This window comes from Anomaloglossus baeobatrachus, chromosome 3, assembly GCF_048569485.1.
Source record: "Anomaloglossus baeobatrachus isolate aAnoBae1 chromosome 3, aAnoBae1.hap1, whole genome shotgun sequence".
Lineage (NCBI taxonomy): Eukaryota > Metazoa > Chordata > Amphibia > Anura > Aromobatidae > Anomaloglossus > Anomaloglossus baeobatrachus.
The window spans coordinates 661,642,082-661,760,375 of record NC_134355.1 but is presented as its reverse complement, the minus strand read 5'-3'; the positions used below and the strand labels follow the sequence as shown (position 1 = coordinate 661,760,375).

Sequence of the window (118,294 nt, the reverse complement as noted above, 5' to 3'; positions counted from 1 at the left end):
CCATGCGTGGCCCATGTGCTCAACCTCGTGGTTCAGCGGTTTCTAAAGTCATACCCAGAGCTGTCTGATCTGCTGGTAAAAGTTCGCCGCCTGTCTGCACATTTTCGAAAGTCACCTACTGCTTCAGCCGGCCTTGCCGGCTTAAGACGCCGTTTGCATCTTCCGGCACACAGACTGGTGTGTGATGTCCCCACGCGTTGGAATTCAACTCTGCACAAGTTGGTCAGGATATGTGAGCAGAAGAGGGCAGTTGTTGAGTACCTGCATCACCTAAGCCGTCGGGAAATGGGTCAAACTCCACACATAACACCTGAGGAGTGGAGATGGATGTCCGACCTATGCACCATCCGCCAAAACTTTGAGGACTCCACCAAGATGGTGAGCGGCGATGACGACATTATTAGCGTCACCATACCGCTTCTCTGCCTTCTAAAATGGTCTCTGCTCAAAAAACAACCATGATGCATTGCAGGCGGAGCGCGATGAGTTTGAGCAAGAAACAGTAGTGGGTGTGGGTGATGATAACACACAGCCCAGCCTCGTCTCATCACAACGTGCAGTGGAGGACTATGACGAGGAGGAGGATGAAGACATGGAGCAACTCTCTGGCCAAATTGAGGATATGACATGCAGTCATATCCTCGGTTCAGCGTGGCTGGCCAGAGGACAGGGTAGATGATGAGGAGGAGGAGGAGGAGGACAGCATGTTCAGTCATCGTGTTGGTCAGGATACTGAAGTGATGGCTGTTAAGAGTCTGGCACACATGGCTGACTTTATGGTAAGCTGCCTGTCTCGTGACCCTCGCGTTAAGAACATCTTGGCCGACAATCATTACTGGTTGGTAACACTGTTAGACCCACGCTAAAAGGAGAACTTTATGTCTCTTATTCCCGAGGCGGAGAGGTCAGGCAAAATGCAGCAGTTCCAGAAGGCCATAGTCACGGAAGTAGGCAAAGCATTCCCCTCACAAAACGCTAGCGGCATAGGTCATGAATCAGTGGACAACCGAGGCGTACAGCCGAGAGAGGCACAAGTCCAATCCGCCAGAGGTAGGGGAACAGTCTTTAAGATGTGCGACAGTTTTCTCAGCCCCTCACGTACCACAGCCCCTGAGGTGCGGGGTAGTGCCACAAGAAATCCTAAGTTTGCCCAGATGCTGAAGGAGTACCTTGCAGATCAAACAACTGTACTCCGACATTCCTCTGTGCCTTACAATTAATGGGTATCCAAGCTGGACACGTGGCATGAATTGGCTCTCTACGCCTTGGAAGGCCTGGCCTGCCCTGCTGCTAGCGTTTTGTCAGAGCGTGTTTTTAGTGCCGCAGGTGGAATCATTACAGATAAACGCACCCGCCTGTCAACTGAAAATGCTGACAGGCTGACTCTGATCAAGATGAACAAGGGTTGGATTGGGCCAGACTTCACCACACACACCACCAGCAAATGAGAGCGGAATTTAAAGTTTGCCATGTACCTCCACTCACCCATGGGTACACACTTCTGGACTTTGGATAATCGCTGGACTGCTCCTCCTTCTCCTCATGCGCCACCATGATGATGACCGTTACAAATTGCAATACTTAGGCCTTTGTTTCAGGTATACCCCCAGTGGTAAATTTTTTCGCCCATTCTTTGCAGAATGGACATTACAACGACAGGAGACCCGCTCCTTTGTAATGGGAACAATGTTTTGAGGCCCTCATGCACGTCTCTACCCAGGGACAACGTGGAGCCTCCCAATTTTTGGCTGCCCTGCCTAAGGGCTATACTACAATAGACCCACTTCCTTCCAATGGGCACTTCAGGTTTACAGGCCATCATGCACGTCTCTATCCAGGGACAATATGGAGCCTGACGCTGCCACCGACTGCCACACACGTGCTGTTTTTAAATGCAAGCACGGACGCAATAAGAACCTAACTGGTTTTTAGGAGCGACAATTACTGAGAAGTCTGACACTATCAGACACTGCTGAATGACGTGTATTATACACTAGACTTGTGCGTTATATAATAGTTTGTGCAAAACGCGCACCTGTACCCTGCCACCGACTGCCACACACGTGCTGTTTTTAAATGCAAGCACGGACGCAATAAGAACCTAACTGGTTTTTAGGAGCGACAATTACTGAGAAGTCTGACACTATCAGACACTGCTGACTGACGTGTATTATACACTAGACTTGTGCGTTATATAATAGTTTGTGCAAAACGCGCACCTGTACGCTGCCACCGACTGCCACACACGTGCTGTTTTTAAATGCAAGCACGGACGCAATAAGAACCTAACTGGTTTTTAGGAGCGACAATTACTGAGAAGTCTGACACTATCAGACACTGCTGACTGACGTGTATTATACACTAGACTTGTGCGTTATATAATAGTTTGTGCAAAACGCGCACCTGTACGCTGCCACCGACTGCCACACACGTGCTGTTTTTAAATGCAAGCACGGACGCAATAAGAACCTAACTGGTTTTTAGGAGCGACAATTACTGAGAAGTCTGACACTATCAGACACTGCTGACTGACGTGTATTATACACTAGACTTGTGCGTTATATAATAGTTTGTGCAAAACGCGCACCTGTACCCTGCCACCGACTGCCACACACGTGCTGTTTTTAAATGCAAGCACGGACGCAATAAGAACCTAACTGGTTTTTAGGAGCGACAATTACTGAGAAGTCTGACACTATCAGACACTGCTGACTGACGTGTATTATACACTAGACTTGTGCGTTATATAATAGTTTGTGCAAAACGCGCACCTGTACGCTGCCACCGACAGACACACACGTGCTGTTTTTAAATGCAAGCACGGACGCAATAAGAACCTAACTGGTTTTTAGGAGCGACAATTACTGAGAAGTCTGACACTATCAGACACTGCTGACTGACGTGTATTATACACTAGACTTGTGCGTTATATAATAGTTTGTGCAAAACGCGCACCTGTACGCTGCCACCGACTGCCACACACGTGCTGTTTTTAAATGCAAGCACGGACGCAATAAGAACCTAACTGGTTTTTAGGAGCGACAATTACTGAGAAGTCTGACACTATCTGGACTGTTTTACACTGTGTACACCAGCCCCAGATATGATGAAGGCTGGTATACGGTCACCACTACCCTGCCTGCCTGCCTGTATACTGCTACAATAGTCCTGACAAGGACTCTTCTGGTCACTAGCCTGTATTCCGACCTGGCTATACCCTGCCTGTATATAGCAACAATAGTCCTGAGAAGGACTCTGCTACTGTACTCCGACCTGGCTATACCCTGCCTGCCTGTATACAACTAGAATAGTCCTGAGAAGGACTTCTGGTCACACTGTTTGCAGCCCTGCTCCGGAACTAACTATAAAGGGCCGCAAACCTTTCCCTGAATCAGCAACACTCTCCCTGCACTGACTGTCTGGATAGTTGTGAGCAGAGCACAGCGCGCCGGCCGATATAAAGGCTCGGTCACGCTGTGCAGGCCGGCCAATCACTGCAATTCCACAACTAACAGGGCTGTGGCATTGCAGTGGTCTGCCAGCCAATCCCTGCATGAGGGCTGGCTCTCAAAAGAGCGCCAACATGCAGAAATGAAGACCACGAGTACAGCACGAGTATCGCGAGATTACTCGGTCCCCGCCGAGCAGCCCGAGTACAGCGATACTCGTGCGAGTACCGAGTAGTGACAAGCATGCTCGCTCATCACTAATCTTTATTCTCATTCCCCAGTTCTCCCATCGTTACTGTGCCCCGGAATTTATGGTCGGTAAGGTCCTGGAAGGTTCCCTCACGGTGAAGATCTTATAAGGTCTGCCTGGAGTGTTTTCCTGACCTAGGGCTCTGTACCCTGTTGGTATGGTTCCGAGAGTACTCCACCATACTCCTTCGGTAACCACATGCCTGAGCCTGACTGGTCACTGCTACACTCTCCTGTGAGTACTGTTACGTCCGTCTACTTCCACCTCCACTCCCTGACTGTCTGACCCAGCCTCCCTGGTAGTCATCCAGTGGACTGGATCAGTTCCAAACTAGGTCATCATCCATTTTGTCTGACCCTAGCCCGTCACCAGTTTCTGGGGGGGGAAGGGGAATAAAATGAATGTTTTGGTGTTACCGGCACTGGTCTTCTGGGTCCCTGGGGCAGGCTTTGCATCTTTGACAGGATGCAGTTCCTTGTAGCTCCTGATGGCTCAGGGATGCTACACATGCAGTGCATGAATTGCATTAAAATTAGAAGGAAAATTGACTCTGATACACCATGTATTAGACATAAAGGAGGGACTCATACAAATTCTGTTAAAATTGTTAGGTAGTGCAATACACCCTGGAGGACATGTATAGGAGGGCCTCCGAATTTTTTTTTAACCCATTTTTAATAAGGTATACATCTATATATGTAAGAGAATTGTAGAAATAGGCCTCATATAATGTACATCCTGAAAAAAAGTAAAAAGGAGGGTATCATACACAGCTTGGAAAAATTAAGAGTGAGGGTCACATGATGACCCTCTAAAAATTATGAGTAAGGGCTGCATGTTTACCTTCTTAACATTTGGAGCGAGGGCTGTCTGATGACCCTATAACAAAAACATTTTAAGAGAGGACTGCATGATGACCCTGTTGATATCGTGGAGGAAAATAAGAAAAAGAAGAAACCATGAACCACATACTCTTTTTTTTTTTTTGGACGGCAAGGGGTGCTTGGGAATACATCAGAAAAAAAAGAATATTTTAATTGGTTTTAGGATTTGCTGCTTTCATTTTGTCGGGATGAGAAGTCTGGACCAATCCAGGCCTTATTAATTTCAATAAAAGGCAGCCTGTCAGCATTGTCAGTTGGCAGGTGAATGTGCCTATCAGTTATTGGTACTTTTTAGTGCCTTCACAATATTGCCATCTCAGGCAGGAAATAAATAATATTTCTTTGTGTCAGACAGATGTCAGTGTAGGATTGCGAGACATCTGTTTGAAAGGGGAAGGGAACATCAACCATGAGTGGTAAATCAGGATGAGGTTGTGGTGGAAGAGTGAAAAGGTGAGGTGTTGTAGGTGTACATGTGAGAAGTTCTGTTACGCAAAGTTCTAGGGAGCAAACACCGGCTCATCCTATCCCAAGAAAAATGAGAACAACTTCTTTTACTTAACAGCCTACTCAATTAGATTTATGTTGCAGCCAGACATCATTTCAACTTTGAACTGAGCCTCTCTCTCTGCTGTGCAAACACATTGGGCAAATTGGGGGGCAATTGATGCCACTGTCCTGCTGCCTGCCTGCAATGTTTTTAAATATGAAGACTCCAAGATGAATCTCCAAGTCGTGTTGTGTCTGTAGTGCCAGGGTTCTGGGAGCAAGAGGCCTATGATTGTCACTAATGCATTTCTTTATTTTTAAAATGAAAATACCAGGCCATATTCTGTCTGTTGCATGTACCATGCCTCCCTGCTGTACAAACACACTATGGTGAAATGAAGGGGGGGCAATTGATGCCACTGTGTTGCTGTCTAGCTGTTTTTTTTTTTAAATCTCAAGACTCCTTCATGGGTCTCTGTCACGCTCCCGGTGTCCCAGCAGCACTCCTTACCTACTAAGCCGGTCTCACCATCCAGGCACTGCTCCGTAACCACTGAGCCAGTCACACCTGCGTCACGCCACCGCTCTGTACCCACTGATCCAGCCTCGCCAGCGCACCACCGCTCCTTGCTCACTGGTCCAGTCCATGCGTCCACCGGTCATGCCTGCCATTCCCGCTCATGCTCCCCAGAGTCCTGTTCCTGGTCTCAGGAGTCTGATTCTGACTAATGTTCTGTATAGGACCGGGCCGCGCCCACTCACCTGGTCTTATAGCCCCAGCACTGCTGTAACAGGAAATGACCTGAGGCTGTGCTGAGTATATAAGACTGGCCTCTCCATGTGGGCGGCGCCTGATCATCGCGTGTGTTTCTATGCCTTGTCTTGTGAGCTCGGTGCTCAGGTCTTTGTTCCTGTTTCCTATTACTGCCTTAAAGTACGCTGTGACCTTAGTGACCTGGTCCTGTCTTTGCTTCCTGATACCTGCACCCGTTCCTGCCATGTTAGTGCTCCAGCTACCGTGTACCCTGCCCTCCTGGTGGGGTGCTCGGTCCAGTGGATCCACCTCCTGGGCCTACCAGTCCTCCCTGGCCCTCACAGTCTCCAAGTTGTGTCTTTTCTGTACTTGCAGGGCAATGGGAGCACCAGCCCTACACCTGCTTTTCATAAACCTCTCTATTTCTTATGTCAATAGTCTAATGGCTAAGCCAAAACAGCGGGGTTGCACTGTAAAACATATTTCAGCCCCCTAAAATGTGTTTTATGTGCCTTAGGTTGAGCTATGAAAGGGTTTGTCAAACATAGCATTTGATAAGGCTCGGCGAACCGAACTTTGAAAGGTTCACTTATCTTTACATGTTAGGACTTGTGTTATACAAACTCCATGCAAATGCTGTCGTTGACTGGATTTGAACCCAGGCCCCAAATGCTGAAAAACAATTGTGCTAACCACCGAGCCACCATGCTACCCACATATTTTTTATTTTTTATTTATTTTAATTAAAGTAGAAGTGGTTTTTAAGATTATATGAAATTTTACTAATGGATACATAGTGTAGAAGAATATTTTATGTTAATAAGCCTACATAAATTTGCAGTATAGATTTGCATGGCCTATAGGTCTCCTTACACCAACTTGGCATTTTTCACAAGTAAAAATGTTTCCCCTTTTACTCCTTGTTTATTTTGAAGGGGGAGCTTCATTGTCCTTATTAATGTCCAGATGTGGGGTAAGTTTTTGAGGAGTCTGGGGTTGATGTTGTGATTTGACATTTTATTCCCTGGTATGTATACAAGTATATACAAGTAGGAGAAGAAACAAAAGAAAAATCAGCTCACCCAGGTCTATGGAGACTCCAATGAGAGACAGGTGCAAGGATAGAGGCCGGCGACGCCAGGAAATTCCACAAAAAGCAAAAATATCCAGCATCCACGTCCAGGTGAAATATAAAAGTTGTATCTTTATTCAGAATCTATTAAAAACATAGGGTGATGAACATCACATCCCCAACAAATATAAAAGTCCTCTTGGACCCCTCATACAGATGGTACGCGTCCTGGACATGGATGCTGGATATTTTTGCTTTTTGAAGTATATACAAGTGTATACAAGTTTACAAGTTTTGTTTCTTCAGCAAAGAAATACTGACACAAAGTATCTGTTACGTCACCACCGGAGTCCGCTCCAGCGACTTCTGCTCCAATCGCCAGGAGACGCCGTGTTCCTGCCGTGGATGGTGCTGGTGATGGGAGAGGAGTCGATGCCAGCGGCATCGGTGGGCGCAGGCTCCGATCATCCACTGGGCTGGGTTATCTTGGGATCTGCAGTACCATTGGCTGACTGTGGGTGGCGTGTGTCTTCCAGCTGAAGTTGCCAGCGTTCAGCTACAGCCAATGGGAAGACACCACACACTTCTTGGTTCCCCTCCTGTCTGCTGACCTCTGCCAGAGATAGTTCTGATTTCCTGGCTCCTGATCCGCCTTATTCTGTTTTGTGATTCCTGTGTGCTGACTTCTGTGTGTTTTTCTGATTACCCTCCTGCCTACTGATTTTGTACCTCGCTGCCCGATCCGGATTTGACCTCTGCTCTGTTTTCTGATTACGTCCTTGCCTGCCGATTCTGTCTCTGCTCTGCTATTCCTGGTTTGACCCTGCCTGACGACTACTCTCATCGGACTGCAGCCTTCCACAGGTAGTGATCACCAAGACCCTGTGTAATTCCAAATCCCTGTATAGGGGTTAAAGGGTTTCAGGGTTCTGGGGGTCCTGCTTAGTGAGTGGCTTCCCTCTAGCCTCCCCATTACATCCTATCTGAGTCTGTTGATCCAGGCAGGCATTACAGGATCTTTAACTTTTGCCTTTTAGAGATAATTACATCTTCAACCTACTTATCTGTTCACAATAACAGTAACTTTGACGAGAGGTGCCCAAATTTTACATGCCACCGTACCATAGACTTGAGGTCCTGAAAAAGTGAAGAGTTTTCTAGATGTTCAAATTCGGCACTTTGCAACCATGAGCACAACGCAAAACCTCAGAGGATATTTTTCAATTCAATAGTGTTGAAACAGACCTAGTATTGCATCAGATAGAGCCAGATACAATAAGTACACTGGGGACCTCTAGTGGCCGTCACACTGGAACTGCAACCAGGGAATGACATCAAATCACATTGACTACTTCAGACTCCTCAAAAACTTGTTGAGGTTTTCATCTCCTGAAATTCTGTGCTATTTTTTTCCACACATACCGATGATCATTGTGGCTAAAGAGTTCTATTTTATCCTCATCGGTCCACAGGACTTGTTTCCAAAATGCATCAGGCTTGTTACGATGTTCTTTTGCAGACTTCTGATGCTGAATTTTATGATGAGGACACAGGAGAGGTTTTCTTCTCATGACGCCATATTTGTGCAGGAGTTTCTGAATAGTAGAACAATGTACCAATGTAGAGTCTGCTAAATCTTCCTGAAGGTCTTTTGCAGTCATGCTGGGGTTCTGGTTTGCCTCTCTAGCAATCCTACGAGCAGCTCTCACAGAAATTTTGCTTTGTCTTCCAGACCTTATTTTGACATTCGCTGTTCCTGGTAACTACCTTTCCTTAATTATATTTAAAACTAAGTAAAGGGAAACTTGAAAATACTTTGCTATTTTCTTATAGCTTTCTTATGCTTTGTGGTCCTCTACTATTTTAATTTTCAAAGTGCTAGGCAGCTGCTTAGAAGAACGCATGTCTGCTGCTTTTTTGGCATAAGGTTAGTGGAGACTAGGATTTTTTTTTAAAGCTGTTAAATTTGCATCACCTGACCTTTACTAATGATGATAGTGAACAAGCCATAATCCTCACAGGCTAAATAAGGTCTGAAACCTTGGTCAAAGTTATCTGAGAACACAATTCTAAAAGGCGTATTGGTCCATTTTCCTTTTAGTAATTTTTCAAATGTAAAATATGAAAAAAAATGTCTAAAATAAAAAGGACATTTGTCATCTTTATCTTTAACCCTTTTAGAGATACAGTACTCCTACTCCAGCCTAACTACTATTTATCATTGGAGGCCTTTGTGATGGTGACTTCCTGTGTCAACCATGACTCAGGCCATAGGGCTAATTTTTTTAAACAATGCACATCCGTGTGACAAACGCATCTGTTCTGTATACGGTCTGTTTTACATCCGTGTGCCTTTCCGGTTTTTTTTGCGGACCGCTAAAAAAAAACAGAAGGAGGGTTACATACATTAAAAATCTAGAAAGATAGCTGGATAGATAGATGGATAGACAGACATATATAATATCCCACGCGCCTGCATTTTGTAATCTTGCACCCTTTAGTGCCTTTCATGTGGCACTAAACGGTGTTTAGTTTTGGGTTTAGCCACAAATTAATTATTTTCGACAAAAAAAATGATGTCAGGTCCCCCTTTTTTTTGTACACAGCTGAGATGAAGCAGACAGCTGCAGCCTGCAGACTGTAACTGGCAACTCTACCTTGGCTGGTAATCCAAGACAGAGGGCACCCCATACTGTTATTTTAAATTAAATAAAATAATTAATTTAAACCAAAAAACATGGGCTTCTCCCCAAATTGGATCACCAGCCAAGGTAAAGCGGACAGCTGTGGTCAGGTGTTCTCAGACTAGGGATGTCCACACTTATTGAAGACTCCTCAGCCTTAAAATAGCAGGCTGCAGCTGCCCCAGAAGTGGTGCATCCATCAGCTATGCCAATCCTGGTGCTTCACCCTAGCTCATCCCATTGCCCTGGTGTGGTATCAAACTGGGTAATATATAGAGTTGATACCAGCTGTGTAATGTCACCTGGCATCAAGCCCTGGCATTAGTAGTGTCACAGCATCTATCCGATACCCAACATCACTAACCCAGTCAATGATAAAAAAAATAGACAACAAAAAAAATTATTTGAAAAAACACTCCCCAAAACATTCCCTCTTTCACCAATTTATTGAAAAGATAAAACAAATCCAGGTCCAGCATAATCCAATAAGGGGATCTCACAACAATCCATACCATACTCACTGTCCCAGTCATTGAAGAACAGAATGTTACCCATTGGCTGAGAGAGCAGTGCAGTGCAGTGAGCGGAGCTAAAATCATTAGGTCATGCCAGGGTATAAGAGCGCCGACATCATGAGGTTAGCTGAGTTCATTACCTGCAGTGATGAACTCCGCTTAACTCATGACATCATCGCTTGTCACAGTCTTGGGCCACCCGCAAGACTTGATGTGAGCACGCAGCGTCATGGAAGTCAGTGACAAGAGCTGACATCACGAGTTCAGCGAAGATCATCCCAGCAGATAATGATCTCAACTAACCTCCTGATGATGACGCTCGTCATCCTGCAGCTGCTCGCAGTGCTCGCACAATGCTGTGTGAGTCACTGCGGGGCTGGACAGGGCAGTGTGACATAGACTGCAGGGGCACCGATAGACTGAAGCCACATGTAAGTTTTTCCATGTGGCTTCAGGGGATCCCAGAAACCATATGTGAGTCAGAAATGCAAGCATTCTCCAGGCTCTCCCCATTCAGTTTCATCACTTCCCATCCATTTCAGCCTTTTTCTTTTCCTCCAGACCTCTTTGTTGGGTCCAGCAGAAAATTACTCACAGTTGCCATCGACTTGTATTTTACTCGCTATTCATAACGAATACACGAATATTACAAAGTATTCGTCACGAGTATAGTGAATACAAATATTACAGTATTCGCTAATCTCTAAACATAACCCATAAACTTTTCCACATATTTTTCATGTTACACTCACAAATTGAAATGTTTTTTATTGGGATTATATGTGATATACGAACAAAAAAGTAGAATGTATATTTCAAGTGTAAAGGAAATTATGCCTGGTTTTCTAAACATTTTAAAAACATAAATCTAAAAATTGTAATGTAAATTTTTATTCCGCACTCTTTATTCTGACACTCATAAATAATATCCTGAGTGACAAACTACTATCCCTCACACTAAGGGACCCTAGGCTATCCCTAACCTGAATTGCCCCTGAAGGTTGCGACGCATGGAGTCCCATGCCTTATTGTTCTCCAGACCATATGTAATCTGTTACACTCTCCCCATGCCCAGGGAAAAAAGGGGCAGGAGTGTGATGGAAACACAGATTAAGACAGACAGGGGAAAACAAGAACTTATACACACTGCAAACTCACAGGAACAAACAGTAAAATACTAATGAGAAAAGCAAGAGCAGAAAGGCAGCAACAAAAAGATAAGAAGGGTTAACAACACAACTGCTCACAGCAATAATTCACACCAACCTCGAGTAATACTTGATCACATCAACGCACGAGACCAGTGTAGGTACGCTATTGCTGGCATTAATGGAATACTCCAACCAGCATATATAAGATGGGAGCTCCCTTACATGTGATCAAAGAGATTAACAAGCAGCCCAGCAGAGACAAACCTTTGCTAGCCTGCCTAAGTCTGTGGGTTGATGCCCCTTGTCTTCCTGCAGTGATTACAGACATCAGGGAAGTTATCAGCTAGAGTGCCAGAAACGGTAGTTTCCACAGATCTTGACACCACCATGACAGTCAAAGGTGGCTGTAAAAAATTCTTATGACAGTACCCCTCCCTAGAGGGAACTTTGAACCCTTAGCACCTGGTTTTTCTGGATGGTGATGGTGAAAACTCATAACTCAACATTCAGCATAGATATCAGAGGCTGGTACACAAGTCCTCTCCGCAGGATCCTAACCCCACCAATGAACCAAATACTGCAACAAACAGCGCACAAAATGGGAATCAAAAATTTAAAAACCTGAAACTCTAATGACTCATCAATTTGGATAAGAGGTAAGGGAAGAGACGTCCTGGAAGCCACATATTTAACAGAGACCTGTGAAGAACATTATGGCTTTTGCATCATGCCGGAAGGATCAGACGGAAAGCCATAGGATTAATGCTAATAATTTTACACAGACCAATATACCGGGGTCCTAATTTCAATTAAGGTATTTTGAGTTTAATGTTCTTGGTAGATAACCACATAATATCACCCGCACACAGTTCCAGACCAGGCACAATTCTTGAGTCAGCCACACATTTATACTTAGAATCCATGCCACGCAAATGCACTCTGCATGTCAGCGTTCTTTACAGAGTCAGCCACATGCAGTGATTGGCTGCAACACACTGTAATGCCACAGCCATGTTGGTTGTGGCATTACAGTGATTGGCTGGCCGCACAGCGTCATGAGGTCTGTGCTTGTCACGCTGATCCACAGTCAGCTAGTGTAGGGAGAGTTGCTGCTGAGCTAGCAACATATTTAGCGTTTGTCTTAGGTAGTGTAGGTACAGGAGCCGGGAACCAGGTGATCTCAGATCACCGTTGCTATAGTAACCCGCTCGTTAGGTTACTATGGCAATGGTGGCAACGGTGACATCATCGCTTACCAACCCCCAGCCTCTGCTCACTCATTGAGTGATTAGACCACACGGGAAGCAGAAGCATTCTTTCTTCCACTGTGCTTTCTGATATAGCAGAGCTGCGTCGGTTGGAAGACAAAAGACCAGGATCGTGGAGGGGTGAGAGGGAGTAATAAAAATGAAGTCCCTAAGTGTGTCTGTGTATTTATTTCTAATAAAGTATTTTTTCTCTGTGTGGTGTCTTTTTATAACCTTTTATTGAAGATTCTAAATGGCCGGATCAAACTTGGCCTGACATTAAGAATGTCGGACTAAAGACCAGCTGGTAAATTAAAGCTGGTATTAACCCCCTTATTACCGAGAGTGCCAGCCGGCACCAGGGCCACTGGAAGAGTTGGATACAGTGCCAGAAGATGGCACTTCTGTGAAATCGCCATTTTCTGGGGCGGCTGAGGACTGCAATTCAGAACGGGGGGGGCCCAAGAAAGCTTGGGCCACGCTGTGGTGCGGATTCCAGTTCCCAGCTGCCTAGTTGTACCTGGCTGGACACAAAAATTAGGCAAAGACGACGTCATTTTTTAAAATTATTTCATGAAATTCATGAAATAATTAAAAATAGGGCTTCCCTATATTTTTTATTCCCGGCCGGGTACAAATAGGCAGCTGGGGGTTGGAGGCAACCATACCTGCCTGCTGTACCTGGCTAGCATACAAAAATATGGCAAAGCCCACGTCATTTTTTTTAGTTTTGTGGCAAAAAAAATAAGAAAAAAGGGCTTCCCTGGATTTTCCATTGCCAGAGAAGGTAACACCAAGCATTGGGGGTTAGCAGCCAGTAGCTGCTTGGGTTACTCTTTGGTAGCAATAGAAAATGCTTTGGGAGCCCACGCATTTTTTTTTACCCCTAACCCTAGGATTAGGGTTATGTGGTTTTTTTTTTTGTTTTTTTTCAATAAATTAAAAAAAAAAAAAAAAATCGACATGGGCTTTGCCATATATTTGTATGCCAGTCAGGTACAGCAGGCAGGTACGGGCTGCCCCCAACCCCCGGCTGCCTATTTGTACCCAGCTTGGAACCAAAAGTATAGGGAAGCCTTTTTTTTTTCAATACTTCATGAATTTCATGAAATAGTTTTAAAATAACAACAACGTGGGCTTCACCAAATTTTTGTGTAGGTAGGCAGCTGGGGACTTGAATCCGCAGTACAGGATGGCCCAAGCTTTCTATCCCCCCCACTGCGAATTGCAGTCCGCAGCCGCCCCAGAAAATGGTGCGTTCATAGAAGCGCCATCTTCTTGTGCTGTAGTCAAATCTTCCAGCGGCCCTGGTACCGGGTGGCTCACGGGGTAATAATGGGTATAGGGCCAGCTGTGTATTATCAGCTGGCCCTAAGCCCGAAACTCATGGTATCATGCCAATATTAGACGTGCCCACCATGAATTTCTAGTAAAGAAGAAAAAAACAAAAACACAGAGAAAAATATTTTTATTAGTAATAAAACACAACACAATTAGTGACTATCTTTATTGAACTACTATAACCCCCCCTCCAGCCCTCTGCCGTAGTCCTGGGTCGAGGGTCCCACGATGTCCAATCCAAGTCCAATATCATCTGATCAGATGTGTCAGTTTCAAGGACCAGAATCAGATGACACATCAGCTGATTGTTTTAAAGCTATTTAAACAATTCAGCTGATGCATCAGTAGAAAAAAAAAATATTCTCACCTCTCTGCAGACTCCCAGGTCACATCCAATCGGCTCCAGGACCCGCCGGTAAGTGGCTCATGATGTCACCTGACAGCATCATCTGATCGTTTATCTCCAGCGGTAAAACGCTGGCCGGCTTTTATGAACAATCAGCTGATTCATTATCTGATTGTTTAAAAGCCACGGCGGTAATAAGCTGGACGGCTTTTCATGCTGGACTTAAACGATCAGATGACTCTGTCAGGTGACAGCATCAGCTGATCACCGGCGGGTCCTGGAGCAGATCGGATGTATCCCAGGAGTCTGCAGAGAGATGAGTATGCTATTTTTTTCTACTAATCACTTTTGATTTCACTTATCAGCAAATATACAGGCAGAGAGAAGCTGCTGCACATACGCTACTAAGCGAAAGTGCATGTCACACGAGAGGAGGAACACAGGAGTCTTCCTCCCCCTAATACTCAGACAACATTATTCACTGCAGTGACCTGGGAGTCAGAAATGCTTACAGGGGTCTTCCCCATGCAGTTACCATGTCATTTGAGCACTGTTCTCATACATTTGTAACATTTTTAGTATTTCTGCAGACCGAAGACGATGCCGCCAGAAAAATGTTCGAGTTTCCCATAGGTTAATATTGGGCTCGGTGCTCGGATTGAGCAGCTGAGCATTTCAATATGCTCGATACGAGCATCGAGCACCCGAGCATTTTATTTCTCGCTCATCCCTAGTGCTAATCAATTTTGGGCAGAGAACTCAGTACAAACTAGAGCAAACAAGAAAACTCCGTTGTGCAAAGAAAGCCGCCAAATAGGAGTATTATGCCCACTAGAAGTATTATTTATTATTCAAATATTAAAAAAAAAATACATAGTCAAAATAAGTTTTGCTATTATTAGCCGGTGCTACATAAAAACAGGTGGGCAGCATAGAGTCCACAGCCAATATGTTTCAGTAAACTAGAAATAAACAACCAACTGCTTAAAGGGAACCTGTCACTAGTTTTTCGGCCTATAAGCTGAGGCCACCACCACCGGGATCTTATATACAGCATTCTAACATGCTGTTTATAAGAGCCCAGGCCGCTGTGTAGAACATAAAAAACACTTATAATACTCACCTAACGGTCACGCGGCAGTGGATTTTGGCCATATGTGCATCTCTGTTGTCCGGTGCCAGCGCCTTCTCTTTCGGCCATCTTCGACCTCCTTCTGAAGCTTGTGTGCATAACGCATCCTACGTAATACACACTCGCCGGTCCTGTGCAGGCGCACTACAATACTTTGACTTGCGTTGCTCAGGGCAGGTCAAAGTGCGCCTGCGCAGGACCTCACTGCCGGCGAGTCTGGATGAAATAGGACGCATCATGTACCCCGGCGACAGAAGGACGACAAAGATGGCCGAAAGAGGTGGCGCCAGTACCGGACAACGGAGATGCCCATCTGACCCAATACTACGTAGCAACCGTTTACGTGAGTATTATAAAGTGTTTTTTATGTTCTACACAGCGGCCTGGGCTCTTATATACAGCATGTTAGAATGCTTTATATAAGAGCCCACTATAATAATAATAATAATAAGTTTTATTTCTATAGCGCCAACATATTCCGCAGCACTTTACAATTCAGAGGGGACATGTACAGACAATATGAGACAATACAAAATGACAAAATTAAGATACCAGGAGGAGTGAGGGCCCTGCTCGTAAGCTTATGTACTGCCCCGAGGCTCGACCGGATGCGGAGCCGCCCGGATCCATGCTCGTCAGTGAGTTGCTTGATTCCTCACGGACCCGGGGGTCACGTCGCTCTGAAAGGGGGTTGGCGCCACACGGTTGTTTGTAGGGGATTTGAGTTCATGACGCCACCCACGGATTGTGGTGAATGGATGGACACCACCGCTGCCGTTGACTAGGCTCCCGGGGACGGTGTTGCGCAGCTTGGTGTTGACCCCTCCGTGGGTAGGGGGATGATGGTCCCGGGGGCCCAAGATAAGGTGCTGAGGCGGGGGAATGGATGCGTGCTGGGGTGTCGGTACGGTGCGGCGCGGTGCGCGGCCTGAAGGCACTGTTGTACTCACTATTACAAACACGCTGGAGTCTCTGGTAAACCAAAAAGATGGTGAACGGTGCCTGCAGCCGGCTGCAGTTTTCCCCTTATCAGGTTGGTGGTTTCCGCCTTTCTCCTGTACCTTACTTATGTAGAAAATGTCAACTCCTATGCCTGAGCAACGGTATTCCGCTCCCCGGCTTGGTATGTGCCGGGAGAGCCCTCTTTGCCCGCAGACGCTGGCCCCTTGGGTCTCTATGCCTGGGCGGTGGCGTTACCCTAATGGTTGGGCTGTTGTCTTCAGTCGGGTCTTAGGTGGGATAGGTCCTTAAGTCCAGTCCTCAATCAGTTGATTTGACTCAGCCCGGTTGTTTCTGGGCCTCGTACTGGGTCTGAGTACCCCTCCTGGTGCTCCGGTTTCCAATCGGTTCCCCGGTTCGGTATCGGCGGGCCACCGCCCATACTCGGTCCCTACGGTTCCATCGGCTGTAATCCCAGTTCCTGCAGGCGGCCACCACCGTCTACCTCCTTGCCAGAGGTGACTGGGCTCCAACCCAGACACTGGGTGTAGACTATTGCAGACCTAGGCACAGGTCTGCCCTTCAACTTCACTCCACTCCACTGTCAAAGCTAGACTAGACTGCTCTGCTGTTTTTCCCGCTTCGGGGCCTGTGAACTCCTCGGTGGGCAGAGCCAACCACCTGGCTCCACCCCCCTGGTGTGAACATCAAACCCGGAGGGAGGTGACAAGGGTTTTGTAGTTTGGCTGCTGTCACCTTACTAAGGGGGGGGAGCATGTGTGTGTGTGGGACTACCTGTGACAACCTGGCTAGTCCTGGTCGTCACACTTACAGTCTATGAGGAAATAGGGGAGGCACAAAAGGTGAATGGGGGGGAGAAAAGCTTGTTATATATGGTCCAGCCATCAATTTAATAGGGGATTCAAAACCAGCTGCATGAACCCGTCATCGGCCAGAATTTATACAGGCACAGGGGACTAGAATTGGAAGTAAATTTTTGGGAAGGCCAGAAAGGGACTAGATTAGATCAGGGCAGTGAGGTGACAGGCTAGTCTAAAGAAATGCGTTTTTAGGGCCTGCTTAAAGGTGTGGTGGTGGCCGCAGCTTATAGGCCGAAAAACTGGTGGCAGGTTCCCTTTAAGGCACAAGTTCATTGCTCCTCTTAAAAACTATTATACTAGCTGACAAACTTTGATTTCCTTCCCCAGAGAGGTGCAGAGAATGTTTTAAATATTCAATTTCGGTTATTTTAGGACTGAGATGAGACGCATCGAAATTCTGGAATCCATCAGGTGGTAAAAATTATCAACTGCTTGACAGAACAGAAGAAAACACTTTCGAAATATGTTGTATGCTGACAGGAGGAACCAGTTAAGCCAGAATATTTTGATGCAGGGTTCATTCAGGGCAAGAGGAGGGAGGAAATGATTGAAAACAAGTGTAAAAACGCCCATCATCACAGCACATCCTTCAAAATCCGAGTGCAGTGCGTCTCCAGCCCGAGCCGGTGAGTGGATCCCACGTATACTTTAATACAATACTCGGCAGTTGTCACAGATCTTTGTGGCTTTTTTCCCACCATGAGCTTTTTGTGAGTTTTTGAGATTACTGCATCTCTGCACCTATTGTGTAAATTAGAGTACTTGTTATTTGTGTTTTAGGGCAATTTTGGGTGTATTTTTTTTCCACATGCATTTTTGTCGTCTAAGCTGCTTTGTATTTAATACTTCCTAAAAGGGAACCTGTCACCAGTTTTTTCAGTATTGAACCAAAAGTTTCACCTTCTGCAGCTCCTGGGCTGCATTCTATGAAGGTGCACCTTGTTCCCTGACTCCCCTTCCAGACCCCACAGATACCTTTCTAAAATCTGCCGTCACAAAGTTAAATAAACCGTTCTGGTCAGATGGACGTTCTTTTTTTGGACTCCTTTCCCTCCTTTTGCCGCTCTTTGCCATTTGAGGATTGACGTGGATGACGCATCTGTCATCATCCACGTAGCTTGCGCAATCTTTCATGGCTCGCGCAGGCGCACTTTGATCTTCACCATTGTGAGCAGAGCCGAAAACATAGGTGCGCTTGCGTGAGCCAGTGAGATCTCTCACAATCTTGCGCCTGCGCAGAGAGCTCATCGCCTCGTGCAAGTGCACCTATATTACGTTGAGTAAAATAGACACCAAAAAAATGAGCCGGCGCATGACTTGGTATACATACAACTTATTAGTCTCATGTTCACACTGGCCATAAGATAACAAACACCCAAGATGAAAAAAATATGAATGTATACCCTGCTGTAGCTAAATAAAAGCATAATACATATAAATAAAAATAGGGTACTTAGTAAACACTATTTTTGATCAAAAAAGCACCCACTGCAACAAGGTGTATACAATTCAGGACAGTACCTACACTCTCTAGTATTACAACCTTACCGTGTATCAAAACAGACCTCAATCTAAATAAGGGAAGAGAATGACTGTTTCCTGACCAGTTTTGACATACTATCTAGCAGTATAAAAGTTGAGGCAGGGAATGCAGCCAACAGCTATTTAAGGTAAAGGCATTATGCTTTTTTGAGCAAAAATAATGTTTGCTAAGTACCCTATGTTTATTTATATGCACTATGCTTTTATTTTGTTACAGCAGGGAGTATGTCATTATTATTTTCATCTTGGGATTTCTTTGAATTAAAAATAATTACAGTGGGCAGGAAATTTTATTAAATCCAATCCACTTTCCTGGAATTGTAACTGCTTTTGAAGCAAAAACTCACCAAATGCTCATTGCTTTTTTTGGGGGGTTGGAAAAGAGCTTATACTCAACCTTCGGTGTTTTCATCCTTTTTTGGTGTCACCCCTGTCCCATGGCACCATCTTGTGCGCTTAACTTCTGACTGGCCGTATGTCAGAAGTTATATCATAAACTTTTAATACAGGTCTTTAAGAGCCAGAATGAGGGTCTCATAGAGTTGTATTGAATTGTGACCTCCAGCACACTTAATGAAACACCACTCCAGTACTGAAATAAAAAGAAAAATGCTGGAATGGTGCTTTAAGGCTTTTTTCCACACAAGACCTTATTTGTTTACAACTATGTAAAAAATAATTATTTTTCTGTCTGATCAGCTGACACATGCCTCTAATAGCCGAGGGTGGATCGGAGATCCGCCCTTGGCTGTTAATCAGCTAAATCCTGTAGTCAATCTCTGACAGTGGGATTTAACATGAGCCAGCTGGGGAGTGTGCTATTTCCCGCTCCCATCGGTGGCCATGTGACATGATCGTGAGTTGTCGATGGGTTGTCATGTCAGCCGGGAGTCAGATGATGTCCCCGGTGTCTGTCATGATGAACTTACTGAGGACACTGGTTGCAACCAACATTCATTGGAAGTCATAATTTCTGCAGTACAGAGCGATGCTGATGCTGATGCTAGTGCTGATGGGTGGTGCTGATGGTGCTGCTGATGCTGTTGCTGATGGTGGTGCTGATGGTGGGGCTGATGGGTGGTGCTGATGCTGGTGCTGATGGTGGTGCTGATGGTGGTGCTGATGCTGGTGCTGATGGTGGTGCTGATGGTGGTGCTGATGGTGGTGCTGATGCTGGTGCTGATGGTGGTGCTGATGGTGGTGCTGATGCTGGTGCTGATGGTGGTGCTGATGGTGGTGCTGATGCTGGTGCTTTTGCGCTGCTCTCTACAGCAAAAGTGATCGGGCGATCACAGCTTGAAGTCCTCTGGGGATTAGAAAATGCAATTAAAAGTCAGAAAAAGTTTTTTAAAAATATGTAATAAATTAAAAAACAGGTTCAAATCACCCCCAATGAAAATAAAAGAAAAGAAAATACACATATTTTTTACACTTTTTTTGCAGCTACAGTCATGGCTTATTACACTATAAGCACGCCATGGTGCTTTGACTGACAGCTACCGCCGCTGCCATTGGGGTTACCCTGGGTGATGGAGTGGGGCAGCAAGATGACGTTACCTACCACAAGTAGGGGTAGGCCCCAAAACTCTGGATGGAGATGCTGGGGGTGGAGTGCAGGGGTCAGTCAGGTACTCACTCAGCAATGAAGCAGACGCTGACAACAGGGTAAACCAAGTCTCTGAATGCTGCTGCCTCTTGATGGGGAGCTCATCCGGGTCCCGTCCCCTGCAGCACTGCCTCGTGGTCCGTATCTTGCCTCCTGGCACCAATTTAGATTGTCTGTTGTAGCCCAGTAGCTTGGAGCTTTCCGGGTCCCGCTCCCCGCTGTGGCTAAGTGAAGGAGCCTTCTCTCAGGAGCTCACGCTTGGGATTTCAGTAGGCCGCTTGCTGAGAAAGCCCTATCCCCCTCGTTGCACTAGTGCCCCCGATCCCTGAGCTTCATGGGAACAGTCCATAAAGGCCCTGTCCTCCGCAGGTTTATTGCCTGAAGCCATTCCCCGACCTAGGGTCTGTGTACCCCGACGTGTCTTCGGTCCCAGACCGGTGATAGGACCAGGCTGCTGACCGTCCTCCTTGACAGGGTTCCAGGCACCTAGCCTCAATCCCCTGCGACTGGGGGTCTGACTCCTCTAGGTCCAGACCACTGTGTGCGACCTAGTCTGCTTTTCCTCTGGGAGCTACAACTCCCATCTTCCTCAGAGCTCCTCACAGCTTGAGAGTCACTACTCCCTTGACACCTCCCACCTCCCTGTCTGACCCCTGGGTGGGCGGCCATATTCCTGCTTAAGCAGCCCACTGGTGTGCCTGACAGGTTTGATGCAAGATGTATCTAGGATTTGTGAATGCTGGTGGAGGCAGTACTGCAAGATAGGGACCCAGAACCATGGGGGTTTGAGCCCTGCACGGGGAGAAAAGATTGTGCAGAACCCTGTGACGACCTGGGCATCACACAGAGCTCAGGCCACGGAGATGATAGTTCGAAGGTCAAGGCCAGTGTTCCTTCTGTGTGTCCTTTCTATTGGTAATCCCTCCACCCTAGCACCTGGTCAGTGGAACAGCCACATGAGCCTACCGCACTCCCTGCGAGCCCTGAGATTCCCCTTCTTCCTAAGAACCCGGGCCAAGCCGCTCCAGCTCCAAGCCACAGATCCCTTGTTCTTTTGTAGATAGATTATTATAAGCAGGGTAAGTACAAACATAGGGGAATATAATTCACAGACTCTACTATGAAATATTATAAGGAAATGCTGCAAAATGACCTGCATGAAGTTGCACCTCCTACACATAGAACAACTGAACACAGATGACGGCAAGCCTGGCACACACTGAAAAACACGTTTTTGCCCAGCAGTGCCCCAGGTGCGCTGAAGTAAACAAGTGAGTAAACAACATCCAATTTGGCGGAAGATTTCATCCATTATAAGTTTATGCTTTAAAACCTACAACTCTGCCCTTCACCTCACTGAACAGGCTTACTTAAACACCCTCATCATCTCACTACCCAACAATCCTAAGCAACTCTAACACTTTTCTGATCCCCTAGTCCAACATTCTCATCTCATGTAGTCAGCTGATCAGTGTGTGATAGCGGTCAGTAAGCTGATTAGCATGTGAGAGCACATTAGCTTATCAGAGTGTGAGCTCTGCGTCCTCACATTCTGATCAGCTGACTGTGTCGCGGGCGGAGGAGTGGACGCTGCGCTCTCCCACTGCTCGGGTCCGGCTGCTGCGGCTGCTCGGTGGTGGCTCGAGTGGTGGGCCGGATCCCGGGGACTCGAGCGGCGCTCCTCGCCCATGAGTGAAAAGGGGGTGGTTTGGGTTTAGGGACGCCACCCACGGTTGTGATGAGATTGGTGACACCACCGCTGCTCTGGACGGGGATCCCGGGAGCGATGACAGGGAGCAGCTTGGATGTTGGTTCTCCCCTCCGTGGGTAGGGGGTTGGTTGTCCCGGGGCCCGGTGAGGGGTAGGGATGAATGACAGGCGGGTTACGGGGCCTGGTGAGGTGCAGGGTCGCGGGGGCAGCGCTGTGCCGCACGGCACGGTGGTACTCACTCAGCCAATGATGAACACAAAGTCTCCGGTAAAACAAACGGCTGGATGGACGGGTCCCACAGATGGCTGCGGTGTTTCTCCTCCCGGCAGGTTGATGGTGACTGCCTTTCCCTGCACCTGTGTAGTGTGTACGGTTCCAATGGGTTCCCACCGGTAACCCGCTCCCCAGCTTGAATGGGTGCTGAAGGAGCCCCTTTTCCCCGCAGGCTCTGGCCCTGGGAACTTTAGCCTTGGCGGTGACTGTGCTTCCCTTTACGGTTTGAGCTGTCGCCTTCTATCGGGATTTGGCTGCTGGGAGACCCAGGAGGTTCCCTTCGCTAACGGATTTGACAAATTGCACGGCGACTCCTAGCCTTGTCGGGGTCTGTAAGCCCTGCCGGATGGTGCTGGCTTCTCTTTGTTCACCGGTCCGGTACCGCCGGGCCACCACCCATCCACGACCCTTACGGCTCACTCCAATCGGCCTCTCCTGCAGACGGTCACCACCATCCGCCAACCTTGCTGATCCGTCCGGGCCACACACCCGGACCACCTTCAGTCTGCTCCTCTACCACCTTCCTCAACTTCACTCCTCTCCCTTTCACTTCAAAACTCAACTCCCTCCTTTTCCCGCCTCCAGGACTGTGAACTCCTCGGTGGGCGGGACCAACCGCCTGGCCCACCCCCTGGTGTGGACATCAGCCTCTGGAGGAAGGCAACAAGGATTTTGTGTTTGGCTTTGGTGTGCCTAACCGGGGTGTGGGGTGTGTTGGTGCTGTTCTGTGACGACCTGGCTTGTCCAGGGTACCACAACTGCATGAGATGAGGGATCAGAGGGAGGGTGAGTGTGACGCCCAGTCAGGTCGTCCCATGCACACACCCCCTCTCTAAAAAAGGTGACAGCAGTCAAACTTAAAAACCTTGTCACCACCCTCCAGGTTTGATGTCCACACCAGAGGGGTGGAGCCAAGCAGTTGGCTCCACCCACCGAGGAGTTCACAGGCCTGGAGGCAGGAAAGAGACACAAGTTGAGTGTACAGAGTAGTCTTGACAGTGAAGGAGTGAGGTCGAGTTCAAGGGCAGACCTGTGACCAGGCCTACCAATAGTCTACTCAGGTGGCTGGTTTGGTGCCCAGTCACCTCTGGCAAGGAGGCAGATGGTCGTGGCCGCCTGCAGGAGCTGGGATTACAGCCGGTGGAACCGTAGGGACCGGGTTCTGGCGGTGGCCCGCTGGTACCAAACCGGGGAACCGATTGAAAACCGGAGCACCAGAAGGGGTACTCAGACCCAGTACAAAGCCCCGAACCGACAGGGCCGAGTCAAATCAACTGATTGAGGACTGGACTTCAGGACCTTTTCCACACAAGACCCGTTAGTAGACAACAGCCCAACTATACAGGGTAAAGCCACCGCCAAGGCATAGAGACTCAAGGGGCCAGCGTCTGTGGGCAAACAGGGCTCTTCCGACACCCAGCAAGCCGGGGAGTGGACTACCGTTGCTTAAGCATAGGAGTCAAACATTCACACAAAGAGGTGCAGGAGAAAGGCGGAAACCACCAACCTGACAAGGGAGAAGCTGTAGCCGGCTGCGGCCCCTGTTCATCATCTCGTTTGGTTTACCAGAGACTCCAGTGTATTGTGTCATAGTGAGTACACCAGTACCTTCGGGCCATGCACCACGCCGCACCACATCAGCATACGCCCGCACCTGCTCCCCCGCCTCAGAACCTCCCTCGGGCCCCCGGGACCATCAGTCCCCTACCCACGGAGGGGTCAACACCAAGCTGCGCAACACCGTCCCCGGGAGGCCTAGTTAACGGCAGCGGTGGTGTCCATCTATTCACCACAACCCGTGGGTGGCGTCACGAACTTACATCCCTTTCAAACCACCCCGGCCTCGACCGTGGAACTCCCCGCCGAGGTCCCAGCGTGTAGCGCCAACCTCCTTGCAGAGCGACGTGACCCCCGGCTCCGTGAGGCGCTCGAGCCACCCACCGTACGAGCACGGATCCGAGCGGCTCGGCGGTCGTAGCCGAGCCCATGGGGCGGTACATGAGTATAATAGTTTTTTTAAGTCTGTAGTATGATGGGGGTAATGTACCAGGATGGACGTTCATACGTACCATGGTGAGGGGGCATTTCCATGATGGGGGGTCATGTACCAAGACGAGGGTCCATGTCTTAGGATGGGGGACCATGTATCAAGAAGTAGAGCCATGTACAAAAATGGGAGATCTTATGTACCAGAATGGAGGATCATATGTATCTGTCACGAGGGTACCACAAAGGACAGTGGTACCTCCTGTTTCTATTGTTAGGAAATCACAGCACAAGGCTGCATACACACTTGCTCCGGTTAATACTACTGGCTGTCCATATTCTCCTTTATTTGCTGCTGCCAGGGTTAAGTAGTTTATTTGGTCTCTTTAACTCTGGATGAAAGCTATAGCCAGCTGTTCTGTGTTACTAAATACCTCTGCTATAAAGACACCTCCCCCCAGCTCAGGTAATTGCTGGTTATAGCTTCTGCTGATCTTGCAGAACCTTCAGGAGAACCTGTGAGCTGTGGACCAGAAAGTTATTCAGAGATCCATTGCTGGAATTTGCTGTTTGAAAGCTGTTGTGTTTTCCCCTTCCCTGTTCCTTTTTGGTTTTGCCTCACTGGTCCTTTTCTCATTACTTTCTCCTCTTTGGAGTGCTTTGTATAACTGTTGATTATTTTGCTCCTGGCTTTCTAATCCTCTCTGTGTCCTTAACCTAAAGCAGGACTAGTGTTCTCGCTGCCCTCCTCACTAGATAGGGCTGATTCCAGGGAAAGACAGGGATAGTACCGTAATCAGTGATGGGATGAAAGAACTCATATAGGGACATTAGGGAGTGAAGGATCAGCCTCAGGTGAGTTTAGGAGGTCACCATCAAAAATCCTCTAAAACAAATTACTTTATTAGTAATCCTTAAAATTGATCAAACAAGAGAAAAGTATAAATTTAAAACAAAAAGTGTTTGTGCATTGTGAACACAAAAAGATGCCTTATAGTGGTATTTACTGCAGAACTAAACTTAAACTTGTAACTCAAGCTATTACTGTATTCCTGTATTGCCCTTACATTATTTTCTTCCAAATCTGATGAATTTATCATGTGTTTTTACTCTCCATGCACTTAATATCACTTCATACCTGTACTTGTCACTGGCTGGTGACCGGTTCATGCAGTGTTATGTGACCACGCTATTCATTACAGTCACCAGTGTTGGGTACCCATCTCCTTCCTGAGTGGTATTGGGCCGCCCAAACATCAGCAGCTGGGCTGCTCGGATCCGGATCCGCAGTGTGGCTCGAGGAATCTCCAGACCCGGAGGTCTCGTCGGCACTTCAAATAAAAAAGGGGAATTGGTTGTATGTGGGATTTTCTATATAGTCCGTGACGCCACCCACGGCGTGTGGTAAGATGGGGTACCACTGCTGCTGTTAGGGAGCACCCGGGGGCGTTGGGATGGCAGCTAGTTGTTTTTAACCCTCTGTAGGTAGGAATGGATGCTCCGGGGCCCAGTGTCAATGTGCTGAGGATGGTGGCAGCATGGGTCGGCGCGCCCGGTCGGACCGGGGGATGTTAGTGTACTCACAGTCAAAGAAATCACACCAGTCCAGCGGTAAACCAAGGTGCCAGTGGCCGGCCACCGCGGCCGGGTGTATTCTGGTCCCTCACCCAGGGTGATGGTCTGTGTCACTTTCCTCTGCACGGTTTAGTTCTATTTGGACTTCCTGATGTGGAACACGGGAGTCCGCTCCCAGAACTACGGTTGGGAGCCTTGCCAGCAGACGCTGACCCGTGGGATCTAAAGGGGCCCTGGCGGATGCCCTATACCCCGCAGTGGGCTGCTGGTCTGCTCTTGTGGGACTTTGGGTGGGACAGGACCTATAATCCTGTCCTCAACTGGTAAATTAACAAAGCCAGTGGTTCCGGTCCTTGCTTCAGGGTCCAGGTACCCCCTCTGTGCATGGTTTCCATGTCGGTTCTCCGGTGTCTATACCAGCAAGCTCCTACCCTGTCCCGGTCCACCTCGGATCTCCGGCAGGCGTCTTCCCATCTCCTAACAGACACGGACCACCATCTGCCACCTAGCCAGTACGCCAGGGCTCCAACCCTGACGCCTTTCCTCTCTGGCTTCCACTTGATCTTCTCTTCACTTTAACCTCTCCTTTCTCTAACAACTCCTTCCACTACTCCTTTCACTACTTCACTTACTACTTCTCTACTTTTTCCCGCCCCCGGATTCTCTAGACCCCTAGGTTTTCCTTCCACCTGGTCCCGCCCACTGGTGTGTCTTTCCTACCCTGGGGGGGGTGACTAGGGTTTTGTCGGCTCGGTGTAACCCTGTGAAGGAAGGGGTTGTGTGGGGGCCTATTTTGTTTGTGACCACATGGCGGCACCAGGGCATCACAGTATGATGGCTGGACATTCCAATCTTATTTGTACTTGCGTGTAATTGTTTGTACAGATAAACAAAGCACCTTCAGGTATCTGAACATTGCACTAAGGATGAACCAGACTTGTGCAAGTCCACAATTCTCTTCCTGAAATCTTGGCTGATTTCTTTTGACTTTCCCATGACGCTACACAAAGAAGCACTGTGTTTCAGGAGTGCATACAAATACATCCACAGGTGTTTCTCTAATTAACTCTCATGTTGCCAATGAGCCTATCAGAAGCTTCCAAAGATATGACATAATTATTTGGGCGGTCCCATATTGTTTAAAGGCATAGTACTCCCAGTGTATGTAAACTTTTGACTTTGTATAAAGTAATAAAAATGCCTTAAAACATTCTCTTTCATTAATCTGGTATTTGGCAAACGATAAATAATTTTACATAGTTACATAGTTACATAGTTACTAAGGTTGAAAAAGACCTAGGTCCATCTAGTTCAACCTTCCTCCACCAGTTCTACATTTGGTCACTAAGTCATTTATAACCAACAATGTTTTGTGTCCTGAGGAAAACATCCAGCCCTGATATAAAAGCTGTTATAGTATCTGCCATTACTACCTCTTGTGGTAGTGCATTCCACAGTCTGACTGCTCTAACTGTAAAGAACCCTTTCCTATTTAGGTGTCGGAATCGCTTTTCTTCCACTCGCAGTGAGTGCCCCCTTGTTCTTAGTATTGTCTTCGGAAGAAATAAGTCATGTGCCAGTCCTTTATATTGACCACACATATATTTATACATATAAATGAGATCTCCTCTGAGACATCTTTTTTCTAAGCTAAACATATCTAACTTTTTCAACCTGTCATCATATGGGAGGCCTCCATGCCTTGTAGTAGTCTAGTTGCCTGCCTTTTGGTTTCGAAATGACCTAAAACGGGAAAGTTTTTGTCTAATTTCATGTCAGATAGTATGAAACACATGTAGCTGTGTCTTTTTAGATAGTGGATGTAAATTTCTCACTTCAATTGTATTTATTGTTGAGTGAAGTTCTGACACACACAATAGGTGCTAAACACAATCAATGGCTGTAAACCCATGAAAACGGATTTCTATCATCATCAATTGATTCCTGAGGTATTTGGGGGGATTTTTTCACAAAAACATATTATAAAAAAAATATTATTATATTACATTATAATAATATTATATATATTATATAATATATATAATATTATTATTATAATAATATATATATTAATAATAAATATAATATAACATATTATAAAAAAAATTATATATATATATATATATATATATATATATATAAAATATTTAATTTATATAATTATATTATATTATATATAATATATGTGTGTGTGTATCTATATATATAATTGCCTTATTCTGTCTGTCTGTCTGTCTGTCTGTCTTGCTCCAAAATTGTGTCCTTACGGTGACACAAAGCTGATTGGCTGCTGGGCTCGCCATGGCCCCGCCCCCCCACACGGATTGGCCGCTCGCCTCGCCTCGGCTCCGCCCTCCCCACAGATTGGTCGCTCGCCTTGGCCTGGTCCCGCCCTCCGCATGGATTGGCCACTCGCCCCGGCCCTCCACACGCATCGCCAGACATAACCTTGCGCTGCTGGGATCGTGACAGAGCCGGTGAACGCTGGTAACCATTATACACATCGGGTAACTAAGGTCCCTTAGTTACCCGAAGTGTTTCATAGTTACCAGTGTACACCGGCTCCGTCACGATCCCAGCAGCGCCACACATAACCTTGCGATGCTGGGATCTTGATGGAGCCGGTGAACGCTGGTAACCATTATACACATCGGGTAACTAAGGTCCCTTAGTTACCCGATGTGTATCATAGTTACCAGTGTACACCGGCTCCCGGTACACATGTGTAGGAAGCCGGCATTATACTCCTCCTCCTATTATAGTCCTCCTATTATACTCCTCTCTGAGTATAATAGGAGAACTATTATAGCATGGGGGATGGAGCACGATGGGGTGCGCAGCATGTGGGATGTAGCACGATGGGGGGTGCGCAGCATGGGGGATGGAGCACGATGGGGAGTGCGCAGCATGGAGGATGGAGCACGATGGGGAGTGCGCAGCATGGGGGATGGAGCACGATGGGGGGTGCGCAGCATCGGGGATGGAGCACGATGGGGAATGCGCAGCATAGGGGATGGAGCATGATGGGGGGTGGGCAGCATCGGGGATGGAGCACGATGGGGAATGCGCAGCATAGGGGATGGAGCACGATGGGGGGTGGGCAGCATCGGGGATGGAGCACGATGGGGGGGTGCGCAGCATGGGGGATGGGGCATAATGGGGGTGCGCAGCATGGGGGATAGAGCACGATGGGAGGTGCACACCTCCCCCCAACACACACACACAACACACCACACACACACTGGGAACCACAAACACCGTCATACACAGACACCCACACACACAGACAACGCCGCACACACACAACACCCAACACACAAACACCGCGGCATACATAAATATACGCACATACCGCACAACACACACATTGCACAAAACATACCTCCCCCAAAACATACCACACCCACACAAACCGCGCAACACACACACAACGTTACAGACACACAGCGCTCTACAAACAACGCAACACACGCAACACACATACAACACCGCTCTCACCCCCCGCCACACCCAGACAACACCCAGAACATGTACAGCGCCCTACACAAACACTTGGTAACTACACACAACAACATCTATATATATATATAACAAAAATCATACATGAACTACACAATATGTAAATTCTAGAGTACCCGATGCGTAGAATCGGGCCACCTTCTAGTATATATATAAATAATTATATTAACTATACATATTTTAGGATCGCTACTTCCAACTGGTGGCGCTGCGCTAGAGATTGTCTCCTTTCCTAGAGAGACAATTTGAATATTCCCCAGAGGGGCGTGGCAGCTATAAGTCCCCTTACTTTACTGGCAGCCAGATTCGCTTGCAAAGTCTCCTTAAGGAGAATAGTGTTTCCCCGTGGTCCCCACAAAGCTTCTCATGAGCCAGATCAGACACCCTATACTTTGCACTGACGAGGGGCAAGCACCCCGAAACACCGTGTCTGCAAATTGGGATTCTGATCTGGCTTAAATATCCTAGGTCATATGCAAAGGATTGTTAAAAATCCACATTTGACTTTTAGGATCGCTACTTCAAATAGGTGGCGCTGCGCTAGAGTTTGTCTCCTTTCCTGGAGAGACAATTTGTATATTACATATATTAATCTTGGATACTTTCAAACTCTCCCGGAAACAGAGGAAGGAAGTCCAGTAAGAAGAGACTTTCCAGATTCATAGAAAAATTGGCAAATTTCCCTGCCATTGTTTAAAATCTTCTGGAAGCAAGTGTTTCCAGAGGTTTTTCGGTTCCTGGCATCTGTGTCCTTTTGCATCATTCAGTGGTGAGAATGTAAAGAGCAGATAAGGTGTGACCTAAAAATTGGGTTCACCATTAAAGAACAATTCTAATTATCATTACTGTGTAAAGCTCAAAACTTCGGTTTTATGCTGTGTCGACAGAGCAACTTTAACCATGACACATTGAGATACCAAACATCAGACTATTAGCTACTATAGACAACAATCAGGAGAAAAGGGAGCATAGAAGGCCCATAGAAGAAATAACTTCAGAAAGACCCTCTGAACCAAAGTGAAACATTCTTATTTAAACAACAAATAAAGTTACAAGAGGATTACAATTTCTTTACACATATACTGTCAGGGCCAGGCGGTCGGGCAGACCCAGGAGGTGGATCCACTGGGCCGAACTCTAAGATGGTGGTAAGGAGTCCGGTAGCTGAAGCACTATGGGCAGTAGAACAGTCCGTGCCAGTGAGTGTAACGAAGAAGTCCCTGGGACCACGGAGTCACAGATGGTAGTCCGGGTGACGTAGCTCAGGTTCGGAAGCCGAGGTGATGTCAGGCGGGGTCCGGAACCTTTGGAGCGAGATGACGGGTCACCGCAGGGATCCGAGATGGTACGGACTGTCAGATGGCAGACGGACAGCGTGCGGGGTTCGGGATTCAGCAGGACCGGATGGCGAGGCAGGATCAGCTCTAGAAGAGAGATACGTGAGTATGGCACGAAGACACAAGGAGACCTGACTCCTAGCTTGGAAAACACGAAGATCAGGCCCCGCCCTCTTGGACAATACACCCCTTTATACCCTGTACCTGTTTAGCCTCATTTCCTGTTAATGGACGCTGGCCCTTTAAGAAAGGGTCAGTGACCGCGCGCGCGCCCTAATGCGCATGCGCGCAGCCCGGGTGCCAGAAGCCAGGGAAGGAGGCTGAGAAGAGGACGCAGGGGAGCCGGCCAGGGCCTGGGAAGCCGTCGGGCAGCGCGATCGGAGACCAGGGGGCCTGGGAAGGACGGGCACCGGAGCCAAGGACCCGGGGAGCGTGGCAGGTGAGCCGGGGAGCGGGGCTGAGGACCCGGGGAGCGGAGGAGAGGACCCGGGGAGGGGAGCCAAGGACCCGGGGAGCGTGACAGTTCCCCCCCCCCACGCCCCCCTCCCCGCAACCGGGACATGAAGGCACGGATCAGAGGAGTGCCCACGTTCTCCCTGGGCTCCCAGGACCTATCCTCAGGACCATACCCCTCCCAGTCCACCAGGAAGAACTGTCGACCTCGTACGGTCTTCATGGCCACGATATCCCTTACCGCATAGATGTCGTCATCGGCAATAGGTGGAGGAGCCGGACTGGCAGCAGCGGAGAAGGGACCAAGGACAACCGGCTTGAGCAGGGAGACGTGGAATGAGTTGGGTATCCTCATCGTGGCCGGGAGCTGTAGCTTGTAGGAGACCTCATTGATCTTGCAGAGGACCTTAAACGGCCCGATGTAGCGAGGGCCCAGCTTGTAGGAAGGTATCTTCAATCGGATGTACTGGGAAGCAAGCCAGACCAGGTCACCAGGAGAGAAACACGGAGGGTCCAGACGCCTCTTGTCAGCGTGTTTCTTCATCCGCTGGGAAGCGCGTCCAAGGGACGCCTTGACAGAGTCCCAAATGGTAGTGAAGTCACGGGCTACAGTATCAGCCGCAGGGACATCCGAAGAAGGGGATATAGGCAATGGAACGGAGGGCTGAAGTCCGTAAACGACATGGAAGGGAGATTTGGAAGACGACTCACTGATGTGGTGGTTATGTGAGAATTCAGCCCAAGGCAGAAGCGTGGACCAGTCGTCGTGATGGGCGTTGACATAGTGACGTAAGAAGGATGTCAAGATTTGATTGACCCTCTCCACTTGGCCATTAGACTGAGGATGGTATGCGGAAGAAAAGTCCAGAGTTACTCCCAGATGTTTGCAGAGCGCCCTCCAGAAGCGGGAGGTGAACTGAGTTCCTCTGTCGGACACGATGTGGGATGGAAAGCCATGCAAGCGGAAGATGTGATGTATATAGGCTTCCGCGAGTTCCTGAGCAGAGGGCAGTCCAGCCATGGGGATGAAGTGAGCCATTTTGGAGAACCGGTCCACCACGACCCATATGACTGTGTGTCCAGAGGATAATGGCAAGTCCGTAATAAAATCCATCGCTATGTGTTGCCACGGAACTGAGGGTATAGGCAGAGGCAGAAGACGGCCATAGGGCAGGTGTTTGGGCGTCTTGTTTCTGGCACAAGAGGAGCAGGCAGAGACAAAAGCAGCGACGTCCGTGCGAAGGGATGGCCACCAGTAATGGCGTACAATCGCACCCCATGTTCTCTTCTGGCCTGCATGACCGGCTGTTTTTGAGGCATGACCCCAGTGTAACACTTTTTGCCTGTCAGTCTCAGAGACATAGGTCTTTCCGGGCGGTATCTGGGCCAGGGTGACAGGGGCCACCGAAATGATCTTGCTAGGAGAGATGATGGGTTGGGTAGTCTCTTCCTCCTGCTCCATGGGCATGAAAGACCTAGACAAGGCATCAGCGCGTACATTCTTGTCCGCGGGTCGGAAATGGAGCTGGAAGTCAAACCTGGCAAAGAATAGGGACCACCTGGCTTGCCGTGGGTTCAGTCGCTGAGCGGACCGCAGGTATTCCAGGTTCTTGTGGTCCGTGTAGATAATCACGGGGTACACTGCTCCTTCCAGGAGGTAGCGCCACTCCTCCAGAGCCAGTTTGACCGCCAATAGTTCTCGGTCACCGATGGTGTAATTACGTTCAGGCGCTGAGAAGCTCTTGGAGAAGAAACCGCACGTCACCATCTTGCCGGAGGAGGACTTCTGCATGAGCACTGCTCCGGCTCCCGAGGAGGAGGCATCCACCTCCAAGGTGAACTGGCGGTTTAACTCCGGACGGTGGAGTACAGGAGCGGAGGCAAATGCTCGCTTCAGTGAGCAAAACGCGGCGTCGGCCGCAGGTGACCAGTCCTTTGGATTAGCCTCCTTTTTGGTCAAAGCGGAGAGAGGAGCGGTCAGGGCAGAGAAGTGAGGGATAAACTGGCGGTAGTAGTTGGCGAATCCCAGGAACCATTGGATTGCCTTCAGTCCAGAAGGGGGAGGCCAGTTGAGTATGGAGGAGACCTTCTTTGGATCCATCTGCAGTCCAGTGCCCGAGATGATGTATCTGTCACGGCCGGGCGGTCGGGTAGACCCAGGAGGTGGATCCACTGGACCGGACTCTAAGATGGTGGTAAGGAGTCCGGCAGCTGAAGCACTGAAGGGCGGCAGAACAGTCCGTGCAAGTGAGGGCAGCGGAGGAGTCCCTGGGACCACGGAGTCACAGATGGTGGTACTGGTGACGTAGCTCAGGTTCGGAAGCCGAGATGATAGTAGGCGGGGTCCGGAACCTCTGGAGCAGGATGACGGGTCACCGCAGGGATCCGAGATGGTACGGACTGTCAGTTGGCAGACGGACAGCGTGCGGGGTTCAGGACACGGCAGACTGGATGGCGCGGCAGGTACGGCTCTACAAAGAGAGATAGGTGAGTATAGGCACATAAACACCAGGAGACCTGACTCCTAGCTCAGGGAACACGAAGATCAGGCCCCGCCCCCTTGGACAATGACCCCCTATATACCCTGTACCTGTGCAACCTCATTTCCTGTTAATGGACGCTGGCCCTTTAAGAAAGGGTCAGTGACCGCGCGCGCGCCCTAATGCGCATGCGCGCCGCCCGAGTGCCAGAAGCCAGGGAAGGAGGCTGCGAGGAGGACGCAGGGGAGCCGGCCAGGTCCAGGGAAGCTGTCGGGCGCCGGGATCGGGGTCCAGGGACCCTGGGACGGACGGGATCCGGTGGCTGGAGAGCGGGGAGCGTGGCAGGTGAGCCGGGGAGCGGGGGTGAGGACCCGGGAAGCGTGACAGTACCCCCCCCCCCCACGCCCCCCTCCCCGCAACCGGGACATGAAGGCACGGATAAGAGGAGTGCCCACGTTCTCCCTGGGCTCCCAAGACCTATCCTCAGGACCATACCCCTCCCAGTCCACCAGGAAGAACTGCCGACCTCGTACGGTCTTCATGGCCACGATATCCCTTACCGCATAGATGTCATCATCGGCCATAGGAACGAAGTGGGCCATTTTGGAGAATCGATCAACCACGACCCATATGACTGTGTGCCCGGAGGATAATGGCAAGTCCGTAATAAAGTCCATAGCTATGTGTTGCCACGGGACTGAGGGTATCGGCAGAGGCAGAAGACGGCCATGGGGCAAGTGGTTGGGCGTCTTGTTCCTGGCACAGGAGGAGCAGGCAGAGACAAAAGCAGCGACGTCCGTGCGAAGGGATGGCCACCAGTAATGGCGTACAATCGCACCCCATGTTCTCTTCTGGCCTGCATGGCCGGCTGTTTTTGATGCATGACCCCAGTGTAACACTTTTTGCCTGTCGGTCTCAGAGACATAGGTCTTCCCGGGCGGTATCTGGGCTAGAGTGACAGGGGCCACCGGAACGATGTTGCTAGGACAGATGATGGGTTGGGTAGTCGCTTCCTCCTGCTCCATGGGCATGAAAGACCTGGACAAGGCATCAGCGCGTACATTCTTGTCCGCGGGTCGGAAGTGAAGCTGAAAGTCAAACCTGGCAAAGAATAAAGACCACCTGGCTTGCCGTGGGTTCAGTCGCTGAGCGGACCGCAGGTATTCCAAGTTCTTGTGGTCAGTGTAAATTATCACGGGATACACTGCACCTTCCAGGAGGTAGCGCCATTCCTCCAGTGCCAGTTTGACTGCCAAGAGCTCTCGGTCCCCGATGGTGTAGTTGCGTTCAGACGCTGAGAAGCCCTTGGAGAAGAATCCGCAAGTCACCATCTTCCCGGAGGAGGATTTCTGCATGAGCACTGCTCCGGCTCCTGAGGAGGAGGCATCCACCTCCAAGGTGAACTGGCGGTTTAACTCCGGACGGTGGAGTACAGGAGAGGAAGCAAAAGCTCGCTTCAATGAGCCAAACGCGGCGTCGGCCGCAGGCGACCAGTCCTTTGGATTTGCCTCTTTCTTAGTCAAAGCGGAAAGTGGAGCAGTCAGAGCAGAGAAGTGAGGGATGAATTGGCGGTAGTAGTTGGCGAATCCCAGGAAGCGTTGGATTGCTTTCAGTCCAGAAGGGGGAGGCCAGTTGAGAATGGCGGAGACCTTCTTGGGATCCATCTGCAGTCCAGTCTCAGAGATGACGTACCCCAAAAAGGGGAGTGTAGACTGCTCAAAGACACACTTCTCATACTTTGCGTACAGGCGATTCTCTCTCAATCTTCGTAGAACCAGCTGTACGTGCTCTCTGTGGGTTGAGAGGTCCGGAGAGAAGACAAGGATGTCATCTAGATATACTACCACACAGGTGTAGAGGAGGTCTCGGAACACGTCGTTCACCAGTTCTTGGAAGACGGCAGGAGCATTACACAGGCCGAAGGGCATCACGCAGTACTCATAATGTCCATCGCGCGTATTGAACGCGGTCTTCCATTCGTCACCAGAGCGGATGCGCACCAGATTGTAAGCACCCCGAAGGTCCAGCTTGGTGAACACACGAGCCCCCCTAAGTCGGTCAAACAATTCGGGGATGAGCGGCAGAGGGTACTTGTTTTTGACTGTGATCTGATTCAGACCCCGGTAGTCGATGCAGGGGCGTAAATCGCCCTCTTTTTTCTTGACAAAGAAGAAACCTGCTCCAGCAGGAGAGGAGGACCTCCGAATGAATCCCCTTGCCAGGCTCTCTGAGATGTAAGCAGACATAGCCCTTGTTTCGGCTGGAGATAAAGGATATATCCGTCCTCGTGGTGGCGTTGTTCCAGGGAGCAGGTCGATGGCACAATCGTATGGACGATGTGGCGGCAGTACCTCGGATTCCTTTTTATCAAAGACATCCGCAAAGGTCCAATAGGCCGAGGGCAGCCCCGGTAGGTTCTCAGGAACCAGAGGTTGTCGGATGGGTTGTGTGGATTTTAGACATCTCTCATGACACGAAGAACCCCAGCGGGTGATGTCGCCTGTACCCCAGCTGACTGATGGTTCGTGGGCCCGTAACCATGGAAGACCCAGCAGGATCTGATGGGACATGTGAGGGAGGACGTAGAAGGCGATGGTCTCGGTGTGAAGAGCACCGATCCGCAGTTCAACCGGCCTGGTGGTCCAGGAGATGGTGTCAGAAAGGGGTCTCCCATCTACAGAGGCAATCACCAGGGGCTTGTTGAGTGGAATAACAGGCACTTGGTATTTGTCCACGGTGGCTTGCTGGATGAAATTGCCTGCTGCCCCGGAATCGAGGTAGGCCTCAGCCGTGAACCGCGTCTCTCCCGTTGTCACTTGCACGGTCCATGTGACCGGATCAGAGAGAGTCCCAGCACCTAGGGTGGCCTCTCCTACCAACCCTAGGCTTTGGAGTTTCCCGGCCTTTCCGGACAGGAACGGAGGAGGTGTGTGTCCTCACCACAGTAAAAGCAGAGGCCCTTAGCGAGCCGCTCTGCTCGTCGTTGTTCGGACTGCCGTATCCGGTCAATCTGCATGGGCTCGTGGACGGGAATCCCAGCGGTAGAAGACTGAGGTACGGAGGTCTTCTGTGGAGGAGAGGGATGCCGGACTGGACGTCTCTCCCGAGACAGCTCTTTGGAGCGCTCCTGAAAACGGATGTCTACTCGAGTTGCTAGGGCAATCAGGGCATCTAGGGTGGAGGGCACGTCACGGCCCGCCAACTCGTCTTTGATGCGGCTTGAGAGACCCTCCCAGAAGGCGGCTGTTAGGGCCTCATTATTCCAGCTGAGTTCTGAAGCCAACGTGCGGAAACGAATGGCGTATTGGCCCACCGTCAGTGTTCCTTGACGCAAGCGGAGAAGGGATGAAGCAGACGCAGAGGCGCGTCCCGGCTCGTCAAAAGTGCTGCGAAAGGCCTGCAGGAACTCTTGAAGATCCTTGGTCATAGGGTCCTCCTTTTCCCACAAGGGGTTCATCCACGCCAGCGCCTCGCCCTCCAGGTGAGACATTATAAAGGCGACCTTGGCTTGGTCAGAGGCGAACAGATGTGGCAGCTGCGTGAAATGAAGGGAACACTGGTTAATGAAGCCCCTGCAGGTCTTGGGATCTCCAGCATAACGAGGTGGTGAAGCCAACCGGAGTTGGGAAGCACCCGACGAGGCTGCCACTGGTGCGGGAGCCGTGGATTGTCCATTGGAGGACCTGGGTGCCGCAGGCGTCATGGAAGCTTGTAACGTGTACAGGCGGGTGTCCACGGAGGTCATAAATTGCAGCATGCGGGTCTGGACTTCACGCTGGCGTTGGAGTTCCTCTTGCAGGGCCAATAGTGCTGCAGCGGGATCCATGGCCTGATCTTACTGTCACGGCCGGGCGGTCGGGTAGACCCAGGAGGTGGATCCACTGGACCGGACTCTAAGATGGTGGTAAGGAGTCCGGCAGCTGAAGCACTGAAGGGCGGCAGAACAGTCCGTGCAAGTGAGGGCAGCGGAGGAGTCCCTGGGACCACGGAGTCACAGATGGTGGTACTGGTGACGTAGCTCAGGTTCGGAAGCCGAGATGATAGTAGGCGGGGTCCGGAACCTCTGGAGCAGGATGACGGGTCACCGCAGGGATCCGAGATGGTACGGACTGTCAGTTGGCAGACGGACAGCGTGCGGGGTTCAGGACACGGCAGACTGGATGGCGCGGCAGGTACGGCTCTACAAAGAGAGATAGGTGAGTATAGGCACATAAACACCAGGAGACCTGACTCCTAGCTCAGGGAACACGAAGATCAGGCCCCGCCCCCTTGGACAATGACCCCCTATATACCCTGTACCTGTGCAACCTCATTTCCTGTTAATGGACGCTGGCCCTTTAAGAAAGGGTCAGTGACCGCGCGCGCGCCCTAATGCGCATGCGCGCCGCCCGAGTGCCAGAAGCCAGGGAAGGAGGCTGCGAGGAGGACGCAGGGGAGCCGGCCAGGTCCAGGGAAGCTGTCGGGCGCCGGGATCGGGGTCCAGGGACCCTGGGACGGACGGGATCCGGTGGCTGGAGAGCGGGGAGCGTGGCAGGTGAGCCGGGGAGCGGGGGTGAGGACCCGGGAAGCGTGACAGTATCCCAGGAAAGGGAGAGAAGACTGCTCAAAGACACACTTCTCATATTTGGCGTAGAGACGATTCTCTCTCAGTCTTTGTAGAACCAGCTGTACGTTCTCTCTGTGGGTCTGGAGGTCCGGAGAGAAGATAAGGATGTCATCCAGATAAACTACTACACAGATGTAGAGGAGGTCCCGGAATATGTCGTTCACCAGTTCTTGAAAGACGGCTGGTGCGTTACACAGGCCGAAGGGCATCACACAGTATTCATAATGCCCATCGCGAGTATTAAACGCGGTCTTCCATTCGTCCCCAGAGCGGATACGAACTAGGTTGTAGGCACCCCGAAGATCCAGCTTGGTGAACACACGGGCTCCTCTGAGCCGGTCGAACAATTCGGGGATGAGCGGCAGAGGGTACTTGTTTTTTACGGTGATCTGATTCAGACCCCGGTAGTCGATGCATGGGCGTAGGTCACCCTCTTTCTTCTTAACGAAGAAGAAGCCTGCTCCCGCAGGCGAGGAGGATCTCCGGATGAATCCCTTTGCCAGGCTTTCTGTGATGTAGGTAGACATGGCCCTGGTTTCGGCTGGAGACAACGGATATATCCGTCCTCGAGGCGGTGTTGTTCCTGGGAGCAGGTCGATGGCACAATCGTAGGGACGGTGTGGCGGAAGTACCTCAGACTCCTTCTTGTCAAAAACGTCTGCGAAGGACCAATAGGCCGAAGGCAGTTCCGGTAGGTTCTCTGGAACCGGAGGTCGTCGGATGGGTTGTATGGACTTCAGACACTTCTCATGACAAGCAGGACCCCATCGGGTGATTTCGCCAGTACCCCAGCTGACTGATGGTTCGTGTGTCCGCAACCAGGGAAGTCCCAGCAGGATTTGATGGGACATGTGTGGAAGGACGTAGAGAGCGATGTTCTCGGTGTGCAGGGCACCGATACGCAGTTCGACCGGACTGGTGACCCAGGAGATGGTATCAGAGAGGGGTCTCCCATCCACAGAGGCAATCACTAGGGGCTTCTCGAGTGGAGTAACAGGCAGCTGGTACTTGTCCACCGTGGCCTGCTGGATGAAATTGCCTGCTGCTCCAGAGTCGAGGTATGCCTCAGCCGTGAAGCGCGTCTCTCCCGTTGACACTTGCACAGTCCACATAACCGGGTCTGAGAGAGTCCCAGCACCTAGGGTGGCCTCTCCTACCAACCCTAGGCTTTGGAGTTTCCCGGCCTTTCCGGACAGGAGCGTAGGAGGTGTGTATCCTCTCCGCAGTAAAAGCAGAGACCCTTGGCGAGCCGCTCTGCTCGACGTTGTTCAGACTGTCGTACTCGGTCGATCTGCATGGGCTCGTGGACGGGAATCCCAGCTGTTGATGACTGAGATACGGAGGGCTTCTGTGGAGGAGAGGAATGCCGTACCGGACGTCTCTCACGAGACAGCTCTTTGGAGCGCTCCTGAAAACGAATGTCCACTCGAGTTGCTAGGGCAATCAGGGCATCTAGGGTGGAGGGCACGTCACGACCCGCCAACTCATCTTTGATGCGACTCGAGAGTCCTTCCCAGAAGGCGGCTGTTAGGGCCTCATTATTCCACCCGAGTTCTGAAGCCAAAGTGCGGAAACGGATGGCGTATTGGCCCACCGTCAGTGTTCCTTGACGTAAGCGGAGGAGGGATGAAGCAGACGCAGAGGCGCGTCCCGGCTCGTCAAAGGTGCTGCGAAAGGCCTGCAGGAACTCTTGAAGATCCTTGGTCATAGGGTCCTCCTTCTCCCACAACGGGTTCATCCACGCCAGTGCCTCGCCCTCCAGGTGAGACATGATGAAGGCGACCTTGGCTTGGTCGGAGGCAAACAGATGTGGCAGCTGCGTGAAATGGAGGGAGCATTGGTTTATAAACCCCCTGCAGGACTTGGGATCTCCGGCGTACCGGGGTGGTGAGGCCAAACGCAGTCTGGAAGCATCCGAAGAAGCAGCCACGGGAGCGGGGGACGTGGCTTGACTAGTGGCGGCTTGGGATGTCGAAGACGTGACTGCCGCTTGTAGCGTGGTCAGGCGGGTGTCCACGGAAGTCATAAAGTTCAGCATGCGGGTCTGGACTTCACGCTGGCGTTGGAGTTCCTCTTGCAAGGCTGCTAGTGCTGCAGCGGGATCCATGGCCTGATCTTACTGTCAGGGCCAGGCGGTCGGGCAGACCCAGGAGGTGGATCCACTGGGCCGAACTCTAAGATGGTGGTAAGGAGTCCGGTAGCTGAAGCACTATGGGCAGTAGAACAGTCCGTGCCAGTGAGTGTAACGAAGAAGTCCCTGGGACCACGGAGTCACAGATGGTAGTCCGGGTGACGTAGCTCAGGTTCGGAAGCCGAGGTGATGTCAGGCGGGGTCCGGAACCTTTGGAGCGAGATGACGGGTCACCGCAGGGATCCGAGATGGTACGGACTGTCAGATGGCAGACGGACAGCGTGCGGGGTTCGGGATTCAGCAGGACCGGATGGCGAGGCAGGATCAGCTCTAGAAGAGAGATACGTGAGTATGGCACGAAGACACAAGGAGACCTGACTCCTAGCTTGGAAAACACGAAGATCAGGCCCCGCCCTCTTGGACAATACACCCCTTTATACCCTGTACCTGTTTAGCCTCATTTCCTGTTAATGGACGCTGGCCCTTTAAGAAAGGGTCAGTGACCGCGCGCGCGCCCTAATGCGCATGCGCGCAGCCCGGGTGCCAGAAGCCAGGGAAGGAGGCTGAGAAGAGGACGCAGGGGAGCCGGCCAGGGCCTGGGAAGCCGTCGGGCAGCGCGATCGGAGACCAGGGGGCCTGGGAAGGACGGGCACCGGAGCCAAGGACCCGGGGAGCGTGGCAGGTGAGCCGGGGAGCGGGGCTGAGGACCCGGGGAGCGGAGGAGAGGACCCGGGGAGGGGAGCCAAGGACCCGGGGAGCGTGACATATACATATAGAAGAATTGAAAAACAGGTGCACAGGGGAGAATCCAAAGAGACCCATCACCAGTCAGCATACCCACAAATAGGGTGCCTCCTGATAAATATATCAATATAACTAGATCCAGAAGAGAATAGAGATTCAATAACCTGTCTAACCCCCAAGAACAACTAGGTGGAATGAGAGGATAATAGTATCCAAAGACAGAGAGTCCGTATAAAGCAGATCGTTACTGCACATAGCCGGGACCAATGACAGACCAATAAATAATGTAAGCAGGAGAAACTTACCCATCGTGGGTGGGCTGAATGGTGATGATGCGCCCCGACGCGCGTTTCGCAAAATGGCTTCCTATCAGGTACCGCCAATGTAAGTGAATGTCATGCCACTGCAACTATCAAGTTGCAAAAACTCTTCAGGTCATGACTCCAATCGAATTTGATACAAGCGCCACAGAAAAATTTGGATTACAAAGAATCCATATTTTTCAGGTTTTGATTCTCACAATCCAGCAGACCACCGGACCGGGGGCCACGTCGCTCTGTTAAGGGGAGGCAGTGGGGTGGGGGTGTGTGTGGTGTGGTGGATGTTGTTACCTGTGACCCCTGGGGTCAAGGGCATCACATTGCCCCTTGGTTTAATGCAGACCATCCGCGGGCTGCCTGACCAACTCCAATTTAATTTTGTTTTCTTTTTCTGTCAATGGTAAAACGGGAAACATTTACAATTATAACATTTTTACAACCACAAGGTTACTGAAGGTCTTCCCATAATGGGAGGCATTTTACTTTAACGTTGCATAACGTTATTAACGGAACAGGTTCATGTCCTTCCGCCTTTCCCACCCAAACAACCTAGCCCTGATGCTGCCCCTAAGAAGTGGGCAGCACCCCTTTTCCCCAGTCTGGAAACAGGAACATGGCCAGATCACCCAGGCAGGAACGGGTACGGTGCGGTGCACCCAGCAGTTGTCAAAGGGCTCCCCGGAGGATGGTCACCGGTCCCGGTGGTGATCAGACCCCAGCCTGCTCTGCTGGGGGTCCTACCTCCAATTTGCCTCTCCGGAGGCTAATGGAACGGGAAGGCATGTAAGGGGGGCAGGGTGGGGCAATATTTACAAGCCCAATAGTTTTTGGGTGGCCAGCAAGTCCACAGCCTTGTCCATGAGCAGTCACTCATGCAACAGGGGTTAAACTGGGGTCAAACACAAGTCCCAACGGGGACGGGTCCTTTTATAGCCTACGGGCTATCATCTCCTTAATCGGTGGGATACTCCTCTTCCACCTCCACTTTGGGGCTGTACGGTGGAGGAGGGGGCTGTCTGGTGCTCCGGACATCCAGGGCTAACCAGCCCCTCTCCCCTCGGTGCCGGGTGTAGTGCACCATATCGCCGGGCAGGAGGTCATGGTCCGGGTGCCCAAACGGGAGATGGGCATTTACATCCCGCCGGGAGAAGAAGACCTCATCTTCCAAGGTGGGGTCATACAGGAACCCCCAGCCTTTGTCCCAGTTGAACCTTCTGACCTGGCCCTGGTAGGTCAGGCCCCGCACCCAGTATTCGGCACTCCTCAGATGCTCCTTCCCTTCAATTTTCTGGGCAAGGACCTCCTCTCTTCTCTTCTCTCTGGCCGCTATCTCCCGACTCAGTTGGCTAGGCTGCCGCTCCCAATACAGGGCAGCTGCACGCCCGGGGTCTACTTCAGTGGGGGTCTGGCCCAGCCGGCGCTCCCCAGTGTCGACTACGATCAGCACTCTCAAAGGGGAGCCCCGCTGTGTCGCGGCCGGCTCTGCTGCCTTGCAGCTGCCTCCCCGCGGAACCTCAGCCGAGGCCCGCGACCCTGGAGCGGCCTGCTTTGCTTTCGGGGCCTTCTTGGCCAGGCGGACTGCCGGGGCCAATGCACGCCTGGGCGCGGTCACTTCCGGAACAGCCAGTGCCGCTTCGGTATCAGATGCCAGCCGGGGACAGGTCTCCTCGGACAACGGGCACAGTGCGGCCAGATTCCACAACAGGTCCTGGCCTGCCTCCCCAAGCAACTTTCCATGAGCGCCCAGGACGGATTCCGCCACCGGTGTCGGGGGTGGGGATACGGGCAGAGGAGCAGTGGCAACCACTGCGGGCAATGGAGGAGGCGGTATGGCGGGCAGCAGCAGACCGAGCCCCTCAGCTGCGATTGCCGACCCCCTCAAGGGCATAGGGACGTGGGTCGCCTGCCCACCCCACCAACTCCGTCATCCTCTCACGGGCCCGCACGGCAGCCACTATCTCCCTCATCTCCGCCGCCCAGTGCTCTATTAAGAAGCTTACCTGCTGCTGGAGGCGGTGGCACATCTCCTCTGTCCGGGCCTTCACCCACGCCGCTGTTACTGGCGCGGTCTCCGGAATCTCGGGACTCGGGACGGGAGTTGCCATGCTGCTGCACTGTTGGGATCCAGGAACGGAACGAATGCAGGATCCTGGAGTCCCTGCCTTTTTATCTTCTCGGTCACATCAGGCAGCCTCTCCGCCCGCCTTCCCCCTTGGTTTTCTTCCAGCACTCCTCCTTTGGGGGTGGAGCTTCACCTTCGCGCCTTCACTGCTTGGGGAAGATGACTCGAGCGGGAAACTTTCGCGCCAAGATAGCGGAACTTCAACTTTTTCGGCAGGACACCGCTGACGGATACTTCTAAGGCGCACATCCACAGGTAAGTGGACTGTCCAAATCCTGTTCGTGACGCCAGAAGAGTCGATGTGTACCGCCCTGAGAGGGGCTCGGCCGCTCCCTGGCTTGGCCGGGCCGTTTGAGGTCCGGGCTCGGGTTGTCGGTGGCTCGAGCGCCTCTGGACCGGCGGCCACGTCACTCTGTTAAGGGGAGGCAGTGGGGTGGTGGTGTGGGACGAGGTTCGCAGCCGGGGGCCGCATTGTCGTTGTACGGGTCGTGACGCCACCCATGGGTCGTGGTGACGGGATGCACCACCGCTGCGGCTGGAGTGAAGGGGGCTCCCGGGATCGGTGTTGAAGGCGCAGCCTGGATGTTAGCCCCTCCGTGGGTAGGGGCAGTGTGTCCCGGGGCCCAGCGGGACAGGCGATTATGTTGTCGGGGTGCAGGGTGCCGTGCTGCGGTGCGGGGTTGTGCCTGGATGGCACTGGTGTACTCACTATTAATTCACACTAAGAGTCACTGGTAAACCAAAGTTCGGGTATGGTCGGGTCCCGCAGCCGGCTGCTTGTGTCCCTTGGGAGGCTGATGGTGGCCCCTTTTCCTTGCACCTCTTGTTTTGACTTTTGGCTCCCCTGCCTGGACAGTGGTAGCCCGCTCCCCGGCGTTTAGCTGCCGGAAGAGGCCTCAGTTGCCCGCAGGCGCTGGCCAAACGGATGTTTGGCCCTTGGCGGTGGCTCTCACCCGGTATCGGTGGGCTCTTGCCTTCTTTCGGGACTTTCGGTGAGGATGAACCCGTGAGGTCCAGACTGCAATCAGTGAATTTGCCTAAACTCAGTGGCTTCTAAGCTAGGACGGGGTCTGAGTACCTGGTTTCTGGTACTCCGGTAAACTGTTGACTCCCCGGTTCAGGGCCGGCGGGCTCCAACCCTGGCCCAGTCCCTACGGTTCCGCCGGTCGCTATACCGGTACTCCTGCAGGCGACCACCACCGTCTGCCTGCCTGACGTTACAGGGATCCCTGGCTCTTCTCCTCCACACCTCCTGTCAACTCCCTACAACCAACTGTTTGAATCTCCTCCCTCAGGACAGTAGTCTTCTCGGTGGGCATGTCTTTCTGCCTTACTCCGCCCACCTGGTGTACCCTACTGGCCCTGAGGGAGGCATCAGGTCTCCCTTTCAGGTGACGGGTGTGTCCTCACAAGGGGTCGGGGTGTGTGTGTGGTGTGGTGGATTTTGTTACCTGTGACCCCTGGGGTCCAGGGCGTCACATGTTCATTCTAGACCGGCAGATGTGGCACACTACGGGAGGAAGAAAAGGTGTCTCTAATGACTGGACGTTGGATAGCAAGCAGCTTAGGGGCTGGAGAGATGACTAGTGAGGTGAGCATAAGTATTATTTTGATTTTTTTTTTTTAAATATCTTATGCATATTATGCTCTGGCGTCTGGAGAGACCCCCTGAGGATAATAAGAGATATTGAGTTGTTAAAGAATAATTTTGTTGCAAAACAAATTTCCCAGGAAAGTTTGTCCATCAGATAAACTCATTTAAAAATTTTAACCATTTATTCTCCTGCTGGCATTTGAGGTAGTTTTAATTTGTACCAAATTTATTTTGGATGTAGAAGTTTCAAATCACATTGCATTGAATTTGCCAGCTGAATTCAAGCAAATCTGACCAAATTTAAATTTTGAGATAAGGGTGTTTTACACGCTGCGACATCACCCGCCTCCGTCGTTAGTGCGTTATGTGGTGATCGCTGCCGTAGTGAACAATATCGCTATGGCAGCGTCACACGCACATACCTGTTCTGCGACATCACAAAACGGCAGTCCAATAGAAGAGGAGGGGCGGAGATGAGCGGCCGGAACATGCCGCCCAGCTCCTTCCTTACTCATTGCCAGTAGATGCAGGTAAGGAGATGTTCGTCGCTCCTGCGGTGTCACACATAGCAATGTGTGATGCCGCAGAAACGACGAACAACCTGCGGCATGCACCATCACCGATATTTGGAAAAAGAGCGACGTTTCAACGATCATTGATCGTCGCTCCTTGCTGTCACATGCTGCGATGTCGCTAACTACGCCGGATGTGCGTCACTAACGACGTGACCCCGACGATATGTCGTTAGCGATGTTGCAGCGTGTAAAGCACCCTATAGTCGCTCATACCTAGTCATGGCTGAAGTCACAATGTAGCCCCAGTCTTAAGACCCTGTCACACACAGAGATAAATCTGTGGCAGATCTGTGGCAGATCTGTGGCAGATCTGTGGCAGATCTGTGGCAGATCTGTGGCAGATCTGTGGCAGATCTGTGGTTGCAGTGAAATTGTGGACAATCAGTGCCAGGTTTGTGGCTGTGTACAAATGGAACAATATGTCCATGATTTCACTGCAACCACAGATCTGCCAAAGATTTATCTCTGTGTGTGACAGGGCCTTTAGGGTTGACGGTAGACTGTGGCCAAGAAATACCACTTTGATGTTGACCAGGACACGTGATGGCACTAAAGGCATTTTGCAAATTTTGATAGAAGGATAAATGTGTATTAACCGTTGAGAAAAAGACTGAGTGAATATTGAAAGGTGGTGACTAAAGGTAGTCATAGAAGTATGGGTGTAGCTTGCCAAACATTAACACACCATGATCTTTCCTTCATTTTCTACTATGTGATAACTTGTTCTCTCTTGTCACCTGCACCTCAAAATCATCTCTAAAATTCAATTTTTTTTATACCTTTGACAATGCAGAATTCTTACTGTTGCTCTGGTTCATTCTCGCCTGGACTACGGCAACTCTCCATTGATTGGTCTTCCTTTCACTAAATTCTCCTTTCTCCAATCTACTAAAAAATGCAGCCAGGATGATATTCCTCTCCAACCGCTATGTTGAAACCTCCTAAATGTGCCAATTTTTGCACTGGTTGCACTTTTGTATTGCCCAATCAATACTCAGAATTCGATATAAATGTATCAATTTTGCATATAAAGTGTTCCACAGTTTTGCACTGCCCTACATCTCCTCCCTCATCTCTGTCTATTATCCTAACCTTCCTTTCTGTTCCGCTAATGAACATAGATTAACCTCCTCAATGATGTCAACCCCTCACTTCCATCTCTAGGACTTCTCTTGTGCTGCACTGGTTTTCTGGAATGCTCTAACCCAGACAATCCGGTTAATTTCCATTATCTACAGTTTCAAGTGTGCCCTAAAATGCATTTTCTTTAGACTGGCCTATCATATTCCTAAACTAACTATCCTGTATTCTCTCTTCCATGCACTCAATATTTCTGTGTATCTGTACTTATACAAATATTGGCTGGTAACTGGTTTATACTGCTTTATTTGAATGCCCCTATTTATTATACTGATGGTGTGACCTTACACGACACGCACTTTATTTTTACCTTCTGTGATACCTCTATTTCCTCACAAATTAAGAATCTACAAGGGAAAGGAATTGGCATTTCCAAAAGAGATATAAAAACTGGATTTTTATTTATTGATATCTTCATTTAAAAAAAAAAATCACATGCACAGTTCTATATTCACCCTCTGACGCATTTTCATCTCTATGACTAAGGAGTCAGGACATATGATATGTCAGAAACGCGTCAGTCGGTTAACATGTGATTTTTTTTAATAAAGAATTTTTTAATGAAAATCCAGTTTTTATATTTCTTCTGGACATGCCAAATCCTTTTCCTTGAGTTTTTTTTTTTAACCTTACTGTAGACCAGAATGAAGTGGCTCCCATACAGTGTGCAAGGGATGAACAAGCCAACACATGCGTAGAGTCTACAAACATTCCTTACTTTGTCATTCCTCACAGATTGATGCTTGTGAGAAGGAACCTTACTTCTCCTGGTATTTGTTGAACTATGTGTTAAAGTCCTATTAAACAGAAAAAAATATTAACAATAGCATTTGTTATCATATCTCTATTGTGTATATAAGTTCATTATTACACAAGCAAATGTTCTATCAATAAATTGCAGTTGTGATCAATGGAAAGTCGCTAGTAGTTCATGAAAGCATGTATGATGAGGTGGTGACATTGCACACTGTTCACACACTGTATAATGGGTGGTTTACTCACTTTGCTTGCTTTGCGAGGTACACTCAGGAAATATTTCCATTTAAAAGTCCAATTGGTTTATTCAATCAGCATAAATCTCTCCAGGAACATAAACATAGACAGATTTCAGATCCGGTATATTCGCGGTACTTGCGTACAATTCATATACAATTCTCCATTAATATAATGCACTTGAAGTATGCTAATGAAGCTATCTGACCTCCAATCAGGTATGCACTCACGATACTATAGTCCGTATCCTTTGCGTGTCAATACGCTACTGACTCGAGTCAGCAAACGCACAGGTTCAGATACACCACCAGTAGCCTAGTGGAGCTTACTCAACCTCAACTCACTCTAGTCAGTGGAAGCAAACCCTCACCTTCCTCAGCTGAGTTCCTTCCAGAGGCTTCAACACCTCTACGAGAGCTTGGCAGCCTCACCACACTGGTCCTGCCAGTGCACACACTCTCTCAGAGGCTGTTTCTTACACAATGCCCCTCAAACACTGAACACCATCACTCCATGTGCCAAACACACAGACTCCATTTTACCTCATGTGACCTGTCAGACACATGTCAAACACACCCATGGGTGGGGTATGTGGATGACCAGTTCCAACCCTTCTCTCCATTCATCCGTGATCCTGGACCCAATGAATACTAAAGCAAACATTTGTAGGCACTACAAGTACCAGCACAAACTTCTAGGATTTCCCCACTTATGTGGTACATACTGGCCATTAACAATGTAGCCGGTCGCTTTCTTGCAGGTGGTAACAACTTATTACAAGGTGAATTTTTTTTATAACTATCAATAATTTTTAAGCAAGTTGAAAGATCTGGTTTTGCGAGGGTTGAATGATATTATGATTGCGAGCAGCTATTAGGCCATGTGCGCACGTTGCGTTTTTTCATGCGTTTCCGCAGCGTTTTGAGCTGCAGTATTTTAATGCAAAATTGCATGCATTTTGTTTTCCAAGCAAAGTCTATGGGAATAGGGCTTTCTTGTGTGCACGATGCTTTTAAAAACGCTGCGTTTTTGGGGTCAAAATCTCTGCGTTTGAAGAAGCAGCATGTCAATTGTTTTTGGCATTTTGGCAGCGTTTTGGTAACATTGGAGTCAATGAGAATCATCAAAACGCATCCTTAAAGAAATTCCTAGCGTTTTACATGCTTTTTTGATGCTAAACGCATGATTTTTGGAGAAAATCAAAGCATGTGTTTTTGGCATTATAGTGATGTCAAGAGGTTTCCAATTGCCCACACATCCATTCCGACTTTAAAAAAATGAGTCAAACAATACTTTTACTTTATTTTGAACATAATTCTTAAATCTCATTAATCATTTTCAGTAAATTATCATTATAGTGTATGCATTAAAGGTTATTATTTATTTTTTTCAATTTTTTCCTACTGTTTGAATGTTCAAACTTTATTTAAATGTGTATTTGTATTGAAAACGCATCTCAATTTAAGCACTAAAAATGCATGTAAAACGCGGTCAAAACGCGACAAAAACGCGGCAAAAACGCTTGCGTATTTCCTGCATTTATGTGGTCAAAACCAGTTTTGATAATGACAAATTCTGCCAGAGGATGAGTTCATTTCTGCAAGTTACTGAACGCAACGTGCGCACCGTCAATATCGCTTTGTTTTGAATGATATTGCGATTTTAAGGGCAATTTTTGCCCTGACTAAAGCGGGCTTTACACGCTACAATATATCTAACGATGTGTCAGCGGGGTCACGTCGTAAGTGACGCACATCCGGCATCGTTAGTAATATTGTGACGTGTAAAACCTACATGCGATTGCGATTGAACTAAAAAACGTTGATCGCATGCACGTCGTTCAATTACTAAAAATTGAATGTTTGGTTGGTCAATGTTCCCGAGGCAGAACACATCGCAGTGTGTGACACCCCGGGAACGATGAACTGCAGCTTACCTGCATCCCGCGGCTCCCGCCGGCAATGCGGAAGGAAGGAGGTGGGCGGGATGTTACGTCCCGCTCATCTCCGCCCCTACGCTTCTATTGGCCGGTTGCTGCGTGACGTCGCTGTGAAGCTGAAACGTCCCTCCTACTCCAGGAAGTGGATGTTTGCCGCCCACATCGAGGTCATATGGAAGATAAGTACGTGTGACGGGATTTAATCGTTTGTGTGACACGAGCAACAAATTGCAAGAGCCGCACATACAATGGGGGCGTGTCACATCGCATACAAGATCGCATACCAAATTGTAAGGTGTAAAGCAGGCTTTATAAGGGTTTTACTCTGTATGTCTTATGTTGTTTGTACAAGTATCTTCTGAATTATAAAGTGCTATGTAGTATGTTGACCCTGTAGAGATAAAAATTATTATTATTAATTATTATTATTCAACATCTACATATGAAAAACGTAAAATTTTTTGCTAAATTTTTATGGATGTCTTCTCTACCCCCATGTAGATTCGAACAACATAATGCCCGGTCCCGCCATAGTCACTCTTGCCCTCTTCCTTATTATTTTCTGTCTTTTGAGCAAAGCATTTTATAATCGGACGAAAAACAAGAACAAGAATTTTCCTCCAGGACCAAAGTGTTTACCCATCATTGGAAATCTGCACATATTTGATGTAAAGAACCCTTCCAAAACATTCACTCAGGTAAGAGCCTCACCTGATCATTTTTGCCTCTTGCTGTTACCTTGGGTTCCATGGAGCCAAGAAAATCATCTCATGTGACTTGGAATGATATGGCAAAAATAGCCAATTTTTTTGGTCTTGTTGGTAACATTAGGGGTGGGACTGTCTCTTAGAGCTGTGTCTTGTTGATGATGCCCCATGGGAAAATAATATTTAAATTAACGCTTATTAAGATATAGACCTTTAGAGAGATTTGAAACTGATAATGTGAAGACCACAATTTCATGATTATGATGATGTCATGCGTTGTTTGGTTCCACACTCGCGGGGTGCCACTACTGTGTTGAACTCTGTTCACATTATAGTGTCTGACAGGCAACCTGAGGTCTCCTACTTGCTCAGCCTGAGCCGAGCAATGGCATATTAATTTCCACTGCTCCCCAGCACTGCTGGAGTTAATTATTGTGGATTTGTGTGTGGCTCCTAGGAGCAGGTTGCTAATTACCACCCACAGTCATCTCTTTCCTATTTAAGGTATGGGAGCCTGTGTTTCTGAGCCAATAATAGCTTCAGCATAGCTCCAGAGATTCCAGTCCTTTGTGGTGATCCATTCATTGGTAATCTCTAATTTGCTATTTTGAGTGGTGGGGAAGCTTCCCTGTCGTGAATTTGCCTTTTTCTTTTTTTCCCCTGCACACGTTTTCTCCTTTGTGTCTGAGTGCAGTGTATACAAGCTCTCTTCTCCCTTGTCTGTGTTGTTTCTGTGGGGTTTTGTTACTGTATTTCCAGCCCGCCCCAAGGGTGGGGGACAGGGGGAGTAAGATCAGGGCTTGGACAGGAGTCCGGGTCATGGTGGGGGCTCAGACCTCGCTACCATCAAGCGTACCTGTGGCACCCCTGAGGCTCAGTCGCCACAGGGAATTGCATCTGGTTTAAGTTGTAATTCTCTCCCGGGTGAGAAGAGGTTAATCACTGGTTTGTTTTACTTCCACAAATCCTGAGCTCATAACTTACATAAAACACCCAGATAGTGAGCCAGGCACAACACACAGGAAACCAGGCTGGGAAATCCTCCAGCACTGCTGAGCCATTCCAGATGGTGGAGGCTGCTCAGTCAGTGAGTAAGACAAAGTTTCATTTTCAGGGAGAGAACAGCTCAGGACAGAGAACAGAGCAGACAGCCTTGAGAGAGCAGCTTTTAACAGGCTGGTCCTGGGATAGGAGATAAGTGGAGATAGCCCCAGGGCCTGTGTATGGGGGTGGAACATTGTACTGGTGTGGGGAGGGGGGTCATCATTATCACTTCCTTTTCGGACAAAATGAGAGCACTTTTACTTTCTAAGAAACTCACATAGATCATTAATATTTTCTAGGGCACAATTTTATCATCCAGAAGACACAGAGGGGGTATTTTACTTTGTAGGGGTAACAGTGATGGGCATTATTATGTGGACACTGACAGGAGCACTGTTATGTCACATAGTAGGTGCAGTAATAGGGACACATAGCGGCTCATTATTGGGGTATCAGCAGGAGGAGGAGTTTCTGCAGGTTGGGAATAGATAGGGACGGTGCTGGAAATGTGAAAATCAATAGCAAGAGCAATTACCCAAATGGAGAGGAAGGTAAATAGCAGAGTAATGAATAAAATATAACTTTTAATATTTACTTTAAAAACAGGGGAAATTCACAGACAATTTACACATATAGTGATAATCCGATACTGAAGAAGGTTAACAGAAACCAGAAGGTCAGCTGACCTGTATCGGAAAAGACACCAAAAGCCTACTACACAATGAAAACTGCAGAGGCTGCAAAAGAGTCTCCCTAGGGAGACTGGAGTACGCCACCAATGGATCATATTTTGAGGGGTTTGTGGTGGCTAGGTATTAAGTAGCTCCCCCTCTGTGCAATTTTGGCTATTTAACTCCTTACGATCAAATCTTTGATTTGTGGATAACTTTTGGTTCTGCAGGTTCTAGTTTAGGAATTCCTGTAGGGAATCCCAGGGAGAGTCATCGGTGAGCGGGGGCGCTATTTAGGGGCGCCGACCTCCGCGGCAAGGTAGGGTCATCTCTTAGGGACGTCATAGGGCCCTGTAGAATGCGTATACCGTATACACCTACTTTTACTCCCTTATTAAGGTCTACTGGTTTTCTGTTTTACCATTTTAAATGGATATTTCAATGATATCTTCACTCATTGTGTTTTCAATTTTCAATAAATTTGTAAGTTCCAGGAATTTTTTTGTTTGTTAATCAGCAAGACTTATATTCAATTATATGGTCACTGTATATGGGTAATATTTTGTACAGTAACTTTTTTTCTTTTCAGGAGCAGCATGTTCATCTGCTGAGGGTCCATTTACCCAGTATGATGAGAATGGTTATACACAGTTACTTCACTTAGGGGCCAATTTAGATGTGTTTTGCCCCCTGTATACAGAACCTCTCGCTATTCCTCTCCTCCATTTAAGGCCTCTTTCATACGTCCGTGAAAAACCACACACGTTTTGCCCGTATGTGTGAAAGGTGCATATGGCCCTCCGTGTGCCGTGGCTTTGGCATCTGAGTGTTCTCCGAGTGCTATCCGTGATAACACACAGAGAACAGGAACTTTCTGCTCACCTGTTCCTGGAGCTGCTGTCCGTAGTACTAATGTCTTCCACTCTGCGGTCTTCGGCCCTGACGACTCTCCGCTGCTGCTTCCGATCTTGCCAACTCCCCGCTGCTGCTGCTTCCAGTCCTGCCGACCCCCCGCTGCTGCTGCTTCCAGTCCTGCCGACTCCCCGCTGCTGCTGCTGCTTCCGTTCCTCGGTGCAATGAATGTGCGATGAGCATAATGAGTGGAGGTCGGAAGCCAGTGACAGCAGCAGCAGAGACAGCAGAGCTGGAGAAGGTGAGTACAGAAATTAATTTTATTTCAAAGAAACGTTGTTTTCTCCGGTACGTGTCACACGGATCACATCTGTGCGGTCAGTGTGACACCTGTGCTGCCGGAGAAAAAACGGACATATCTTCATGTGGGGCACACAGACACACGTATGCTCCACATGGACACACGGTCCATAGGAAAACACGCAGATGTGCGCAAACCCATTGATTTTAATGGGTCTACGTGTGTCCATGTCGCCGGTACATATAAAAATGGACGTCACACATACCGGAGACACGGATATATGAAGGGGGCCTAAAGTATAGAAAAATACATCATCAGAACAAGTATAAACGATAATTATATTAATATTATAAAATACTATGATATAACCTGGCACTGTATAATCCTGCATTTTATCTTACAGCTGAGCAAGAAGTTTGGCCCAGTGTTCAGTGTCCAATTGGGGACGCAAAAGATGGTGATTTTGTATGGATATGATGCCGTGAAAGACGCTTTCATGAACCACGCTGAAGAATTGTCTGAAAGAGCCGACATACCAATATTTACAGAAGCATCAAAGGGATATGGTAAAAACAGGCAAACAACCCAAACGTGCATGTACACAGCAGTGCCCGTGTGATCAGCCACTGGACAGTACCTATGATTGACAGATGCTCCCCCAAGATGCAAATTTTGCTGCATGCTTGAGGCATTGTTTTTATTTTTTCTCCAATTCTGCTCCTTTTTTATAAAATTTGTTGGGTTTATCTAATATATAAAGCTGAATGTGTGTATGTGTGTGTGTGTGTGTGTGTATGTGTGTGTGTGTGTGTGTGTCCAGGATTGGCATCTGCATTGTCGCAGCTACAGCCACAAAATTTTGCACACACACACGTCTGGACCCCGAGAGCGTCATAGGCTATGTTGTGAGGCGAAATTTGAACCCCGCGCGTTCCAATTTACCAATCAATTATGCCCCTATCTACATAATGGGGAAAAAGTGAAATGAAAAGTGTATCCACACCGTCACATTTACAATCACGAAATTTTGCACAGACACCTCATATGACCCAGGGAACGTCGTAGATTATGTTTTGACAGGAAAATTTAACCCCGCGCTTTACAGTTACTCTCCAAAAAACATGCCTCCATTAAAGTAAATGGAGCCCCAAATACAGGTTATTAGTAGAAGCTGTGATTGGTTGCTATAGGAACAAAAGACATTGTTAGTATAAGAAGCTTATATGTGAGGTAAAAAGATGTCAGTGGGGAGACAGAGAGAGACAGAGAGACAGACAGAGAGACAGACAGAGAGATAGAGGCAGACAAGGAAAGATACAGATGGTGAAAGAGACAGACCTGGAAAGGGACAGACCTGGAAAGGGACAGACCTGGGAAGGGACAGACCTGGGAAGGGACAGACCTGGGAAGGGACAGACCTGGAAAGGGACAGACCTGGAAAGGGACAGACCTGGAAAGAGACAGAAAGAGATAGATCTGAAAGAGACAGACCTGGAAAGAGACAGACCTGGAAGGAGACAGACCTGGAAGGAGACAGACCTGGAAGGAGACAGACCTAGAAGGAGACAGACCTGGAAGGAAACAGACCTAGAAAGAGACAGACCTGGAAAGAGACAGACCTGGAAAGAGACAGACCTAGAAAGAGACAGACCTGGAAAGAGACAGATGGGGAAAGAGACAGACAGACAGGCAGACATTGAAGGAGGAGACAGCCAGAGAGACAGACAAAGATAGATGAGGAAAGACACAGACCTTGATAGAGACAGACGGGGAAAGAGACAGAGAAATAGAGACACAGAAGGAAAGAGACAGACAGAGACAGGCAGACAGGGAGAAAGACAGACAGGAAAAGACACAGACAAAGAGATGGGGAGACAGACCTGGGAAAGAGACAGACCTAGAAAGAGACAGATGGGGAAAGAAACAGAGAGATAGAGACAGACAAAAAAAAGAGAGACAGACAGACAGGTAAACGGGGAAAGAGAGAGATGGGGAAAGAGACAGACTGAGCACATTACTTGCCAATTTAGTAAAATCTGTGTGGAATATCTGAGGTGTTGAAATATATGTTGTGAAATGCTTCTATTAGCTTAGTTTTTGCCTTTTAATAATTACATTTCTGTCTATTTGTTTTGTGTTTTTTGTGTGCAGAATAAATTTTCGTTAATACATTCTATTTTGTTAACAACAGTAATTAACCCGGGCAAAGCCGGGTAGTGCAGCTAGTCATGCTATAAAATGTAGAACAATAATTTCCTTTAAACCAATAATCCACAATAATGTTATTTACATATTCTTTTTCAAGGTATCGTTTTTTCTAATGGTGAAAACTGGAAAGTAATGAGACGATTTACTATATCAACTTTGAGAGACTTTGGGATGGGGAAGAAATCCATCGAAGATCGGATAAATGAAGAATGTGACTCTCTAGTACAGATAATTAAATCATATGGAGGTAAGGCGATGCATGGACAGGGAGCAGATTTGTTTTATACTGAGATTGGCTGACTGGAATATGCAGCAACTGTAGAAAAAGATATGGCCGCACATCCCAAAATCATACTTTGTCCTAAAGCCGTTAAGTAAAAATTAAATACGTGAACATGAGGTTATTGGTGTAACATTCTGATCAGACCTTCTGAAGCTACTGTACCGCCCCGCGGCCTCGGCTGTGGCCGCCGAGCCGCTCGGGTCCATGCTCGCGTTCTACAGGTGGTGGATCGAGCCTCTCACGGACCCGGGGGTCACATCGCTCTGCATGGGTGTTTGGCGCTACGCACGGGGGATGCGGATGCGGATATTTGGTTTTGGGATGATTGTTCGTGAAGCCACCCACGAGTTGTGGTGATTGTGGACACCACCGCTGCGGTGAAGGTAGGGGATGTTGGTCCCGGGGCCCGGTTGGCGAGGGCCGGGGTGCAGGACGCAGTGTTGCGGTGCAGCGCTGTGCGGTGCCTGAGGGTACTGGTGTACTCACTCTGATACAAGACCCTGGAGGCGTTGGTAAACCAAACGGGTGATGAACGGAACCCGCAGCCGGCTGCAGCTTTTCCTGTTATGTTGGTAATGTCTGCCTTTCTCCTGCACCTGTGTATGTAACTTGACCACTGTGCCTGGGCACTGGTAGTCTGCTCCCCGACGAATAAGTGGCGTAGGAGCCCGTTTGCCGGAAGACGCTGACCCTTTGGTTATCTGGCCTTTGGCGGTGGCTCCTATCCGGACGGGTTGGGCTCTTGTCTTCAATCGGGACTTAGGTGGGAATAAACCCCTGAGGTCCAGACTGCAATCAGTTGATTTGACTATGGTGGTGGCTTATAGCCTAGTTCGGGGTCTGAGTACCCTGCCTGGTGCTCCGGTATCCAGTTGGCTCCCCAGTTCGGTTCCGGCGGGCCACTACCCTGTCCCGGTCCCTTACGGTTCCACCGGTCAGATTTCCGGTCTCCTGCAGGCGCCCACTACCGTCTGCCTGCCTGACTGATCAGGGGTCCTAGGCTCCAACCCAGCCCCACGCAGAACTGTACTCCTCTCACTCCTCTCTCCTTACTCAATCTCGATCTATCTGCTTGTGTTTTTCTGCCTCAGGCCAGCAGACTCCTCGGAGGGCGTGTCTATCCGCCTGACTACGCCCACCTGGTGTGCCTATCTGACTCTGAGGGAGGCAATCAGGTCTTTGGTTGACTGATGGTACCTTACTAGGGTGGGGGTGTATGTGGTGTGTGTAGTGACCTGTGACCCCTGGGTGTCCAGGGCGTCACACTACTGCCACGTCACGGCGAACCTCTGCGTGGGTCCCTACTCTGGCACGTTAGAGGTGCGGTGCCGTGCCCCAACCATCTCCCACGTGGCAATGCACCAGCAGGGCTGGTGACCTGGTGCTTCACAACACCATGCTGCAAGGCAGAGCCCCCATGGCTCCAGGCCCCACTGACATAAAACCACCACAACATTGGCCGCCACACAGCACCAGCACACTGTGGAAGGAGCTGTACACTCCCTTTCCTCAACCTCTCAGTGTGTGAACTAAGAGCAGAAAAGACAGAACCTCTCTTTACAGTCTCCTGCTAATTAAAAATGCCTGTGCCAAATGGGAAATGGGAGGAGTGCTGGTTTTTTACTTGAATCAGTGTGCTAGTGCTGTAAGGTGGCCATTGTTGTGGTGGTTTTGTGTCAGTGAGGCCTGGAGCCATGGGGATTCTGCCTTGCAGCATGGGTGTTGTGAGGCACCAGGTCACTTGCCCTTCTAGTGCATTGCCGCTGCGACGGGGGTTGGCGCACGGTGCCGCACCTTCAAGGCATACATTAGGGACCCACTTAGAGGTTCGCCGTGACATGGCAGTGGCTTCACACAGTCTGATCAGAATGTTAAATCAAGAACCTCATGTTCAGGTATATTATTTTTGCCTAGCAGCTTTACATCAAAGTGTGACTTTGGGATGTGCGATTCATCTCTTTCTACAGTTGTTGCATATTGGCTAACTGGAATGATGCAGTACCTGTGTAATCCTCTGAAAGGGATGTCTAGACTATATGTCCACTGCTAGATGTCAGTGGCGCGGGCGGGGAGGGAGCCGCTGCTGCGCTCTCGCTAGCGCTCGGGTCCGGCGCTGCTGCGATGGCTCGAGCGGTGAGCCGGATCCGGGGACTCGAGCGGCACTCCTCGCCCGTGAGTGGGTGATGGTTTGGGTTTGGGGATTTAGTCCGTGACGCCACCCATGGGTTGTGGTGAAGGTGGGCACCACCGCTACTGGCGTCGGGGATCCCGGGAGCGATGGCAGGGAGCAGCTGGGATATTGTTTTCCCCCTCCGTGGGTAGGGGTTGGTGGTCCCGGGGCCCGGTGATGTGACGAGGAGGCAGGGTTGGCAAGGTGCAGGGTCACTTGGACTGCGCAGCGCGGTGTCGGATGGCACGGTAGTACTCACTCAGCCACAAATGGATGCAAAGTCTCTGGTAAAACAAACGGCTGGATGGACGGGTCCCGCAGCCGGCTGCTGTGGTTTCTCCCGGACGGGTGGTGGTGGCTGCCTTTCCCTGCACCTTTTGTGTATGTTCGGTCCTGATGGCTTCCCACCGGTAACCCACTCCCCAGCGTGTATACGTGCCGGAGGAGCCCTTTTGCCCGCAGGCTCTGGCCCTGGGAACCCTAGCTGTGGTGGTAGCTGTATTTCCCTTTTGTTGGTTGGACGGTTGCCTTCAGTCGGGTCTTGGCTGTTAGGAAACCCCTGGGGTTCCGGACACTAACGGATTTGACCTATTTAACGGCGACTCCAAGCCTGGTCGGGGTCCGCAGGCCCTGCCGGTTTGTGCTGGCTTCACTTTGCTCCCCGGTTCGGTACCCGGTCCTACGGTTCCGCGTTGATCTGCCTCTCCTGCAGACGGCCACCACCGTCTGCCAACCTTGCTCTCAGTGCCTGGGCCACACACCCAGACACCAGCAGTAGCTCCTCTCACTTTCACTGCTCAACACTATCTGCCTACTGCTTCCTGCCTTCAGGACTGTGATCTCCTCAGTGGGTGGGGCCAACCGCCTGGCTCCACCCCACCTGGTGTGGACATCAGCCCCTGGAGGGAGGCAACAAGGGTTTTGTGTTTGGCCCGGATGTGCCTATCTCGGGGTGGGGGTGTCGTGTTGTAGTCCCTGTGACGACCTGGCTAGTCCAGGGCGCCACATCAGTGTTAAATAGAAACCATCATCCATTTGTGGCCTCCACACTATATAATATATAAAGCTGAATCTGTGTGTGTGTGTGTGTGTGTGTGTGTGTTACTGTGTGTGTGTGTGTGTGTGTGTGTGTATGTCCAAGATTGGCATCCGCACCGTCGCAGCTACAGCAACAAAATTTTGCACACTCACACTTCTGGACCCCGAGAGCGTCATAGGCTATGTTTTGAGGGGAAGTTTTAACCCCGTTTTTTGAGAACACCCCTGACTTTTTTGTAAATATTTAATTATATATTTTTATGAGACCACACTGACTATATGACCCTGTGATATAATGTACAGTAGTTAATATGCCGCTAGTAAAACAGTGTAAATTCGGTGTCCTCTAAATAATTCCACACACAGCTATTAATGTCTAAACTGCTGGCAACAAAAGTAAGTACACTTCTAAGTGAAAATGTCCAAATTGTGCCCAAAATTCTTTTCCATCCTCCATGAGGACATCTCGGAGCTGGTGGATTTTAGAGACCTTGTGCTCCTCCACCTTCCGCTTGAGAATGCCCCAGAGCCTCTCAATAGGGTTTAGGTGCACAGACATGCTTGGCCAGTCCAACACCTTTACCCTCAGTTCCTTTAGCAAGGCAGCAGTCATATTGGAGGTGTGTTTGAGGTCGTTATAATGATGGACTACTGCCCTGTGGCCTAAAAGGAGGGGATCATGCCCTGCTTCAGTATGTCACACTATATTTTGGCATTCATGGTTCCCTCAATGAACTGTAGCAGTCTACAGCCAGCAGCACTCCTGCAGCCCCAAACCTTGACACTCCTACCACCATGCCTCACTGTAGGCAGCACACACTTGTCTTTGTACTCCTCACCTGATTGCCACCACACACGCTTAACACAATCTGAACCAAATAAGTTTATTTTGGTCTCATCAGACTACAGAAAATGGTTTAAAAAATCTATGCCCTCAGTCTGCTTGACTTCAGTAAACTATCTTGAGGGCTTTCTTGTTTGTGCCTCACCTTTAGAAGAGGCTTCTGTACCATCCCGTGCTCGGCGGCAGCCGAGCCGCTCGGATCCGGACCTTCAATGGGTGGCTCGAGGGTCTCCGGACCCGGGGTCCTGCGGTCACTCCAATCAAAAAGGGGGTTTGTGGTTTGGGGACGTAGTTGTACGGACAGAGCCGTATTAAGTTTGTGATGCCACCTACGGGATGTGGTGATGGTGGACACCACCGCTGCAGTTACAGGGCACCCGGGGGACATGGTATGCAGCAAGTTGTTAACCCCTCCGTGGGCAGGGTTGGTGGCCCCGGGACCTGTTGGGGGTTGGTTTGGCGGTGCAGGGAGATGGGCGGCCGGAGGGCACTGATGTACTCATGATTAGTAAACACACAAGTCTATGGTAAACCAAGGTGATGGTAGTCGGTGCCCATAGCCGGCTGCAGTCTGGCCACCCACCCGGTTGGTGGTCTCTGCCTTTCTCCTTCATCTGTTTGTGATGTTGGACTACCTGCGCTTGCAGCTTCAGGAGTCCGCTCCCGGCTCTAAAAATAAGAGATTTCGGTAAAAGGTGCTCCATTTGTTGGCATGAAAGATGACATTTTTTTTGTTGAGGGTAATGTATGATTTTACAACCCATTATTTCTTCCAGGAAAACCATTTGAAAATACTACCATACTTAACACAGCTGTGGCCAATGTCATCATCTCCATATTACTTGGCCATCGATATGATTACGGAGATCCTACCATCCTTAAGCTTATGAGTTTAATCAATGAAAACTTCAAACTCTTGGGAAGTCCAATGGTCATGGTAAGTTCTTAATTAGCAAGACGAGATTCACGCTATGATTTGCCATGATAGTCATCAAAAGTGAAAATAAACCAACTTTGGTGATATTGGGCCTCAGCACCAGAGTCATATGTACAAGTCCTTTAGCCACAGACTATAAGGAAAAGTGGTACCCATATCCACTTGAACAAACTGTGGTATTATGTAATGTATTGCACTGTTTGAAAAGTGTTTTTATCTGTTTGGTGATTTTCATGCACATGTTCAGGTTAAAGCACCACTCATCTTTTTTCCAGCATTGGAGTGGCACTCTAACCAGTTTCCTACTCCACACTGATGAGGGGCAAATACCCCGAAACAGCTGACTGTGGATGGATACCATGTTTGGCATAGGTGGTCTCCTTGACTGGAGACTGCCCTTCCCGTGGTTGTTTCTTCCCGGTAAAAGACCTGGCTAGTTTCCTGCCAGCGTTGAGAAACATGTGATGGTATCTCCGCAGGCTTTCTTGTTTTGTACTGGTATGTGACCTCCGGCTCGCTCCATGAAACACTGGAACTATCAGCAGGTTACAAATCGCTGAAGAATGACCAGAGTGAGGCTGAAAAATGATAAAGCCATCCGAGGGTGAATATATATCAGGGGTCAGGGAACTTACATTTAAAAGGGTGGTTCATTGATATCCATTATTGGCCACAACAATATTATGTTGAGAAACAAGGTTTCTCTCAAATACCTTGTGTTGCCAACAATGTTGTGTTGCCTGTGAGAGGCGCTATTGTGGACCGCTCTTCCCCATCGCCTGACTCCCAGGAATCCGTGACCTCAGGGATCCGATGATGTCACGTCAACTTCCTGTTCATCTGACATTACCATGGCCAGCCCCAGTCTCCGTGAGTCACTGGGCTGTGCGCGGAGTCTCCTATTCTGCTGTTGCTTATGCTTAGGTCACTTTCACAAGTCAGTGAAAAACACACACTGATGTGTTGAAGGTGCATATAACCTTCTGTGTGCCGTGATTTTGACACACGTGTTCTCCATGTGCTATCCATGATAACACACGGAGGGCAGAAACTTTATACTCTGCTGTCCATGCTACTGCTGACCCTGGTGCTGATGTCTCCAGCGCTGCTGCTTCTGGGTCCATGGTGCAGTGAATATTCATGAGCATAATTAGCGGGCCTGGAAGCAACTGACATCACCCCCCGCAGACAGGTGAGTATAGAAATTAATTTTATTTCACAGACACGTGTTTTCTCTTGTACATGTCACACGGGTCACATCACTGTGTGGTCCGTGTGACATCAGTGATGCCTGAGAAAAATGCACTTGTCTCCGTGCGAAACACATTGATACGCGTGTGTGCCGCATGTACACACGGTCTGTGATAAAGTACTGATGTGTGCGCAGACCCACTGATTTTAATGGTTCTGCGTATGTCCGTGATTCTGGTTCCGGGTGTGTGCACATAATGTCTTTTTCAGGCAGATTTTGCTATGAAACCCACATGAAAAAGCACTACCTAAATGCTCAAAAGAATGAACAAATTAATTTCTATATAATAATCACTGGTTGTTGTTATGTTCAATCCTTAAGGGTGGCTTTACACGTTGCGACATCGCTAGCCGATGCTAGCGATGGCGAGCGTGATAGCACCCGCCCCTATCGTTATGCCGATATGTGAAGATCGCTGCCGTAGCGAACATTATCGCTACGGCAGCATCACACGTACTTACCTGCTCGGCGACGTCGCGGTGTCACAGCGACGTCACTAAGCGGCCACCCAATCATAGCGGAGGGGCGGAGATGAGGGGGACGAACATCCCGCCTACCTTCTTCCTTCCTGGCGTGTGGCAGGTAAGGAGAGGTTCCTCGTTCCTGTGGCGTCACACGTAGCGATGTGTGCTGCCGCAGGGACGAGGATCAACTTCGCCCAAGCGACAGCAGCGATAATTGGGAGAGGACCCCCATGTCAACGAGGAGCGATTTTGGACGTTTTTGCAATGATCCAAAATCGCTCCTAGGAGTCACACACAACGAGATCGCTACAGGGGCCGGATGTGCGTCACAAAATCCGTGATCCCAACGAGATCGCTGTAGCAATCTCGTAGCGTGTAAAGCCCGCTTAAGAGTGAAAATATTAAAAAAATTTAAAAAAATATTAAATATGAAAATAAAAAAGCTCCTGCATTTCCTGAAGCGCCTCCTGCTTCAAAAACTCAGCAGCTTTTCTCTCCTGAGAAAGATGTATGTATATATCCTTAAGCCTTCGGCGTGCCTCACATGGATAGAAAGGCAAGACAAGTGAGGGGTGTATAAGGTTTTATTTTTTAAAAAAATTCCATCCCAGGCCTCCAACTATTGAAGTTTTGGCATCGATAATTTCGATGCAAATCTTATTTTGCGGTCAACATTGAGCGAGTCTACTGGTTTCGAACATCTGGAGATTTGCTCTGCAGACAAAATAGCTGAGTGTTTAATACCAAAATGTTTTACCATTTGAAGGATGCAGATAACCAACCCAATTTACAGCTTTTGCTCAAGAATTTGCTTCTCGTAGATCAACAGCAAAATTTACAAATTTTTCAAAGTTGTTTTGTCCAGCCTTACATTCTATTTCCATTATGGAATGTGTGGTGAATGTGTCGCGGGCGAAGGAGGGGACGCCGCGCTCTCCCACTGCTGCTCGGGTCCGGCTGCCGCGGCTGCTGCGGCCTGCTGCTGCTCGGTGGCTCGAGCGATGAGCCGGATCCTGGGGACTCTAGCGGCGCTCCTCGCCCATGAGTGAAAGGGGGTTGTTGGGTGTGGGGATTGTTTATTGTCCGTGACGCCACCCACGGTTGTGGTGATTTGTTGGCACCACCGCTGCTCTGTATGGGGGATCCCGGGAAGGATGGTATGGAGCAGCGAGTTGTTGTGTTGCCCCTACGTGGGTAGGGGTTGGTGATCCCGGGGCCCAGTGATGAGATGGGAGATGCAGGGCTGGTGGGCGCAGGGACGCGGGGGCAGCGCTGTGCCTTGCAGCACTGTGGTACTCACTCAGCCTGAGACGTTGACACAGTTTTTCGGTAAACCACACGGCTGGAAAGACGGTTCCCACGGACGGCTGCACTTGCTCTCCCAGTAGGTAACGGTGATGTCCCTTTGACCTGCACCTAGTGTTTCTATGTTGGTAGCGATGGGTTCCCACCGGTAACCCACTCCCCGGCTTGGATATGGGCCGGAGGAGCCCTACTTTGCCCGCAGGCGCTGGCCCTGAGAAACTGGTGCCCTGGCGGTGGCGGTGTCTCTCCTCAATGGTTGGACTGTTGCCTTCAGTCGGGACTTGGTTGTTGGGGGATCGACGTCCCCTTCACTGACGGATTCGGCAAATTATGGCGACTCCTAGCCTTGCCGGGGTCCGAGAGGCCCCTGCCCTGGTGCTGACTGTCCTTCGTATACTGCTCCAGACCCCTGGGCCACTACCCGTCCGTGGTCCTTCCAGCAACCTCCGAGCAGTCCCCCTCCAGACGATCACCGCTGTTGCTGACCTTGCTGACACTGTCCTGCACTTAGCCGGACCGACTTCAGGCCTTTCTACTCTCACTTTTACTCTTTTCTTCTTTGCTCCACTACTACTTCACTTTCACTTAGCTGTTTACTCCTTCCTCACTCTAGCTCTTCCCTGAGCTGACTGCTTGTTCTCCCCGCCTCCAGAGCTGTGTACTCCTCGGTGGGCGGACGCAACCGCCTGGCCCACCCCCTGGTGTGAACATCAGCCCCTGGAGGAAGGCAACAAGGATTTTAGTAGCCTTGGTGTTCCTAACTGGGATGTAGGGTGTGGTGGTGTGATGACCTGTGACCCCTGGCTTGCCCAGGGCGTCACAAATGTAAAGCTTGTTATTGTTAGTGATGCCCAATGGGACGTGTCATGTGTTGCGCCCTTTCCTTCATCACTTTGTGCACTTAAATGCTTGGGTACACTAAAGGCCGCTTTACACGCTGCGACATCGCCAGTGATGTCGCTAGTAATCGCACTCGCCCCGCAAATCGCTGCCCGTGGCAAACCATATCGCTAGTATGTGTGGCGCCCCTGAGGCTTCCGTCGCCACAGGTCATTGCACCCCATCAGCGGTGTGATGCCCCATTCTGGGTGAGGAAGGGAGTGAACACCGGTCCCCTGGTAAATCCACACTACACCCATTGCTAGGAACACACTGGGACCAGGGATAGTGGCAGAAACCCTCCCATGCTGCATGCTGAGAGGGGCCGTAAGACCCATCCCTGCTCCCATAGGGTGGTAGCTTAGCAACTGGGGAGGTGGGAGGAGCCACCAGAGAGCAGATAGAGAAAGGAAGGTCAAGTTAGTTTCAGTTTACCTCAGAGAGTGAGAGAGTGAGGAGCCAGCATGTAGCTGTGAAAGAGAAAGGAGCTCTGTGAGCTCAGAGTGTCCACACAGAGAAAGCAACAGAAGTCTGAGAGAGAGTGCGGAAGGAGGAAGAGGTCTGCTGGAGGCAGGCAAGGAGGAGAAGTAGAAAGAGAGCTCCAAGTCAGTCAGGAGCTGAGAAGAGGAAAGAGACGCTTCCTGGTGAAGATCCTGGGACTCAGAGGGTCCAGGTGACACCAAGCAGAGAACAGAAGGAATCCCAGGGCCATGGGTAGCTGTAGAGCTGCGGTGGCCTGTTCCACAGGAACATCGGTGGAGGGATCAAGCTGCAGCAGGGGACGGTCCCTAGAAACCGGAGGAGTGCAAAATCATCTCCAAACAGTAAAAACCGAGGCCCAGGGAATGTTGTAAACTCCCCGGGCCACAGCCCACAGCAGAACTTCTAGAAAAGGGGTAATCAGCCGACAGGTGACCCCCCAGCCTTGAGGCTATTGTGGAGGCCGAGCCAGGTTTATCCTACAAAGGCAAGGTTTAAGGAGAGAGCTGAAGACAGAGACACTTAAGAGAAGGGTACCGGGTTTCGCTCCAAGAATCACCCAGAAATGGCGGAGGTCCCTGACAGTGGTCCCAGCAGTCCAAGGGTTCCTGCCGGCCTTGACAAGAACTGTGAGTAAAGAACTTGAAACTGCACCCTTGGAGTTGCCTCTGTTATTTCATCTGCATAGACACTTACAAGCACCAACTGTGCCCCGGGGCATTGCTCCACCTGTGGGGAATAGTACCACCATTGCTGTCATATCATCCCCCGGAGGCCTCATACAGCAGCGGCGGCTTATTAGCCGCATACCACAGGTGGCGTCACGAACACAAACTTTAATTGAAGCCACATATTTTACTGACACCCACCAGGGCCACGGAGCCGGGCCCAGCCACCACTGACTACCACCGGACTAGTCTGGCCCGGCACCGGGTGTCCCACAGCCCTGGGGTGGGCGAGTCAATTTTGGCGTCACGAACAGGATTTCGTGCCCGGTCCCACCGGGTACTGTGCGCCTGCAGAAACTGTGCTTAAAAGACTGTGTCATTGTGAAAACCGCCGCCATTACAGCTTGCAAAGCGTGGGAAAAAGGGGGGCGTGCCAGAAGAAAGGGCGCGAAGAGAAGCCCCGCCCCCTTAGTCTTGTCCAAAAAGAGCGCGAAGCGGTGCCCGCCATGGAAGGCGGAGGAAGAAGAAATGGCGACTAGAAAAGCTGGCCGGCTGGCAGGAAGAGTCTAAATGCCAGACCAGCAGAGAAAGAATGGCTCCTGTAAGCGGAGGCCAGGAGGAGCTCACCTGGATCAGGCCTGTGACTGCCGCTTAGCTGAAGGCTGAGGTCGGGAGGATGGCTGACCGGATGAAGGAGCGGGAAGTTACTAGCCTGCAGCTGAGCAACATCAAAAGTCTGCTACTAGAAGAAGCGACGAGTCTGCTGCTGGGAGATCGTGCAGAAGGAGACGCAGAGAGTATGGCGTCCACACGCAGCGATCCAGAGCTAGACTCCGCTGACTGGTGGAGCTGGGAGATGGACCAGTGGTGTGAAGGGCTGCAGGCGAAGGTGATGCAGCAGATCCGACAAGCGACGCGCGGAGCAGCGACCGCCAGAACACCGGAGATGCTACTGAGGGGTGAGTCATTTAATACCCCTGCCGGTGCGAGTGCCCCAACCCCCGCTGCTATGCCCGCGGTCCCTGGAAGGATGCCCGGCACGGCGACGCCGATCCGGGCCGCAGCCACACCAGGTGCAGCCCGCCAAGATTTCACCGCCGGAGCGACGCCCATCCACACCGCAGCAGCGACGCCCAGCCCGGCCCGTCCAGCTCAGGCCCCAGCAGCGATACCCCGTTCGGCCAAGCAAGATCCCGCCGCAGCAGCGACGTTAATCCGCGCCGCAGGAGTGACGCTGAACCAGGCCGCAGCCACGCCAGGTGCGGCCCATCAAGAACCGGTCACAGCAGCGACTCCAATCCAGGCCGCCGCCATGCCAGGCGTGGCCCGCCAAGACAAGGAGGCAGCCCCAGAAGAGTCAGAGTGGCGCCGCCACTCTCAAGCCAGCAGCCCCCTGCAAGCAAGCAGTCCGCCACAGGAACGCCGAGCTGTGAGTGCTAGAAGCCCCATTCCTGCCCAGGCCGCAGCGGTCCACAGTAGGTCAGTGGCCAGCACCCAGACAATGATCTCATCGGCCTACCTGTTGCCCGGGGCAATGCCGGAGTGGGACCCCCGCATCTATCCTCGTGAGTGAAAAGGAAAAGAAGATGCTGAACTGTATATAGCCCCTGTCTGCCCCTCATTCTTTGTGAAGATGTCCCTTTTGTGCTGCCCCGTGTACTTTTTGAAGAAGTCACCCCCCATGTTTATATGTACCGGGCCACGGCACTGGAATGTGGTCCCCGGTGTATGTGAATGTATAAATGTGTCCTGTGTAACCAGGCCACTGGACTTAGTGGCTGGTTTAGTTTTTGCACTTCTGTTGATTGAAAAAGAAACGAACTGCCAGGCTACTGGACTTGTTGTAGCCAAGAAATGTAAATAGTTGCACCCGTTGTGCCCCCTACCAGAATTATGGGGGATGTGCCCAAACTGTGCAATAGACTGAAAGTGCACACTTAGATGTTTCTTTATAAGAAGTTTGCAACGTTCAAGTACCTATGCCTCCCATAACGGGAAGAAATGTTTTATTGTTTTATGTTATGCATAACAAAAATGTTTCTGCAGTTTCTCCCACATGTTTTGTTGTCTTTTCAGCCCGAGGACGTGCTGGGATTCGCTGTGGGGGAGTGTGGCGCCCCTGAGGCTTCCGTCGCCACAGGTCATTGCACCCCATCAGCGGTGTGATGCCCCATTCTGGGTGAGGAAGGGAGTGAACACCGGTCCCCTGGTAAATCCACACTACACCCATTGCTAGGAACACACTGGGACCAGGGATAGTGGCAGAAACCCTCTCATGCTGCATGCTGAGAGGGGCCGTAAGACCCATCCCTGCTCCCATAGGGTGGTAGCTTAGCAACTGGGGAGGTGGGAGGAGCCACCAGAGAGCAGATTGAGAAAGGAAGGTCAAGTTAGTTTCAGTTTACCTCAGAGAGTGAGAGAGTGAGGAGCCAGCATGTAGCTGTGAAAGAGAAAGGAGCTCTGTGAGCTCAGAGTGTCCACACAGAGAAAGCAACAGAAGTCTGAGAGAGAGTGCGGAAAGAGGAAGAGTTCTGCAGGAGAAAGGCAAGGAGGAGAAGTAGAAAGAGAGCTCCAAGTCAGTCAGGAGCTGAGAAGAGGAAAGAGACGCTTCCTGGTGAAGATCCTGGGACTCAGAGGGTCCAGGTGACACCAAGCAGAGAACAGAAGGAATCCCAGGGCCACGGGTAGCTGTAGAGCTGCGGTGGCCTGTTCCACAGGAACATCGGTGGAAGGATCAAGCTGCAGCAGGGGACGGTCCCTAGAAACCGGAGGAGTGCAAAATCATCTCCAAACAGTAAAAACCGAGGCCCAGGGAATGTTGTAAACTCCCCGGGCCACAGCCCACAGCAGAACTTCTAGAAAAGGGGTAATCAGCCGACAGGTGACCCCCCAGCCTTGAGGCTGTTGTGGAGGCCGAGCCAGGTTTATCCTACAAAGGCAAGGTTTAAGGAGACAGCTGAAGACAGAGACACTTAAGAGAAGGGTACCGGGTTTCGCTCCAAGAATCACCCAGAAACGGCGGAGGTCCCTGACAGTGGTCCCAGCAGTCCAAGGGTTCCTGCCGGCCTTGACAAGAACTGTGAGTAAAGAACTTGAAACTGCACCCTTGGAGTTGCCTCTGTTATTTCATCTGCATAGACACTTACAAGCACCAACTGTGCCCCGGGGCATTGCTCCACCTGTGGGGAATAGTACCACCATTGCTGCCATATCATCCCCCGGAGGCCTCATACAGCAGCGGCGGCTTATTAGCCGCATACCACAGGTGGCGTCACGAACACAAACTTTAATTGAAGCCACATATTTTACTGACACCCACCAGGGCCACGGAGCCGGGCCCAGCCACCACTGACTACCACCGGACTAGTCCAGCCCGGCACCGGGTGTCCCACAGCCCTGGGGTGGGCGAGTCATATGCGTCACACGCACATACTTTCCTAACGTTGTCGCTGTGGCGGCGGAACATTCTCTTTAACGGGGCGGTTCGTGTGGCATTACAGCGACGTTACACGGCAGGCGTCCAATAGAAGCGGAAGTGTGTCGCCCTGGGCAAGCCAGGGGACACAGATAACAACACCACTACACCCCACACTCCAGGTAGGCACATCTGCTAACCAGAAATCCTTGTTGCCTCCCTCCAGGAGTCTGTGATGCACACCAGGGGGTGGGCCAGGCGGTTGGCTCCGCCCACCAAGGAGCTCACAACTCTGGAGGCAGGAAGTAACCAGGCAGAAAGCCCGGGAAGGGCAAGAGTGCAGATAGCTCAGGGGAGAGCTGGAGAGAGGAGTTCTGTCAAGGAGGAGGAAGTGGAAGGAGTGAGGAGTAGCCCAGGCAGGGGCTAGAGTAAACAACAAGAAGTGAAAGCGAAGGAAAGGAAAGTGGAACAGGAGGAAAGCAAGAAGTGGTGACAGAGCAGAGAGAAGGAGAAGCCTGAGAGCCCAGCTGTGTGTAGGGCTAGAACAGCAAGGTCAGCGACGGCGGTGACTGTCCGGAGTGGGACAGTTCGGAAGTTCCTGGAAGGACCCCGTTGGCTGTGTGCCCGGTGGTCTGGAGCAGTGTTCCGAAGGACAGTCAGCACCAGGGCAGGGGCCTCTCGGACCCCGGCAAGGCTAGGAGTCGCCCAATTTGCCGAATCCGTCAGCGAAGGGGACGCAGATCCCCCAGCAACAAAGTCCCGATTGACGGCAACAGCCCGACCATTAACGGGGAGACACCGCCACCGCCAAGGCACCAGTTTCCCCAGGGCCAGCGCCTGCGGGCAAAGTGTAGAGCTCCTCCGGCCCAGATTGCAGTCGGGGAGCGGGTAACCGGAGGGAATCCACCGATACCATCAGTCAAACAGGTGCAAGGAAGAGAGACGTCACCGTCACCTACCGGGAGTGCAGGTGCAACCGTCTGTGGGACCGTCCTACCAGCCGTTGGTTTACCGTACAAACTGTGTCCGTGTCAGGCTGAGTGAGTACCATAGTGCCGCAAGGCACAGCGCTGCCCCCGCGTCCCTGCGCCCTCCAGGCCCTACACCTTGCATCTCTTCACCGGGCCCCGGGATCACCAACCCCTACCCACGGAGGGGCAACACAACACCTGGCTGCTCCCATCACCATCCCCGGGACCCCCACACTGAGCAGCGGTGGTGCCATCACCACAACCGTGGGTGGCGTCACGAACTATAATCCCAACAAACACCCCCCCCTTTTCACTCACGGGCGAGGAGTGTCGCTCGAGACACCCCGGGATCCGGCCCGCAGCTCGAGCCACCAGGAGCAACTGCCGGACCCGAGCAGAAGGGGTGAGCGCGGTGTGCTGACACCCTCCTCCCCGCCCGCGACAACTTGGCGTCACGAACAGGATCTTACCGCTCTGCCGTCAGGTAGAGGTGCGCCTTGTGACCGCCGGAGATATCCGGCAGAAAAATTTCAGAAGCCGCCATCTTTGGCGCGAAAAGTTCCCGCTCGAGCGTCTTCTCGAGCAGTAGAAGCGCGAAGGCCAAAACCCCGCCCCGAGAGAGGAGGGGCCGGAAAGAGCTAAGGGGGACGAGATGGCGGCTGGACGCATGTAAGTGTGGCGTCGCAACAAACACACTGGGACTCCCCCGGTCCGTTGACCCTAATGGAAAATGTCCGCTACGCCTAGTCCGGCAGAGACTACCGAGCCGGTGTCCGGAACAGCGGCATGGCTAAGGGCCCGGGCGGCGGGGATCTGCCGCCACTATCGGAGTCAGATTGACGGGTTGATGGAGCAGTGGGCCGCGGAGGTGGAGGCGCTAGTTGCTGTGGCCCGAGTGTATGGAGTGGAGGCTGTGATGGAGGAGCTGGAGAATGACCCACGCCCCTGTGTCCCCGAGGGACCGGTCGCTGCGGCTGAGGGGCCCGGCCTGCCCCTGGCTCCTGTGTTACCTCCGTCCTACGCACTCGCGTGCTGCACCGCACCTGGCCCATCGGGTGTGCCTCCCTCTGTGACTGCGGCAGGGGAAGAAGATAGCGACTCTGGGCCTGACACTGCGCCTGTGTCGGAAGAAGAGGAGGAGGTCGTTGCCCTGACCGGCATGGAGGCCACTTATATTCCCCGAACCGGAGGCAACGGGTATCGGGCGGCCCTTCCGCGCCGTGCTTGCCATGCACTGGAGGGGCTGGTGGCCGTGTCCTTCCGCCCCGAGCCGGGTGAGGAGGACGAAAACACCTAGTAGGGCAGCGGATGCCCATTGCACCGTCCCCCGTTGGGACCACCACTGAGTTATTTGTTTGATGTTTGAAAGTTCTGCAATGATGAAAGATGATTACCCGAGTTTGTTACCTGATTTGCTGCAGTGATTTGCAACCGGCAGGAGCCGGCACCGTTGTCCCCGTGGGGACCGTTTAAAGTTTAAAAATGCATGGGAACTAGCCATGGACAAGCCCGTGAACTCTGCAGGGCAACCACAAACGTTAGTGGCTTGTAAATGTGTTGGGTACCGTTACCGTTTCCGCAGGCCGCCTCCGGAGAGGCAGGTTGGAGGGAGGGCCCTGAGCAGAGCAGGCCAGGGCCCAGCCACCAAAGGGACCGGTGGCTACCCTCTGGAGGGAAGGACAGATCCCGCTCGGGTGACTTGTGCTGGACTGTGGGTCAAGGGGTGCTGCCTGGGTTTTAGGGGAAGCATCAGGGCCAGGTTGCTTGGGTGGGAGAGAGCGGAAACCGTGACCGTACACCGTTGCAACGTTTAAAGTAAAATGTGCCTCCCGTCTTGGGAAGAGTTGATTAAAAATGTTATTTATGTTTGATTAACCCTTGTTATCCCCTTTTACAGAAAAATAAAACCGGTGTAGGACGGCAGCCCGCGGACGGTCTGCATTTTGCTAAGGGGGAATGTGTCGCCCTGGGCAAGCCAGGGGACACAGATAACAACACCACTACACCCCACACTCCAGGTAGGCACATCTGCTAACCAGAAATCCTTGTTGCCTCCCTCCAGGAGTCTGTGATGCACACCAGGGGGTGGGCCAGGCGGTTGGCTCCGCCCACCAAGGAGCTCACAACTCTGGAGGCAGGAAGTAACCAGGCAGAAAGCCCGGGAAGGGCAAGAGTGCAGATAGCTCAGGGGAGAGCTGGAGAGAGGAGTTCTGTCAAGGAGGAGGAAGTGGAAGGAGTGAGGAGTAGCCCAGGCAGGGGCTAGAGTAAACAACAAGAAGTGAAAGCGAAGGAAAGGAAAGTGAAAAAGGAGGAAAGCAAGAAGTGGAGACAGCGCAGAGAGTGTGCAAAGCCTGAGAGCCCAGCTGTGTGTAGGGCTAGAACAGCAAGGTCAGCGACGGCGGTGACTGTCCGGAGTGGGACAGTTCGGAAGTTCCTGGAAGGACCCCGTTGGCTGTGTGCCCGGTGGTCTGGAGCAGTGTTCCGAAGGACAGTCAGCACCAGGGCAGGGGCCTCTCGGACCCCGGCAAGGCTAGGAGTCGCCCAATTTGCCGAATCCGTCAGCGAAGGGGACGCAGATCCCCCAGCAACAAAGTCCCGATTGACGGCAACAGCCCGACCATTAACGGGGAGACACCGCCACCGCCAAGGCACCAGTTTCCCCAGGGCCAGCGCCTGCGGGCAAAGTGTAGAGCTCCTCCGGCCCAGATTGCAGTCGGGGAGCGGGTAACCGGAGGGAATCCACCGATACCATCAGTCAAACAGGTGCAAGGAAGAGAGACGTCACCGTCACCTACCGGGAGTGCAGGTGCAACCGTCTGTGGGACCGTCCTACCAGCCGTTGGTTTACCGTACAAACTGTGTCCGTGTCAGGCTGAGTGAGTACCATAGTGCCGCAAGGCACAGCGCTGCCCCCGCGTCCCTGCGCCCTCCAGGCCCTACACCTTGCATCTCTTCACCGGGCCCCGGGATCACCAACCCCTACCCACGGAGGGGCAACACAACACCTGGCTGCTCCCATCACCATCCCCGGGACCCCCACACTGAGCAGCGGTGGTGCCATCACCACAACCGTGGGTGGCGTCACGAACTATAATCCCAACAAACACCCCCCCCTTTTCACTCACGGGCGAGGAGTGTCGCTCGAGACACCCCGGGATCCGGCCCGCAGCTCGAGCCACCAGGAGCAACTGCCGGACCCGAGCAGAAGGGGTGAGCGCGGTGTGCTGACACCCTCCTCCCCGCCCGCGACAGAAGCGGAGGGGCGGAGAGCAGCCGCATTAACGTCACTCCCACCTCGTTGCCGGAGGACGCAGGAGCGCTGTTGTTCGTCGTTCCCAGGGTGTCACATGTAGCGTTGTGTGCTGCCTCAGGAACGACGAACAACCTGCGTCCTAAAAGATCAACAATTTTTTGGAAAGGAACGATGTGTCAACAATCAACGATTTTTGCCGCTTTTTGGATCGTTAGCGATTGCTCGTAGGTGTTACACGCAACAACATCGCTAAAGTCGCTGGATGTGCGTCACGAATTCCGTCACCCCAGCGATATCTCTTTAGCAATGTTGTTGTGTGTAACGGGGCCTTAAGGGTGAACCGAGCACCTGTGCTTGGTTTGAACAGTCTTTCTGTTCTGATACAGTCCCTTTAAAAGCAGGTAAACAATATTAAAGGTTTTTTATTATTATTTAAATCCTTTTTTTCATTGCATCAATTTTGAGTTGAACTATAATTATTGGGACCAGACCAAATCTTTATGCCGAGTTCAAGTGGATCTGCATAAATCGAATTCAGAGGGGTCGCTCACCTTTAATCACAACCCTGCATGTTAGTTGGTTTGGCCATTGTGATTCATCCCAAGTGTGTTTTTGTTTTTCCAGTTGTACAACATGTATCCAAAGTTAATTGGCTGGTTACCGGGAAGTCATAGGAAAATTTTAAAGAACAATTCAGACGTAAATGATTTTATAATGGAAGCTTTCACCAAACAGAAGAATCGGCTGGACGTCAATCACCAGGAGAACTTCATCGACGCCTTTCTGATAAAGCAGCTGGAGGTAACCTGTCATTCCCATATGAGAAGTGAACCCTCCTTTGTTTGTCCCAATTAGAGATGAGAAAATTGATGCAAACTGAATTTATGTCAAAGTATAAGTATTTGCATGTCTCAAAGATCAAACAATTTGCTATTTAATTCGTGGGAATTAAACAAAACAAGCTTCTGCCTTTTAATACATAGAAGAAAATTGCATCAGCCATTAAAGGCTCACAAGACCTAATGCGGGCTTCACACGGTACGATCTATCGTGCGATCGCACGAGCGATCGTACCTGCCCCCGTCGTTCGTGCGTCACGGGCAAATCGCTGCCCATGTCGCAAAAAAGTCGTTTAACCCCCATCACACGTACTTACGTGCTAAGCGATGTCGCTGTGGGCGGCGAACATCCTTTTCCTGAAGGGGGTGGGACGTTCGGCGTCACAGTGACATCACACAGCGGCCGGCCAATAGAAGTGGAGGGGCGGAGATGAGCGGGACGTAAACATCCCGCCCACCTCTTTCCTTCCGCATAGCCGGCGGGTGCCGCGGGACGCAGGTAAGCTGTGTTCATCGTTCCCGGGGTGTCACACACTGCGATGTGTGCTACCCCGGGTACGATGAACAACCTGCGCAAAGTAAAATAAACGATTTTTTAAAAATAATTGAGGAGTACACGATAGCCGTTTTCTCACCGATTTGCGACGCTTGTAGGTGTCAAACGGAACGACGTCGCCAACGAAGCCGGATGTGCATCACGAAAACAGTGACCCCGACGATCTATCGCACGATAGATCGCCTTATGTGACACCCGCATAAGGCTTGGCTACATCCCAAAATGCCATACAGCTGTTGCATCTCATGGTATAGAACAGTAATTCAAGAAGGGCTATTAAATAGTATAAAAGCCAAGGCAGGGAAGGCAGCAGCCACTTTAGGGGGGTTTTTTTTAGAATAGTGAGAGGATGTCAAAGCTCACAACAATAAATATAGGGAGACAATCCCCTGAAACATTGGACAAATACTTTATAGAATTTTTGTTGTACAACTGCAGAACTGAAGAAGATGAGAGTAAAGCGGGCTTTACACGCTACGACATCGCTAATGCGGAGTCGTTGGGGTCACGGATTTTGTGACGCACATCCGGCCGCATTAGCGATGCCGTTGCGTGTGACACCGATAAGCGATTTTGCATCGTTGAAAAAACGTGCAAAATCGCTAATCGGCGACACGGGGGTCCATTCCCAATTATCGTTACTGCAGCAGTAACGAGGTTGTTCCTCGTTCCTGCGGCAGCACACATCGCTGCGTGTGACGCCGCAGGAGCGAGGAAGCTCTCCCTACCAGCCTCCCGGCCGCTATGCGGAAGGAAGGAGGTGGGCAGGATGTTCCGTCCCGCTCATCTCCGCCCCTCCGCTGTTATTGGGCGGCGGTTCAGTGACGTTTCAGTGACGTCGCTGTGACGCCGCACGGACCGCCCCCTTAGAAAGGAGGCGGTTCGCCGGTCACAGCGACGTCGCCGGACAGGTAAGTATGTGTGACGGCTGTGGGCGATGTTGTGCGGCACGGGCAGCGATATGCCCGTGTCGCGCAACAGATGGGGGCGGGTACCCACACTAGCGATATCGGGACCGATATCGCAGTGTGTAAAGTAGCCTTAATAGTTTACATATAATACTGAGATTGAATTGATATAGGCAGAAAGATAGAAAATCTGTTAGCATCTGAACTACAGCATATCAGTTAAAGATTTTGTTTTTCACAGTTGCTTTAGTAGTCAAATTTTATATTTGCACATGCCACACCAAGATGTCATCCAATTGAAGGATCGATCGTTATCCTCGCTATAAACCTACCTAGCATTTCTTTTTGCATCATATTTGGGAAGAGAGATTACATTTTGTTTAGGAAATAATAGATATTTAAATGTGCAGCTCTTATTTGGGCACTTGTTTTGCTTGAATCATATAATCATAAAATGTAGTGTTGGAAGGGACCTCAAGGACCTTCAGGTCCAACCCCCTGCGAGTGCAGGCTTTCCTAAATCATCCCAGCTATAGGTTTATCCAGTTTCTGCTTGAAGATTTCCATTGATGGAGAGCTCACTGCTTCCTGTGGTAGCCTTTTCCACTCCCTGACTGCCCTCACTCCTTCCCGTGGTAGCCTGTTCCACTCCTTGACTGCCGTCACTGTCAGAAAGTTTTTTCCTAATGTCTAATCTGAATTTCCTTCCTTTTAGTTTCATCTCATTGCTTCTTGTACTTCCTTGTGTTAGACCCGCAACACACATCCGTTTTTTTTGTACGTGTGCGGTACGTATTTGCACGTACCGGAGACACGTACACAAGGAGACCCATTTTATTCAATGGTAGATGGCACACACACGTAAAATCACATGGAACGTGTGTCCGTGTGGTAAGTACGTGTGTGCGCTTTTTTGCACGGACGACATGTCCGTTTTTTGCCGGCAGCACGCAGGCACGGACCCGCTAAAGTCTATGGGTCCGTGCCTGCATGGACCGCACACGGAGTATGTCCGTGTTCAGCACGTTTCGTGCGTGTGCATATTTACACTAGCGATCTTATTTTTATTTTTTTTTAAATTAAATTCAGTATACTTACCTTTTTTTCTGCTGTTCTCAGTCATACTTACATTGGCGCTCGTTTTTTTTCTTCCCCCAGCTCATACCGCTCTCCGATCACCAGCGCGGCGAGGAACAGCTGTGCAGAGAATACGCGGCAACAATTACTTTGAATATGCCGGCCGCTCATTAATCAATTTCATATTCCCTGCTTTCCCCGCCCACCGGCGCCTATGATTGGTTGCAGTCAGACACGCCCCCCACGCTGAGTGACAGGTGTCTCACTGCAACCAATCACAGCAGCCGGTGGGCGTGTCTATACTGTGCAGTAAAATAAATAAATAATTTAAAAAAACGGCGTGCGGTCCCCCCCAATTTTAATACCAGCCAGATAAAGCCATACGACTGAAGGCTGGTATTCTCAGGATGGGGAGCCCCACGTTATGGGGAGCCCCCCAGCCTAACAATATCAGTAAATAAACACACACACCCGAACAATCCTTTATTAGAAAAAAAAACACTAACAAATTGCCTTGTTCACCAATTTTATAAGCCCCAAAAAGCCCTCCATGTCCGACGTAATCCAGGATGGTCCAGCGTCGCATCCAGCTCTGCTGCATGAAGGTGACCGGAGCTGCAGAAAACACCGCCGCTCCTGACAGCTCCATGCAGCTAATGAAGGGAATAGCGCGATCAGCTGTATTCAGCGTTGGCCGCGAGTAACCTCAGTGACAGCTCAGCTGATCACGCTATTGTTCGGGTGTGTGTGTTTATTTACTGTAATTTACAGATTAATCATGGAAGGTATCTCAGGGAGACGCCTGACATGATTAATCTAGGACTTATTGGCAGCTATGGGCTGCCAAAAACTCCTTTATTACCCCGAATGCCAATGCACCAGGGCAAATCGGGAAGAGCCGGGTACAGTCCCAGAACTGTCACATATAATGTATGCGGCAATTCTGGGCGGCTGCTGACTGATATTGTTAGGCTGGGGGGCTCCCCATAACGTGGAGCTCCCCATCCTGAGAATACCAGCCTTCATTATTATTATTATTATTTGTTTATTTTACTGCACAGTATAGACACGCCCACCGGCTGCTGTGATTGGGTGCAGTGAGACAGCTGTCACTCAGGGGGGCGTGTCTGACTGCAACCAATCATAGGCGCCGGTGGGCAGGGAAAGCAGGGAATACGAGATTGATTAATGAGCGGCCGGCATATTCAAAGTAATTGTTGCCGCGTATTCTCTGCACAGCTGTTCCTCGCCGCGCTGGTGATCGGGCAGCGGTAAGCATGAGAGAGGGCTGCTCACTTCAGTCACTCGGGGGATTAGCGGTCACTGGTGAATCCTTCACAGGTGACCGCTAATCAGTACGTGGCACACAGACAGAGCCGCGGCATGAAAATGAAGTCGCGTGAATTTCACCCGAGTTAATTCTCATCGCGCAACTCTGTCTGCCATCAGCCATCATGTATCAACGACATTGTGCAACACGCAAACAGACATTCCACATGGACATTCCACACGGACATTCCATGTACACATGCACAGGCAATTTACACACAAACACGGACATTTTACACGTACACACGGCTCGCATGCGCCATCACACGGATGCCATATGTACCGGAGAAACGCCCCAAAAAAACGGAACATGGACCCGAAAAACGGACCGTGTCACACGGACGTTTTTTATGCGGAAGTGTGTTTTAGGCCTTAATGAGAATAGGGTGGTTCCCTCTGCACTGTGACTACCTTTCAGATATTTGTAGCCCACTATTAAATCTCCTCCCAGCCTTCTCTCTTTTAGTTCAATTTGACTCTTGTACATGGTGGGTAGGAAGCGGGGGGGCTTTAAGACTATGACATATCACTCAACTAAGTAACAGCAGGATGATGTTCCCTCTGACAGTGACGCCATCATTTGAGTTGGTGCTCCATACAGTCCTCCACTGCTGTTGGGATCTTTTACATTACAAAGTTTCAATTGCATCAACGACACCTCAATTTGTTCTGCCCAAGAGCTGATGAAGATATTTTCCAATAAAAATCTCTTCCAATTAATATACTGGATGAGATAAAAAAATCATTATTTTTACTAAGATGAATTGGTGCTGGAAAAAATTGAGAACCCAAATAAAAGGCCTAGGTGGGCTGGTGGCTCGGTCAACCAGGTTGGTAGGAACAATTTCAGTGCCAGCTGAAATGTTAGTAGTATTCTGAGTCATAGCAAATCTAGAATTTGTAAGCAAGCGTAGAAAGAAGGGGATGGGCACTGAGTTCAGAATTTCTTTGAAGCAACTGTGAGCTGAGTCAAGAATGATTATGATGGTAATATTAATGATTGTTTGGTGATGATCCTGGAAATCAGATGCCAAAGCTCAAGAAAGAAAAATCTTATACTCCCCTGCTAACAAATCCCCTGTTGCTCACCAACCTCTATTTGGTCCTCTTTTTTTTCCACCGTTGCGTATCGCAGCTTTGGCCTCTTCACTTTAAACAGGAGCTTTCCACCGCGTCTAAGCCTTAAAAGGTTACTGTGTATCATAAGGATGCAAACGATAGTTTTGGAGATGAGGCACATGATGATGGAAAGAAGAGGAATGGACATTGAGCAGTGGGGTGGCCGGTGGAGTATTAGGTTAATTATATTTACAACCAATACTCACCGCTGCAGGCACTCTCTCCAGTCCTTTTCTTTTCATCAAGGGGAATGCCACATAGTTGGCTTTTTCAAAATAGGCCTGGACTTCCAAAGAAAATGACAGATGGGTGGCTGGAGAGGTCAATGGAGAGGTATTTTTATTATTTATTTTTTTAATATCTGATATTTATAACTAGGGGCTATACGTAATGTTTGCAAGACCGAGACTGCCCATAGAGAGATATGAGAGTGATTTGAGAGAGAAAAATGAGACAGATATAAGATAGAAAGACATAAAAAAAGAGAAATGAGAGAATCAAGATTGCTAAAACTAAATGTTCTTGTGATTTGCTTCACTCGAATGCAACAACGTGGTGGCTGGCTGCCATTTTGCCGATTTTTGTTTTAGCAATGGGAAGGGGTAAAAAAAAAATAGCTATAACACTTGCCTCTGCTCACCTTCACCTTTCTCTTTACAAAACTCCTTAAAGCTCCACTTGCTCTTCAGGTCTCACTTTCACTAAGGGGTACTTTGCACGCTGCAACATCGCTAGCCGATTGTAGCGATGCCGAGCACGATAGTACCCGCCCCCATCGCACATGCAATATCTTGTGATAGCTGCCGTAGCGAACATTATCGCTATGGCAGCTTCACACGCACTTACCTGCCCTGCAACATCACTCTGGCCGGCGACCCGCTTCCTTCCTAAGGGGGCAGGTCATGCGGCGTCACAGTGACGTCACACGGCAGGCGGCCAATAGAAGCGGAGGGGCGGAGATGAGCGGGACGTAAACATCCCGCCCACCTCCTTCCTTTCGCATTGGCAGTGGAGGCAGGTAAGGAGATGTTCCTCGCTCCTGCGGCTTCACACACAGCGATGTGTGCTGCCGCAGGAACGAGGAACAACATTGTATCTCCTATTGGTGCGACATTTTGAAAATGTCCGACACTACACAGATCACCGATTTACAACGCTTTTGCGATCGTTTATCGACGCATCTAGGCTTTACATGTTGCCACGTCATTACCGGCGCCGGATGTGCGTCACTTTCGATTTGACCCCGACGATATTGCAGTAGCGATGTCGCAACGTGCAAAGTACCCCTAAGACTCCCACAATATCTTTATGTTGCCAAAGGCCCATGAAAAGGGACTGGAGCCGAAGGAAGCTGTTCAAGATAAGTGCAGACTGGGGAAAGATGAGAATTATATTTTTGTATTAAATCTACCCGTAGTAAGCTCTGGACCTGGAGAGACCTAAAAACCTAATAAACAGATTTAATTAGCAAATTTGATTGTCATAACATAAATTCGATGTAAACCATATTTAAGTGAATTTGCTGAAGTTGAAATTTGACACAATCACTCATTATTATTATTATTATTATTATTATTATTATTATTATTATAGCGCCATTTATTCCATGGCGCTTTACATGTGAAAAGGATATACGTTATAGGGACATCATAAACAATACAAGGCACAGACAGGTACAGGAGGAGAGAAGAAGATGCCCACAAGGGCTCACAGTCTACAGGAGGAGAGAGGACGCTGCCCGCGAGGGCTCACAGTCTACAGGAGGAGAGAGAACCCTGCCCGCAAGGGCTCACAGTCTATAAGGGATGGGTGAGGATACAGTAGGTTAGGGTAGAACTAGTCATGCGGCACTATATCAAAATGAGGGTTACGGCAAGTTGGAGGCTTGTCGGAAAAGATGGGTCTTCAGGTTCCTTTTAAAGCTTGTCAAGGTAGGCGAGAGTCTGATATGTGGTGGCAGACCATTCCAGAGTATGGGGGAGACACAGGGGAAATCATGGATGTGATGGTGGGAAGAGGAGACGAGAGGGGAGTAGAGAAGGAGATCTTGTGAGGATCGAAGGTTATGTGCAGGTAAGTACCAGGAGACTAGGTCACATGTGTAGGGAAGAAACAGGTTGTGGATGACTTTGTACGTCATGGTTAGGGTTCTGAACTTGAGTCGTTGGGCAACGGGAAGCCAGTGAAGGGATTGGCAGAGAGGAGATCTCTAGAAACTTTGGTAATTGACTTCCTTTTCCTGGGCATAAGTTTAGAAAATTTAAGTGCAGGTAGGACCTCAAGAGCTCAGATGAAAGTTTACAAGACTGGGAATTCTGTTACAGAAAACTCCCATTTTAAGAGGTTGGTTATATATAAAAAGCCACAGGTTTAGATAGATGATAGACAAATAGATAGTAGAGAGCCATAATACATCTGTCACAAGGAGATTTTTGCAGGCATTGCCAACTGTCATGGCGGCGTGAGGATCTGTTTAAACTAGCATTCTAGCATTCTGCCTGATAACTTCTCTGATGTCTGTGATCACTACAGGTAGACGCGGACGTCAACCCACAGACTTAGGCAGGCTAGCAAGAGTAAAGGCGGTGTCACACATTACGATATATTGTGCGATCGCATGAGTGATCGTCGTTTGTGCGTCACGGGCAATTAGTTGCACGTGACACACAATGTTGTTAACCCCCGTCAAACGTACTTACCTCTCTAACGACGTCGCTGTGGGCGGCGAACATCCTCTTCCTGAAGGGGGAGGGACGTTCGGCGTCACAGCGACGTCACACAGTGGCCGCCCAATAGAAGCGGAGGGGCGGAGAAGAGCGGGACGTAACATCCCGCCCACTCATTCCTTCCGCATTGCCGGCGGCCATAGGTAAGGTGATGTTCGTCGTTCCCGGCGTAGCGATGTGTGTTGCCTCGGGAACGATGAACAACCAGCGCACAGAAGGAGGAATGACATTATGAAAATGAACGACGTGTCATCGAGCAACGATAAGGTGAGTATTTTTGCTCGATAACAGTCGTTCGGTGATGTCACACGCTACGACATCTCTAACGATGCCGGATGTGCGTCACAAACTCCATGACTCCGCCGACATATTGTTAGATATATCGTAGTGGGTGACGGGGCCTTTAATCTCTTCTAGGTTGCTTGTTAGTCTCTTTGATCACATGATGTGGGGGAGTGAGTCATATTTGTTGCCCTCCTATATATTGTATTAATGCCAGCTGTAGTTTACCTATACTGGTCTGGTGAGGTGTTATGATCCAGACTTACTAGTGGTTGTTCAGAGGTGTATCTAGGCTTTCCAGCACCCGGGGCAAGAATTCAGTTTGGCGCCCCCCCCCCCTCCCTCTCCTCATACATCACCCTGCATCCTCCCTCTCCCCATACATCACCCTGCATCCTCCCCCTCCCCATACATCATCCTGCATCCTCCCCCTCCCCATACATCATCCTGCATCCTCCCCCTCCCCATACATCACCCTGCATCCTCCCCCTCCCCATACATCACTCTGCATCCTCCCCCTCTATCGCCCCTCATCATTTCTCTCCCCATAATCACCCCTCATCATTTCTCTCCCCATATTGTGTCCAAAGATGTTTCCATCCCCCATCCTCTCTTCCCACCATACTGTGTCCAAAGATAGTATCCTCTCACCCTTACTGTGTCTAGATACTGCTCCCTTCCCATCATCACTCCTCCATGCTGTGTCTTTGGATACTGCCCCCTCCCCATCATCACTCCTCCATGCTGTGTCTTTACATACTCCCCTACCCCCCCTCTATACCCTCATACTGTGTCCACTAATAGTTCCCTCTCCCCACCCTCTGCTCCCCCCATTCCGTGTGCATAGCTACCTCCCACCTCACCCCATAATGTTCCTTCTTCGCGTCTTCAGCTCCACACTGGAGCACTAAACAGCGCTTTCTGCCGCCTCCGCGCTGTGGCCCTGACTTCCGGGTCAGCAGTGTGATCAGCTGACCAGATCACATGGCCGCCGTCACTCTGACCCGGAAGTCAGCGCCGGCGTCACCGCTCCAATTGTCCTCGCGTCTGACAGATGCAAGGACAATTGATCAGTGGGAGCCGCGCGCTGCAGATTCTATGAGTGCGGCTGTCAGCGTGACAGCCGCACTCAGAGAGTGGCGGCTCCCACTGCAGAGCGGCAACCGCAGACTCCGGGGAGACTTTACACTGCCGCATCAGGCAGCCCGACAGCGCCCCTCTCACAGCTGCGCCCGGGGCAGATGCCCCGCCAGCCCCCCTTTAGATGCGCCCCTGGGTTGTTGTGCATTATTGCTGTGAGCGGTTGTGTTGTTAACCCTTGTTGTCTTTATGTTGCTGCCTTCCTGCTCTTTGTTTTCTCCTTTCTGTCTTACTCTTTATTCCTTTGAGTTTGCAGTCTGTCTGAGTTTTAGTTCTCCCCTGTCATTATCCAGGCCGGTATCTACTGCTGCAGTTTCACCCAGCTCCAGCCTGGTTATGTCAGGGGTTAACTCCTAATCGCCTCACTATGCTTTCCGTAACACTATATCCTGGTGCTGCACCTCCGGTTCAGTGCCAGTGATAGTTTATGATCTGCAGCGTATATTACTGGCTCTGGGGAGTTACCTGATCAGTCCTGCTTCACTGCTACCTGGTTCTGACCCGTACTCTCCTCTGTTCATCCATCTGTTACGGTCCCTGACTACCTGCTCCTGTCTACTGTGTATCCTTTCCTGTCTGTCTTATCCCAGTCCTGACCTGTTTGTCCTCCTCTCTTGTTTATCCTTGGACTTCCCGACATCTAACCTGTATCCACATTCCTGACCCTGACCTCCGTCTCTCCCTTCGGTTGTATCTGTGACTGCTCGGCTTCTGACTCTCAGCTGTCACCTGACCACGAATTGTCTATCCCTGTGCTATTGATGAGATCTCCTGCTGCTGACTTGGTACTCTGACTACTCTATCGCTCTCTGGTGGTTTACCTGCTAACTGCATTCTGAAGTTACATTGCTTGTAACGTCAGCTTCTCCTCGTGCAGCATGACACCCTTATTTGTCTTAATCTGTGTTTCCATCACACTCCTGCCCCTTCTTTCCATGGGGGATGGGTAACAGATTAAATATTGTAATGAGATTAGTAAGGCAAGGGACTCCAGCATCTTCACCTTCAGGGGTAATCTGTAAATGTAAATATCATCAAAATGTTGTTTACTATGCACTATATGATATCTACATAGCCTTCAGTCACGTATATCTTTGTCAATATCACAGAAAAATCCTGAATCACGCCGGTACTTTCACAATGACAATTTAATCACGCTTGTGTCCAATCTGATTGTTGCTGGGCTGGAAACGACTTCTACAGTATTAAGATGGGGCCTCTTGCTAATGATGAAATATCCAGACATCCAAAGTAAGTAACATTTAAGCACTCATCGATACCACATAAGGGTCCTTGAGTTTGTAAATTGCTATTCTATAAGATCTCACATGTATCTTTGACCTATGACTTGATTTTTTTTGTAAAATAGGGTCTTTTGTCATTAACAATTTTAATAACCTTTAGCATATGAACTCTATTCTTATTTTTCTAAGAAAATGTCCAAAGAGAAATTAATCAAATAATTGGACAACGCCAGCCCCAGATAGAAGATCGCAAGCAAATGCCCTACACGGACGCCGTCATACATGAGATTCAGCGGTTTGGGAATATCATACCAGCAATTGTACCACTCGCTACAACTCAAGGCGTGAAGTTCAGGGGCTACTTCCTTCCAAAAGTAAGAAAAAATGTTTAACATTTGGAAATTATTAAAGGTATTATCTATTTTAGAAAACTTTACCTATAGAGAAGCATCTACAAATAGTTTTTCTCACTTGGGGGAGCCTATGTAATAATTTTAACAGGAGCAGTGCAATTTCCTAATTCAAGCTGTGGGGGAATAAAAAGAAATTGAACGATTGCCGCCAGGTTTCTCTAGAGATAAAATGTAGATCACACAAGATGCTGAGCTCAGTGACTGATAGTGTTGATGTGCAATTGTGGCGCCCTGGACTAGCCAGGTCGTCACAGGTACTGCAACACACACCCCCACCCTGAGACAGGCACATCAGCCAGACACAAAATCCTTGTTGCCTCCCTCCAGGGGCTGGTGTCCACACCGGGTGGGGTGGAGCCAGGCGGTTGGCCCCACTCACTGAGGAGTTCACAGTCCTGGATGCGGGAAAAGGAAGGCAGTTGAGTTAGGGGAGTGCAAGTGGAAAGAGTGAAGTAGTAGGAGAGGAGCAAACTGACCGTGTCCGGGTGTGTGGCCTGGGCACCAAGAGCAAGGTTGGCAGACGGTGGTGGCCGTCTGCAGGAGAGGCAGATCAACGCGGAACCGTAGGACCGGGGACGGGCGGTGGCCCACCGGTACCGAACCAGGGAGCGAAGTGAAGCCAGCACACACAGGCAGGGCCTGCGGACCCCGACCAGGCTTGGAGCCGCCATTAGAGGTCAAATCGGTCAGTGACCAGAACCCCAGGGATTTCCTAACAGCCAAGACCCGATTGAAGGCAACCGTCCGACCAGCAAAAGGAAATACAGCTACCGCCACAGCCAGAGTTCCAAGGGCCAGAGCCTGCGGGCAAAAGGGCTCCTCCGGCACATACACACGCTGAGGAGCGGGTTACCGGTGGGAATCCATCGGGACCGAACATACACAAAGGTGCAGGGAAAGGCAGCCAACACTAACCGTCCAGGAGAAGCCACAGCAGCCGGCTGCGGGACCCGTCCATCCAGCCGTTTGGTTTACCAGAGACTATGGAAGGGGAATACAAGGAATAGCAGAAACTGCTGTGTGAATACTGACATGAAAAATTCAATAGCTATTTGTAAGAATGAGATGTGAAAAATGGAACCTGCATTACTGCCATGAATATATGAATAAAGAGAAATTTAGCTACTGAATTGATCAATGCAGAAGAGCCCCAACACTACGCCAAAGTATTTCTCTACGTTGGGGTCCCTAGCTTGTGTGTGTCCTCTCATGCAGTTAAAAAACTTACCGTGTATGGGACGCTGAGACCCAGGCTATATATGCGTATAATGTAGATTGGCAATAGGTGTGTATGGGGAGGGTTCACAAACGAAAATGTAGATTGGCAATAGGTGTGTATGGGGAGGGTTCACAAACGAAAATTCCTTGTATTCCCCTTCCATAGTCACTGGTGTGCATACCTTATCTCCCCATAGTGATGTTTTTTAGGTTTTTTGCACCCAGTTCAGACATAGAATGGAGTTCCAAACGTTATTCCTTAATGTTAGTAGTTTTTCGTTTGTGAACCCTCCCCATACACACCTATTGCCAATCTACATTATACGCATATATAGCCTGGGTCTCAGCGTCCCATACACGGTAAGTTTTTTAACTGCATGAGAGGACACACACAAGCTAGGGACCCCAACGTAGAGAAATACTTTGGCGTAGTGTTGGGGCTCTTCTGCATTGATCAATTCAGTAGCTAAATTTCTCTTTATTCATATATTCATGGCAGTAATGCAGGTTCCATTTTTCACATCTCATTCTTACAAATAGCTATTGAATTTTTCATGTCAGTATTCACACAGCAGTTTCTGCTATTCCTTGTATTCCCCTTCCATAGTCACTGGTGTGCATACCTTATCTCCCCATAGTGATGTTTTTTAGGTTTTTTGCACCCAGTTCAGACATAGAATGGAGTTCCAAACGTTATTCCTTAATGTTAGTAGTTTTTCGTTTGTGAACCCTCCCCATACACACCTATTGCCAATCTACATTATACGCATATATAGCCTGGGTCTCAGCGTCCCATACACGGTAAGTTTTTTAACTGCATGAGAGGACACACACAAGCTAGGGACCCCAACGTAGAGAAATACTTTGGCGTAGTGTTGGGGCTCTTCTGCATTGATCAATTCAGTAGCTAAATTTCTCTTTATTCATATATTCATGGCAGTAATGCAGGTTCCATTTTTCACATCTCATTCTTACAAATAGCTATTGAATTTTTCATGTCAGTATTCACACAGTAGTTTCTGCTATTCCTTGTATTCCCCTTCCATAGTCACTGGTGTGCATACCTTATCTCCCCATAGTGATGTTTTTTAGGTTTTTTGCACCCAGTTCAGACATAGAATGGAGTTCCAAACGTTATTCCTTAATGTTTGGTTTACCAGAGACTTTGCGTACCTTTGTGGCTGAGTGAGTACTACCATGCCATCTGGCACCGCGCTGCGCAGTCCAAGCAACCCTGCACCCATCCAACCCTGCCTCCCAGTCATCTCACCGGGCCCCGGGACCACCAACCCCTACCTACGGAGGGGGAAAACAACATCCCAGCTGCTCCCTGCCATCGCTCCCGGGATCCCCATCGTCAGCAGCGGTGGTGCCCATCTTCACCACAACCCGTGGGTGGCGTCACGGACCAAATCCCCAAACCAAACTACCCCCTTTCACTCACTGGCGAGGAGCGCCGCTCGAGCTCCCGGATCCGGCCCACTGCTCGAGCCACCGAGCAGCCATCGCAGCAGCGCCGGACCTGAGCATTAGGGAGCGCAGCGCAGCCGCGTCCTTCCCCGCCCGCGACAAAATGAGCTGTGAAGTCACCACTGCAGCCAATATACAAAGACCAAAGAAGTAGCTAAGCTCTGGAGATAAATATTTGCTGTGTTTCTTATATATGCAAGTTTGGGGCAATTTTTTTTAAAAGCCGAAAAACTTTTTAGCAAAATTTTGAATAATTAATGTTGGAATTGGATACAACTTCAGCATTAATGTTCTGCATGGGTGCAAACACAACGTTTTGGGGCTCATGCGGAAATCCATGAAAATCGCTCCGTGTATGTCCTGACCCACACTCAGCAGGCTCATAGATATACAGTATATGAGGCTGTGGAGTATCTGTGTGCTGTTCATGTGTAAAGCGATTTTCATGAATATTTTCATGAGTTCTTATTACAAAATTCAAATTTTTTTTAAAGAGTTTATTTAATATTATTACATAAGAAAAAAAAAAAGAGGCATACTGTTTTCCTGGATTCACTCTGTGGTTCCTAAGCATAGTAAACCAAAAGGATAACATGTACCGTATTTTCCGGCATATAAGACGACTTTATAACCCCTGAATATCTTTTCAAAAGTTGGGGGTTGTCTTATACGTCAGGTGTCGTCTTATACGGCAGTGCGCGGTGCTGCATGAGCCCATTGTTTAATAAAGACGTCCACCGGTCCCCTTCTTACACACAATAAACATTATTCTCACCTGTCCTCCATTCCCAGAGTGCCTTCAGCTTCTTCTGGCGGACAGCAGGCCCATAGACCCCTCCGCAATAGAGTCCTGTACACAGGGCCGCCGCCGTCATGACTTTACTGCAGTTGCATGCTTTGCGGTGCCGTAAAGCATTCAACTGCACTAAAGTGCTGACTGCAGCGGTGGCGACCTCGTGTACAGGACACGATCATGGAAGGGTCTATGGGCCTGCGGTCCGCAAGAAGCACTCCTCCATGATCGCATCCCATATATGGGGCTGCTGCTGTCAGCGCTTTACTGCAGTTGAAGGTTTTACGGCACCGCAAAGCATTCAACTGCAGTAAAGCCATGACGGCAGATAGCAGCCCCGTGCATTGGACGCTATCACGGAGGGGTCTATGGTCCTGCGGTCTTCAAGAAGCAGCTGAGGTCACCACGGGAACAGACGAGAGGTGAGAATAATGTTTGTTGTGTGTAAGAAGGGGACTGGTAGGAAGACATTACTAAACAATGGGCTCATTACTACAAGGGGGAGACAAGGATGGGGACATTACTGCAGGGGACATTACTAAACAATGGGGACATTACTAAATAATGAAGTAAAATATAGAAGCACGGTCTAATAAAGCACTAAAGAGGCCACAGTGTTGGGTTATTTTTATAGAATTTATTGCTTTCTATCAGCCACAACGCGTTTCGATATACACAATATCTTCATCAGGTGGATCTCTAAAGAATGGGCACATTACTCGGGTCGGCTTATATATGGTATATCCCAAACTCTATATTTTAACTGGAGAAGTTGAGGGTCGTCTTATACGCCCAGTCATCTTATATGCCAGAAAATACGGTAAGAAATGAAAAAAAACATGTAGGATGATAAGTAGAGGTATTAAAGGGAGTCTGTCTGCAGAAAATAACTGCTCAAATCAAGCACAGGCACTCACCGAACTCGCGGTGTGGCTGAGTAACTTGGTGCACCATCCAACTCACCTGTCTTCAGCCTCTCGCTGTTGGCTTATGTCCAGAACTGCTTATGAAGGAAAAAGAAGATGGAGATACTTAGAAAACCAGTACTTAACCGCTTGGCCAAATCAAAAGGTGCACAAAGTTCCTGTGCATGGCCTAAACAGTAAACTTCTGCCAACAGACTCCATTCAAAGATTCTTTGCACAGGCAATCTAAACAGTATGTGAAAAAGTTTCCTAAAATTGAAGGGTTTGTCCAAGAATTTAATTAAAATATCTAGATTATTATAGGAGACATTGTGGCACCCTGGACAAGCCAGGTCGTCACAGGTACTACACCAACACACCCCACACCCCGGTTAGGCACACCGAAGTCAAATACAAAAATCCTTGTTGCCTTCCTCCAGGGGCTGATGTCCACACCAGGGGGTGGGCCAGGCAGTTGGTCCCGCCCACTGAGGAGTTCACAGTCCTGGAGGCGGGAAAAGGGATCAGATTAGAGTTCACTTTTTGAAGTTAGAGGAAGTGAAGTGGTAGAGGAGTAGTCTGACGGCGTCCGGGTATGTTGCCCGGACGGTACAGCAAGGTTGGCAGACGGTGGTGACCGTCTGCAGGAGAGGCTGATTGGAGCGAACCGTAAGGACCGTGGACGGGCGGTGGCCCGACGGTACCGGACCGGAGAGCAAAGAGAAGCCAGCACCATCCGGCAGGGCTTACGGACCCCGACCAGGCTAGGAGTCGCCGTAAAACTGGTCAAACCCGTTAGCGAAGGGAACCTCCGGGGTTTCCCAGCAGTCAAGACCCGATTGAAGGCAACAGCTCAAACCGTAAAGGGAAACACAGTCACCGCCAAGGCTACAGTTCCCAGGGCCAGAGCCTGCAGGCAAAAGGGGCTCCTTCAGCATCCATCCAAGCTGGGGAGCGGGTTACCGGTAGGAAGCCATTGGAACCATAACACAACACAGGTGCAAGGAAAGGCAGTCACCATCCGTCTGTGGGACCCGTCCATCCAGCCGTTTGTTTTACCGGAGACTTTGCATTCATCATTGGCTGAGTGAGTACCACCGTGCCGTGCGGCACAGCGCTGCCCCCGTGACCCTGCACCTCACCAGGCACCGAAACCCGCCTGACATTCATCCCTACCCCTCACCGGGCCCCGGGACAACCAAACCCCCTACCCACAGAGGGGAGAACCAACATCCAAGTTGTTCCCTGTCATCGCTCCCGGGATCCCCGTCCAGAGCAGCGGTGGTGTCACCAATCTCACCACAACCGTGGGTGGCGTCACGGACAATATCCCTAAACCCAAACCACCCCCTTTCACTCACGGGCGATGAACGCCGCTCGAGTCCCCGGGATCTGGCCCACCGCTCGAGCCACCACCGAGCAGCAGCAGCAGCCGGACCCGAGCAGTGGGTGAGCGCAGCGTCCCCTCCTCCGCCCGCGACAACATGATACAACAGTAAATCTTGTACTGCCCAAGAAAACCCCCATGCATGTCCTGCAGTGAAAATGTTCCAATTTCGTGCAAGTGACTGCAACTGCCAATCACTGGCTTGCTTGGTTACGTGCCAACCATGGTACCCCATTACTGCAGAAACCAGTGATTGTCTACAGTGGTTACATAAAGCTAGGATATGTATCTAAATCCATCTAGATTTAAAACCCCTGGACAATGCCTCTTAGATAACATTATGAGAACTGTGCAGTTCTCCTGAAGTCCAGCAATATGGTTCATGCATTCTTTGACATTCTTTGACATAATGAACAATGTTGGGCGAATGTGCTCGGCACTGCTTGACTGCGCAGCCATCAGGAATTTCAGGGCCCCATACTTGCAAAACTTTTGGGCCCCGCTGAGACTCCATTTAGGATTCACCCCAGTTCCGCCTCCACCCAGCTCTGCTTTCGACCCAGCCCCACCTCCAACCCTCAATCCTTCCACAGTTCCACGGTCCACTCTAGATACACTCCACTTCTGCACTCCATTCCCTCCCCCAAAGCGATCTGATTAGTCTTCATGTAAGCAAGCATTCATATGTGATTGTAATACTTGCAGTCATGTGATGACAAGCTGCTCTTCCAAATTCTCTCAATGTTCAATGAAAAACAGAGAAGCAGCACAAGTATGCACTTTGTGAACTTCTGGCCACATTGTAACTAGACATGTCCAGCCTCACTCAATCTATTTTCATTGATTAAAGCCACGCATGTCTAGTCGGCATGTGACTGCATGTAAATTGTATACTTGCGGCTTTGTGACCTCCTACTCTACCTGCTGGAACCAGAGAATCCTGACAGTGTGCAGGGCGCAAGGTGTGAGAACTCAGAAGTTTGCAGTCATATAGAGTGACACAGACTAACTTCAGACTTATCACAAATGTAGTAGCATTAAAGGGGTTGTCCCAGCATAAATAAAATTATAAAAACCCTTAAATTGTCAGACAACACAACACTCTATTAACATAAGCCTGTATAATGTAATCTTACAAGTTCTGAACTGTTACATTTTTACAGTATTAGAGCCTATAACAGCACAGAGCCACCAGAGGTACAGAAATACATCCATATAACTCCCATAAGTACAGAAACACAGTATCAAAACCCTCATCAGTACAGGAATACATCACAAGAACCACCTGAGGTACAGAAATACAAAACTAGAACTTATATCAGTATAGAAACACATAATCATAACTCTCAACAGTTTAGAAATACTTCACCAGAACCACCATATGTACAGAAACAAAGCATCAAAATCCTCAGTACAGAAATTCATCATCAGAACCACCGGCAGTACAGAAATACATCCATATTATCACCTTCAGTACAGAAATAACATCAAAATGCACATTAATACAGGAATACAACACAAGAACCAGTACATAGTACATCAATTGTATTGTCAAGTTAGCCCCGTATATACTGTATATTTGTATCGCATAAACCTAAAATCCTTAAAAATGGTAAGAAGATACTGACAGTTCTAGTTATCAGTCCATATAAGACCATACAGGAACCACAGTACTGATGAGAATCAGTCAGTATCACAAATAAACATTTACATCCAGGTACCTTATAGATGACGTTTACTCTGATCGGAGTCATTTTCTTCATCTTGTCTAGATGCCATGATGACTTTGCATGGCCACAGCTTGTCTCTGCAGACTTCCATCTTCTCCGCTTTTCTGCAGCACATCCCGACACGATACCTCGAAAAAAAAGTGTCATTATAATGTCCCTGAATAAATATATGTGCCCTACACTGTGCTACTGAATAAATAAGTGCTCCTCACTGTGTTCCTTTCATAAAATATGGTCCAAACACTGCCCCTCTTATGGTATATGCCCTCCACACTGCCCTCTCTTTTCCATACTGAGGCCTCTTCACACTGTGGTCTACAATATAGTATGTCACTCTATACGAGTGATGGCGAACCTATGGCATGCGTGCCACCAGGGGCACGCAGAGCCCATTCTACTGGCACGCGCGCTGTGTCCTCATCCTGACACTTTGAACTGCTGGTGCAGTGACGATGGTAGTTCAAAGCTGTATTGGAGCGGAGGAGACATTTCTCCTTGCTCTGACACTCCTCCTCTCCCAGGCCGCAGGTGTGTTGCCTAGGAGAGGGATCAGCGTCAGCAAGCAGCGCCGGCGTAATGACGTCTTCTGGCCGCGTGGGAACTGAGGACCCAGCGGCGCGCAGCGGTTGAGCGGGTGCTGGAAGGTGAGTTGTGTGTTGTTTTTTTTTTTTATATATAACTTGTGTGCGGTTGTGCCAACGTGGAGATGAGGGGGCTAGTGCCAGCATGGGGAGAACACACATGCCAGCATGGAGGGAGAACATACATGCCAGCATGGGGGGGATACACATGCCACCTTGGGGAGAGAAAATACATGCCAGCATGGGGGGGGGACACACATGCCAGCATGGGGGGGGACACACATGCCAGCATGGGGGGAAAACATACATGCCAGCATGGGGGGGAAACATACATGCCAGCATGGGGGGGGATTTACATGCCAGCATGGGGGGGGATATACATGCCAGCATGGGGGGGGATATACATGCCAGCATGGGGAAAAAATGCATGCCAGCATGGGGAAAACATACATGCCAGGATGGGGAAAACATACATGCCAGGATGGAGGAAGCATGCATGCCAGGATGGGGGGAAACATGCATGCCAGGATAGGGGAAACATGCATGCCAGGATTGGGAAAACATGCATGCCAGGATGGGGAAACATGCATGCCAGGATGGGGAAAACATGCATGCTAGGATGGGGAAAACATGCATGCCAGGATGGGGAACGCATATATGCCAGGATGGAGGAAACATCCATGCCAAGATAGAGGAAATATACATGCCAGGATGGAGGAAACATGCCACGATAGGGTATATTTACCAGGAAGGGGAACATTTACCAGGATGGAGGACATTTACCAGGAATGGGGTACATGCCGGGATGGGGGAACATTTACAAGGATGGGCAATATGTCAGGATGGGGTACATTTACCAGCATGGGGGAACATGCCAGAATGGGGTACATTTACCAGGATGAGGTATATTTACCAGGATGAGGCCATGATGGGGACAAATATACCAGAATGTAGGAAATATATATCAGGTTGGGGGACATGTTTACCAAGAAGTGGCCCAGGAAGGGGGACATAACTACACAATGAAAGTGGAGGGGAGCAACTCGTACGTCTTTATTTGATTTCAAGATGTTCAGACTTTGAAATGTAGATGTGGATTACAGGGTGACATCTGATTGCATTCCAGGCTAAAATCTCTGTCTAATATGCTGCAATTTTTTCCAGAAAGATTAATCCAACTGCTGTGTCTGGAAAGGGCTGGAAAGGGCTCAGCTTCAATGTGTGGTAAGCATGCATGAGCGTGATGCCCCTGCTGAAGAGAAGACGGCAAAGGTAAGATTAAAATCAATTATTTACATGATAGGATTGGTTGGCACTTCGGAAAAAAATTGGGTTTAGGGCTACAGTTTGGGCACTCGGCCTGTAAAAGAATCGCCATGACTGGTCTATACTGTTCAATCTTTATACTGTTGTCTCTTATATTCCTGCTCCTAACAAAATACTGCCCCATCCTTTCTGGGGCCTCACACTGCCCCCCCCATGCAGCCTCCTCTACATTATTCCACCAGCCACACTACCTAGTTGTGTCTGCATCCATCCCTCCCTCACCCCCACACTACCCGATCTCTCTTATGCGCTACCTCACATTTTTCTCATCCCATACATACATCTCACGACTTCCACACTCATCGACCCTTGCTTCCCATGCTATGACTGCACTGGTCCTCCCTCTCTTCATAATGTGTACGCACCCATCCCCCTCACTCCTTAGTGTGTCCACACCCATAGTCACCTCTCATCATCCCCCCTCATTCTGAACTAATCCCCCCACCCTTCCCCATCATTCTTCATACTATGTCCACACCCATCCCCCCTAAATCCTCATACTATGTCCACATTCATACCGCCCTCTTGCTCCTCATACTGTGTCTTCAAATTTAACCCATGGCTCCCCATAGTCCTCTCTTGCTTTCCAAACTGCTCTCTTGATTTGCTCCCTATACTAGCATATCATAAAACATCTTTGGAAATACTTTTTCTATAGCTCTCTTTATCTATTCTAGTGTATACAGGGACCGTGAGGCAGGGATTATCAATATGCACCCAGGACTGCTCGTGGTTCTGGCTGCATATTGCACCTAGGATTTCTCTGTGTTGAGCGCCTTTGGTGGCTGCCAGCAGTGTTTTCTCTGGCTGGTCTCCCCGAGATCAGTGATTGTTTTCTCTTGCTGGTCTACTAGGCATTGCTCCCACCTAGCCAGAACCCTACTCCACGCTGATTAGGGGCAATACCACGAAACAGCTGTCTGTGGATGGATACCTGGCCTTGGTATTTTCCTTGTCATATCTTTAAACTCGTCAAAAAGTTGAATATTGACTAAAAGGGCCACTTAATATGGTGGTTATGGTGGTCTCCTTAAAAAGAGCCACTCTTTGGCTAGGTCCTTCCCGGAGGGATATCTGGTTATTTTCTGTATCGAGACTCCTAACAGAGGCTCCACGGACCATTTTTGATTTGCATACTTCCCAGGGGGCAATGCACCTAGGATTTCACTGTGTTGAGCGCCTTTGCTGGCTGCCGGCAGTGTTTTCTCTGGCTGGTCTCACCGAGATCAGTGATTGGATTTGAAAGTACTGTATCTGCAAATTATTAAATGTGGATTATTGTATTATTCAAGTACAAATAAATTCCATTAGAATATATTTACTCATCTTTAAGGCCGCTTTACACACTGCGATACCGGTACCGATATCGCCAGCGTGCGTACCCGCCCCCATCTGTTGTGTGACATGGGCCAATCGCTGCCCGTGTCGCACAACATCGCCCGGACCCATCACACGGACTTACCTTCCCTGCGACGTCGCTGTGACCGGCGACCTGCCTCCTTTCTAAGGGGGCGGTTCGTTCAGCGTCACAGCAACGTCACAGCAGCGTCACTGAACCGCCGCCCAATAGAAGCGGAGGGGCGGAGATCAGCTGGATGTAACATCCCGCCCATCTCCTTCCTTTCTCATTGTGGCCGGGACGCAGGTAAGGTCAGGTTCCTCGTTCCTGCGGTGTCCCACGTAGCGATGTGTGCTGCCGCAGGAACGAGGAACAACTTCGTTACTGCTGCAGAAACGATATTTGAGAATGGACCCCCATGTCACCGATGAGTGATTTTGCACGTTTTTGCGACGATGCAAAATCGCTCATAGGTGTCCCACGCAACGGCATCGCTAAAGCGATCGGATGTGCGTCACAAAATCCGTGACCCCAACAAGATCAATTGAGCGATGTCGTAGCGTGTAAAGCCCGCTTTACTCACTAGGTATATGGAGGGGCTCTGACTGTAACAATTTTTTTATCCTATATCTTATCTTTCTCACTTTTCTGTATTTCCAGGGCACCCATGTCATTCCATTATTGGGTTCCGTACTGAAGGATAAAACTTACTTTGAAAAACCCGATGAGTTTTATCCAGAACATTTCCTCAATTCTCAAGGACACTTTGTGAAAAATGAAGCATTTTTGCCATTTTCTGCAGGTACTGTAGTGCGTGAGCCGATATCACAGATCTGGTTCCAGGTTATTTGGTATGTTAAACTTGGATGAGGAGGGAACATGTGGTTTCCATATCCAGTGGTTGGGGCCACTGTATTGTACTGGATATCCTAAAATACATGGTACAGATGTAGCAAAGTCATACGTGCAAAATACAGGAGTATTTATAATCATTTACACAACCGTTTATATACCGCACAAGCTCCCCATCAAATTAATTTATATTAAAAGCAGTGTTTATGAGCACCTCAATCACACATTAAGCCTAATATATACCCTATACTGCACCCCCTTAACTAATATAGACTATCTAACTAATATAACTTTAAATAGTAACTGAAGACCAAACCGTCTAAACACAGACCAGACCTTAGAGGGGTATTCCTAAATTATTAATTTATCCCCTGTGGATAGTGGTTAACGTACAGATTGCAAAGTTTACAACCAGTGAGACCCCCAGCAATGCCAAGAACGGAACTTGAGAACAAGAGCCTCATCCTGAATCCAGTGGAGGTGCGTATGCTCAAATGTTCTTCCTTCCTTTCATTGTCCATGGAGCTGCTGAAGAAAGCAGTGTACTCTACTGTTTCCATTAGTTCAACAACGGACAATAAATGGAGTGAAGACTGAGCGTACACATCTCCACTTTATTCAAGCAGAGGCTGAGGGGTATTAATTTGCAATACTTGGAGTGATCCTTTAGTGTAAACTAGAATTCAGACCATAGCACCCTAAGTCAAACAGACCCTAGGCCATCCAAACTAATAGAGACACTTACTTACATCAGTCCTCATAAACTAATACAGGCCCCAGACCAGCCAAATTAATAGACTCTTATACCAGTCCTCCTAAACTAATACAGACTCTAGACAGACCACTCAAACTAATAAAAACTCTTATACCAGTCCTCTTGAACTAATATAGACCCTAGACCAGACCATCCAAACTAATAGAGACTCTTACACCAGTCCTCCTAAACTAATACAGACCCTAGACCAGACCATCCAAACTAATAAAGACTCTTACACCAGTCCTCCTAAACTAATACAGACCCTAGACCAGACCATCCAAACTAATAGAGACTCTTAGGGCAGCGTCACACGCTATGATATATTGGGCGATATGTTGACGGGGTCACAGATTCCGTGACGCACATTTGGCATCATTAGATATATCATAGCGTGTGACAGCTACGAATGACTGAACGAGCAAAAATACTCACCTTATCGTTGCTCGTTGACACGTCGTTCATTTTCATAAAGTCGTTCCTCCTTCTGTGCGCCGGTTGTTCGTCGTTCCCGAGGCAGCACACATTGCTCCGTATGACACCGCAGGAACGACAAACACAGCTTACCTACGTCCTGCCGGCAATGCAGAAGGAAGGAGGTGGGCGGGATGTTACGTCCTGCTCATCTCCGCCCCTCCGCTTCTATTGGGCGGCCGCTGGGTGACGTCGCTGTGACACCGAACGTCCCTTCCCCTTCAGGAAGAGGATGTTCGCCACCAACAGCGAGGTCATTCGGGAGGTAAGTATGTGTGACGGGGGTAAACGACTTTGTGCGCCACGGGCAACAAATTGCCCGTGACGCACAAACGATGGGGGCGGATGCGATCGCACGATATATCGTCCCGTGTAACACCGCCCTTAGACCAGTCCTCCTAAACCAGTGTTTATCAACTCCATTCCTCAAGACCCACCAACAGATCATGTTTTCAGATTTTCCTCAATCAGATTTTCAGGATTTCCTTAATGTCGCACAGGTGATGGAATTATTCCCTGTCTAATATTGAGGAAAACCTGAAAACATGATCTGTTGGTGGATCTTGAGGACTGGAGTTGAGAAACACTGCCCTAAACTAATTCTTAACATACACAAACCCCTGATGAAGAAAACTAATATAGATCCTAGATGGCACCTTTTAAATAAATAATGACTGTACGCTCACCAGACTAATAAAAACTCAAGACCAGACCACCTAAAGTAATACAGACCCTAGACAAAATCCTTTAAACAACCACAAACTCCATCAGATCACAGACTATGTGCATTTCAAAGCTAAAGCTGTATGAAACCTGTATAGACCCCTGCCAAGACTCAGTGCATGACGTATCTATAGGGATAACCGGGTCTACAATGTCAAACTTCCCTTACCACTATACTTAAAATAACGACACAGACTACGACTTTATTGCACGAATGGCCACAGCTTTATTAAACAGTATATATGTACCCAAATTCGTGGCTCAACATGCCACCCATTGTTAACAACTAAACCAGTACATATATACTTATTCTCCCCAAAATCACACCTGATAGATCCGTCCGAGAGGCCAACCATCATTCCTATCCCCCGGCCGTAACCCCCAACCGGCCCAGGGGACCACCTCGGCCGTGACCAACCGACCCGAGGTGTGGGGTAATTAACGTTCCATCGTTAATTACCCCTCCCCAGAACCTGCAGGACCTCCGCCCACAAGTTCCCATCCAACCGAAGCCACTCCGCCTGAGTGGCTTCATACCAACAAACCTACTGTCGGTACACCAAACCTCTCTGAACGGACCTATCACCCCGCCACAGACCGGCCAAGTAACAATTTACTTGGCCCGGTTCCTCCACACCCCCAATGCTTGCTCCAATCCATCCCTCAAACCCAACATCCACAAGTCCAAACCTATGTCCGTGAGATGGACCCCATCCCGCCTTAAATACTGCTCGGTGGACTCTTCCAGTTCTCTATGCCGGACCACCAATCCTCCGTTCCTCGCTACAAACCTGCCAATTGCCCGATTCAATTTCACCCGGGCCCTGTTAATTCGATCCACTGATCTCCCAAAACACCACTGCGTCCGGGCTATGATATCGGACCACACAATCAAGATGCCAGGGAACGCCTTCCACAAATGCAGCAAATCTAACTTGATATCCCTCTTTAACTCTCTCGCCGTCCTCACTCCAAGGTAATTTCCCCCCACATGCAGGATTAAAACATCCGGTTCCCGGTCAATACGACTGTAATACGTCACTTCAGGGCGAACTCTCCCCCAGGTCATGCCCCGAATTCCGAGCCATTTCACACGGGCTTCCGACATCGCCACACCGAGCTGCCGACCGTCCCGACGAACATCCGCCCGCAACGCTCCCCAAAACACAAAGGAGTGCCCAAGAATCCACACAAGGCATGGACCTACAAAATATAAAGACCATGAATACAACCACAATTGAACAAGAAACTGCTCACCAGAACCATAACACAATCAAGTACCCTTATCACCACCATTACTTAATCAGATGTGGTCTAATATACAAACGAAACCTGGAAGATTCCCATCTCCCAATCCGCCGGATCCAATCCTCACTCAGCCCCCACCTAGCGGCTTCAGTTGCTGCCCCAATATGGAAGGAGTGGGAACCGTAATCCCTTGGCTCCTCCCCCGGCCATACCAAAGCCATCTTGAGCACTGCAATAAACTGGAATCGCGATAAAGCGGATCCATCCCCATGCCTGAGGAAAACACCGGGGCAGCCGCCCCGTACCTTCAAAAACTCGTACACTTGAACCACAGGGCAAAAGTGGTGCCCTGGCAATTCAAACAACAACATCAGGCGACCCCTCCCTCCTTGATCCGTCTTTGAAAACCGTAACCGACACTCCACTCTATCCCTCCCAAGCATAACATCCTCCAACAACAGCCCTCCTACCACATGCCTGGCAGGGCTAACCTACTCTCCGATGCGGAAAGCCCCAAAGAACGCCAATACGAATGCAACCGAAAACAAGGTTTCGTTCATAAGGGGACGAGCATATATCCCCCAAACACCCCACCAAACGAACCAACAATGGGAATGCTATCGGCCGCCTCGTGTCCCGCAACCGAGCCCCCTTTCGAAAACCCTTCATAGCCTGTCGCACCAGAAAATCCTTCGTCGCATCCCGAACCCCTTACATTTTAAACAATAAAGCCAACGCCGCCAACTTGTACCCTATCACCGAAACAGACCGACCCACCGAAAAATCCCCACTAATCAACAACAGGACCCCCATCACTCGGCCCGTGTACCCGGGTTTCATAAAATCCGCCTTCACCAACTCCTCCCATTCCTGCCACACAGCCTGGTATCGGCGCCAAGTAGCCTCAGCCACCGATCTCCTGATTCCCTCAAATGCTACACCGACGCCAGGTCCCACAGCCATTCCGGGCATAGTTCTCCATCCTCGTCCGCTCCTGGCACCAGACTCCTGAACCTGCGGAACTGAAATCGAGACAGTGCATCAGCCACCTCATTCTGCACCCCGGGCACATGCCGCGCCACCACACAAATGTTTAGCTCCAAACAACGCAACACCAAATGTCTCAAATAACCCACTACCGGGGGCGATTTTGCCGACAAGGAATTGATCGAATGCACCACCGCCATGTTATCACAATGCATACACAATTTCTTGCCCGCAAATTCGGGGCCCCACAATTCCACTGCCACTGTGATGGGAAACAGTTCTAGCAGCCCCAAATTCCTCACCAACCTCATTTCCACCCAATGCCGTAGTCATTTGCCTACACACCAGTGCGTCTGAAAGATTGCCCCGAAACCCGACGCCCCCGCCGCATCCGTAAACAATTCCAGCTGGCTATTTGACAATGCCTTGCTCATCCATAATGTCCTTCCATTATAGCGGTCAAAAAACGCATCCCACACCAGCAAATCTCCTTTCATCACCTTTGTCACTCTGACAAAATGATTCGGAGCTGTCACCCCCGCCGTCGCGCTCGCCAATCTCCTATTAAATATTCGCCCCATTGGCATAATGCGACAAGCAAAATTCAACTTCCCAATCACTGACTGCAAATCCCGTAACCGAACCTTCTTAGCCCGATACAACCGCTGCACTGCCGCCTTCAAATCATGCAGCTTGCCCTCCGGCAAGCGGCATTCCATAGCCACCGTGTCAATTTCAATACCCAGGAAACACAAGGACGTCACTGGCCCTTCCGTTTTTTCCCGAGCCAGCGGAATACCCAGGCTTCCCGCTATCCGTTCTAATGTAAATAACAACAAGGAACAAACCGAGGAGCCCGCCGGGCCAATGCAAAAGAAATCATCCAAGTAGTGTATCACTGAGTGGACTCCTGCCACCTCCCTGACTACCCATTCCACAAAAGAACTAAACGCTTCAAAATAAGCGCACGAAATGGAACAACCCATGGGCAGGCACCGATCCACATAATAATCACCATCCCACATGCAGCCCAAGAGATGAAGACTCTCTGGGTGCACCGGAAGTAAACGAAAAGCTGCTTCCACGTCCGCCTTCGCCATCAGGGCCCCTTGTCCAGCTACCCGCACCAACTCTAATGCCTTGTCAAACGATACATAACAGACCGCTGAAAACTCAGGTGCAATCCCATCATTCACCGACAACCCTGCCGGATAAGACAAATGATGAATGAGCCGAAATTTATTCGGCTCTTTCTTGGGTACCACCCCCAGTGGCGAAATCCTTAAGTTGGAGAACGACGGGTCCTTGATCGGGCCCGCCATGCTCCCCAACTACCTCTTTTTGCAGCTTTTCCCTCACCACCTCCGGATGCTCTTTTGCGGATCTCAAGTTACCCGGGCGAAACACCGGCGCTTCAGATTCAAACGGAATCCGAAAACCCTCCGTAAAACCTTTCGCCAACAGCTCCGCCGCCCGCACATCCGGATATCTATTTAAATAGGGAAGCATCACCTCTACCCTCACCGGCGTCCTCCCTTTTACCAGACCCATCCCCTGCCTTTCCTTTCCCTTTTTTGAAACACCTGGCAAAAGAGTGGGAACCTCCACAACCGGAACACTCATGTTTGAACCGACATGACACTGCAAACTTACATTGCCCTTCATTAAATTGCCAACAGGCACCTTTTCTCTGGCCAGCTGGGGACCCGCCACTCGCACCCGGGCTCCCGGCTCCCCCACGAAAGGGCTGAGCCGGAGCCGTCATCAATCGCATCCACAAGGAAATATCCTTGTGGTCCCACCGGATGCCAGGCCGCAGAGCCTTCCGTTGCCGGAACTGCTCATCATATCTCAGCCACCCTAAACCGCCGTACACTCTGTATGCCTCCCCAATAGAATCCATGTAACCGAAAAGGGCGGAGCTCCTTTTCCCCAATCACACTGGCTAAGATCGCAAATGCCTGTAGCCAGTTCGTAAAAGTTCTTGGTATCAGCCTATACCTCCTCTTCTCCTCATCCTCCTTTTCTTTCTTGGAGTCACTTGGCTTCACTTTGTCCAAGTTAAACTTCTCCAAGGGGAGCAGGGAAAAAAGTTCCACATACTCCCCTTTCCATATCTTCTCCCTCACCTCCTTTTTCAAATGGACCCCTAATGGACTTTCAAAACACACGTAAACTTCAGGCTGTGCCCTATCGTCCAACCGCACAACCTCGTCCTCTTTTCCCTTCTCCTTTTCTACGTCCTTATTCACCTCCGCCGCAGCCGCTAAGCCATCCGCCGATCCCACCACAACCGCCGCAGCTTCCTGTACTTCCACCTCACGCGCCGGCACCACCGGCGGGACACCAACCGGGGGGCCCACCCAAGCCCCCGCAAGAAACCCAAGCCCGCTCCGACCTAACCTCTCAGCAGACAACCCCTGTAATACCCCCAACAGCTGACCCCAAAATTCCGATCCAGGTAACCCCAACTGTCCAACCGCACTCGCGCCCTGCATAATGCCCCCCGCGGAGGAAACCCCACCCCCACTACCCGTAACATTAAACCTATCAGTCGTCCTCTCACCTAGCTGCCTCTGAACCGAAGCCGGAGCAGCCGTACTGCGAATGTCCCTCAGCCGATCCATCCGTCCTGTCACCTCCTCCGGTCTTTCTTCCTCTCCTGAGTCCTAAAAGCTGCTGAGGTCCTCAGGGGGGACCAGCGAGGGGACAGCCTGCACCTGGCGGCCGTCGACCCCCACGGTCACTGCACCCCGCTTCTCCGGGTGTCTCGTGCTGGGCCTTCTCCTCTTGGTGCGACGTGGCGTCCTGCCGCCGTCCTTCCCGGTCGGTCTCACCCCTGCCTGCTGCGCTGTCATACTCCCGCTTGCTGCATCTGTGATTAATCCTCCCCGCCGACTGCAGGGAGGCCGTGCCGTTCTCGCCGCCTGAAGGGAACTCCCCCCAGCCCGATTCTCGCTGGGGGGGACCGTAATCACCGACCGCAGCCCAGGGCCCTGCGGACTACACGACCCGGCCTCCGGTCCTCTCATGCTGCTGCCCCGATCTGCGCCGCCGCTCCGTCCGCTCCCCCTCCCCTGCTGCCTGCAGGGAGTCTCCCGCTCTGATCCACGACGCTGGGCACCACCCCCAGCCCGCACTTCACTGGGGGCTGCCGGCACTCCGGTCCGGGGCCATGCAGGCCGCAAACCGGAAGTAGGCCTCACCGAAGCTCCGCCCACTTCCAGCCCACGGGATCTCCGGCGATTCTCCGGCGGCCGGTAACTCTCCAGCAGGTGAGTGAGGAGGGCTCCGCTGCCCCGGAGGGTCCCCGAGGGGGCTCCTAGATCTTGTTCACCCTACGCCGGGGGAGCAGCGCTCCGGTGGTCGTGCCCGCTAAGTGCGCGTCACAGGTCCGGGCACAGAAGCAGGAGGGGGAACCGCTCCAGCCCCGCAAACCGCCTCCAGCTGCTCCCGCAGCGCGTCCACTCCGATGGCCTCAGAGGCCCCACGCACGAGCTCCATCAGTGCAGCTAATTCAGCCATGTCAGGAAAAAAGACTGCAGGAATGAAAAAAAAATCATAGAATCATAGAATGGTAGAGTTGGAAGGCACCTCAAGGGCCATCAAATCCATCCCCTTGCGAGTGCAGGTTTTCTTTAATCATCCCAGCTCTATGATTATCCAGTTTCCACTTGAAGATTTCTCACTACCTCCCATGGTAGCCTGTTCCACTCTCTGACTGCCCTCACTGTCAGAAGGTTTTTACTAATGTCTAATCTGAATCTCCTTTTTAGTTTTATCCCATTGCTTCTTCTACTTCCTTGTGCTACGGTAATGAGAATATGGTGCTTCCCTCTGCACTGTGACTTCCTTTCAGATATTTGTAGCCTATATTAAAGGGGTTGTCCGACATAACAAAAATTTTTGAGTTTAAGCTAATCTGTGCTGTATTGTCATATAAAACACCCCTACATTGTTATTTTTTGTTTTCTAACTTTTGTTCCTCTTGAATTATTCCTTTATTCTCTGCAGCTCTTCGTTTACATTTAGCTCCAGAAAACATAACTTCCTGTGCTAAACCTCCCAGTCACAGCTGGCACCGCCTGGCCTCAGTGTCCAGCCCCACCCCAGTGTCCAGCCCCACCCTCTGCCCGCCCCCTGCACACACAGTCCCTGTCAGTATATTCTGCCCCAGCACCTGACCTGTTATCACTACAGCATTGCAAATAGCCCCACATTGGGGGCTCTGAACCCCCCACCACATCAGGCTCTGCACCGCATACACACATCAGGCTCTGCACCACATACACATCGGGCTCTGCACCGCATACACACATCAGGCTTTGCACCGCATACACACATCAGGCTCTGCACCACATACACATCGGGCTCTGCACCGCATACACACATCAGGCTTTGCACCGCATACACACATCGGGCTCTGCACCGCATACACACATCGGGCTCTGCACCGCATACACACATCGGGCTCTGCACCGCATACACACATCGGGCTCTGCACCGCATACACACATCGGGCTCTGCACCGCATACACACATCAGGCTCTGCACCACATACACATCGGGCTCTGCACCGCATACACACATCAGGCTTTGCACCGCATACACACATCGGGCTCTGCACCGCATACACACATCGGGCTCTGCACCGCATACACACATCGGGCTCTGCACCGCATACACACATCGGGCTCTGCACCGCATACACACATCGGGCTCTGCACCGCATACACACATCAGGCTCTGCACCGCATACACACATCGGGCTCTGCACCGCATACACACATCGGGCTCTGCACCGCATACACACATCGGGCTCTGCACCGCATACACACATCGGGCTCTGCACCGCATACACACATTGGGCTCTGCACCGACCCCCCCTACCCCCATAGGGAACACATGTAGGGAGTACATACTCACCCGTCCTCGGTCCCCGCCGCTCCTGCACGTTCGCATGCTGTCTGTGTTCTGGCCATATCAGCACAGTAGTGACGTCACCGCTGTGCTGAAGAGAGCACAGACTGCACGGGCAGTGATGAGAAGCGCAACGCTTCTTCTCATCAGCGCTTTCAAATGTACCGGCATCTGTGATCTGTGATGCCGGTATATTTGAATGTGTGATCCTGAGCAGGGGGCCCGGTGCTGGCGCTGACACCACGGCAGCCGCCACCAGGCCCCGCCCCCAGGTCACGGACCCCACAGCAGTGCAGGGGGAGGTTGCGGGGAGAGTAAGGGGTGCGGGAGAATGTGTGGGAGGGCGCAGGGAAGGGGGGCGGGGCTCATCGCACTGTACAGCCCAGCAGGGAGGCAACATGCAGTGGCAGATTTGCATGTCAACATGGTCCTGCCCATGTTGACATGAAATGACCGGAAGCAGCAAAATCGCGGCAGGAGCGGTCACATGACCACTCTGAGCCGGGGGAGAGGGGCTGACAGCAGGGCAGGTAAGTGGTCTCTATCTACTTACCTGCCCCAATGTAGCCCAATAGGGTAATAATGAAAAAAAATCAAAATAAGCCGGATAACCCCTTTAAGTATATTAAGTCTCCTTTCAGCCTTCTCTTTTGCAATCTAAACATTCCCAGTTCCTTTAGCCGGTCTTCATAGGACATGGTTTGCAGACCTTCTACCATCTTGGTTGCTCTTCTCTGGACTTGCTCCAATATAGCAATGTCTTTCTTGAATTGAGGGGCCCAGGACTGTGCAAAGTATTCCACGTGGGATTGGACCAAGGCAGAGAATAGGGGAATAATTACAGTCAAATCAGGACACACTATGAAGGCTCATTTTGTAATTGTTTATCCTCCTTTTTATATCAAGTGCTCTCGGTTTAAAAGATCTCCACGTGTGGTTCAATGGGAACCATTTAACTATTACTGTAACTAGCTGTGTACCTGTGGGTTCATCTCGTAATTATGACAGATTTCTATAGAAGCAAAGATCTTGAAAATCTTAATGTTGATACAGAAAATGTTACAATAATGGAAGATAATGGAAAACTGGGATAGGGTTGGGCATCTTCACTCGCATACAAATGTAAGGCCAGAATTGTCATGTCTGACATTTTCTTTTAATTATTTTTTTCCTAGGTAAAAGACGGTGCACCGGCGAGATCCTGGCTAAAACTGAGCTGTTTCTTTTCTTTACAAGACTGTTTCAAACCTTTACAATTCAGGCTCCTCCTAACACGGAGGTAGACATTACGCCTGTGTTTGGATTCACCAACACTCCCATGAGCCATAAAATATGTGCTGTGCTTCGTCATAATGACTAAGAAGGTTGGATCAAAGTGGGTAGAGGATCTTTGAGGAAAAGAAAAGAAGTTGAAGGTGGACCCTTCTTGTGGCCACGTGACTGGTATCTTCCTTTCATCATCACTCCTTGTTTACAGCACTTCATGATGATGCATTGTCCACCTGCGCTCGGTGGCTACAAGACTCCACTGCTGAGACATTTAGGAAAATCTTTCTGAATATGTGGCCAATTTGTTTCTTCTGGTTATTAATGTCATGACCCTGGAATTGTAGATTCCGGCCAAAATTAAGCACAAACACCCCTTTTCCAATTTCCCCTTATCCGCTAATAACCACTCAGACACCGATTTAACTTTTTGGATAATTTTGGCCATAGCAGCCATTTATTAAACAAATACATAACATGTAAAAATTTGCATTGTGGTAAGGTCCTTGAAGCTAAAACCCTGGTGATTCCCATAACCAAGCCATATAACCAAATTGCTCCCAGCCGTTACCCACACTGGCTCAGGAACACCAAAGTGTAAGGGTTATTCCTTCATTAACCACCAAAAACACCCACGGGGGCCCCGACATACCCCGTCGGGATCCCCCAAAAATCACCAGGTGACCAACCATTCTGCCAATGAGGGGATCCATACCCGGATGGGTTCCCCGAACCAATTTAGCACCAACTTCAAGGACCCACCAATAAACCTGCCACCAGGCCACTACGACCCGATAAACTTCCATACCGCCCCCACAAAACTTCCAGCTCATTGCGAACTCAAAAACTTTAGGGAGGGCGGGTGGGACTCTCACTGGTGTCCCAGAGCGGGAAAAGTGCCGCTCCTCCCCCAGCATCACCTTTTTACTGTACCCTGACTTACTCCCCCTCCCCTACCCGTGACACCATGACCTCCACTCCAATCAGTGTCATGCTGGCCTCCACACATGCCCGGGGGGAGGGGGGTCAGTGCTCCGGCCATTCTTGACCCTGGAATTGTAGATTCCGGCCAAAATTAAGCACAAACACCCCTTTTCCAATTTCCCCTTATCCGCTAATAACCACTCAGACACCGATTTAACTTTTTGGATAATTTTGGCCATAGCAGCCATTTATTAAACAAATACATAACATGTAAAAATTTGCATTGTGGTAAGGTCCTTGAAGCTAAAACCCTGGTGATTCCCATAACCAAGCCATATAACCAAATTGCTCCCAGCCGTTACCCACACTGGCTCAGGAACACCAAAGTGTAAGGGTTATTCCTTCATTAACCACCAAAAACACCCACGGGGGCCCCGACATACCCCGTCGGGATCCCCCAAAAATCACCAGGTGACCAACCATTCTGCCAATGAGGGGATCCATACCCGGATGGGTTCCCCGAACCAATTTAGCACCAACTTCAAGGACCCACCAATAAACCTGCCACAACGAGGGCACCTTGATAACCTTCAAGTGCCTGAGACCCCCCACAATAGCAAAGCTCGCTCAATACCTCCCTGCACTCCAAGGGCCCACAAATCAACCCCTACTGCATTCAAATGCACCCCATCCGCCTATCAAAGACCCGTCAACCTCCCGCTCCAGCTCAAAATGCCGAGCTGAAACTCCCCACGTTGCAGACCACAAGTTTTTGAGATAACCCTATTAACTTACCCGCACCTCATTCAGCTTTTCCACAGACCATGCTTTCCGCCCAAACCCTTCGTGGAACCATGTCCCACCACACAATTGTCACTCCTGGAAAAGACACCCATAACCGCAACAAATCATGCTTAATATCTTTATCAAAATGTGAAAAAGCCGCTCACCCAAATAAGTTCCTCGACGCGTAAAACCAAAATGTCAGGGGGTCTGCCCAAATGAGCATAGGTATGCACCCCCTGCAACGCCGTATTCTACCCCATACCCCTGATCTCAAGCCATCCGACAAGAGCCCTATCCCTCTGACCAGACTAGCTGTCTTCTGTTTCTTCTCGTATCTGCTCTCTGTGCTCCCCAGTACACATTAGAATGCCCAGGATCCATACCAGGCAAGAAAAAAGGGGGGGGGGGGTCTGGAAAATAAAGCACTAACAAAAATACCAAGTAGCTCCAATACAAACACAAAGAATGACACCCCCCCCATGCCCCCTCTATCAGAACCAGTCTTCCGATCAATTCCCATGAAAACCATTGCGAACCCACGACTTACAACGCTGAGACTTCCATTGACCAATCTGTTTAACTGTCTCGGCAGGGAGACCAAACTCAGAGGTTTCCATCGCCGCCCCAATCCGAAAAGAATGCAACGCAAGCATCACCGAAACCAGCCCCAATGATCTCAAACATGCCCAAAAAACACTAATGAACTAATATCTGGACAAAAATTCTGGATCCAAAATTCGCTCCCCATGCTCCAAAAATAGGACGTCACTATTACCCAAGCCCCCCGGGGCACGTCATACTGTGAAATACCAATTCGCCAATACGCAAAGCCCCGAAAAACCGTCAACGAAAAGCCAACCGCAACAATGATACCTCAATGCAGATGTACAAACTACTCGCAATTCCCTACCCACACATTCCACTAAGCTAAATAACACAGGCCGTCTACCATCACGCGGCCCACGGCCCCTATGCGAACCCTTCAATGCCTGAACTGCCCAACAAATTGTCAAGTCCTGTACACCTCGCAACCAGAACTCGCATGCCAAACCTCCAATCGAATGACTCCACTTCGTGAAAAACCAACCTGTTATCGCCCCTTCCCCCATTTTTCCCAGGAACAGCCCTAACTGGGAATCCTCAATCAGCATGCAATCACCCAACCACTACTCCCAGAGAACCCATGTGGCCTGATACGCCACCCACGTGGCACCAGCCAAACAGCCCGCATCAGTAGTCTTGCTGCTTGAAGACTACACTCCAAAGCTGCGCAGTAGACTACAAGCTGCTGCCGACCGCCTCTACTGCAAAATCCCGGAAACAATCTCACTGAAAACAAGAGAGGACGTCCGCTATTAGACTCTCTATACCTGTTACCTGAGCTGCTGTGACACGTATCAAATTTCTAAACAAAGGCCAGCTGCCGCAACACCAGAACAACTTGTGGGAGAATATGCCGAGCCGTTATTAATCGCCATCACCCCCCCCATATTGTCACAGTTGAACCGGATCTACTTATTCGACAACTGGTCCCTCCCCAAATGAAGTGCGACCATCATTGGAAAAAATTTTTAACAGCGACACATTCCTTGTCAACTCCTCCGCCGTCCAACTTTCTGGTCACCAATCCGCACGTCACTGACCCTGAAAAAAGGGGGGGGCGCCCGAAACCTGAGTCCCCGCAGCATCTGTAAACAATTCCAATTCGAAATTATCCACTACCTCATCCTTAAGCAACGAACGACCATTGTCCCGCTCCCCAAAAACTCTCCCCAAACCAACAAGTCCGGTCTATGTTCCGCCGACAAACGTATGTAGGGTTGAGGAGCAACCACTACAGCTGTAACGCAAGCTAGCCGACGTGAAAAACTCGGCCCATGGACATTACCCGACATGCAAAATTAAATTTCCCCCCCAATAGTGATTGAACCTCCTTTAATTGTAATTTCCTCACCCGGCATGCCCTTGCTACCTCAACCTTAAGCGTGGCAACCTGTCCTCAGGAAGCCGAACCTCCCTAATCACTGAGTCAATTACAATGACCAGAAAAACAAACCCAGGTGTTTGGCCCAACAGTTTTTTCCCAGATGCCAAAGGCACCCCCAAAGCCTCTCGCCATCCATTCCATTGCTGGTGTCTGTGCCGAAACAGCCAATCCCACACACCAAAAAATTCATCCCGGTAAGGTACCAGTGATGCCAAACCAAAAACATTATGCCCCACCCATTCTAAAAAAGAACTAAAGGTTTCAACAAATGTGCACGATACTGCACAACTCATTGGCAAGCAGGGGTCCCCAAAATAATCTCCCTTCCAAAAACAACCCAATAACCGAACACATTTTTGGATGAACCGGTAAGATCCGGAAAGCTGCCTCAATATCTGTCTATTGTCATCAACACACCTCCCCCACAACTTTTTTCCTACTTGTAGCCTCATCAAATGACGTATACAACACCTAACGAATCTCAGCCAGTATACCATCATTCGCTGACCTACCCCTGAGATGGGGCAAATAGTGGATTAGCCGACTTTACCTGGCTCCCCCTTTGGGCCCCACCCCGAATGGCGAAACCACAAATTAAAAAAAGGTAGGAGGGTGACCAACTATGCCCCCCACTCTCCCCAACGCCACCTCCTTTCCCAACTTCCACCTACCACCGCCCCATGTTGATACGCCGAGAGAGATTCCTGGTTGTCCCTGGGACTTCAAAACAGGGAAATGAATCCTGAAACCCTCCCCAAAACCTAACCTCAAACTTCAGCTCTGTTCCTATCAGGATCCCAATTTAGGTACGGAAGCATCGCACTAAGCTCCCCGGTGTCTGACCCTTGGACACCCCATGGGATGCTCCTTTACAGTGGTGCAGAGGTGTCCAAACAACGGCAAGTGGCACCGAATTTGCATTCCCCCTCATTAACTAACCAACACGAACCTGACTTCTAGGACCCCGTCTGTCCGCACTGACCACTGACACCCCAGCTTTCTGACCGGCCGGGGAACCCCGCCCCGCCCTGAAATGACTGACCATATCTGACTGCCACCATCACCCACCACCACAAACCTATATCCTTCTGATCCCATCTTATAGATGGACGGCAACCATCCTCTGATGACCTTGCTCGCCATAACGGATCCAGGTCTACCCCCCATCAATCCTATAGGCCTCACCAATCGAGCCCATATAGCAAAACAAATGAAAACAATTCTCTGGCCCCTTTTCGCCAATTACTCTTGCCCAAACTGCAGCGCCTGCAACCAATTAGCATATGTCTGAAGAATCAAGTGCCAGCGCCACTTCCCCACATCTACCTTCTTGCTATCGTCCTTCCCCCTTTTTCAAAATAAATTTTTCACCTCCTTGTTCTTTTCTGTTTGTACTGCCACTAATACTGTGGAAGAGATACTCCCAACTGTGTACACACTAGCCGCAATGACGGACGAATTAACCCAAGCCGCCACTGGCGCCGGGGTGTCCCTGGCCCCCAATCTGTGCCCGCAACTGGCAAACGCAACTGAAATTCTGGCAACTCCCCACTTAACGCATTCCCCTTAACACCCGCTGGCACCCCCCAATCCTAACCCCAGCTGACCTGTCACCCCCCCTTACTGTGTACCTGACCAGCATGTGAAGACAAACAAAACATAGAATCATACTCACCAAGCTGCACAAGGGTAGAGACCCCGCCAGCCGGACCTCCTGCATCCTGACGTCCCTCCGATCTGGCCTGACTTGGCTCCTCCCCTCTGACTCCGCTCCACTGGCTCTTGCAGCCGCACAGCCCAAAGCCCCAGAGGCCGCACATCCTGGACCCGTCGATCAGTGGCGCCGACAAAAGAGAGGGAGCTGCATATTCTCTTCAGGGTTCTCCGAGCGCAGCCCCCCCCCCAGCCCCCGCTCCATGTGGCTCCTCCTCCAGACAGGGCCTCTGTAGCCTCAGGCCCTGAATGCCAGGCCCGATTTGTCGCCGACCGCCGCCGCCATGCTTCACCCACTTCACCGGGATCCTTCTGAGGCATCGATGCTGCAGGGAGGAGAGGCTCAGGGCGCTCGGCAGGTACATCACCAGAGCGCCCCGCCGCACCGCTGACGTCACTCGCCGACAAGGCGGCAGCAGGCCCCGCCCCCAACTCCAGCGCAGGCCTGCCAACCGCCGCTGGGCCCAGCCGCCCATTAGAATTCCTCCCAAGCCGGGGCCCGCTGGACCTCGCAGCTCGCGGCGTCCGGCCTGGAGGGTCCCCGTAGGAGCTTCTGCGGCGACGCTGGGCCCTGGGAGTCAGGTCAGGTGACCGCATCTCTGCCGGTCCAGACCTCCGGGGGCGCCGCTGTCGCAGGGGTGCAGTCCCTGCCCCCCCCCCCGGACTCCCACCGAAGATCCTTGCTACCAGGCTCTGCAGCCACCTGGGGGGATGGTCCCAGCAGCAGCTCTCAGCCGCTCCAGGAGCTGATCCACGGAGTCCATAACAGGTACAGGGATGGGGACTCTCACTGGTGTCCCAGAGCGGGAAAAGTGCCGCTCCTCCCCCAGCATCACCTTTTTACTGTACCCTGACTTACTCCCCCTCCCCTACCCGTGACACCATGACCTCCACTCCAATCAGTGTCATGCTGGCCTCCACACATGCCCGGGGGGAGGGGGGTCAGTGCTCCGGCCATTCTGTAGCTTGAACATTATTATTTTTATTCTATTTGAGTGTCACATACAGTAATCCTTCATCAAGTGCCTAAATTAAGTCAATTACTTGAAGATATCGTAAAGTAGAGGCCCCCAGTGATTGCCCCTTTTTTCTACTCTACCATCCAGCCTTAACAACTAATTGTAAGACGACAAACCTACATGGAGCAACAAATCATGATCGATATGAGAACTTGATATGTGAAGACTTAAAGACACTTGTGTGTCGCCCGTGGACCAGGGGACTCAGATCCGGGCCACGGGGTCACTTCTGTGGGTATTACGGTAGCGTGACCCGGTCTGTGATCCCAGGCTCCACAGTAAAAGGGGATTTGGTAAGGGAGATTTATATTGTCCGTGACGCCACCCACGGTTGTGGTGATTGGAACACCACCGCTGCTCTGGACGGGGATCCCGGGAGTGATGATATGGAGCAGCTAGATGTTATTTCTCCCCTCCGTGGGTAGGGGGTTGGTTGTCCCGGGGCCCGGTGATGGGGTAAGCAGGGAGCAGGGGGCAGTGCTGCGGTGCGGTGCCTGAGGGCATGGGCGTACTCACAAGTAGTTCACACAGAGTCACTGGTAACTAGGAATTGCCGGTGTCCGCAGCCTACGGTACGGGGGTGTTAGTGTCCCACACACGGTGCAGCAGCTCCTGTTGTTCTTTCCCTGCAGCCAGGTGCCTTTCTCTCCACTCTCTTCCTCTTTCTCCTCAGCCGGGAACGGGGAATCCACTCCCCTGCAGTGATCCGGGTCACCCTAGGTACCGAGGGGCCACCGCCCTGCTCCGGCTACCTCTGGCCCCTTCCTCACTGCCGCCTGTCCCGGCCCTTTCGGAGTACACTTTGCGATCAGCCTGGGAGCTACAACTCCAGACTCCTCTTCTGTCTGTCTCTCCAAACACTCTGCTCAGCCCCTCCCCTCTGCTCTGCTTTTCTCTTACCCTGGGGGATGTGGTTTGTCTTGCTGCACCGGTGTGAGATCAGATTACCAAGGAGGATTAACTCTTTCTGTGACAACCTGGCTTTGCCAGGGCGTCACACTTGCCCTTATTATCTGATCTTAATGACGAATCATCACTAGAGTCTAGAGAGTCATTAAGGAACTCCTAATGATAATACCAATGCTGGTTAGGGTAGTTGGGCCCAACAGAAATAATTAGTGATGAGCAAGCACGACCATGTTTGGGTGCTGGGTGCTGGGTGCTAGTAGCAAGCAGTTGAATGTGCACATGGGTCCAACTCAACCTTGTATGTACTTGTACAACCTTGTATAATTGAAGTCAAGGTGAGATGAGCATTTTTCTGGAAGATCTCTGGAAGATTGTTTCTAGTGATGACTGAGCACTACCATGCTTGCATACTCGGTACTTGTAACAAGCAATTGGATGCTCGAATGGGCATGACTTATGCTGGAGGTTGGAGCTCCTAGGGGAGAAGTAAACTTGGTCGCAGACGATGGTCTGGACCTAGAGGAGTTGGACCCCCAGTTGTAGGGGATTGAGGCTAGGTGCCTGGAACCTGTCGAGGAGAACGGTCGGCAGCCTAGTCCTATCACCGGTCTGGGACCGAAGGCACGTCAGGGTACACGGACCCTAGGTCGGGGAGAAGCTTCAGGCAACCCAGCAATTAACCTGCGGAGGACAGGGCCTTTATGGACTGTTCCCACCCAGCTCAGAGATTGGGGGCACTAGCGAAACGAGGGGGATAGGGCTTTCCTAGCAAGCGGCCCACTGAAATCCCAAGCGTGAGCTCCTGAGAGCAGGCTCCTTCACTTAGCCACAGTGGGGAATGGGGCCAGGAAAGCTCCAAGCTACAGAGCTACAACAGACAATTTAAATACTTTTGTGCCAGTAGGCAGGTTACGGACCACTGGCAGTGCTGCAGGGGACGGGACCCAGACGAGCTCCCCCCGAGAGGCAAAAGCAGTCAGAGACTTGGTTTACCCTGTTGTCAGCGTCTGCTTCATTGCTGAGTGAGTACCCGACTGACCACTGCACCGCATCCCTGCATCACTATCCAGTGTCCCGGGGCCTACCCCTACCCGTGTAGGGTAATGTCATCTAGCTGCCCCACTCCATCACCCCAGCTACTCCCAACGGCAGCAGTGGTACTCGCAATTACCGTACACCACGGGTGGCATCACAAACTATACTAAATCCCCTGTAAATACAGTGCCTACAAGTAGTATTCAACCCCCTGCAGATTTAGCAGGTTTACACATTCGGAATTAACTTGGCATTGTGACATTTGGACTGTAGATCAGCCTGGAAGTGTGAAATGCACTGCAGCAAAAAAGAATGTTATTTCTTTTTTTATTTTTTTTTTTAAATTGTGAAAAGTTTATTCAGAGGGTCATTTATTATTCAACATCTCAAACCACAAGAATTCTGTTTGGTTCCCCTAAAGTATTAAGAAGTATTTCAGGCACAAAGAACAATGAGCTTCACATGTTTGGATTAATTATCTCTTTTTCCAGCCTTTTCTGACTAATTAAGACCCTCCCCAAACTTGTGAACAGCACTCATTCATGGTCAACATGGGAAAGACAAAGGAGCATTCCAAGGCCATCAGAGACAAGATCGTGGAGGGTCACAAGGCTGGCAAGGGGTACAAAACCCTTTCCAAGGAGTTGGGCCTACCTGTCTCCACTGTTGGGAGCATCATCCGGAAGTGGAAGGCTTATGGAACTACTGTTAACCTTCCACGGCCTGGACAGCCTTTGAAAGTTTCCTCCCGTGCCGAGGCCAGGCTTGTCCGAAGAGTCAAGGCTAACCCAAGGACAACAAGGAAGGAGCTCCGGGAAGATCTCATGGCAGTGGGGACATTGGTTTCAGTCAATACCATAAGTAACGTACTCCACCGCAATGGTCTCCGTTCCAGACGAGCCCGTAAGGTACCTTTACTTTCAAAGCGTCATGTCAAGGCTGGTCTACAGTTTGCTCATGATCACTTGGAGGACTCTGAGACAGACTGGTTCAAGGTTCTCTGGTCTGATGAGACCAAGATCGAGATCTTTGGTGCCAACCACACACGTGATGTTTGGAGACTGGATGGCACTACATACGACCCCAAGATTACCATCCCTACAGTCAAGCATGGTGGTGGCAGCATCATGCTGTGGGGCTGTTTCTCAGCCAAGGGGCCTGGCCATCTGGTCCGCATCCATGGGAAGATGGATAGCACGGCCTACCTGGAGATTTTGGCCAAGAACCTCCGCTCCTCCATCAAGGATCTTAAGATGGGTCGTCATTTCATCTTCCAACAAGGCAACGACCCAAAGGACACAGCCAAGAAAACCAAGGCCTGATTCAAGAGGGAAAAAATCAAGGTGTTGCAGTGGCCTAGTCAGTCTCCTGACCTTAACCCAATTGTAAACTTGTGGAAGGAGCTCAAGATTAAAGTCCACATGAGACACCCAAAGAACCTAGATAACTTGGAGAAGATCTGCATGGAGGAGTGGGCCAAGATAACTCCAGAGATCTGTGCTGGCCTGATCAGGTCTTATAAAAGACGATTATTAGCTGTAATTGCAAACAAGGGTTATTCCACAAAATATTAAACCTAGGGGTTGAATAATAATTGACCCACACTTTTATGTTGAAAATTTATTAAAATTTAACTGAGCAACATAACTTGTTGGTTTGTAAGATTTATGCATCTGTTAATAAATCCTGCTCTTGTTTGAAGTTTGCAGGCTCTAACTTATTTGCATCTTATCAAACCTGCTAAATCTGCAGGGGGTTGAATACTACTTGTAGGCACTGTACTTCCTTTTCCATTTGAGTGTGGCCCCTCAGGAGACCCTCGAGCCACGAGTAATCACCACCCCCGAATGCGAGCGGTTCAGTCTGCTGCAGGGGCGGCACACTATGAGGACCGGGCACCCGAGCATGGCAGTGATCGCTCATCTCTAGAAACAATGATTCTGAGGTTAACCCTAGGAATCATGAGATCCATCTAAACATAAAACATGCTATAATTTCATATACCAGAAAAATCATCAGCCTGGGCCCATCAGGGTCTTCTGTACCCAAACTTAGACTGGAAGAGATCCTCATATCTCTAAATTTTGATGACCTCTAACTTTAAAATATAGTCAAAACATCTTATTATTTGCTAAAAACAATGTTGCACTTGCAAATGCTAATACGGTGTCAGAAAATATCATCATATCTGGATGGATATTAGGGAGCTATAACTTATTTAAATTGTATGTGAATAATAAATGTTCTACTTCCAAATTGTATCAGATCTGATATTTCAAAATTGTATTGCTAAAAAAAGCACAAACATGTAAAACTAAAATGTTTAAAAAAAAGTGCAAAGTTTTTAAATAAAATCAAGCAATAAATGTCTTCAAAGTTAATAAACTATATTTATACTACATATACTGTGTATGTGTATGTGTATGCAGGGCCGGACTGGCCATCTTGCAATTCTGGCAAACGTCAGAAGGGCCAATGTCGGCAGTGGGTCGCTCAATCTAAGGGAAGAACTTCACAATTCCCTCTAATGATGATATATACAGATCCCTGTGCTACCGTTGCACAGGGATGAACTCCAGCAGTATGTCCTACATCTACCCTCTCCCATGTGACCTCCATAAGTCCTGATGATTAATGATAGTGAAGAATATAAATCTTTATTAAAAAATTTGAATATACATATTAAAATGTCTCAACAAATGGCATCTCCCAAGGAGCAGACATAATATATTGGGAACACCTAGCCGACCCCCCTATAAAGTAATGTAATAAAATAGTAAGTACAGAGTATAC

At 49.9% G+C, this 118,294-nt stretch overlaps 1 protein-coding gene across 1 annotated transcript; it reads left to right on the top strand.

The window, feature by feature from the left end:
• Positions 1-17,723: 17,723 nt before the first annotated feature.
• On the top strand, positions 17,724-107,962 carry LOC142297001 (cytochrome P450 2K4-like). The gene is made up of 10 exons (XM_075341208.1): positions 17,724-17,760; positions 50,282-50,478; positions 53,759-53,921; positions 55,661-55,810; positions 60,675-60,835; positions 74,147-74,323; positions 84,608-84,749; positions 84,932-85,116; positions 96,565-96,706; positions 107,038-107,962. Exons 2-10 carry the CDS (start codon positions 50,296-50,298, stop codon positions 107,220-107,222), a joined length of 1,488 nt encoding a protein of 495 aa, XP_075197323.1. The 5' UTR covers positions 17,724-17,760; positions 50,282-50,295; the 3' UTR covers positions 107,223-107,962.
• Positions 107,963-118,294: the final 10,332 nt, after the last annotated feature.

Excerpts from the sequence above, each read along its gene's own strand:
- LOC142297001 (XM_075341208.1), top strand. The coding sequence starts at position 50,296 with ATGCCCGGTCCCGCCATAGTCACTCTTGCCCTCTTCCTTATTATTTTC. Across the intron at positions 74,324-84,607 it reads TTCTGATAAAGCAGCTGGAG|AAAAATCCTGAATCACGCCG; the intron begins GTAACCTGTCAT and ends TCAATATCACAG. Across the intron at positions 96,707-107,037 it reads ATTTTTGCCATTTTCTGCAG|GTAAAAGACGGTGCACCGGC; the intron begins GTACTGTAGTGC and ends TTTTTTTCCTAG.